At 43.0% G+C, this 114,872-nt stretch overlaps 2 protein-coding genes and 1 non-coding gene across 4 annotated transcripts; 2 read left to right on the forward strand and 1 right to left on the reverse strand.

Moving 5' to 3' along the window:
- Positions 1-51,142: 51,142 nt before the first annotated feature.
- Positions 51,143-93,210, reverse strand: LOC120028000 (methionine synthase reductase-like). 2 transcript variants are annotated; one of them, XM_038973110.1, is made up of 15 exons: positions 93,115-93,210; positions 92,672-92,816; positions 92,312-92,465; positions 91,691-91,808; positions 90,686-91,223; positions 90,464-90,577; positions 89,646-89,799; positions 84,788-84,876; positions 84,108-84,288; positions 76,987-77,029; positions 75,111-75,291; positions 74,918-75,036; positions 64,450-64,542; positions 51,864-52,049; positions 51,143-51,743 (listed from the first exon to the last, which is right to left on the reverse strand). In XM_038973110.1, exons 2-15 carry the CDS (start codon positions 92,813-92,815, stop codon positions 51,599-51,601), a joined length of 2,259 nt encoding a protein of 752 aa, XP_038829038.1. In that variant the 5' UTR covers position 92,816; positions 93,115-93,210; the 3' UTR covers positions 51,143-51,598. The 2 variants fall into 2 exon arrangements, with proteins under 2 accessions (XP_038829038.1, XP_038829037.1); XM_038973109.1 differs by having other exon boundaries at positions 92,672-92,819.
- A 5,002-nt stretch (positions 93,211-98,212) lies between these two features.
- LOC120027607 (T-complex protein 1 subunit epsilon) lies at positions 98,213-103,241 on the forward strand. The gene is made up of 11 exons (XM_038972599.1): positions 98,213-98,435; positions 99,081-99,141; positions 99,530-99,694; positions 100,037-100,235; positions 100,499-100,691; positions 101,144-101,293; positions 101,541-101,660; positions 101,785-101,970; positions 102,142-102,279; positions 102,420-102,600; positions 102,792-103,241. The coding sequence occupies exons 1-11, from the start codon at positions 98,331-98,333 to the stop codon at positions 102,917-102,919; spliced, it is 1,626 nt and encodes a 541-aa protein (XP_038828527.1). The 5' UTR covers positions 98,213-98,330; the 3' UTR covers positions 102,920-103,241.
- Positions 100,887-101,022, forward strand: LOC120028176. Its single transcript, XR_005473404.1, has one exon. It is a non-coding gene; the product is annotated as a small nucleolar RNA SNORA49 (small nucleolar RNA).
- Positions 103,242-114,872: the final 11,631 nt, after the last annotated feature.

Below are 114,872 nucleotides of genomic sequence, written 5' to 3' on the forward strand. Positions count from 1 at the left end.
TTTGCATTTCCTGCAGTGCAGGAAAACTCTCAGCAGCAAAAGCCAAACCAAATTAAGATCCTACATCTGTAGTACTAAAATTGTTCTCACAGTACCAATAATTACACTGCATCTGCCTTAGTACTAAGCCATATGAGACAGAATCACAAATAACTGGCTGGGTTCCTCACAGATATAAATAATTTATAAATTATATATTTTATTTTACTTTTAAGGCAGGAAAATAAGGGCAACCTATTTCAGAGGGTCATTAGCATGATCAATTAGTGTGGATAACATGTAAGATAGGGTGTTATTTTGGTATTCAAGCTTTGATTCGCATGCAGGCATATTGGGTGGGGTGGTGTGTGTATGAGCGTGTGTGCGTATGTGTGTGTGCAGGTATGCAATGAGATGGAGAGAGAGATTGAAAGAGAAAGAGGGGAAGAGAGAGAGTAAGAGAGAGAGAGAGCAATAGAGAGAGAGAGAGAGAGAGAGAGAGAGAGAGAGAGAGAGTGGCTGAAAAAGAGAGAGAAAGAAATGGGAAGAGAAAGAGATATAGAAAGAAAGAGTGAGATGGAGAGAGATAGAAAGGATAAAGCCTTCCCTTAATAACCTCTCTATTGGTCCCAGTGGGACTGGGCTCCTGCAATGTTTATACTATAGATGTAGTTCAATTAGACCTAATCAGGCTCCGAGAAACAAACATGATCTGATTTGGTCTCTTCACACAGGGAGATGTAATCAGGTTTTACTCCCAAATATGATTTGGACCACAGCTGGAGGACAAACTATATCATAGGGGACATCCTTTAAGGTATGACACCTCATTGACTTACAGTAGTATTTCTGAAAAGTTTATTTGCATTGTAACACACTTAAATCCTTGTGAGTTTATTGTGACCTACTAAATGAATAAAGTCAGTGCTTTTAGTCTCAACCCAGTCTTTGGGCTACCAAGAACTTGGTTGTGGAGTACCTGGCCGTCTTCTAGGTCTGGAATGCTTCAGTTTCACGTTAACGTTCTGTTGCATAAATTCTTAGTCTTAGTGGAAACAGGGGATTTGTGTCCTGAGGACAGTTTCCTAAAACACCAAACTTCCTGTTGAGGTGACTCTGAATGACTCTTAACATACTACAAGAGTTATCTTTCCCCAAACTGCTTGATGCTGCCTCAGTTTACCTACAGTCAGATATGCGGGCCGATGCGACAGGCGTGGACTGCATAATGCCTGAGGGTGTAAGCACCAGTCTGATGTTTAACTCTCACCTTGGTCTGATGCTATGATAGCTGGGACACCTCACATCTGCTATCTAATGAGTTTGTAGTACTGCTGCAGAGCCAACCACGCATCAAGGGCGTCACTGTCACACACACGCAAGCACGCGCATCAGGACTAACTGCAGACGTATACAAGACAGAAAATATTAATTAGCCCAAGGCAGCACAACTGAGGGCCTTGAGTTCCAGCTGGTATAGGACCAGCTGACAGTGCACATTGATACCCCGTGTAATCATACAGGGCCTGTACAGTGTGTGTTGAAGGACGTCAGTTGCCCTGAAGCATAGAGATAGTTAGAGGACACAACATTTTATCTGTCCTATTATGGCGTCTGTGAGAGCATGGGCAGTGCCACTGAGGCCATCTCCATTTTCAAGTAGTCCACTTTTCTTTTTCTAGTACTTCTAGGAGTTGATAAACAAACTGAAAGGGTGCATACTGCCACATGAAGTGGGTTGATTGAACAGGTATAAAGCCACGATTGGCGATTTACTGCCACCTGCAGTTATGGAATGTTTGCTCAAGTATAATTAATTGGCTGATCCCTCCTGGTGACCTGGGTAAATTATGTGATCCATTCTTAACCCATAGGAAGTCCCACCCAATTGACTGCTTCAAAATGGTGAAAGTCCTCAATGGCACTGTCCATGCTAAAACAGGATTTAGGGCACTAGAGTCATCTATCTATCTCTATGGCCTGAACTGTCTCTGATGTCTTCTTCTATGGTGATTAGATATGTTGACCCAGGGTTAATCGCGGGGCCACCTAGAGGCCACTGTCATATTTCAGCTCCTTAATCAGCCAGCCTGCAACAGTGTCTCTTAACTTTTCCAATTGCCACACTGCTCTAATTACTGGAGTCCTATTACTGAGAACAAGAGACAGCATATTACTCTCACATTATGATTCTAAGGGACACCATTCAGCCATCAGATTTGTCAACAATGCTCCTTATAGGAAACATCACCACACTCTATACTCCTCTGTAAACTGGTCATCTCGGTATACCCGTCGCAAGACCCACTGGTTGATGCTTATTTATAAAACCCTCTTAGGCCTCACTCTCCCCTATCTGAGATATCTACTGCAGCCCTCATCCTCCACATACAACACCCGTTCTGCCAGTGACATTCTGTTAAAGGACCCCAAAGCACACACATCCCTGGGTCGCTCGTCTTTTCAGTTCACTGCAGCTAGCGACTGGAACGAGCTGCAACAAACACTCAAACTGGACAGTTTTATCTCAATCTCTTCATTCAAAGACTCCTTCATGGACACTCTTACTGACAGTGGTGGCTGCTTTGCGTGATGTATTGTTGTCTCTATCTTCTTGACTTTTGTGCTGTTGTCTGTGGCCAATACTGTTTGTACACTGTTTTGTGCTGCTACCATGTTGTGTTTTTACCATGTTGTTGTCATGTTGTGTTGCTACCATGCTGTATTTTCATGTGTTGCTGCCTTGCTATGTTGTTATCTTAGGTCTCTCGTTATGTAGTGTTGTGTTGTCTCTCTTGTGGTGATGTGTATTTTGTCCTATATTTTTACTTTATTTAATTTTTTGTATTTTTAATCCCAGGCCCCTGTCCCCGCAGGAGGCCTTTTGCCTTTTGGTAGGCCGTCATTGTAAATAAGAATTTGTTCTTAACTGACTTGCCTAGTTAAATAAATGTTAAAGAAACATAGAATGCTGCATTTAGACATGTAGAGTTGGAAGGAATGAAGTACAGTATAATAGAATTGATGCACATACACATACATGCACACACACGCTTATACGAACACAAGCGTTCAATTTGCTTTTATATTTGCACACCCACTGTTCCAACAGAAACCCCATCCCTCCCAATTCCCACAACAATATTAAAACAAATTAGAAGTAAAATGAACATCAATTTATCAAGCCCCAGTTGATCCACTGGTGGGCCTCCCTGTCATTCAGGCTCCAGTCATTTACCCATGGAGCCCAAGGAGCCCATGGTGAGCAGTACAGAACAGCACAGGAGAGGGGAGGTAGGTAACATTCTACATTAGCAAAGAGAACAGAACACACCATCCTGGCCTCAGGGTAATTTGTAGGATTTGGTAGTATGATATATTACGCTACATTAAGTAACGTTATGAATGGAATAGCGGTCGCACAATATCTTATGTGAATTAGAGGATGTTTAGTATCTTACATCTTACCCGGTGGCACAATAATTGAAGTTGCTGGTTAGGAGAACTAACGACAAAGGTTAGGATAATTTACGTAGCAGGTTAGGTGAATTAGGTTAAAGTTAGGAAAGGGTTAGGTGAAGAGTTAGCCAAAATATTACAGTTGTCCCCGACGCAACTCGAACCTGCAATCTTTGGATTGCTAGTCGGTTGTGGAAAACGCCCACCCATCCTCCCCGACCAACCTTTCCCTAAAAATTGCGTACTAGGTCACATATGTGCAGATATGTGCGCTAGAGTCCTGCATGGGTCAGTTTTTTGGAGCCTCGCCCACCCCACGCCGGCCATATCAATTCTGAGCCCCACCCAATATTCGTTTTTCCTCCAGAACCCGACCCACCCGCACAGAATTGTTCTAAGAGCTGACAAATAACATACATTTATGTAATTGCTTTTATGACTCCAGTGGAGTACGCCATTATTCCCCTCCCTGCAATAATTAATTTGTCAGCATGTCTATTCAACATTTGGATGAAAGCAAACCATGCCATGAATTAAGAACAATATTTTATTTTCTACAATGACTACACAAATCCACGTTGAAAAGTTTATTTCAACCTTGTACCTGATTGATGAATTAAGGTCCCTAATTAGTAAGGAACTCCCCTCACATGGTTGTCTAGGCCTTAAATGAAAGGAAAAAACAAAAACCGGCAGACACTCGGCCCTCCATGGAATGATTTTGACACCCCTGGTCTAAATTAACGAAAGCCTGAATTAATGTAATAATTAGTTGAAAATAAACTGAATTAGCCTATCGCAAACAAATACCTGCTTTAACTTTTTGCTGGCTGTGTATCCATCTACCGGATTGTTGTCCTTGTCCGCAATGACTCCAAAATCGTTCCAAACCAAACCAGGGTTTTCAGTCGCGCAGCATCTGTTTCCACGAATGGAAATAACTGTTATTTTTATTTCTTAGGCCTACGTTAGCCATTTTGCATGAGCTAGGCTAGCCAGGGAAAGTACACTTGGCAACATATTCTCACGTGGGGGGATGATACATCAGTTTCAGATGTATCATCACAAATAATGGAAAGTTCCCTGATCCACTGTGTGCATGGCTGGTAGCCTAGAGTATATGTTTGCCTCACCGATAACCGAATGGAACACAATAAGCTCCTGGGTTTGTAAAAAAATATTATCTTGATTTAAAAAGTTTCTGACCCGCAATATAATTGTTCTGAACCGCGAGCCGACCCGCAGGTTGAAATAATATTTAATTCCACCCTCCAGCAATTTTTTTTGTCAGGTCAACCGTAGGGAACTGTGGGTATCGTACCTGATGCAGGACTTTAATATGCATCACGTAAGATGGCGCCAGAGAGGAAGGCAGACGTTTTACATGTCCCCAACCTATTGTGTTTTTTTATTTTTTATTTGCGTTGTTTGTAACTTCTTTTTTTACTTCTTTTGTACATAATGTTGCTGCTACTGTCTCTTAAGACCGGACTGCAATTACTCACCACAGACTAGCAGAATTATTTCTTTCCTTTCACGACTCTGACGAGCCCGATGCAAAGGATATACTGCTTTCTCGGGAACAGACCCAGATCCGTGCGATTTGCGTGAAGAGGAGGCGGAGAAAAAGGGGCCAAAGGGCGGGCTGCCTTCTGAGAATTCGTAGGAGATCGAATAAACCCCCACTTCCCTCCATTCTGCTAGCAAACGTGTCATCTTTGGAGAATAAAATCGACGAGATACACAGACGATTAAACTACCAACGGGTCATTAAAAAGTGTAACTGTAATCTTATGCTTCACGGAGTCGTAATTGAAAGACGACACGATCAACATACAGCTGGCTGGTTACACGCTATACCGGCAGGATAGAACAGCGGCGTCTGGTAAGACAAGGGGCGGGGGTCTATGCATATTTGTAAATAACAGCTGGTGCACGATATCTAAGGAATTCTCAAGCTATTGCTCGCCTGAGGTAGAGTATCTCATGATAAGCTGTAGACCACACTATGTACCAAGAGAGTTTTCATCTGTATTTTTTGTAGCTGTTTACATACCACCACAGTCAGAGGCTGGCACTAAGACAGCCTTGAATGAGTTGTATTCCGCCATAAGCAAACAAGAAAACACTCACCCGCTTTCAAGGAGCAGGACTCTAACCCGGAGGCTTACAAGAAATCCCACTATGCCCTCTGACGTAGCATCAAACAGGCAAAGCGTCAATACAGGACTAAGTTCGAATCGTACTACACCGGCTCTGACGCTCGTCGGATGTGGCAGGGCTTGAAAACCATTACAGACTACAAAGGGAAGCACAGCTGAGAGCTGCCCAGTGACACGAGCCTACCAGATGAGCTAAACTACTTCTATTCTCACTTTGAGGCAAATAAAACTGAAACATGCATGAGAGCACCAGCTGTTCCGGAAGACTGTGTGATCACGCTATCCGCAGCTGATGTGAGTAAGACCTTTAAACAGGTCAACATTCACAAGGCCGCAGGGCCAGACGGATTACCAGGACTTGTACTGCGAGCATGAGCTGACCAACTGGCAAGCGTCTTCACTGACATTTTCAACCTCTCCCTGTCCGAGTCTGTAATGCCAATGCTTTAAGCAGACCACCATTGTGCCTGTGCCCAAGAATACAAAGGTAACCTGCCTAAATGACTACCGACCCGTAGCACTCACGTCTGTAGCCATACAGTGCTTTGAAAGGCTGGTCATGGTTCACATCAACAGCATTATCCCAGAAACCCTAGACCCACTCCAATTTGCATACCGCCCTAGCAGATCCACAGATGATGCAATCTCTATTGCACTTCACACTGCCCTTTCCTACCTTGACAAAAGGAACACCTATGTGAGAATGCTATTCATTGACTACAGCTCAGCTTTCAACACCATAGTGCCCTCAAAGCTCATCATAAGCTAAGGACCCTGGGACTAAACACCTCCCTCTGCAAATGGATCCTGGACTTCCTGACGGGCCACCCCCAGGTGGTAAGGGTAGGTAACAACACATCCGCCACGCTGATCCTAAACACAGGGGCCCCTCAGGGGTGTGTGCTCAGTCCCCTCCTGTACTCCCTGTTCACTCATGACTGCATGGCCAGGCACGACTCCAACACCATCATTACATTTTCAGATGACACAATAATAGTAGGCCTGATCACCGAGAACGACGAGACAGCCTATAGGGAGGAGGTCAGAGACCTGGAGCAGGTTGAGAGCTTCAAGTTCCTTGGTGTCCACATCACCAACAAACTAACATGGTCCAAGCACACCAAAACAGTTGTGAAGAGGGCACGACAAAACCTATTCCCCCTCAGGAGACTGAAAAGATTTGGAATGGGCCCTCAGATCCTCAAAAGGTTCTACAGCTACACCATCGAGAGCATCCTGACTGGCTGCATCACTGCCTGGTATGGCAACTACTCGGCCTCCAACTGCAAGGCACAACAGAGGGTAGCGCGAACGGCCCAGTACATCACTGGGGCCAAGCTTCCTGCTATCCAGGACCTCTATAGCAGGCGGTGTCAGAGGAAGGCCCTCAAAATGGTCAAACACTCTAGCCACCCTAGTCATAGACTGTTCTCTCTGCTACCGCACGGCAAACGGTACCGGAGCGCCAAGTCTAGGTCCAAGAGGCTTCTAAACAGCTTCTACCCCTAAGCCGTAAGACTCCTGAACATCTAATCAAATGGCTACCCAGACCATTTGCATTGACCCCCTCCCCCTCTTTACACCGCTGCTACTCTCTGTTGTTGTCATCTATGCATAGTCAATTCAACAACTCTACCTCCATGTACATACTACCTCAACTAACCGGTACCCCCCCGTATATAGTCTCGATACTGTTTACTGCTGCTCTTTAATTACTTGATACTTTTTCTCTCTTATTCTTGTCCGTATTTTTTTTAAACTGCATTGTTGATTGGGGGCTCGTAAGTAAGCATTTATTTCACTGTTGTACTCAGCGCATGTGACTAATACAATTTTATTTGATCATGTCATTGTTCTCTCTTTCACTCTGCTGTGTGCATGATGTGCTAGCTGTCACTCAAATGGCGAGGGGCTGAAGCTCATTGGTTGAACTTGAATTACTAGGTCGCTGGCCCACGTGATGAAATGGCACAGCACAGCTTCAAGAAAAACAGTCGATTTTGTGGCTAATTGATATTATGCATGTATGAGCTACAAATTTACACAACCAGCCCAAAACGGGAGTTAAAAAAAATACTTAGTAACCGCCAACGTTCCTGAGCATGTCTTTAAAACCTGTTACGGCTAGACGTTCCGTTAGCGGAACGTTTCAATAAAATCCGGTGAAATTGCAGAGCGTGAAATTCAAATTAAATTATTAGAAATATTTAACTTTCATAAAATCACAAGTGCAATACACCAAAATAAAGCGTAACTTCTTGTTAATCCAGCCACTGTGTCAGATTTCAAAAAGGCTTTACGGCGAAAGCAAACCATGCCATTATCTGAGGACAGCACCCCACCATACAAACACATGACAATCATATTTCAACCCGCCAGGCGCGCCAGCTGTAGAACCTTTTGAGGATCTCAGGACCCATGCCAAATCTTTTTAGTTTCCTGAGGGGGAATAGGCTTTGTTGTGCCCTCTTCACGACTGTCTTGGTGTGTTTGGACCATTCTAGTTTGTTGGTGATGTGGACACCAAGGAACTTGAAGTTCTCAACTTGCTCCACTACAGCCCCGTCGATGAGAATGGGGGTGTGCTCGGTCCTCCTTTTCCTGTAGTCCACAATCATCTCCTTAGTCTTGGTTACGTTGAGGGATAAGTTGTTATTCTGCACCACCCAGCCAGGTCTCTGACCTCCTCCCTATAGGCTGTCTTGTCGTTGTCGGTGATCAGGCCTACCACTGTTGTGTCGTCTGCAACACCAATGATGGTGTTGGAGTCGTGCCTGGCCATGCAGTCATGGGTGAACAGGGAGTACAGGAGGGGACTGAGCACGCACCCCTAGGGAGCTCCAGTGTTGAGGATCAGTGTGGCAGATGTGTTGCTACCTACCCTTACCACCTGAGGGCGGCCTGTCAGGAAGTCCAGGATCCAGTTGCAGAGGGAAGTGTTTAGTCCCAGGATCCTTAGCTTAGTGATGAGCTTTGAGGGTACTATGGTGTTGAACGCTGAGCTGTAGTCAATGAATAGCATTCTCACATAAGTGTTCCTTTTGTTCAGGTGGGAAAGGGCAGTGTGGAGTGCAATAGAGATTGCATCATCTGTGGATCTGTTTGGGCGGTATGCAAATTGGAGTGGGTCTAGGGTTTCTGGGATAATGGTGTTGATGTGAGCCATTACCAACCTTTCAAAGCACTTCATGGCTACAGATGTGAGTGCTACGGGTCTGTAGTCATTTAGGCAGGTTGCCTTTGTGTTCTTGGGCACAGGGACTATGGTGGTCTACTTGAAACATGTTGGTATTATAGACTCAATCAGGGACATGTTGAAAATGTCAGTGAAGACACCTGCCAGTTGGTCGGCACATGCCCTGAGCACACGTCCTGGTAATCCGTCTGGCCCCGCAGCCTTGTGTATGTTGACCTGTTGAAAGGTCTTACTCACGTCGGCTACGGAGAGCGTGATCACACAGTCGTCCGGAACAGCTGATGCTCTTATGCATGCCTCAGTGTTTCTTGACTCGAAGCGAGCATAGAAGTGATTTAGCTCGTCTGGTAGGCTCGTGTCACTGGGCAGCTCGCGGCCCAGTTTGCAAGCCCTGCCACATAAGACGAGTGTCGGAGCCGGTGTAGTATGATTCAATCTTAGCCCTGTATTGACGCTTTGCCTATTTGATGGTTCGTCGCAGGGCATAGCAGGATTTCTTGTAAGCTTCCAGGTTAGAGTCCCGCACCTTGAAAGCGGCAGCTCTACCCTTTAGCTCAATGCGAATGTTGCCTGTAATCCATGGCTTCTGGTTTGGGTATGTATGCACAGTCACTGTGGGGATGACGTCCTCGATGCACTTATTGATAAAGCCAGTGACTGATGTGGTGTACTCCTCAATGCCATCGGAAGAATCCCGGAACATGTTCCAGTCTGTGATAGCAAAACAGTCCTGTAGTTTAGCATCTGCTTCATCTGACCACTTTTTTATAGACCGAGTCACTGGTGCTTCCTGCTTTAATTTTTGCTTGTAAGCAGGAATCAGGAGGATGGAGTTGTGGTCGGATTTACCAAACGGAGGGCGAGGGAGAGCTTTGTACGATGCTCAGTGTGTGGAGTAAATGTGATCTGGAATTTTTTTCCCTCTGGTTGCACATTTAACATGTTGATGTAAATTTGGAAGAACTGATTTAAGTTTCCTTGCATTAAAGTCTCCGGCCACTAGGAGCGCCTCTGGGTGAGTGGTTTCCTGTTTGCTTATTTCCTTATACAGCTGACTGAGTGCGGTCTTAGTGCCAGCATCTGTCTGTGCTGGTAAATAAACAGCCACGAAAAGTATAGCTGAAAACTCTAGGCAAGTAGTGTGTCCTGCAATTTTTCACAATATACTCTTCTTCAGGCGAGCAAAATCTAGAGACTTTCTTAGATTTCGTTCACCAGCTGTTGTTTAAAAATATACACAGACCGCCCCCCCTCGTCTTACCGGAGTGTGCTGTTCTATCTTGCCGGTGCAGCGTATATCCCGCTAGCTGAATATCCATGTCGTCATTCAGCCACGATTCCGTGAAACATAGGATATTACAGTTTTTGATGTCCCATTGGTAGGATATTCGTGATCGTACCTCGTCTAGTTTATTGTCCAATGATTGCACATTGGCGAGTAGTATTGACGGTAACGGCAGCTTTCCCACTCACCTTTTCCCGGGTCCTGACCAGGCATCCGGCTCTTTGTCCTCTGTACCTGCGTCACTTCCTCTAACAAATAACGGGGATGTTGGCCCTGTCGGGTGTTTGGAGAATGTCCTGTGCGTCTTGCTTGTTGAAGAAAAAATCTTTGTCTAATCCGAGGTGAGTGATCGTTGTCCTGATATCCAGAAGCTCTTTTTTGCCATAAGATACAGTTGCAGAAACATTATGTACAAAATCATTTACAAATATCGCGAAAAAAAACACATAATAGCATAATTGGTTGGGCGCCCGTAAAACTGCTACCATTTCTTCCGGCGCCATTTTGTCCAGCGCCATAAGGGACATTTATACTGAGGGGTTGGTGGGACTTTTAAACATATTCCCACAATCATCATGACTATAAATAAAAGTACAGGCTTTGTTGCCCACGATACCTTTCAGATACAGTTGCGGACGAATTTATTGACAGCCTTGTGGCCAAATATATTGGCACACTGATTTCTAAGACATTGTAAGGTTTATATAATTCACAACTAAAGTTGCCAAATAACTCTAAATCTAGCGCATAGAACCGGTTTCAAATGATTACTTTTCCGCTCAACATAGCAATGCGCACTCACTCCAGAATAGAAAATGTTTTCCTTTCTATTTTATTCAGCTAAGATGCAAAAAAATATATACGTATATATTTTTTAAAAGTTCAATTATATTCTTCTTCTATAAAATCATATATTATAAAATAATGGCACTGGACTTATAAGAAGATCTTATCTGTTAAATGAACTAGCCTATGGCATGGCGCGTAGCCTGAAAAAACACTAGGCCGACTCATATTCTGTTATTTTGAAATACATTTGTCATATCATGTTTCTTTAGTCCTGCCTAAAACAAATAATGGATTTATTGTGATGGTGTATATTAAATAGATTTTTTTGGCTTTTTTAAATGTAGATGTTCCAAATTCGCACATCAGCAGCTTGTATGCGTGGAATCCTGGAGATGCTAAATGTGTTTATCCCTCAAACATTGAAGAATTAGAACAGGTTGCTGCTGAAGAGTGTGCTAAATTGCCACTAGAAAGGTACGGCAAGCTCATTGATTGCTATAAGAAGCATTTGTGGTCAGTTATCTTGGCCAAAGGCTGTGCAACCAAGTACTAGCTCTGGGGTGCTAATAATTTTGTATTCAAAAATAGAATTTGTTCTGCAATGTTGAAAATCCAATAACGTGTGTGTTTTAAAAATATAAAAAAATACATTTATTTAAAAATAAATTATTTAAGAAAAGTGCAAGGGTGCCAATATATTTGGCCATAACTGTATATACCAAATTTACCATTGGCCAACTTTTTGCCATCTTTTCTTTATATCTGATATGAATAGTGGGCTGGCAGTTGCATCACAAATCACCTAGCAACTGCACAAAGTCTGTTTAATTAGCTATCTTGCTACAGAAACTTAAACACACTACAGTGTGCAGGCTAACTCAAATGGGCTGCTAACGTAATGTTTGCTAGTTAGCTAAGTTTGCATGCTGTATAGCTAGCTAGCTATGTGATTTAAATATCACCAGCTTGCTAACTTCATATTAGCCAGTTAGCTATCTTTATGTATTTATCGTTGTAACTCCAAATGCATTTGTAGGTAGGTAGGTTGCTAACAGCCATGGAAGGGGGTGAAAGGGTTAGCTAGCACTTCCAGCTGTCAGAGAAGGGAGAGCAGGCTACTCTGGATAGGGCAGGTAACTTTGTGGGAGAACATTATGAAACTATTCTCCAGTTCCAGTCCCTAGTGAGAAAAACTGGAGGACAGAGAGATATATAGTAGCAACATAATATTCAGGGCTGTCTAACTTGAGTATAATGCAGCCTGTTTCTTTGTGATGTTCTGTCCTCAGCTACAGAGAGCCGTCAAACCCTATCTGCAGATGAAGAGGTCCCAATGAATGTCCCAAGAGAATAAGGGTACATCCTTGTATACGATGGATTGATTATATGTCAGCAAATTTTGTGAGCAAAAAATACAGTTTAAAAGTCACACAATGTATAAACCTATTACAACTAGAGCAGGCCAACCCTGCTGGGTGTGCAGGCTTCTGTTCCAGCCCAGCACTAACACACATGATTCAATGTATCAAACCTAATTAGTTAATAATCAATGTCCTATTGCTGGGCAGGAACAGAAGTCTGCTCACCCAGTAGATCAGGGATCAGTGGAGGTTGGCCAACTCTGGTACTTTTTTTTCTTCACCTGAAATCACGTTTTAGTAATAATATCCTACCTGTTACTAAAACATCTAGCCTTTCCGTATGAGTTAGCTTACTTGTACACTTTGAAATTATATGCGTGTTGGTTCTTTGAAGTTAACAATTAAAACCAGTTTGAACACTTACCTATTATTCAAGATTGACTAGTGTTGATTCATCACAGATCACAATCCTGCAATAAAGAAGGGAAGGGAACGTGTCTCTAATTTGTCTGTGTTTTTGCGTTGTATTCTCAAATGAACCTTAGCTTTTTGTTCAGTCATAAGCTTTCCAATTAGTTTTATTTGATTGTCACTATTTTTTCAGGACATCAGCCATGTGAACCAGTTTTGCATCAGATAATGGCATGCAACGCCAATGCAGCCACAGGCCTACAGCAGTGGTTCCCAACTCCAGTCCTCCAGTTCCCACAACAGCACACTTTTGTTGTAGCCCTGGACAAACATACCTGATTCAACTCAGAGGGTCTGATGATTAGTTGACAAGTAGAATCAGGTGTGTTTGTCTGTGGCTACAATAAAACTGTACTGTTGGGAGGTACTGGAGCATTGGAGTTGGGAACAACTGGCCTACAGTATGATGGCATTAGAGCCAATATATGCTTGATCCAAAATTGTGGTCGGAGGCACCTTATCGATGGTGTGACGCAATTGCGGAGACTCCGGAGGCACGCAGAAGCCAAATCATTTTTGGAGCTCCGTACCGCAACGCCGTATGCCTCTCAAATTTTGTAACAATGCTGAGGGCTCTGTATACTGTAGCTCCGCATTGACATGATTGGTTGACAGTAGGTGGGGGCGGGAGGTCTGGTATAAAAACAAACTCACTTCCTTGACAACTTCCTTCACAACAGCTCTGCACTGCTCTGCGAAGTACAATAAGTATGAATGCCCTGACTTCTGCAGAGGCCATATCACCGTAAATGCTGCACGACCAATGCAGACGTCGGATTGACCATACAGCGACCATACAGGTTTATGGGCATTTGCAATGCACCCCTTGACATAGTGCATCTGAAGCAGATAATAGCTTAACTCACACACTGTTTACATATTGTTCAGCTATTTGTTCTCAATTTAAAAACCATACCAGTAGACAATGTATATGAGACTAATAATTATATTAGATTTTGTACATGCCTTTACATTACATTTTTTGGTGCAAATACAACCCTTGTAATCTAGGTGGGGAAAATGTCTGGAAGCAGGAGATGGGATCTTAAAACATACGCACAACTACCACTACCACGTTCACTGCCAGATCCTTTTCTCCAAGGTCTGAGTGGCACTTGGATACGGCACTGTGATAATGAAGATGTTTTGCCCAAGACTACTAGAACAATTGCATTGTCTATGGTAAATGTGTTTAAATTGTAAAGGAAGAAAATATTTGGCGTTTTATTCAACAGGGCTAGGCAAAGCAGAGATTACAAAATAGTTTTAATTTCATCTATACAACAATATAGCCTATTATTAAAGTACATAATGTTTACAATATCATAAACAATAGTCTTTTACACATTCCAAATGACATTTTATATATTCATAGTTTAAGGGGGCACTTTTGTCATGATGACAAGGTGAAGGTGCTCTACTCAAAATGCACAGCAGATAACAACCATCTTGTATAATTGAGGGATGTCTCCTTTCATATCTGGAAAATGACAGTGGTAGGAGTAGAAACTGATCAAATCAAACTTTATTTGTCACATGCGCCAAATAGAACAAGTGTAGACCTTACCTTACTTACCTTACTGTTGGTTAAGGGCTTACTTACAAGCCCTTAACCAACAGTGCAGTTCAAGAAGATGCTGCAGCAGCATTGCTCATCTTCACAGTGCGAATCCAGTTGACATGGATGTCTTGATAGAGGTCCGCTGGTGAAACTACAGTTGTACATAAATAAATGAAAAGCACACCTGATGTTAGAATATCACTTCTTCAGGTCACCTAAACCATCAGGGCTCTAAACTGTTAGGTTGTGTTTGATTCATTCAGGTGTTTTATTATCATATAAAGAATAAATCTATTGTTGGGCTTGAACAACCAATAGTCAACACAGCAGGTTGTCCTATCCCATTGAGGCCTTTGTCCTATGCTGTAATATTCATACATTTTCCCTCCTCTTATGAATAAAGTTCTCAACAAATTATCATTGGGTTATCATATGAATATCATATATGTCCACCTGGACAAAAGGAACACTTATGTGAGAATGCTATTCATTGACTACAGCTCAGCGTTCAACACCATAGTACCCTCAAAGCTCATCACTAAGCTAAGGATCCTGGGACTAAACACCTCCCTCTGCAACTGGATCCTGGACTTCCTGACGGGCCGCCCCCAGGTGGTGAGGGTAGGTAGCAACACATCTTTCATGCTGATCCTCAACACTGGAGCCCCTCAGGGGTGCGTGCTCAGTCCCCTCCTGTACTCTCTGTTCACCCACAACTGCATGGCCAGGCACGACTCCAACACCATCATTAAGTTTGCAGACGACACAACAGTGGTAGGCCTGATCATCGACAACGACAAGACAGCCTATAGGGAGGAGGTCAGAGACCTGGCTGGGTGGTGCCAGAATAACAACCTATCCCTCAACGTAACCAACACTAAGGAGATGATTGTGGACTACAGGAAAAGGAGGACCGAGCACGCCCTCATTCTCATCGACGGGGCTGTAGTGGGGCAGGTTGAGAGCTTCAAGTTCCTTTGTGTTCACATCACCAACAAACTAGAGTGGTCCAAACACACCAAGACAGTCGTGAAGAGGGCACGACAAAGCCTATTCCCCCTCAGGCAACTAAAAAGATTTGGCATGGGTCCTGAGATCCTCAAAAGGTTCTACAGCTGCAACATTGAGAGCATCCTGACTGGTTGCATCACTGCCTGGTACGGCATTTGCTCAGCCTCCGACCACACTACAAAGGGTAGTGCGTATGGCCCAGTACATCACTGGGTGGTGTCAGAGGAAGGCCCTAAAAATTGTCAAAGACCCCAGCCACCCCAGTCATAGACTGTTCTCACTACTACCGCATGGCAAGTGGTACCGGAGTGCCAAGTCTAGGACAAAAAGGCTTCTCAACAGTTTTTACCCCCAAGCCATAAGACTCCTGAACAGGTAATCAAATGGCTACCCAGACTATTTTCATTGTGTGCCCCCCTCCCCAACCCCTCTTTTACGCTGCTGCTACTCTCTGTTAATCATATATACATAGTCACTTTAACTATACATTCATGTACATATGTACATACTACCTCAATTGGCCCGACCAACCAGTGCTCCCGCACATTGGCTAACCGGGCTATCTGTATTGTGTCCCGCCACCCACCAACCCCTCTTTACACTACTGCTACTCTCTGTTCATCATATATGCATAGTCACTTTAACCATATCTACATGTACATACTACCTCAATCAGCCTGACTAACCGGTGTCTGTATGTAGCCTCACTACTTTTATAGCCTCGCTACTGTTTTCACTGTCTTTTTACTGTTGTTTTTATTTCTTTACTTACCTATTGTTCACCTAATACCTTTTTTGCACTATTGGTTAGAAGCATTTCACTGTAAGGTACTGTACCTGTTATATTTGGCGCACGTGACAAACAAACTTTGATTTGATTTGAATATATGAATATATGACAACCACTGGAGTTTTTTGGGACAATAATGTCCTCCAGGATATATGGACGTCATATTGTACAATTTGCATCTCCCCTTTTCATGGTCATGGCTAGAAGGGGTCGGGCTTTTGTAAAATTAATGTAGGATTTGACATTTCGAAGCAGATTAGGAGAATTTAGGCAGCACGTTAGAAGAATTTATAAAGGTACATTTTTATGGTAAAAATTAGCTTCTCTAAAACTTTAAACTCACGTGACACATGCTAATTGCTAGACTACAAGCCATCTAGCTAGCTAATTTTCGATAACTTAGTGTTGTTGTTAACACCTGGTAAGCATAACTGCTAAACTAAACTCGAAATCGGTCCGACTTGCTTTACCGGTGATGAAATTACCGTTGCAGACCCGGTTTTATAAACGCTCTGAGAATAGAAATTATAGGTTATTTGGAGATTTTTTTTAAATTTTCACATAATGTTTCAATAAGATTTTTAATAACACTGCGAGCTTATTTTGGGTTAACTTTTTTGAACTCCAAGCACTTAAGCATTCAACATGCAAACACATCTCTTTTTTATTGTGACATGGCATCAGTGAGATTCAAACCTATAGTCTTTTGTTCTCTATCCATGGAATTAGTCCAGTGCGCCATCAGGATGGAGCAAGCATGCCATGTTTCTATCTGTCTGTCCATCTGTCCATTTTTCAGCACATTTGTGGCCTGCTGGAGGTCATTTTTCAGACTATTTTCTTACATTTTTTTTTACCTTTTCAAGCTCTTCACTTAACCCTCACTTTCGCTGACACCAGTAATCCTATTTGACTGTCTGGATGAGGGACGGTGAACCTTTCCTGACATCAAATTTAACTGGATGAAATTAGTCAAACACATTTGGGTAGAGCACAATGTAATTTTCTTTTATCCATCATGATAAAGTGTTCTTAGCTTTGCCACAGATAATACAGTTCACCACAGAGTTTGATTGCTTAGAATTGGCCATTACTATTTGTCTTTTTTATCGTAATAAGCTCTGAATAACTGTGGTTTTGGGCCAGATTTACAGCCCCCAAAGAATAAGAGTTTCATCCTTCATGTTCCACTACTGTCCTCTGTTCTGATTCTGAACTAATGGAATTCAGCTGAATAACTTTATTTTTCCCAAGAGAAACTTCAGATATGGCTTTGGGTATAAAAAAAAGAATAAAAATAAAAAACCTGAATGTATTCAGACCCCTTGACTTTTTCCACATTTTGTTACATTACAGCCGTATTCTAAAAATGTATTAAATTGTTTTTCCCCCTCATCAATCTACACACAATACCCCATAATGACAAAGCAAAAAGAGGTATTTCAACATTTTAGCTTTTTTTTTTTTTTTTTTTTTACAAATAACTGAAAACTGAAATATCACATTTACATAAGTATTCAGACCCTTTACTCAGCACTTTGTTGAAGCAACTTTGGCAGCAATTACAGCATTATTGACTATGACACTACAAATCAAATCAAATGTATTTATAAAGCCCTTCTTACATCAGCTGATATCTCAAAGTGCTGTACAGAAACCCAGCCTAAAACCCCAAACAGCAAGCAATGCAGGTGTAGAAGCACGGTGGCTAGGAAAACCTCCCTAGAAAGGCCAGAACCTAGGAAGAAACCTAGAGAGGAACCAGGCTATGAGGGGTGGCCAGTCCTCTTCTGGCTGTGCAGGGTGCAGATTATAACAGAACGTGGCCAAGATGTTCAAATGTTCATAGATGACCAGCAAGGTCAAATAATAATTATCACAGTGGTTGTCGAGGGTGCAACAGGTCAGCACGTCAGGAGTAAATGTCAGTTGGCTTTTCATAGCCGATCATTCAGAGTATCTCTACCGCTCCTGCTGTCTCTAGAGAGTTGAAAACAGCAAGTCTGCAAGCTTGGCGCACATGAATTTGGGGAGTTTCTCCCATTCTTCTCTGCAATCCTCTCAAACTCTGTCAAGTTTGATGGGGAGTGTCGCTGCACAGCTATTTTCAGGTCTCTCCAGAGATGTTCGATTGGGTTCAAGTCCGGGCTAAGGCTGGGCCACTCAAGGACTTTCAGAGACGTGTCCAATAGCCACTCCTGCGTTGTCTTAGCTGTGTGCTAGGGTCATTGTCCTGTTGGAAGGTGAACCTTCACCCCAGTCTGATGTCCTGAGCACTCTGTAGCAGGTTTTCATCAAGGATCTCTCTGTACTTTCCTTTTGGCAAACTCCAAGCAGGCTGTCATAGGATAATAGTTAAGACATCAAAACCATGAAATAACACATATGGAATCATGTAGTAACCAATTGTATTTATTTTTTAAATCAAAATATATTTTATATTTGAGATTCTTCAAAGTAGCCACCCTTCGCCTTGATGACAGCTTTGCACACTCTTGGCATTCTCTCAACCAGCTTCATGAGGTAGTCACCTGGAATGCATTTCAATTAACAGGTGTGCCTTATTAAAAGTTAATTTGTGGAATTTATTTCCTTCTTAATGCGTTTCAGACAATCAGTTCTGTTGTGATAAGGTAGGGGTGGTATAGAAAAGATAGCCCTATTTGGTAGAAGACCAAGTCCATATTATGGCAAGAACAGCTCAAATAAGCAAAGAGAAACATCAGTCCATCATTACTTTAAGACATGATGGTCAGTCAATGCGGAACATTTCAAGAACTTAAAGTTTCTTCAAGTGCAGTCGCAAAAACCATCAAGCGCTATGATGAAACTGGCTCTCATGAATACCGCCACAGGAAAGGAAGTCAGTTACCTCTGCTGCAGAGGATAAGTTCATTAGAGTTACCAGCCTCAGATTGCAGCCCAAATAAATGCTTCACAGATTTCAAGTAACAGACACTCAACAACAGAGTTGCAAAGAAAAAGCCATGTCTCAGACTGGCCAATAAAAATAAAAGATTAAGTTGGGAAAAAGAACACAGAGACTGGACTCTGCCTAGAAGGCCAGCATCCCAGAGTCGCCTCTTCACTGTTGACATTGAGACTGGTGTTTTGCGGGTACTATTTAATGAAGCTGCCAGTTGAGGACTTGTGAGGCATCTGTTTCTCAAACTAGACACTCTAATGTACTTGTCCTCATGCTCAATTGTGTACCAGGGCCTCCCACTCCTCTTTCAATTCTGGTTAGGGCCAGTTTGCGCTGTTCTGTGAAGGAGTAGTACACAGCGTTGTATGAGATCTTCAGTTTCTTGGCAATTTCTCGCATGGAATAGCCTTCATATCTCAGAACAAGAATAGACTGACGAGTTTCAGAAGAAAGTTCTTTGTTTCTGGCCATTTGAGCCTGTAATCGAACCCAGAAGTGCTGATGCTCCAGATACTCAACTAGTCTAAAGAAGGCCAGTTTTATTGCCTCTTTAATCAGAACTACCATTTTCAGCTTTGCTAACATAATTGCAATAGGGTTTTCTAATGATCAATTAGCATTTTAAAATGATAAACTTGGATTAGCTAACACAACGTTCCCTTGGAACACAGGTGTGATGGTTGCTGATAATGGGCCTCTGTACACCTATGTAGATATTCCATACAAAATCTGCCGTTTCCAGCTACAATAGTCATTTACAACATTAATAATGTCTACACTGTATTTCTGATCAATTTGATGTTATTTTAATAGACCAAAAAAAATTGAGTTTCTTTCAAAAACAAGGACATTTCTAAGTGACCCCAAACTTTTGAACGGTAGTGTATATACAGTATATACACTGCTCAAAAAAATAAAGGGAACACTTAAACAACACAATGTAACTCCAAGTCAATCACACTTCTGTGAAATCAAACTGTCCACTTAGGAAGCAACACTGATTGACAATAAATTTCACATGCTGTTGTGCAAATGGAATAGACAAAAGGTGGAAATTATAGGCAATTAGCAAGACACCCCCAATAAAGGAGTGATTCTGCAGGTGGTGACCACAGACCACTTCTCAGTTCCTATGCTTCCTGGCTGATGTTTTGGTCACTTTTGAATGCTGGCGGTGCTCTCACTCTAGTGGTAGCATGAGACGGAGTCTACAACCCACACAAGTGGCTCAGGTAGTGCAGCTCATCCAGGATGGCACATCAATGCGAGCTGTGGCAAGAAGGTTTGCTGTGTCTGTCAGCGTAGTGTCCAGAGCATGGAGGCGCTACCAGGAGACAGGCCAGTACATCAGGAGACGTGGAGGAGGCCGTAGGAGGGCAACAACCCAGTAGCAGGACCGCTACCTCCGCCTTTGAGCAGGAGGAGCACTGCCAGAGCCCTGCAAAATGACCTCCAGCAGGCCGCAAATGTGCATGTGTCTGCTCAAACGGTCAGAAACAGACTCCATGAGGGTGGTATGAGGGCCCGACGTCCACGGGTGGGGGTTGTGCTTACAGCCCAACACCGTGCAGGACGTTTGGCATTTGCCAGAGAACACCAAGATTGGCAAATTCGCCACTGGCGCCCTGTGCTCTTCACAGATGAAAGCAGGTTCACACTGAGCACATGAGCACATGTGACAGACGTGACAGAGTCTGGAGACGCCGTGGAGAACGTTCTGCTGCCTGCAACATCCTCCAGCATGACCGGTTTGGCGGTGGGTCAGTCATGGTGTGGGGTGGCATTTCTTTGTGGGGCCGCATAGCCCTCCATGTGCTCGCCAGAGGTAGCCTGACTGCCATTAGGTACCGAGATGAGATCCTCAGAGCCCTTGTGAGACCATATGCTGACACATGCACATTTGTGGCCTGCTGGAGGTCATTTTGCAGGGCTCTGGCAGTGCTCCTCCTGCTCAAAGGCGGAGGTAGCGGTCCTGCTACTGGGTTGTTGCCCTCCTACGGCCTCCTCCACGTCTCCTGATGTACTGGCCTGTCTCCTGGTAGCGCCTCCATGCTCTGGACACTACGCTGACAGACACAGCAAACCTTCTTGCCACAGCTCGCATTGATGTGCCATCCTGGATGAGCTGCACTACCTGAGCCACTTGTGTGGGTTGTAGACTCCGTCTCATGCTACCACTAGAGTGAGAGCACCGCCAGCATTCAAAAGTGACCAAAACATCAGCCAGGAAGCATAGGAACTGAGAAGTGGTCTGTGGTCACCACCTGCAGAATCACTCCTTTATTGGGGGTGTCTTGCTAATTGCCTATAATTTCCACCTTTTGTCTATTCCATTTGCACAACAGCATGTGAAATTTATTGTCAATCAGTGTTGCTTCCTAAGTGGACAGTTTGATTTCACAGAAGTGTGATTGACTTGGAGTTACATTGTGTTGTTTAAGTGTTCCCTTTATTTTTTTGAGCAGTGTATATAAACTTTGCTTAACAGAATCATTATTCTCCTCTTTGACTGCGCATTTTTCAGTTCTTACTTTCACAACTAGAGGCTGATTGTGAAAGTAAGAAAAGCACAAGTTGTTGAAGTTGTTGACTGTTTTTGTTCTTGCCAATTAGCTAGCAGTTCTCGTTAGCAGCCAATGGTGGGTAGTTTCTAACAGCCGATAAAAACGGATGATTGCAATATTTTTTAGAGTCATGACTGAATTCTTTCATGTAACAAATCAAACCTCAAACAGGTCATAGTAATTCATGGTAACCGTTTATTTGAAATAGGCGAGTATTTGCTGAAATGTGTGCCATTGTCTGGCTATTAAAGGGGACAGTTGGCTATTTGAGACTGCGTTTGTTTGAAGTTTTACGGTAATGATATGAAATATTAAAATATGAATTAAAGGAGCTATTCAGTCTGACCTTCTCTCTGAGTATATGTAGTATTCTGTCACTCACCCATTTTACAGACACACTGTCAGGTTTACTAAAGAGACAGGGATGCGCACGCACGCACGCACACACACACACACACACACACACATTAGTCTGCCTGAGGTGTGGGCACTGGGATAAGCAATCAGAGTTCTGGTATTTGGGAAAAGCATCAGTAACAAGATGCATTGATGTGAGATGATGTGAGATGAGTTGTGTGTGTGTGTTCGTGCGTGCATGTGTGATATTCATGAGAAGTAATAGGAGAACAATTTCCACACCGTTGAAGTGGAAAGGCAGAGCGTGGTAATTTAGATGAAGAATAGTTTCAACATACATTTTCGGTACACCGAGAGAGAGAGTGAGAGAGCGAGACTGGAGAGAGAAGGCCTACTCAATTATTTAATGTCCCATCATAATGGCACACTTTGAACAAATCAAACGACTGTGAATCCAACACAGGTCAGACTTTCACTAAAAGGTCACAACGTCAGGGAAAGTAAAAGTGACGCATACTACATGCAAGTGGAAGACAAAAACGTTTTCTGCATTGCTATTGTGGCATTGCTCTGAATATCTATTCTTACAAAGAGCATGCTTAAGGTGAAAATGACGACATTACAACCTTACAAATGAGTTATTGTTATGTACTGTACACTATATGTGTGGCTGGCTCACCAAGCATAGGCATTGTAGCGCACTCCTTTGATGTAGGCCTAGACTATGATTACTATTCACACCCAATAGTGTGAAAAGGGTATGTGCACGAGCACAAGCATGCACGCCCAACACACACACACACACACACACCTTAAACGCAACACCCTGAGTATGTGTTGTTACTTGTTAGAGGCTGGAGTGGGCCAGAGGGCCAGCTAAGAGGCAGCAGTGACACCACTGGTTAATTAGGGAATCGCTTCATTAGTCGTGTGATCTCTGACTCTGCAATTATCCCTCTGGGACTCAGCCTCACTGTTCTCATATCATTGGGCTCCTGAGCGGCGCAGCGGTCTAAGGTGCTAGATTTCAGTGCTAGAGGTGTAACTACAGACACCTGGTTCGAATCCAGGCTGTATCCCAACTGGCTGTGATTGGGAGTCCCATGGGCGGTGCACAATTGGCCCAGCGTCGTCTGGGTTAGGCCGGTGTAGGCCATCATTGTAAATAAGAATTTGTTCTTAACTGACTTGCCTAGTTAAATAAAGGTAACAAAAAGAAAAATCATTAAAGGTAGCTGATGTGTATTTGCGTGTGTCTTCACATTCCTCAATGTGCTGTGAGGTGTTTTTTAAATCTGATTTTACTGCTGGCTTGATTTACCTGAGTTGGAGGGGTATGTGGGGTATGGACAAGTGTCTGAGCTGTGTGTTAACCTATTGAACAGACATTTCGGTACTTTTAACACGTCAATACCTCTCACAAAGACCAGTAGTGATGCAGTCAATCTCTCCTCTACTTTGAGCCAGGAGAGATTGATATGCATGCTGTTGATATTATCCCTCCTTGTAAACTTAAGAGCCAGACGTGCTGCTCTGTTATTTGTCAACTGTAATTTGCCTATGTTCTTCTTTGCAGCACTTGACCATGTAACAGAGCAGTAGTCCAGGTATGATAAAACTAGGGCATGTAGGACTTGTTTGTTTGATTGTGATGTCAAGAAAGCAGAGCAGTACTTTATCACGGACAGACCTCTCCCCATTTTAGCAACCGTTGAATCAATATGTTTTGACCATGTCAGCTTACAATCTAGGGTTACACCAAGCAGTTTAGTCTTCTCAAATTGCTCAATCACCACATTATTCATTACTAGATTTAGATGAGGTTTAGGGTTTAGCAAATGATTAGTTCCAAATACAATGATTTACATTTTTATATATTTAGGACTAGCTCATTACTAGCCACCCATTCTAAAACTGACTGCAGTTCTTTGTTAAGGGTTGCAGTTATTTCACATGCTGTGGTAGCTAATGTGTGTAATGTTGAGAATACATAGCCACACAGGTTAAATTCAAGGCTAGTGGTAGGTCATTAGTAAAACATTGAGAACAGTAGAGGACCAAGACAACAGCCTTGAGGTATACCACACTACCTGGCTTACTTTAGTGTGGCTTCCATTAAAGAAACCCCTCTGTGTTCTATTAGATGGGTAGCTCTTAATCCACGATTGATGTGTATCTGTTGAGGGCAGAGTTATGCTAAGCACATAAAGACTCTAGGTCGGGGTAGGCAATTCCAGTCCTCGAGGGCCTGATTGGTGTAACAGTTTTTCCCCAGCCCCAGCTAACTGACTCCAATAATCAACTAACCAGGATCTTCAGTTTAGAATGCAGTTTGATTAATCAGCTGTGTTTGCTAGGGATGGAGAAAAAGTGTGACACCAATCAGGCCCTCAAGGACTGTAGTTGCCCACCCCTGCACTAAACAAACCTTTTCCTCTCCTCCAGAGCATCTGATCAGAGGAGGTGATTTGTTTTTGATCCTGCATCAGATGCTCTGATATCTGTTCTCTATCAACTCCAAGTGATTTTTATTCAGGAAATTTGTTCCCAAGTATTCCCACGCATAATAGACACATGATCGTACACAAATACAGTGCATTCAGAAAGTATTCAGACCCCTTGACTTTTTCCACATTTTGTTAAATTACAGCCTTATTCTAAAAAAAATTAAATCGTTTTTTCACACAATACCCCATAATGACAAAGCAAAAAAAAAAAAATGAAATACAGGAAGGCACAATTTATAGTCCAATATTTACATGTTATAGGGGAAGGGGGGGATGGGGAGCAAGTGTATAAATTGAGCAGTATAATAAGAGGTTGGTAGCAGCAATTGTGATGTATATACAATGTATATACAGTTGAAGTCGGAAGTTTACATACACCTTAGCCAAATACATTTAAACTCAGTTTTTCACAATTCCTGACATTTAATTCCAGTAAAAATTCCCTGTCTTAGGTCAGTTAGGATCACCACTTTATTTTAAGAATGTGAAATGTCAAAATAATGGTAGAGATAATTATTCATTTCAGCTTTTATTTCTTTCATCACATTCCCATTGGGTCAGAAGTTTACATACACTCAATTAGTATTTGGTAGCATTGCCTTTAAATTGTTTAACTTGGGTCAAACGTTTCGGGTAGCCTTCCACAAGCTTCCCACAATAAGTTGGGTGAATTTTCTCCCATTCCTCCTGACAGAGTTGATGTAACTGAGTCAGGTTTGTAGGTCTCCTTGCTCGCGCACACGCTTTTTCAGTTCTGCCCACATATTTTCTATGGGATTGAGGTCAGGGCTTTGTGATGGTCACTCCAATACCTTGACTTTGTTGTCCTTAAGCCATTTTGTCACAACTTTGGAAGTATGCTTGGGGTCATTGTCCATTTGGAAGACCCATTTGCGACCAAGCTTTAACTTCCTGACTGATGTCTTGAGATATTGCTTCAATATATATTCACATAATTTTCCTTTGTCATGATGCCATCTATTTTGTGAAGTGCACCAGTCCCTCCTGCAGCAAAGCACCCCCACAACATGATGCTGCCACCCCCATGCTTCACGGTTGGGATGGTGTTCTTCGGCTGGCAAGCCTCCCCCTTTTTCCTCCAAACATAACGATGGTCATTATGGCCAAACAGTTCCATTTTTGTTTCATCAGACCAGAGGACATTTCTCCAAAAAGTACGATCTTTGTCCCCATGTGCAGATGCAAACAGTAGTCTGGCTTTTTTATGGCGGTTTTGGAGCAGTGGCTTCTCCCTTGCTGATCGGCCTTTCAGGTTATGTTTATATAGGACTCGTTTTACTGTGGATATAGATACTTTTGTACCTGTTTCCTCCAGCATCTTCACAATGTCCTTTGCTGTTGTTCTGGGATTGATTTGCACTTTTCGCACCAAAGTACGTTCATCTCTAGGAGACAGAACGCGTCTCCTTCCTGAGCGGTAGGATGGCTGCGTGGTTCCATGGTGTTTATACTTGCGTACTATTGTTTGTACAGATGAACGTGTTACCTTCAGTCGTTTGGAAATTGCTCCCAAAGATGAACCAGACTTGTGGAGGTCTACAATTTGTTTTCTGAGGTCTTGGCTGATTTCTTTTGATTTGCCCATGATGTCAAGCAAAGCGGCACTAAGTTTGAAGGTAGGCCTTGAAATACAGCCACAGGTACACCTCCAATTGACTCAAATTATGTCAATTAGCCTATCAGAAGCTTCTAAAGCCATGACATCATTTTCTGGAATTTTCCAAGGCACAGTCAACTTAGTGTATGTAAACTTCTGACTCACTGGAATTGTGATACAGTGAATTATAAGTGAAATAATCAATCTGTAAACAATTGTTGGGAGAATTACTTGTGTCATGCGCAAAGTAGATCTCCTAACCGACTTGCCAAAACTATAGTTTGTTAACAAGAAATTTGTGGAGTGGTTATTGACTCCAACCTAAGTGTATGTAAACTTCCAACTTCAACTGTATGTGTCTGTGTTCATGAGTGAGTGTGCATGTGTGCTAAGGTGCGGAGAACCAGAGAAGGTGGTCAGTCAAGTTCAAGTGTTCAGCAGTCTGATGGCTTGAAGATAGAAACTGTCTGTCTCTGAGCCTGTTGGTATCAGACCTAATGGGGGGGTTGTGTGTTATAGACTGTTAGAAACTGGGTGGTTCGAGCCCTGAATGCTGATTGGCTGACAGCCGTGGTATATCAGACAATATACCATGGGTATGACAAAACATTTATTTTCACAGCTACGTTGGTAACCAGTTTATAATATCAATACAGCACTTCGGAGGTTTGTGGTATATGCCCAATATACCATTGGTAAGGGCTGTATCCAGGCACTCCGTGTTGTGTCATACTTAAGAACAGCCCTTAGCTGTGGTATATTGACCATATACCACAACTATATAATCTAAAGTATTTGGACACCTGCATGTCGAACATCCCATTCCAAAATCATGGCCATTAATATGGAGTTGGTCCCCCCTTTGCTGCTATATCAGCCTTCACTCTTTTGGGAAGTCTTTCCATTAGATGTTGGAACATTGCTGCAGGGATTTGTTCCATTCAGTCACAAGAGCGTTAGTGAGGCTGGACACTGATGTTGGGCGATTCTACCTGGTTCTCAGTCGGCGTTCCAATTCATCCCAAAGGATGAGGTCAAAGTAAATACCATGTCATTGTCACAACCTCTTACCCCTTTCCCTACAGTGCTAGTGTTACCATAGTAATGAATGACGTGATCCTATATGGTGGATACATAAGGGTCAAATCTCTCTCAGGTGAATAAAACTCATCCCTCATCTAAGATTGCCCTGTGTGTTAGTACATAGCGCTGGTGCTGTATGTTGTACATTGTGTAATTGTTCTGCATATGTATAGATTTTTCAATCAAACTGTAATCACTGAGGGAAATCCCAGCGGACTTGTTCCATGTGCATTCTGTCATTTTTTAAGGCTATGATTAATAACACAAACACAAATTCCCTATCCGTCCTTTATGTATGTGTTAGCCTCTGGGTGCTAAACATTCCACTATTAATGTTTGAAGCAGATACAACTCATAGAAACTATATGTATCTGACTAATGGTCTTTGTTGTATATTGTATATGTAGATATTAATGTAGAAATTCTACAGTACAGACGTTCTGCTGTATTTGATTAACTATACATTCTTTTTGCATCCATAATATCAGGTATGCTTTCTGTGCTAAATACTCTACTCTCTTCTTAAGATGAAAACTTTTCTCATCCTTTCCTTCAGTGATTAAGAGATGGTTGTTGTGACCAGTTACTTTAGAGATGACTTAGCAACGGTCATCCTGACTCCTGCTGTTATAGTAACAGATACTATGAAAGATGGCGCCGGAGGGTAGGGCTGCCGTCTTATCGGCTTTTAAACAACCATGCTATTTTTTTTATTTTATTCACGCCGTTTGTAACTAGCTTTGTACAGTCGTGGCCAAAAGTTTTGAGAATGACACAAATATTAATTTTCACAAAGTTTGCTGCTTCAGTGTCTTTAGATGTTAGATGTTACTATGGAATACTGAAGTATAATTACAAACATTTCAGAAGTGTCAAAGGCTTTTATTGACAATTACATGAAGTTGATGCAAAGAGTCAATATTTGCAGTGTTGACCCTTCTTTTTCAAGACCTCTGCAATCCACCCTGGTATGCTGTCAATTAACTTCTGGGCCACATCCTGAATGATGGCAGCCCATTCTTGCATAAACAATGCTTGGAGTTTGTCAGAATTTGTGGGTTTTTGTTTGTCCACCCGCCTCTTGAGGATTGACCACAAGTTCTCAATGGGATTAAGGTCTGGGGAGTTTCCTGGCCATGGACCCAAAATATCAATGTTTTGTTCCCCGAGCCACTTAGTTATCACTTTTGCCTTATGGCAAGGTGCTCCATCATGCTGGAAAAGGCATGGTTGGGAGAAGTTGCTCTCGGAGGATGTGTTGGTACCATTCTTTATTCATGGGTGTGTTCTTAGGCAAAATTGTGAGTGAGCCCACTCCCTTGACTGAGAAGCAACCCCACACATGAATGGGCTCAGGATGCTTTACTGTTGGCATGACACAGGACTGATGGTAGCGCTCACCTTGTCTTCTCCGGACAAGCTTTTTCCGGATGCCCGAAACAATCGGAAAGAGGATTCATCAGAGAAAATGACTTTAACCCAATCCTCAGCAGTCCAATCCCTGTACCTTTTGCAGAATATCAGTCTTTCCCTGATGTTTTTCCTGGAGAGAAGTGGCTTCTTTGCCGCCCTTCTTGACACCAGGCCATCCTCCAAAAGTCTTCGCCTCACTGTGCGTGCAGATGCACTCACACCTGCCTGCTGCCATTCCTGAGCAAGCTCTGTACTGGTGGTGCCCCGATCCCGCCGCTGAATCAACTTTAGGAGACGGTCCTGGCGCTTGCTGGACTTTCCTGGGCGCCCTGAAGCCTTCTTCACAACAATTGAACCGCTCTCCTTGAAGTTCTTGGTGATCCGATAAATGGTTGACTTAGGTGCAATCTTAATGGCAGCAATATCCTTGCCTGTGAAGCCCTTTTTGTGCAAAGCAATGATGATGGCACGTGTTTCCTTGCAGGTAACCATGGTTGACAGAGGAAGAACAATGACTCCAAACACCACCCTCCTTTTGAAGCTTCCAGTCTGTTATTCAAACTCAATCAGTATGACAGAGTGATCTCCAGCCTTGTCCTCGTCAACACTCACACCTGTGTTAACGAGAGAATCACTGACATATTGTCAGCTGGTCCTTTTGTGGCAGGGCTGAAATGCAGTGGAAATGTTTTGGGGGGATTCAGTTCATTTGCATAGTAAAGAGGGACTTTGCAATTAATTGCTATTCATCTGATCACTCTTCATAACATTCTGGAGTATATGCAAATTGCCATCATACAAACTGAGGCAGCATCCTTTGTGAACATTAATATTTGTGTCATTCTCAAAACTTTTGGCCACGACTGTACATAATGTTGCTGCTACCGTCTCTTATGACCGAAAAGAGCTTCTGGACATCAGAACTGGGATTACTCACCTCAAATTGGATGAGTCGGTTGGGAGGGATATACTGCGGACACCCGACCTGGCCCAGATCCCCATGATTCGCTGGAAAAGGACACGTAGGTTTAGCGGAAAGAGATCAGGATACCTTGTGAGGATCAGGCGACGAGTGGCTAATCTGCCCTTGCCTTCTGTTCTGCTAGCTAACATTCAATCACTGGAAAATAAATGGGACGACCTGAAAGCACGTACATCCCACCAACGGGACATTAAAAACTGTAATATTGTATATTTCACCGAGTCGTGGCTGAACGACGACATTAAGAACATACAGCTGGAGGGTTATACTGTCACGATCGTCAAAAGGACTGAGTAAGGACCAAGGCGCAGCGCGTGGAAAGTACATCTTCTTTTTTATTTCAAGAAGGAAAAATGAAACAAAACAACAAACAGACGACCGTGAAGCTATAAAACATAAGTGCAGACACAAAACACTTCGACATAGACAATTCCCCACAAACAGCTAAAGCCTATGGTTACCTTAAATATGGCTCCCAATCAGAGACAACAATAACCAGCTGTCTCTAATTGAGACCCAATTCAGGCAACCATAGACTTTCCTAAACACCTACACTCAACCATAGACACAGCTAGACAACTATACTAAACATTAAACCATCTCCTCTACTAAACCCCCTAAACCATACAACACCCTAGACAATACAACAAACACACAAACTTCCCCATGTCACACCCTGACCTAACTAAAATAATAAAGAAAACAAAGAATACTAAGGCCAGGGCGTGACATATACACTATCAGCAGGACAGAACAGCAGCCTCTGGAAAGACACAGGACGGGGGCCTATGCATATTTGTAAACAACAGCTGGTAATAGATATCTAAGGAAGTCTCAGGGTTTTGCCGCTTTCAAGGAGCTTATTAGAAATCCCGCTATGCCCTCCGACGAAGCATCAAACAGGCAAAGCGCCAATACAGGACTAAGATCAAAACGTACTACACTGGCTCCGATGCGCATCGGATGTGGCAAGGCTTGCAAACTATTACAGACTACAAAGGGAAGCACAGCCAAGAGCTGCCTAGTGACACGAGCCTACAAGACGAGCTAAATAACTTCTATGCTCGCTTCGAGGCAAGTAACACTGAAGCATGCATCAGAGCATCAGATCTTCCGGATGACTGTGTGATCACGCTCCCCGCAGCCGATGTGAATAAGACCTTAAAAACAGGTCAACATTCACAAGGCCGCAGGGCCAGACGGATTACCAGGACGTGTACTCCGAGCATGAGATGACCAACTGGCAAGTGTCTTCACTGACATTTTCAACCTCTCCCTGTCTGAGTCTGTAATACCAACATGTTTCAAGCAGCATAGCCCCTGTGCCCAAGAACACTAAGGTAACCTGCCTAAATGACTACAGACCCGTAGCACTCACGTCTGTAGCCATGAAATGCTTTGAAAGGCTGGTCATGGCTCACATCAACACCATTATCCCAGAATCCCTAGACCCACTCCAATTTGCACACCGCACCAACAAATCCACAGATGATGTAATCTCTATCGTACTCCACACTGCCCTTTCACACCTGGACAAAAGGAACACCTATGTGAGAAGGCTATTCATTGACTACAGCTCAGCATTCAAAGCTCATCACTAAGCTAAGGACCCTGGATCCTGAACTTCCTGACGGGCCGCCCCCAGGTGGTAAGGGTAGGTAACAACACATCCGCCACGCTGATCCTCAACACGGGGGCCCCTCAGGGGTGCGTGCTCAGTCCCCTCCTGTACTCCCTGTTCACTCATGACTGCACGGCCAGGCATGACTCCAACACCATCATTAAGTTTGCTGATGACACAACAGTGGTTGGCCTGATCACCGACAACGATGAGACAGTCTATAGGGAAGAGGTCAGAGACATGACCGTGTGGTGCAAGGACAACAACCTCTCCCTCAACATGATCAAGACAAAGGAGATGATTGGGGACAACAGGAAAAAGAGGATCGAGCACGCCCCCATTGTCATCGACGGGGCTGTAGTGGAGCAGGTTGAGAGCTTCAAGTTCCTTGGTGTCCACATCACCAACAAACTAACATGGTCCAAGCCCACCAAGACAGTCGTGAAGAGGGCACGACAAAACCTCTTCTCCCTCAGGAGACTGAAAATATTTGGCATGGGTCCTCAGATCCTCAAAAGGTTTCACAGCTGCACCATTGAGAGCATCCTGAAGGGTTGCATCACTGCCTGGCATGGCAACTGCTCGGCCTCTGACTGCAAAGCATTACAGAGGGTAGTGTGTACGGCCCTGTACATCACCGGGGCCAAGCTTCCTGCCATTCAGGACCTCTATACCAGGTGTTGTCAGAGGAATGCCCTAAAAATTGTCAAAGACTCCAGCCACCCTTGTCATAGACTGTTCTCTCTGCTACCGCACGGCAAGTGTTACCGGACTATTTGCATTGCCCCCCCCCCCCCCCACACCCTCTTCCACGCTGCTGCTACTCTCTGTTATTATCTATGCATAGCCACTTTAATAACTCTACCTACATGTACATAATTACCTCAATTACCTCAACACCGGTGCCCCCCGCACATTGACACATTGACTCTGTACTGGTACCCCCTGTATACAGCCCAGCTATTGTTATTTACTGCTGCTCTTTAATTATTTGTTATTCTTATCTCTTACTTTTTGGGGGATTTTCTTAAAACTGCATTGTTGGTTAAGGGCTTGTAAGTAAGCGTTTCACTGTAAGGTCTACACCTGTTGTATTCGGCGCATATGACAAATTAAATGTGATTTATTTTGATTTGATATCTACTGACCTCTGTGAGTGTGTGTGCATGCGTGTGTGTATCTCAGTGAATGGGAAATTACTTATATTTGCTCATGACAAAATGAAAGGCATCACTCAGCTATTAGAAAGTTATTTATGCTATTCTCACAGCCTCCTTCCAAAGCCTTGCTGTCTTCAGTGTGTAATGGGCAAGGTATCAGGGAATGCTTCCTAATCTGAATAGTTATACAGTACCACACATATATACACACACACATATATGCATGCAGACTCACACACACACACTCTCTCCAGCATGATATTTAAGTGTTGATGCATTGTCCCTGTGCTTGTTTACCCAACTGTGTGTGTGTGCATGTGTCCCATCTAGTGTCTCTGCAGGGGAGAGATGTATGAAGGGAGGTTCAGGTGAAACTACCTCCCTCTCAAGGCGGTCAGGTAAACACATTAATAGATTACATAACAGGGAGAGTTTGAAGCAGTTTCTCCACTCTCACCCCTTGTCTCTAAACATTCTTTATGTTCTCTCTCCTTCGCATCTCTCTCCCTCTCCATGTCTTGTATATATCGCCTCTCTCTACCCGTCTCTCTCTCACTCTGTCAACCCCTTTTTTCTACCCTTGACATGAAATCAGCACTGATGAGTCTACGTCATCACCCACCCTCTCTCTCTCTCTCTCTCTCTCTCTCTCTGCCCTGGACATTAAGCTGGTCCGTGATGACTCCATCTCATGGTGAGTCACTATGAGTCTCCTATCCTAGCTGCTTATGTGGACATGAGCAGGATTAGACTGGCCTGTTAGCTGCTTATAAACGTCTTAAAGAGGAGAGAGAGAGAGACAGAAAGAAAGAGAGAGAGGTCACAAGCTCATGTGCTCCAGAATTGCCCTGTAAAAAAAATGGTTTAGAGTTGTGTAAACTTGGATTTTTTTCACAAGGATTTATAAAATATACTACCCTCTACAACATAACCTTCACTCCAAATCAAAATTACAAAGCTCTCCCTCGCCCAAAGCTCTCCCTCGCCCTCCATTTGGCAAATCTGACCATAATATTATCCTCCTACAAGCAACAATTTAAGCAGGAAGCACCAGTGACTTGGTCTATAAAAAAGTGGTCAGATGAAGCAGATGCTAAACTACAGGACTGTTTTGCTATCACAGACTGGACTGTTCCGGGATTCTTCCGATGGCATTGAGGAGTACACCACATCAGTCACTGGCTTTATCAATTAGTGCACAGAGGACGTTGTCCCCACAGTGACTGTATGTACATACCCCAACCAGAAGCCATGGATTACAGGCAACATTTGCACTGAGCTAAAGGGTAGAGCTGCCGCGTTCAAGGATCGGGACTCTAACCCGTAAACTTATAAGAAATCCTGCAATGCCGTCCGACGAACCATCAAACAGGCAAAGAGCCAATACAGGGCTAAGATCAAATCGTAATACACTGGCTAAGACGCTCATCGGATGTGGCAAGGCTTGCCAACTATTACAGACTACAAAGGGAAGCACAGAAAAGAGCAGCCCAGTGGCAAGAACCGACCAGATGAGCTAAATAACTTCTATGCTCGCTTCGAGGCAAGCAACACTGAAACATGCATAAGAGAATCAGCTGTTCCGGACGACTGTGTGATCATGCTCTCCGCAGCCGACGTGAGTAAGACCTTTAAACAGGTCAACATTCACAAGGCCGCAGGGCCAGACGGATTACCAGGACGTGTACTCCGAGCATGCGCTGACCAACTGGCAAGTGTCTTCACTGACATTTTCACTGACATTAGTCCCTGTGCCCAAGAACACTAAGGTAACCTGCCTAAATGACTACCGACCCGTAGCACTCATGTCTGTAGCCATGAAATGCTTTGATAGGCTGGTCATTGCTCACATCAACACCATTATCCCAGAATCCCTAGACCCACTCCAATTTGCATACCTCACCAACAGATCCACAGATGATGCAATCTCTATCGTACTCCACAATGCCCTTTCACAGCTGGACAAAAGGAACACCTATGTGAGAATGCTATTCATTGACTACAGCTCAGCGTTCAACACCATAGTGCCCTCAAAGCTCATCACTAAGCTAAGGACCCTGGGACAAAACACCTCCCTCTGCAACTGGATCCTGAACATCCTGACGGGCCTCCCCCAGGTGGTAAGGGTAGGTAACAACACATCTGCACACTGATCTTCAACACGGGGTCCACCAGGGGTGCGTGCTCAGTCCCCTCCTGTACTCCCTGTTCACTCATGACTGCACGGCCCGGCATGACTCCAACACCATCATTAAGTTTGCTGATGACACAACCGTGGTAGTGCTGATCACCGACAATGATGAGACAGCCTATAGGGAGGAGGTCAAAGACATGACCAAGTAGTGCAAGGACAACAACCTCTCCCTCAATGTGATCAATACAAAGGAGATGATTGTGGACAACAGGAAAAGGAGGATCGAGCACGCCCACATTCTCATCAACGGGGCTGTAGTGGAGCAGGTTGAGAGCTTCAAGTTCCTTGGCGTCCACATCACCAACAAACTAACATGGTCCAAGCACACCAAGACAGTCGTGAAGAGGGTACGACAAAACCTATTCCCCCTCAGGAGACTAAAATGTTTTGGCATGGGTCCTCAGATCCTCAAAAGGTTTTACAGCTGCACTATCGAGAGCATCTTGAAGGGTTGCATCACTGCCTGGTATGGCAACTACTCGCCCTCCAACCGCAAGGCATCACAGAGGGTAATGCTTACGGCCCAGTACATCACCGGGGCCAAGTTTCCTGCCATCCAGGATCTCTATACCAGGCGGTGTCAGAGGAAGGCCCTAAAAATTGTCAAAGACTCCAGCCACCGCAGTCATAGACTGTTCTCTCTGCTACCGCACGGCAAGCGTTACCGGAGTGCCAAGTCTAGGTCCAAGAGGCTTCTAAACAGCTTCTACCACTAAGCCATAAGACTCCTGAACATCTAATCAAATGGTTATCCAGACTATTTGCATTGCCCCCCCCCCACCCCCCACCCTCTTCCACGCTGCTGCTACTCTCTGTTATTATCTATGCATAGTAACTCTAATAACTCTACCTACATGTACATATTACCTCAATTACCTCGACACCGGTGCCCCCGCTCATTGACTCTGTACCGGTACCCCCTTGTATATAGCCCCGCTATTGTTATTTACTGCTGCTATTTAATTATTTTTTGTTTGCTGTTTTCTTAAAACTACATTGTTGGTTAAGGGCTTGTAAGTAAGCATTTCACTGTAAGGTTAGGCTTGAGTTGTATTTGGCGCATATGACAAAGAAAATTGGATTTGATTTTAAGCAACTTAATTTCCCACACAGACCCTGTCATGGCACAGCGCTAAAATAGCACACTACCCCTCTGTCAAGAAAGAGGGTATTTGCAAAGGGTGGAAAATTAGAATACTGGACAATGAGGACACTGACTCAACCTGTACAAGACTGTAACAGTAATGGTGCAGTGAAACCACACACAGTTTGGCAACATTTGCAGAATAAAAGAGAGAGCACAGCACTTCTGGTGACAACTCCTTCACCCTGAGAGAGTCGGATCACACCTCCTCCTCAAACTGTTCCACAGACGAGCAGCCCCAAGAGGAGAGTCACCCTCCCAGCACTGAGCAAACCCAGATCCCAAAACAGCACTGCTTCATTGATATGACGGGAAAATTCACCCAGCTGGAGATAAGGCTGGTGGAGCTCGAACAACGAATTCATCACAGACAGCACAAACCCTAACAGACCAACACAAAACCCCTTCAACCAGTCCCGGAGAGCTGAAGAGGGAGAGAGACGTGTCTGCACTCTGGACTGCGGTGACAAAACTCCAACAGGAGGTAGAGGAAAAACTACACAGATGGAGGAGGTGAGAGTAGTGAAGGAGGAGCTTAGAAAGCTTGAGGTGCGACAATGAACAACTCATGAAAGAGCAGGACATCCCCCCAGAGATGCCAACAGAACAGCCCACTTCAGACACCAAAAACCACAGTGGGACACCCAAGACAGGATCCACCAACCCAACAGACACCCCCTCATAGCACCCCCCCTGTCAAGCCCCTCTGTTGGCCTTCCTGACAACCCCCCCCCCCCACACACACACACACACACACACACACCCACTGACTGAAATGGGAAATACATTAAAGAACAAAAATTATTTCCCATACACAAAGTGGATAAACTCTGGTGTCTAAAAATGTGACTCGCCATGGAGCTGGTGTCAGAGGACCAACTAGGGTCCCCCAGCCACATAATAAATCACACGGGCACAAATGACCGGAGGGCCCAGCAGGAAAGGGTGGCCACAACACTCAAGGGAGTGATTGAAAAAGCTTCCTCCATTTTCCCCAACTCAAGAGTGGTCATCTCTATCCTGCTACCCCGAAAAGACTTTCACCCTTCCACCATACAGCAGGTAAACGCAAGTATTTCCTGTGACTGTGCCTCAAAACCCAATGTCCACCTGGCACATCACCCCACCCTGGACTTGGACAGCCTCTACGACCAACAAAGTAACTAATTAAAAGGCAGACTAACTAAATGGAGCGCATATACACATATACAAGGCGGCAGTCCCAACCTTTGCCAGGACCCTGAAAGACATCGCACCCAACAGCAGCCCCAGCACCTCACACAGGAGCAACAGAGTGATAAGCACCCCGCCCAGACCTGCGAGACCCCAACCCCCCCAAGGATCTCTTTGTACTTTGCTCTGTTCATCTTTCCCTTAAACATGACTAGTCTCCCAGTCCATGCCGCTGAAAAACATCCTCACAGCATGATGCTGCCACCACCATGCTTCACCGTAGGGAGGGTATTGGCCAAGTGATGAGCGGTGCCTGGTTTCCTGCAGATGTGCAACTTGGCATTCAGGCCAAAGAGTCCAATCTTAGTTTCATCAGACCAGAGTATCTTGTTTCTCATGGTCTGAGAGTCCTTTAGGTGCATTTTGGCAAACTCCAAGCGGGCTGTCATGTGCCTTTTACTGAGGAGTGGCTTCCGTCTGGCCACTCTACCATAAAAGGCCTGATTGGTGGAGTGCTGCAGAGATGGCTGTCCTTCTGGAAGGTTCTCCCATCTCCACAAATAAACTCTGGAGCTCTGTCAGAGTGACCATCGGGTTCTTGGTCACCACCCTGACCAAGGTCCTTCCCCCTGATTGCTCAGTTTCCGAAGGCACTGTATATATATATACACTGCTCAAAAAAATAAAGGGAACACTTAAACAACACAATGTAACTCCAAGTCAATCACACTTCTGTGAAATCAAACTGTCCACTTAGGAAGCAACACTGATTGACAATAAATTTCACATGCTGTTGTGCAAATGGAATAGACAAAAGGTGGAAATTATAGGCAATTAGCAAGACAGCCCCAATAAAGGAGTGGTTCTACAGGTGGTGACCACAGACCACTTCTCAGTTCCTATGCTTCCTGGCTGATGTTTTGGTCACTTTTGAATGCTGGCGGTGCTTTCACTCTAGTGGTAGCATGAGACGGAGTCTACAACCCACATAAGTGGCTCAGGTAGTGCAGCTCATCCAGGATGGCACATCAATGCGAGCTGTGGCAAGAAGGTTTGCTGTGTCTGTCAGCGTAGTGTCCAGAGCATGGAGGCGCTACCAGGAGACAGGCCAGTACATCAGGAGACGTGGAGGAGGCCGTAGGATGGCAACAACCCAGCAGCAGGACCGCTACCTCCGCCTTTGTGCAAGGAGGAGCACTGCCAGAGCCCTGCAAAATGACCTCCAGCAGGCCACAAATGTGCATAGTCTGTGGCGATCTAAATGCCAGAACTGGACAAGAACCTGACACTCTCAGCACACAAGGGGACAACCACCTACCTGGAGGTCACAGCATTCCCTAGTCCATATGCCCCCCTAGACAACTATGACAAAACAACCAACAAAATCAGGTCACAACTACTGCAGCTCTGTCGAACACTAGGTCTGTACATAATCAATGGTAGGCTTCGATGGGACTCCTATTGTGTGTACATCTACAGCTCATCTCTTGAAAAACACATGGATAAATGGCAGCATTCATGCAAAACTGAAAGTGAGAACCACTGCATTTAACCATGGCAAGGTGACTGGGAATATGATTGAATACAAACAGTCCAGTTATGCCCTCGGTAAGGCAATCAAACAGGCAAAACATCAGTACAGAGACAAAGTAAAGGTTCTCCCATCTCCACAGAGGAACTCTAGAGCGCTGTCAGAGTGACCATCGGGTTCTTGGTCACCTCCCTTCTTGGTCACCTCCACTGTACTCGCACCCTACCATACCCTTGTCTGTACATTATGCCCTGAATCTATCCTACCACACCCAGAAATCTGCTCCTTATATTCTCTGTTCCCAAAGCACTAGATGACCAGTTCTTATAGCCTTTAGCCGTACCCTCATCCTACTCCTCTTCTGTTCCTCTGGTGATGTAGAGGTTAACCCAGGCCCTATGTGTCCCCAGGCGCTCTCATTTGTTGACTTCTGTAACCGTAAAAGCTTTGGGTTCATGCATGTTAACATCAGAAGCCTCCTCCCTAAGTTTGCTTTATTCACTGCTTTAGCACACTCGCCAACCCTGATGTCCTAGCCGTGTCTGAATCCTGGCTTAGGATGGCCACCAAAAATTCTGAAATTTCCTTCCCCAACTACAACATTTTCCGTCAAGATAGAACTGCTAAAGGGGGCGGAGTTGCAATCTACTAAAGAGATTAGAGGTCGACCGATTATGATTTTTCAACGCCGATACCGATCCCGATTATTGGAGGACCAAAAAAAGCCGATACCGATTAATCGGACGATTTTTTTAATTTATTTGTAATAATGACAATTACAACAATACTGAATGAGCACTTATTTTAACTTAATATAATACATCAATAAAATCAATTTAGCCTCAAATAAATAATGAAACATGTTCAATTTGGTTTAAATAATGCAAGAACAAAGTGTTGGAGAAGAAAGTAAAAGTGCAATATGTGCCATGTAAGAAAGCTAACGTTTAAGTTCCTTGCTCAGAACATGAGAACATATGAAAGCTGGTGGTTCCTTTTAACATGAGTCTTCAATATTCCCAGGTAAGAAGTTTTAGGTTGTAGTTATTATAGGAATTATAGGACTATTTCTCTCTATACGATTTGTATTTCATATACCTTTGACTATTGGATGTTCTTATAGGCACTTTAGTATTGCCAGTGTAACAGTATAGTTTCCATCCCTCTCCTCGCCGCTAACTGGGCTCGAACCAGGAACACATCGACAACAGCCACCCTCGAAGCAGCGTTACCCATGCAGAGCAAGGGGAACAACTACTCCAAGTCTCAGAGCGAGTGACGTTTGAAACGCTATTAGCGCGCACCCCGCTAACTAGCTAGCCATTTCACATCGGTTACACCAGCCTAATCTCGGGAGTTGATAGGCTTGAATTCATAAACAGCAGAGCTGCTGGCAAAACGCACAAAAGTGCTGTTTGAATGAATGCTTACGAGCCTGCTGGTGCCCACCATCGCTCAGTCAGACTGCTCTATCAAATCATAGACTTAATTATAACATAATAACACACAGAAATACGAGCCATAGGTCATTAATATGGTCGAATCCGGAAACTAATCATCTCGAAAACAAAACATTTATTCTTTCAGTGAAATACGGAACCGTTCCGTATTTTATCTAACGGGTGGCATCCATCAGTCTAAATATTCCTGTTACAATGCACAACTTTCAATGTTATGTCATAATTACGTAAAATTCTGGCAAATTAGTTCACAATGAGCCAGGCGGCCCAAACTGTTGCATATACCCTGACTCTGCGTGCAATGAACGCAAGAGAAGGGACACAATTTCACCTGGTTAATATTGCCTGCTAACCTGGATTTCTTTTAGCTAAATATGCAGGTTTAAAAATATATACTTCTGTGTATTGATTTTAAGAAAGGCATTGATGATTATGGTTAGGTACACGTTGGAGCAACGACAGTCCTTTTTCGCGAATGCGCACTGCATCGATTATATGCAACGCAGGACACGCTAGATAAACTAGTAATATCATCAACCATGTGTAGTTATAACTAGTGATTATGATTAATTGATTGATTGGTTTTTATAAGATAAGTTTAATACTAGCTAGCAACTTACCTTGGCTTCTTACTGCATTCGCGTAACAGGCGGGCTCCTCGTGAGGCAGGTGGTTAGAGCGTTGGACTAGTTAACCGTAAGGTTGCAAGATTGAATCCCTGAGCTGACAAGGTAAAAATCTGTTGTTCTGCCCCTGAACAAGGCAGTTAACCCACTGTTCCTAGGCCGTCATTGAACATAAGAATGTGTTCTTAACTGACTTGCCAGGTTAAATAAAGGTATAAATATATATATTAAAAAAATAATAATAAATTCATCGGCGTCCAAAATTACCGAATCCGATTGTTATGAAAACTTGAAATCGGCCCTCATTAATTGGCCATTCCGATTAATCGGTCGAGTCTGTCATACTATCCAGGTCTATGGCCAAACAGCTCGAGCTTCTACTTTTAAAAATCCATCTCTCCAGAAATAAATCTCTCACTGTTGCCGCTTGTTATAGACCCCCCTCAGCTCCCAGCTGTGCCCTGGACACCATATGTGAATTGATTGCCGCCCATCTGTCTTCAGAGTTCGTACTGTTAGGTGACCTAAACTGGGATATGCTCACCACCCCGGCCGTTCCTACAATCTAAGCTAGATGCCCTCAATCTTACACAAATTATCAAGGAACCTACCAGGTACAACCCCAAATCCGTAAACATGGGCACCCTCATAGATATCATCCTGGGTCCGCGGTCAAACGATGACCCCTCATCACTGTCAAACGCTCCCTAAAACACTTCAGTGAGCAGGCCTTTCTAATCGACCTGGCCTGGGTATCCTGGAAGGATATTGACCTCATCCCGTCAGTAGAGGATGCCTGGTTGTTCTTTAAAAGTGCTTTCCTCCCCATCTTAAATAAGCATGCCCCTTTCAAAAAATGTAGAACTAAGAACAGATATAGCCCTTGGTTCACTCCAGACTTGACTGCCTTTGACCAGCACAAAAACATCCTGTGGCGTACTGCACTAGCATCGAATAGTCAGGAAGTCAGGAAAGCAAAGGCTAGCTTTTTCAAACAGAAATTTGCATCCTGCAGCACTAATTCCAAAAAGTTTTGAGACACTGTAAAGTCTATGGAGAATAAGAGCACTTGCTCCCAGCTGCCCACTGCACTGAGACTAGGAAACACTGTCACCACCGATAAATCCAGGATAATCGAGAATTTCAATAAGCATTTCTCTACGGCTGGCCATGCTATCCACCTGGCTACCCCAACCCCGAGCAACAGCTCTGCACTCCCCGCAGCAACTGGCCCAAGCCCCCCCAGCTTCTCCTTCACCCAAATCCAGACAGCTGATGTTCTGAAAGAGCTGCAAAATCTGGATCCCTACAAATTCTCTTCCTAAAATTATCTGCCGCCATTGTTGCAACCCCTATTACTAGTCTGTTCAACCTCTCTTCCGTATCGTCTGAGATTCCTAAAGATTGGAAAGCGGCTGTGGTCCCCCCCCTCTTCAAAGGGGGAGACACTCTAGACCCAAACTGTTACAGACCTATATCCATCCTGCCCTGCCTTTCTAAAGTCTTCAAAAGCCAAGTTAACAAACAGATCACCGACCATTTCGAATCCAATCGTACCTTCTCCGCAATGCAATCCGGTTTCCGAGCTGCTCACGGGTGCACCTCAGCCACGCTCAAGGTCCTAAACGATATCATAACCGCCATCGATAAAAGACAGTACTGTGCAGCCGTCTTCATCGACTTGGCCAAGGCTTTCGACTCTGTCAATCACCGTATTCTTATCGGCAGACTCAACAGCCTTGGTTTCTCCAATGACTGCCTCGCCTGGTTCACTAACTACTTCTCAGATAGAGTTCAGTGTGTCAAATCGAAGGGCCTGTTGTTCGGACCTCTGGCAGTCTCTATGGGTGCCACAGGATTAAATTCTCGGGCCGACTCTTTTCTCTGTATATATCAATGATATATACCTGCTCTTGCTGCGGGTGATTCTTTGATCCACCTCTACGCAGACGACACCATTCTGTATACATCTGGACCTTCTTTAGACACTATGTTAACAAACCTCCAAACCAACCTCAATGCCATACAACACTCCTTCCGTGGCTTCCAACTGCTCTTAAATGCTAGTAAAACTAAATGCATGCTCTTCAACCGATCGCTGCCCGCACCCGCCCGCCTGACTAGCATCACTACTCTGGATGGTTCTGACTTAGAATATGTGGACAACTATAAATACCTATGTGTCTGGCTAGACTGTAAATTCTCTTTCCAGACTCATATTAAGCATCTCCAATCCAAAATTAAATCTAGAATCAACTTCCTATTTCGCAACAAATCCTCCTTCACTCATGCTGCCAAACATACCCTCGTAAAACTGACTATCCTACCGAGCCTTGACTTCGGCGATGTAATTTACAAAATAGCCTCCAACAGTCTACTCAGGAAATTGGATGCAGTCTTTCACAGTGCCATCCGTTTTGTCACCAAAGCCCCATATACTACCCACCACTGCGACCTGTATGATCTCGTTGGCTGGTCCTCGCTACATATTTGTCGCCAAACCCACTGGTTCCAGGTCATAAGTCTTTGCTAGGTAAAGCTCCGCCTTATCTCAGCTCACTGGTCACCATAGCAACACCCACCCGTAGCACGCGCTCCAGCAGGTATATTTCACTGGTCATCCCCAAAGCCAACACCCCCTTTGGCTGCCTTTCCTTCCAGTTCTCTGCTGCCAATGACTGGAACGAATTGCAAAAATCACTGAAGCTGGAGACTTACATCTCTCTCACTAACTTTAAGCGTCTGCTGTCAGAACAGCTTACCGATCACTGCAGCTGTACACAGCCCATCTGTAAATAGCCCATCCAACTACCTACCTCATCCCCATATTTGTTTTAGTTTTTCTGCTCTTTTGCACACCAGTATTTCTACTTGCACATCCTCATCTGCACATTCTATCACTCCAGTGTTAACTGCTAAATTGTAATTACTTCGCCACTATGGCCTATATATTGCCTTACCTCCTTCCTTCATTTGCAGACACTGTATACAGATTTTTCTACTGTGTTATTGACTGTACCTTTGTTTATCCCTTGTGTAACTCCATGTTGTTGTTTTTGTCACACTGCTTTGCTTTATCTTGGCCAGGTCGCAGTTGTAAATCAGAACTTGTTCTCAACTGGCCTACCTGGTTAAATAAAGGTGAAATAAAAAATAATCAACAATTTACGACAATCAGATGAGACTGACATGAGGTAAAGAATAATTCATTAATAGAATACTAATTGATCAGATATTAAAATATCTAAAGAGCTATATTCGGAAAATTATAACTTTGTAATCTGAAGATTTTTCATGGTACCCCAACTTCCTAGTAAATTAAATTTACATGATTAGTTTATTCACGTAATAATTACAGAGAATGTATTTGATAAAATAAGTCTTCACCTTAATGATGCCAAAGACACGACAGTATATATACAGTGGGGAGAACAAGTATTTGACACACTGCCAATTTTGCAGGTTTTCCTACTTACAAAGCATGTAGAGGTCTGTAATTTTTATCATAGGTACACTTCAACTGTGAGAGACGGAATCTAAAACAAAAATCCAGAAAATCACATTGTATGATTTTTAAGTAATTAATTTGCATTTTATTGCATGACATAAGTATTTGATACATCAGAAAAGCAGAACTTAATATTTGGTACAGAAACCTTTGTTGCAATTACAGAGATCATACGTTTCCTGTAGTTCTTGACCAGGTTTGCACACACTGCAGCAGGGATTTTGGCCCACTCCTCCATACAGACCTTCTCCAGATCCTTCAGGTTTCGGGGCTGTCGCTGGGCAATACGGACTTTCAGGTCTGGAGACTGGCTAGGCCACTCCAGGACCTTGAGATGCTTCTTACGGAGCCACTCCTTAGTTGCCCTGGCTGTGTGTTTCGGGTCGTTGTCATGCTGGAAGACCCAGCCAAACTGCATACTATTAAGACATGCTGTAGATGAAGGAAAGTAGTGTAGAAACCTACCCAAAAACTATTAGTCAACAACAAATGCAATCCCTTTAAGACATCTTCCTGGGCAAAATGTTTCACTGCAATTGTGAAGGTGTTAACCTGGCAGTAGGACGCCTAAACCTAAACCCTTTCAGCTTCCCTATAAAATCATAACATTTCAAGCAGACAACGTAAGAAAATTAACAACAATGACAAATGGTTTGATGAAGAATGCAAAGCCTATGAAAGAAATTGAGAAACCTATCCAACCAAAAACAGACCCATAGAACCTGAACATACGCCTTCACTATAGTGAAACACTAAAACAGTACAGAAATACACTAAGACAAAAGAAGGAACGGCATGTCAGAAGTCATCTCTATGTAATTGAAGAATTTAACCACTTCTGGGAAAATTGGAACATATTAAACCAACAACACGAAGAGCTACAATATCTATACAAAATGGAAACCACTTCTTTTTGCCCTATAACAAAGAACAAATAGCAAAAACATATACAGTACATGATGAATTACAAATCTTAGAAACAGCCATTAAAGACTACCAGAACCCACTGGATTATCCAATTACATTGAATGAACTACAGGACAAAATACAAACCCTACAACCAAAAAAAGCCTGTGGTGTTGATGGTCTCCTAATTGAAATAATAAAATATACAGACAAATTCCAGCTGGCTATACTTAAACTCTTTATCATCCTCAACTATGGCATCTTCCCCAATATTTGGAACCAGGGACTGATCATCCCAATCCACAAAAATGTTGACAAATTCGACCACGGCTACTTCCGGCATCCTAGGGAAAATACTCTGCATTATCAAACAATGTCATGAGCAAATGTCAAATTGGCTTTTTACCAAATTCCCATGCAACAGACCACGTATTCACCCTGCACACCCCAATTGACAAACAAATAAACCAAAACCAAGGCAAAATGTTGTCATGGTTTGTTGATTTCAAAAAAGCTTGTGACTCAATTTGGGATGATGGTCTGCTGTATAAATTGATGGAAAGTGGTGTTGTGGGAAAAACATAACATAATAAAATCAATGTACACAAACACATAAAATTGGCAAAACAACACACAAGTTTCTTTCTTCAGGGCTGTGGGGTGAAAAAGGGATGCAGCTTAAGCCCCACCCTCTTCAACATATATATCAATGAATTGGCGAGGGCACTAGAACAGTCTGCAGCACACGGCCTCACCCTACTAGACTTTGAAGTCATGTCTACTGTTTGCAGATGATCTGGTGCGTCTGTCCCCAACGAAGGGCCTACAGCAGCACCTAGATTTTCCGCAAAGATTTTGTCAGACCTGGGACCTGACAGTGAATCTCTCATTAAGACAAAAATAATGGTGTTCCAAAAAATGTCCAGTTGCCAGGGCTACAAATTTCATCTAGACACCGTTGCCTTAGAACACACAAAACCTATACCTACCTCAACCTAAACATCAGCACCACAAAGTAACTTCCACAAAGCTGTGAACGATCTGAGAGACAAGGCAAGAAGGGCCATCTACGCCATCAAAATAACATTATATTTGACATCCCTATTAGGATCTGGCTAAAAATACTTGAATCAGTTATAGAACCCATTGCCCTCCATGGTTATGAGGTCCGGGGTCCACTCAGCAACCAAGAAGTCACTAAATGTGTCAAACACCAAATTGAGACTCTGCATGCAGAATTCTGCAAAAACATCATCCGTATACAACTTAAAAGCCCAAATAATGCATGCAGAGCAGAATTAATGTGATACCCACTAATTATCAACATCCAGAAAAGAGATGTTCAATTCAACAACCATCTCAAAGGAAGTGACTCCCAAACCATCCATAACAAAGCCAACACCTACAGAGAGATGAACCTAGAGAGGAGACCCCTCAGCCAGTTGGTTCTGGGGCTCTATTCACAAACTGTACTCACAGAGCCCTAGGAGAGCAACACGATTAGACCCAACCAAATCATGAGAAAACAAAAAGATAATTACTTGACACATTGGAAAGAATTAACCAAAAAACAGAGTACCTGACCACTGTGACTGACCCAAAATTAAGAAAAGCTTTTACTATGTACAGACTCAGTGACCATAGCCTTGCTATTGAGAGGCTGCAGACATTTTTTGGTACCCTTCCCCAGATCTGTGCCTCGACACAATCCTGTCTCAGAGCTCTACGAACAAATTTCTTCGACCTCATGGCTTGGTTTTTGCTTTGACATGTACTGTCAACTGTGGGACCATACATAGACAGGTGTGTGCCTTTCCAAATCATGTCCAATCAATTTAATTTACCACAGGTGATCAATGGAAACAGGATGCACCTGATCTCAATTTCAAGACTCATAGCAAAAGGTCTGAATATTTCTCAAAACCTGTTTTTGTTTTGTCATTATGGGGTACTATGTGTAGATTGATGAGGACATTTTTGGATTCCAACCATTTTAGAATAAGGCTGTCTAAATACTTTCCGAATGCTTCCCATGCCAAGAACGAAAAAGTACAAAAATGTATGCCCTCACTACTGTAAGTCGCTCTGGATAAGAGCATCTGCTAAATTACAAAAAATTCAAATATAATAAAGCCCCTTTGAATCTAATTGAATTGAGAGAGAGAGAGAGAGAGGGAGGGAGAAAGCAAGAACGGGAGAGAGCTGGAGAGGGAGAGAGAGAGGGGGAGGGGAGCGAGAGAGGTGGGAGAGGTAGAGAAGGAGAGAGCAAAAGAGCAGGAGAGCGCAACAGAGAGAAAGAAAGCAGGGGAGAGAGCAACAGAGAGAAAGAGAGCAGGGGAGAGAGCAACAGAGGGAAAAAGAGTAGGGGAGAGAGCAACAGAGAGAGAGCTGGGGAGAGAGCAACAGAGAGAAAGAGAGCAAGGGAGAGAGCAACAGAGAGAAAGAGAGCATGGGAGAGAGCAACAGAGAGAAAGAGAGCATGGGAGAGAGCAACAGAGAGAGAGAGAGCAACAGAGAGAAAGAGAGCAGGGGAGAGAGCAACAGGGAGAAAGAGAGCAGTGGAGAGAGCAACAGAGAGAAAGAGAGCAGGGGAGAGAGCAACAGAGAGAGAGCAGGGGAGAGAGCAAGAGAGAGAGCAACAGAGAGAAAGAGAGCAACAAAGAGAGAGAGCAGGGGAGAGAGAGAGAGACTGCTCTAAAGCTCTCTGTTTAAATGCTAATATGTGTGGTGATGATGAGTTAAAGGGCTAAAGAGCACATAGTCCTGCTGGTAGGATTTTAGAATAGAGTTCATCTGAACATACTAGAAGGAGGGGAAAGCAGTTTATTGAGGGGAAATAGGAACAGATTTTCATCAAAATATAACCGGTAATAGATAGAACATAATTACCCTTTCTCTCGCGCACACACACACACACACACACACACACACACACACACACACACACACACACACACACACACACACACACACACACACACACACACACTGTCCATCCCTCAGTCTTAGCACGTCCCTCACTGCCCAACACACTAATCTCTCTGAAATCCAATTAATCACTCATTTGCATAAGTCATTATGTCTGTCAGGACGCAGGATGTCGTCAATCTTGGGAAACACACATTCGACCGCCACTCGCTGCCCAAAGTTTATACACGCTAAAACGATTTATGTTTCATTTGGGTTTTGTCTTTGACTAATGATGATTGAGAGTGTTCCTAGCTGAAAATATAATTGGGGCAATGCGAGTTGTTGTGTTTTGGGTTTGCTGAGTTTAGTGTTTTTACTTTGCTATTGTGTAGAATTATGAAGCAATGAGAGGTGTTTGTTTCAGAGATACATCCATATTCAGTTCCTTGCGCCATCATTTGGGACAAATACATGCGTGCGACTAGAGTATAGAAGATGAATGTTCACACCAGGTGTTTTACGACTTCCTTTAGCACTGTATATCAAGAGATAAATCCTACTTCGTTGTGAGGAGTTGTACATAGTATATACCTCAGTGCAGTATGTTAAGACCACATCATATTGCGATGGTTGTCACATACTGTACTTGTCTATTACCATAGTAAGGTAACTTCATAAATGAAAACAATCTTTAAAAGCTTAGGAGGGTTGGGAGATGGGACTTGTTATTGAATTCATCCTCAATCTACCAGCCTCAATTAAAGCAAATGTTTACTCTATTCTTTGTGGACTGGAGGTATCTGCCGTTGATTAACAGAAAGCCCTGGAATAGAAAACATTCATTTTCCAGTTTCCACAGCAAAATCAGAACAGCGCAGGAAACTCAATATCACAACAGCCTTTCTTTTGTCACCTCTGGTCTTTCTTGACAGATGCTGGAGGGAACATCAGTGTGTGTACAGCTGGCTCTCTCTCTAGAGTCATGCTGGATCTAGCAGTATTTGTATGTTTGTTTTAAATGATGGAGCAGACCACAGAGTAGACAACATTTCTCCATGCATTTCAGTCTGAGAACTGAGTGTGTCCTCAGTCCTAGAAGTTTAAAGGTCCAGTGCAGTCAAATACATGATTTACCTGTGTTTTATATATATTTCCACACTATGAGGTTGGAATAATACTGTGAAATTGTGAAAATTATAACAATGCCCTTTTAGTGTAAGAGCTGTTTGAAAAGACTGCCTGAGTTTTGGCTTTCCATGGTGACATCACCATGCGGTAAATTAGTTAATAGACCAATAAAAGAGTTCCAAACCTCTCTTCCAATAACAGGTTTTATTTGTGTAATTTTTCTCCACTTAGACTACTCCCATACAGTACTAACAAAATTCTTGCTCGAGAAATTGCCCTTTGCAAAGCTTTTTAGTTTTTTACCAGTTTATTCAAAACTATCACAGCGCTTAATGGTTACCCAGAAATTATTTGATATTGAGATAAAAACGGCTACATTGGACCTTTACGGGCATAAGGCCAGGGGATGAGCATCAGAAGATAACTGCAGGCCTCAATCACCAAATCAATGGGAAAGATTGGCACTCTAACATTCAATATCCCCCATCTGCACCCACTGTATTGGTTTGAAGTTTGTTTGTACGGTAACACATTTCTTGTACCCCCGAACAACCTGAGAACCCAACTACATCCCCCACGCTACTTCACTCTCCACTTCCACCTAATGAGTCATTACCTTCCATATACATATTTCTGCTTCATTTACGCCATTCTTAACTACACAGATCTATCATAGCATTATCCTCCAGTCCTCACTAGCACCTAGCTCTCTCTGTCTGATTTATTTCGATTACCTCTTTGCGTCTCGCCTCTCACTGCAGACGGAAAAGGCACCTTGAACCTTTTTAATTAAGAAACTGTAATTTAAAACTTCATCAGTCCTTACTGCGCGGTGGCCATGACGGGGCCGGAGGATCCGCGGGGCTCTCTGTCTTCAGACGAGAGGGTCATTTTTCAGGTGGGGGTGAAAGGATGCGAATAGGCTAGGTAAATAAGGAGTGGGCGAAGAGTGATGTGCCTTCCCCAAAAAGCCACTCAGCAGCGACGATGTTCAGGGGGTGTTGCTTTGTCAAAGACGAGGCCAAACTTGATTAAAGTTTCCCCTCTTGTTTATTACACACTGGGTGAGCTTGGCGCCATTAATCAAGCTTAAGCATGTGTATGTGTTGTGTGTGTTCGTCAAGCATGCGTGTGGAGAAGAGCCTGAACCCTACTTCCTTCTCTCACTAAAACAACAAAACTTTTCTCACCTTTTAGCAGACATCTAAGCGATTGCTTAACTTCTCTTTTGTCCTTTAGCAGGGGATGATAAATTGTTCTCTAGCTACCAAGGCCTACTGATTTTTGCCCCCCCCCCCCCCCCCCAATTTTTTATTTATTTCAGCCTTGGGTTAAGAATGATAGCTGCATGATAACGTTTGTGGATTGTGGATCAATGAAAAGACCATTCATCACGTTCAATACCCAACTCCTTTCCACCTTATTCAGTGACGTTTAGAAAACAGCCTTGGTTACTTGCAGCCTGCAATTCCTCCCTGACACAGCCTGGATGCCAGCTTGTCTCTGCTTCAACCAAATCTTTTGTCCAAAGACATTTTGTGCATGAAAATACAAATTACCTCTCATCACTGTTTAGTGACGTCTATACAGTACGATGACCTCGGTGACTCATAACCTGTCTCATTCCATATGACCCTCGGGTCTCATGTTGTCATGGCAACAAAAGGAGTTGGCTAAAGCAGACAGTGAGACAGGCATCCAGGCTGCAGGGACAACGGTTTCAAACCACCACTACTGATTTGATGATCCTCTGACAAAGTGGAGCAGCAGGAGAAAGTGGCCGAGACTTATTGATAACGTCCAATCCGCTCTGGTATTCATTGGACTGTGTTTAAAATTCCTCCAATTTGTCCAGTCCGTAACACAATTCTCCACCCCGGTTCAACCTCATGGACAGGCCTATACTTTCCTCTGACAGACAAGCAGAAGTTGATTTGTTTACTTGGCGAAGCTTTATTGAGTGTGATGATGTCATCCATTCTCATACAAAGCCCCAGCCCAGTCTAGCCCAGCTGTGGAGACTGTCAACATCTTTTCCCTCTCCCATCCTGACGAGAGGCCTGCTGATATAAAAAGACTAGCAGTGTCTGAAGATGTAATTCTGAGAAGTCTCTCTAGGGTACGGTGGAAGGCCCATAGCGAAAATCCTTCAATTAACTAACCGCCGACTACAGCTTCATCTAGTGAGGAAAGTCACCTTCAACAATTGAATTATTCTCAAATTAAAACACAATCATCCCATATCAATCAAAATGCATTACCTTTGATCGTTATCTCTGAATGGGTTTAATCTCGTCTTGTACGCGTGCCAAGATAAGTTTCACCCACCATATCACTCATTATCATCATACAGTGAGCATAAGAAATACATCAGAGACCTTTAAACCTTTTCAAGCAAACACACCTTTTGTATTTTGGACACATTTTTGCACACAGCAAAAAAAGTATTGGAAGACAAGAATGTGAAGTAGGATGAGGAGTAAGCTGAACAGGCAGTGTGTTAGTCTTGCATAATTCCACTATAAAACAACTACAGTACTTGAAACTCAATCTTCTATGGTCAGTTTATGAAGTTTATGGTCAGGTGCTATGAGGCAAGAGGAACAACATGTAACCCAATCCATATGGTCAGTTTGTGTTGCTTAAAAGAAATGAAAGGCCCACTAAAATTATATATGGATCTTTTCGGTCTGTGACATAAGATATGTTGAAGATTCATTCACTCAGCACCATATGTCCTGTAAATAGTGTTTCTCCTCCCTGAGTCCAGCCAATCTCTTCATGGCATCTAGTTTATCCAGCTGAAGCTCTGCTGATACCATCTCTATCAGGGTTTCGTTCACGTCTTTAGCCATGTTCTTAGCATCACTGTGGGAGCAAAGTAATTAAGTCAGTAAATCCAGATCCACAGCCACTAAAATAATGAACCAGACCATTCCATGGTTTTCCTATTAACATCTTCATCACCACCATCAAAGCTAAGCTCACCCGCAGACGTAGAGGTATCCATTCTCCTTGAGGAGGAGGTTGATGATGTCTTTGGCATGGAGGAGCAGGTTGTGTTGGACGTATCTAGGTCCTGTCTTGGTCTCTGTCCCCATCTGAGTGTCTCGCGAGAAACACACTTTCAGATGGGTCAGGGTTCCTTTACCCACAAACCCCTGCAGCTCCTCTCTGGAGGAAAAAAGAAAGAAGTGTGAGCGAGAGCAAGAAGAGAAGAAACAGGAGAAAAGAGAGAGAGAGAGAAAGAGGAGAGAGCAAGAGAACAGAGAAGAATAAGAGAAGCGCAAGAGGAGAAGAAAGAGAGAGTTAGTTCAGGGCATGAAAACAGTTTTCATTTCCAAAATAGACAAAAAACAGTCAAGCTCAATAAAGTTCCATCCCAGCCGTGTGTACAAGCCTACGTATAAAAACCACAGGCCACCGATACGTCTTATTTAATGGAAGATAAATGGTCAAATATGGATTTCATAAGCAAGGTCGAGGCCCTCTTATAAGCATATTTTTAGAATCAATCCACCTATCCTTGCCACAACACTGTGTGTGTTCCATCTCAATATGTTTTTTAATAGGGCCTTGGGTAGGTAGCAACAGTAAGGTCTACTGAGTTTTCTGAGCCGGTGAAGAACCTTAGCAAGGTTGAGAGGATAGAGAGTAGACAGACAGGCAGACTGGACAACATATGTGGTCTGGTTAAAGGAACTCTGGTGAAGATCATTTTGCAGTAGCCAGGAGACTTTTAAAAGCTACTTTTAATAAAATAAGGAGACCATGACTAGAATGAGTAAAAATGCAGTAAATACTGCAGGAGAGTAGAGCAAAGGAGATGTATTGTTGTTATTTTCCATTTAGCTCGTTCCTTCTTTCTCGTTCACCTTCATTGGGTTAAATGTTATGTGTTGTTGCTGCAACAACCCCATTACCATGTTAATCTGGATGACTCATTACAAACAATTATTTTTTTTTTTTATTGTTTTACCTCTGACAGCCCTGCAACTAAATCCCTAGATTACCAAGTATGTTAAACGCAAGAACAGGGTTCTTTAACTGGCGGCCCGCTAGCTGAATTTGGCCCGCGATGGTTTTATTTGGCGCCCAAAGTTTTCTGAGCAAAAAAAGGAGAGATTTTTGGGGGGGAATTTTCATTGTTGGACATTAAAAAAAAAAGTTAGAACACCAGGAAATCAGCTCCAAGTGATTTTAATTTTGGAAATTTGTTCTCAAGTATTTCCCATGCATAATAGAGAGATGTGATCATATCCAAATGTAAGCAAGGTTTGAAATTATAAAGTTTTAGTCAAATATTATATCTGTTTGGGCTTCTTGGTGTCAATTTGCAGTCTACAAATTATTTGTAATTATGTATCAGCCCCTTGACCATCCGCTCAAGAAAAAAATCATCCCGAGGGTGAATCTAGTTGATAATTCCTGCACTAGAATAACAAGAGAAAAAACAGGAGAGGGAAGAAAAAAAGAGAAAGAAGAGGGCGTGTGTCCTAGACGGCCCCGTGTGTCACCTAAGGTATCAACTGAGCAGTGATGAGGGTTCACTTCCTGGTTTTCAAATAAAAACAATGAACACTGACCTTTTAACGTGAGGCATTGACTAACAGAAAAGTCTAGGGGGGAAAGCATGACAACATATTCTCTGCAGATATACAGTCAGGTCCAAAATGATTGGAACCCTTCATAAAGATGAGCAAAAAATGACTGCATAAAATACAAATACTGAGCTATATTGTATGCCCCCCCAAAATTGGGAATTTATATTATTTTATACAAATACAATTGCTCAGAGAAAGATTTTGTTTAACAAGTAAAAAATCTAAAGAAAGATGGGTGTAAAAATTGTTGCCACCCGTTTTCAATACTCCGGCACCCTACCCTTGCGAGGATAACTGAGTCTATTTCTAAAATTTTATACGAGATTAGAGAACACATTGAAAGGGATCTTTGACCATTCCTCCATACAGAATCTTTCTAGATCCTTGATATCCTTTGTTCTGCGCTTATGGACTGCCCTTTTCAATTCAAATCACAGGTTTTCAATGGGTTTCATGTCCGGAGACAGACATTGCAAAATGTGGACTTAGTGATCAATTAACAATTTCTTTGTGGATGTTGTGTGCCTGGGGTTATTGTCTTGCTGGAAGATCCACTTGCTGCAAAGTTTTAGCCTCCTGGTAGAAGCAACCAGGTTTTTGGCTAAAAAGGTCCTGGTACTTGGTAAAGTTCATTTTACAGTAGATATGAGGTTATTTTCTGCATATCCATCCTTCTTTCAATGCTAAACCCACTACTGGTGTGCATGGCCAAAGAGTTCCATTTTCATGTCATCTGAACATACCACCGTTTCCAATCCAATTTAGCAAACCTCCAGGAGTTTACATTTGCTTGTTGCTCTCAACATAGGGTTTTTTCTGGCAACCCTATTAGCATGGAGGTGATGTCTAATTGTTGATCTGAAGATATGACCAAGTTCTGTAATTCTCCAACTTTGGCCATTATAATTTACTTTGTCTCACAAAATATCTTCCTCCTTGGGCGTGGGGACAAGATCCACATGGGTCCAATACCAGGAAAGTCTACCACTGTTCCATATTTGATGACAAAGATTTGACATGCGGATTATCTCATTTTTATACCCCAGTGAAACAGGAAGCCATGGAAGGTCACAATACAGTTTATTATACTGAGGTCAACTTAAAAAAGTAGAATGTTAATGGAGATTTAATTGTTTGTTTATATTTATAAGAATCTTTAGGGGTGCCAATCATTTTGACAACTATCTTTTTGAGAAAATAAGTACTTGTTATACAAAATCTCTTTCTCTGAGCAATTGTATTAGTATAACATATAATTTCCTCCTTTTTTTAGCATACAATATAGCTCAGTATTTGTATTTATTTTATATAGTCTTTTTTTGCTCATCTTTATCAGGGGTGCCAACAGTTTTTGGACCTGACTGTATAAGACTTTCATGAGAGACATACAGCATTGCCATTTCCAATTCCTCCCTCTCTCTCTCCTTACCCCTCTATTCTGTTGAATGTCAGGCAATATCATGCAACTTTAATTTCTGTTTGAACGGTTAACATCCTGGTACCAGGGGTCCCACCCACACCCCACTGTGCCATGCTCTTCTCATTGGCCTCAGTCAAACCCTGGTGTGTATTGACAGAGAAAACAGCCCTGGTCCGGTTGTGGGACTCTGGCCCTTAATGGCCCTGAACAAGAGCCCAGTAACCCCATTTCCCTCAGCAGTGAAATCACAATCCATGAAGAGGGAGGGAGTGTACGAGGAGGGAACGAGAGAGGGGGGGTGGGAGGGAAAGGGAGAAAATGAGTGCAAACTGCAGGGGGTCCGAGTGTCTGGTTGCGCGTAACAGACTGGAGGTCAGATTGGTGTCAACCTCTAACACAGATGTTAAATGTTGGGGTTGATTAGGCTGATCCCAGAGCCTGTTTGCTTTTAAAAGAACATTCTGGAATGAACTTTACTCTATAATGTCACACCGAAGATGTCAGGGTTTAGCCTAGGAACACAGGATATATTTAGCATCAAAGGGAACACTTCATTTTTTCTATCAGTTCACATTTCAGACCCCCACTGATGGCTAGTCGGGTTAGGTCAATAAGAGTAATAATAATATTAATAATAAAGAACAATGTGAAACATTGCAGGCTGTTTTTTTTCTGGAGTAAAGATTAATATAATGATTTTATCATGCTGCAAGAGAACATGTTTGAAATATGATACTGACATGGGTCATTCACACAGTAAACATACAGTTTCATACATAACATGAATCCAAATGTGCCTTCCTATAGTGCAAGAAAAATATTGCTTACGTCTTACCAAAAATGTAGCATTTGGATTTGATTGATACAGCTGTTTCATGCTCATTAGCACATGTTAAATCGATTCAGTCTTCACGGGGGGGCCTCCATTTTGAATTGCCCCAGATAGAGAGACCCACGTTGTGAACAAACACCCATCAGCCCAGGATACCTGGCTGTGAGGATGTTTTTAACAAAGAGATAGAAGGCGATTTTTCTTTGACCTGTTCTTTCATGATTTCTGCGACCAATGCACCATTTTGTGATCTAGTCAGAAGACAGCTTTGATTGGTGCACTGACCTTCACATGGCCTTGTGTTGGTAGTGTTATGAGTCATTTGAGGAAAGCTTGGTAGATTTGCATTCTCTGTTAAGTAAGTTTGGTTTGAAATAAAAATGGTTTCAAGTCTTTGGAACTGCAATTGAATCGATTTAAAGTAAGATGGTGCCGACAGATACGGCAGGTCTGTTTCTAGCTCCTAAGCAACTTTGTAGTATTTTGTTTTTTTGTGTGTTATTTCTCACATTATTAGCCCAGAATTTTTTTTGTGTTATTACATAAATCCGTAAAGAACTTTTTGATATCAGAGCAGCGGTGACTCACCAGCATTACGACCAGGAATACGACTTTCCCGAATTGGATCCTTGTTTGTACCCACCAGGGCAATTTAACTTATTCCAGAGGCTGTTCCAAAACACCACCGGCGGGGAAGAGGTATTCTGAGTGGACTTCTAGTCCGACTCAGGAGGCGTGCACACCATGCACTGCTCCAGAGTATATTACTCGCTAACGTTCAGTCTCTGGATAATAAAGTAGACGAGCTCAGGGCGAGGATCTCCTTCCAGAAAGACATCAGGGATTGTAACATACTCTGTTTCACGGAAACATGGCTCTCTCGGGATATACTGTCCCCATCTATACAGCCATCTGGGTTCTCAGTACATCGCGCAGACAGGAATAAAGAACTCTCCGGGAAGAAGAAAGGCGGGGGTGTATGTTTCATGATTAACTACTCATGGTGTGATTATAATAACACACAGAAACTCAAAACTAGACAAGGAACTAGAATACCTCAATCAAATGCCAACCGTATTACCTCCCAAGATAATTATCTTTGGTTATAGTCACAGTACAGAGACAAAGTGGAGTTGCAATTCAACAGTTCAGTCATGAGACGTAAGTGGCAGGGTCTACAGACAATCACGGACTAAAAAGGGAAAACCAGCCACGTGCCGGACACCGACGTCTTGCTTCCAGACAAGCTAAACACCTTCTTCGCCCGCTTTGAGGATAACACAGTGCCACTGACGCGGCCCGCTACCAAAGACTGTGGGCTCTCCTTCCCTGAGGCCGACGTGAGTAAGACATTTAAAACGTGTTAACCCTCGCAAGGTTGCCGGCCCAGATGGCATCCCTAGCCGGATCCTCAGAGCATGCGCAGACCAGCTGGCTAGAATGTTTACGGACATATTCATTCTTTCCCTATCCCAGTCTGCTGTCCCCACTTGCTTCAAGATGTCCACCATTGTTCCTGTACCCAAGAAAGCGAAGGTAACTGAACTAAATGACTATCGCCCCATAGCACTCACTTCTGTCATCATGAAGTGCTTTGAGAGACGAGTCAAGGAGCATATCACCTCTACCATACCTGACACCCTAGACCCTCTTCAATTTGCTTACCACCCTCATAAATCCACAGACGACGCAATCGCCATTGCACTGCACACTGCCCTATCCCATCTGGACAAGAGGAATACCTCACTGACTATAGCGCAGCATTCAACACCATAGTACCCTCCAAGCTCGGGGCCCTGGGTCTGAACCTCGCACTGTGCAACTGGGTCCTGGACTTCCTAATGGACCGCCCCTAGGTGGTGAAGGTAGGAACCAACACCACCACTTCGCTGATTCTCAACACAGGGGGCCCACAAGGGTAGATGCTCTGCCCCCTCCTGTACTCCCTGTTCACCCTTGACTTCGTGGCCACACATGCCTCCAACTCAATCAACTCAATCATCAAGTTTGCATACGACACAACAGTAGTAGGCCTGATTACCAGCAATGACGAGACAGCCTACAGGGAGGAGGTGAGGGCCCTAGGAGAGTGGCGCCAGGAAAATAAACTCTCACTCAACGTCAACAAAACAAAAGGAGCCAATTGTGGACTTCAGGAAACGGATGGGGAGGGAGCATGCCCCTATCCACATCAACGGGACCAGAGTGGAGAAGGTGGAAAGCTTCAAGTTCCTCGGCGTACACATCACTGACGATCTGAAATGGTCCACCCACACAGACAGTGTGGTGAAGAAGGCTGAAGAAATTTGGTTTGGCCCCAAAGACCCACAAACTTTTACAGATGCACAATTGAGAGCATCCTGTCGGGCTGTATCACCGCCTGGTACGACAACTGCACCACCCACAACCGCAGGGCTCTCCAGAGGGTGGTGCGGTCTGTCCAACGCATCACCGGGGTCAAATGACCTGCCCTCCAGGACACTTAAAGCACCCGATGTCACAGGAAGGCCAAAAAGATCATCAAGGACATCAACCACCCGAGCCACGGCCTGTTCACTCCCCTATCATCCAGAAGGCAAGGTCAGTACAGGTGCATCAAAGCTAGAACCGAGAGACTGAAAAACAGTTTCTATCTCAAGGCCATCAGACTGTTAAACGGCCATCACTAGCAGGATTACACCCGGTTACGCAACCCTGCACCTTAGAGGCTGCTGCCCTATGTACATAGACATGGATTCACTGGTCACTTTAATAATGTTTAAATAAGGTTTACATACCTCATATGTATATACAGTATTCTATTCTTCTGTATTTGATTCAATGCCAATTACATTGCGCAATCTAATATTTATATATTTCTGAATTCAATTATTTTACTTTTAGATGTGTGTGTATTGTTGTAAATTGTTTTAGATACTACTGCACTGTTGGAGCTAGGAACACAAGCATTTCGCTACACCCACAATAAGATCTGCTAAATACAGTTGAAGTCGGAAGTTTACATACACTTAGGTTGGAGTCATTAAAACTCGTTATTCAACCACTTTACAAATTTCTTGTTAACAAACTATAGTTTTGGCAAGTCGGTTAGGACATCTACTTTGTGCATGACACAAGTAATTTTTCCAACAATTGTTTCCAGACAGATTATATCACTTATAATTCACTGTATCACAATTCCAGTGGGTCAGAAGTTTACATACACTAAGTTCACTGTGACTTTAAACAACTTGGAAAATTCCAGAAAATTATGTCATGGCTTTACATGCTTCTGATAGGCTAATTAACACTATTTGAGTCAATTGGAGGTGTATCTGTGGATGTATTTCAAGGCCTACCTTCAAACTCAGTGCCTCTTTGCTTGACATCATGGAAAAATCTAAGGAAATCAGCCAAGACCTCAGAAAAAAAAATGTAGACCTCCACAAGTCTGGTTCATCCTTGGGAGCAATTTCCAAACGCCTGAAGGTACCACGTTCATCTGTACAAACAATAGTACGCAAGTATAAACACCATGGGACCACGCAGCCGTCATACCGCTCAGGAAGGAGACGTGTTCTGTCTCCTAGAGATGAACGTACTTTGGTGCGAAAAGTGCAAATCAATCCCAGAACAACAGCAAAGGACCGTGTGAAGATGCTGGAGGAAACAGGTACAAAAGTATCTATATCCACAGTAAAACGAGTCCTATATCGACATAACCTGAAAGGCCGCTCAGCAAGGAAGCCACTGCTCCAAAACCGTTATAAAATAGCCAGACTACGGTTTGCAACTGCACATAGGGACAAAGATCGTACTTTTTGGAGAAATGTCCTCTGGTCTGATGAAACAAAAATAGAACTGTTCGGCCATAATGACCATCGTTATGTTTGGAGAAAAAAGGGGGAGGCTTGCAAGCCAAAGAACACCATCCCAACCGTGAAGCACGGGGGTGGCAGCATCATGTTGTGGGGGTGATTTACTGCAGGAAGGACTGGTGTACTTCACAAAATAGATGAGGATGGAAAATTATGTGGATATATTGAAGCAACATCTCAAGACATCAGTCAGGAAGTTAAAGCTTGGTCGCAAATGGGTCTTCCAAATGAACAATGACCCCAAGCATACTTCCAACTGAAACTGAACTTATAAAGCGTGTGCGAGCAAGGAGGCCTACAAACCTGACTCAGTTACACCAGCTCTGTCAGGAGGAATGGGACAAAATTCACCCAACTTATTGTGGGAAGCTTGTGGATGGCTACCTGAAACGTTTGACCCAAGTTAAACAATTTTAAGGCAATGCTACCAAATACTAATTGAGTGTATGTAAACTTCTGACCCACTGGAAATGTAATGAAAGAAATAAAAGCTGAAATAAATCCTTCTCTCTACTATTATTCTGACTATTCACATTCTTAAAATAAAGTGGTGATCCTAACTGACCTAAGACAGGGAATTTTTACTTGGATTAAATGTCAGGAATTGTGAAAAACTGAGTTGAAATGTATTTGGCTAAGGTGTATGTAAACTTCCGACTTCAACTGTACAGTGGGGCAAAAAAGTATTTAGTCAGCCACCAATTGTGCAAGTTCTCCCACTTAAAAAGATGAGAGAGGCCTGTAATTTTCATCATAGGTACACTTCAACTATGACAGACAAAATGAGAAAAAGAATCCAGAAAATCACATTGTAGGATTTTTAATGAATTTATTTGCAAATTATGGTGGAAAATAAGTATTTGGTCACCTACAAAAGTTTCTCAATACTTTGTTATATACCCTTTGTTGGCAATGACAGAGGTCAAACGTTTTCTGTAAGTCTTCACAAGGTTTTCACACACTGTTGCTGGTATTTTGGCCCATTCCTCCATGCAGATCTCCTCTAGAGCAGTGATGTTTTGGGGCTGTTGCTGGGCAACACGGACTTTCAACTCCCTCCAAAGATTTTCTATGGGGTTGAGATCTGGAGACTGGCTAGGCCACTCCAGGACCTTGAAATGCTTCTTACGAAGCCACTCCTTCGTTGCCCGGGCGGTGTGTTTGGGATCATTGTCATGCTGAAAGACCCAGCCACGTTTCATCTTCAATGCCCTTGCTGATGGAAGGAGGTTTTCACTCAAAATCTCACGATACATGGCCCCATTCATTCTTTCCTTTACACGGATCAGTCTTCCTGGTCCCTTTGCAGAAAAACAGCCCCAAAGCATGATGTTTCCACCCCCATGCTTCACAGTAGGTATGGTGTTCTTTGGATGCAACTCAGCATTCTTTGTCCTCCAAACACGACGAGTTGAGTTTTTACCAAAAAGTTCTATTTTGGTTTCATCTGACCATATGACATTCTCCCGATCTTCTTCTGGATCATCCAAATGCTCTCTAGCAAACTTCAGACGGGCCTGGACATGTACTGGCTTAAGCAGGGGGACACGTCTGGCACTGCAGGATTTGAGTCCCTGGCGGCGTAGTGTGTTACTGATGGTAGGCTTTGTTACTTTGGTCCCAGCTCTCTGCAGGTCATTCACTAGGTCCCCCCGTGTGGTTCTGGGATTTTTGCTCACCGTTCTTGTGATCATTTTGACCCCACGGGGTGAGATCTTGCGTGGAGCCCCAGATCGAGGGAGATTATCAGTGGTCTTGTATGTCTTCCATTTCCTAATAATTGCTCCCACAGTTGATTTCTTCAAACCAAGCTGCTTACCTATTGCAGATTCAGTCTTCCCAGCCTGGTGCAGGTCTACAATTTTGTTTCTGGTGTCCTTTGACAGCTCTTTGGTCTTGGCCATAGTGGAGTTTGGAGTGTGACTGTTTGAGGTTGTGGACAGGTGTCTTTTATACTGATAACAAGTTCAAACAGGTGCCATTAATACAGGTAACGAGTGGAGGACAGAGGAGCCTCTTAAAGAAGAAGTTACAGGTCTGTGAGAGCCAGAAATCTTGCTTGTTTGTAGGTGACCAAATACTTATTTTCCACCATAATTTGCAAATAAATTCATAAAAAATCCTACAATGTGATTTTCTGGATTTTTTTTCCTCATTTTGTCTGTCATAGTTGAAGTGTACCTATGATAAAAATTACAGGCCTCTCTCATCTTTTTAAGTGGGAGAACTTGCACAATTGGTGGCTGACTAAATACTTTTTTGCCCCACTGTATGTGACCAATAAAATTGTATTTGATCTAGTGTCATATCTACTGTATTTCTCTTTATGGGTGTGTGAGCTTTGTAACACTACAGTGTAAAATATACCCTCCATCCAACGATATGCCCCATCCCAGCTAAAAGCTCCCCCGTCCCTGTGTACGTACCAGTGTTGCTCAGTAGCCCATACAGTAGGGGTCTGGAACAGGCGGCCCGTGGGGCAAAACTGGCCCGTGAGTGATTTATTTTGGCCCACCAACGTATTTAGTAAAAAAAATATATATATTTAAATATATATATATATATATATATATATATATATATATATATACACACTGCTCAAAAAAATAAAGGGAACACGTAAACAACACAATGTAACTCCAAGTCAATCACACTTCTGTGAAATCAAACTGTCCACTTAGGAAGCAACACTGATTGACAATAAATTTCACATGCTGTTGTGCAAATGGAATAGACAAAAGGTGGAAATTATAGGCAATTAGCAAGACACCCCCAATAAAGGAGTGGTTCTGCAGGTGGTGACCACAGACCACTTCTCAGTTCCTATGCTTCCTGGCTGATGTTTTGGTCACTTTTGAATGCTGGCGGTGCTTTCACTCTAGTGGTAGCATGAGACGGAGTCTACAACCCACACAAGTGGCTCAGGTAGTGCAGCTCATCCAGGATGGCACATCAATGCGAGCTGTGGCAAGAAGGTTTGCTGTGTCTGTCAGCGTAGTGTCCAGATCATGGAGGCGCTACCAGGAGACAGGCCAGTACATCAGGAGACGTGGAGGAGGCCGTAGGAGGGCAACAACCCAGCAGCAGGACCGCTACCTCCGCCTTTGTGCAAGGAGGATTAGGAGGAGCACTGCCAGAGCCCTGCAAAATGACCTCCAGCAGGCCACAAATGTGCATGTGTCTGCTCAAACGGTCAGAAACAGACTCCATGAGGGTGGTATGAGGGCCCGACGTCCACAGGTGGGGGTTGTGCTTACAGCCCAACACCGTGCAGGACGTTTGGCATTTGCCAGAGAACAGCAAGATCGGCAAATTCGCCACTGGCACCCTGTGCTCTTCACAGATGAAAGCAGGTTCACACGCACATGTGACAGACGTGACAGAGTCTGGAGACGCCGTGGAGAACGTTCTGCTGCCTGCAACATCCTCCAGCATGACCTGTTTGGCGGTGGGTCAGTCATGGTGTGGGGTGGCATTTCTTTGTGGGGCCGCACAGCCCTCCATGTGCTCGCCAGAGGTAGCCTGACTGCCATTAGGTACCGAGATGAGATCCTCAGACCCCTTGTGAGACCATATGCTGGTGCGGTTGGCCCTGGGTTCTTTCTAATGCAAGACAATGCTAGACCTCATGTGGCTGTGTGTCAGCAGTTCCTGCAAGAGGAAGGCATTGATGCTATGGACTGGCCCGCCCGTTCCCCAGACCTGAATCCAATTGAGCACATCTGGGACAACATGTCTCGCTCCATCCACCAACGCCACGTTAAACCACAGACTGTCCAGGAGTTGGCGGATGCTTTAGTCCAGGTCTGGGAGGAGATCCCTCAGGAGACCATCCGCCACCTCATCAGGAGCATGCCCAGGCGTTGTAGGGAGGTCATACAGGCACGTGGAGGCAACACACACTACTGAGCCTCATTTTGACTTGTTTTAAGGACATTACATCAAAGTTGGATCAGCCTGTAGTGTGGTTTTCCACTTTAATTTTGAGTGTGACTCCAAATCCAGACCTCCATGGGTTGATAAATTTGATTTCCATTGATAATTTTTGTGTGATTTTGTAGTCAGCACATTCAACTATGTATAGAAAAAAGTATTTAATAAGAATGTTTCATTCATTCAGATCTAGGATGTGTTATTTTAGTGTTCCCTTTATTTTTTTGAGCAGTGTATATATTTATTTGTGGGGGATTTTAGTTTTGGGTAAAAAAAATACTGTAAAAAATTCAGCAAAAAAAATGTTTAATTTAGGAAATCTGTTGAAAAGTATTCCCACAAATAAAAAAAGAGACATAAACGATAGTGTCTCAATGTAATCAAGGTATGATTTGAAAATACAATCTCTTATTGGGCTTAGTTGGTTAATTCGCAATGTACAAATTATTCTAATTATGTCCGGGCCCCCCGACCATCCGCTCCGACAAAAATCGTTCCGAGGGTGAATCTAGTTGCCTATCCCTGCCATACAGTGTAGTTCTAGTGAGACATACTGTGTCTCTGTGGTCCTATGTGGCAGCCAGACCATAATCCTGTCATATGAAGTTTAAAGTCTTGTCCTTCAAGGTCCAATCTCACCGCCTTCTCTATCATGCCACAGCCGTCAAGGACACAGAGGAAGTGACACGTTCCATGGAACCACGCTGTCACAGAACAGCCTCACTCAGACAGTTTGTTTACATGATGATCTGCACTCTGATTGTAGGAAAAGTCCAAGGTCACCAAGGTGGGTGCTAAACTTTGGGGATGCATGGGTGCGTCCGAAATGGGATCACACTCCTTATATAGTGCACTACTTTTGACCAGCGCCCATAGGGAATAGGGTGCCATTTGGGAAAGACCCAACATTTGTCAGAATGACACTCACCTAAACAGGAAGTCTCGATCTCTCTGGCGACAACCGAAGAACAGCCAGGTCTCACCAAACTCCGCCTCCGAATTTTCCTCCCTCTCCTTCTCCCTGAAAGACAAAAAAGGAGAAAATAAATAAATACACAAGAGAGCTCAAAGCCCAATCAATAAAAACACAGAGAGAGAAGACGGGACAGTCCTTGCTCACAACAGAGGTTAAATGGAGCAGTGACTCTGCTGTATCTATCTCTCTACAACACCAATAGAGTAGAGTGCCACAATTACCTAATGCATGGATGGGAATGACACAGTACAGAGGGGACACGAAAAGTACACGCTAAAAAAAAGATGGATCACACTCCACAATGCATGAAAATGACAACAAGAACTTGAGTAGGCCGGCGTCCGTATGTGTCAATGTTATCCAATAGTACATAGAGTATCCAGCCAAATACAAAAAAAAAATTGCCAGCCAGGTGACTACATTTTCTGCCTAAGGAGCTCGATTTTGGTGTCACCTGGTACAATTAATGGCTTGATTCCATCCAAAACACAGTGAAATTATTGAATCCTTTATTGAGTTTACCTCACAGATTGGAACAATTTGATGCAGTATTGTGTAGGACGACATGACTTTACAATTTAAAATTACTGAAAATGTATGAATTCAGTTTATTGTTAGATGTTTTGGATATCGTCTAGGTCAAGGCCTATATGCTCAGGGCCTGGTTTCCCAATAGCGATGAAAGGTTCACGAGTGTTTAACAATGCAGCTTTCCTACAACAGTAGAAGATGTAACATGCGTTTCCCTAAACACCACGCAGAAAGCATGTGTCAACATGGATACAGCGCTGCTCTCTGACCAGATTTCTCCATTCAAATCTTACCCTAACATTATAATTATAACCTATAATAATGCACTCAATCACAGATTTATTTGGCACATGAATGCGCACGTTGTTACACATCATGAAATATATTGAGCCTACAAATAGAACATTACATGTATTACAATATATTTGAAATATATAGGCCTATGTAGCCTATGGGTGTACTGTATTCATATTTTTATGCAGTCATCTCGGTTTTTATTTTATGTTGATCCTTCGCTTCAAATGCAAAGACATTGGTAACTTTGTATTTGCAGTGAACTTCGTTCCCAAGTTATCGGCGGTCACAGAGAGACTGATAAACAGCTTGATTATACAGTGCCTTCAGAAAGTATTCATACCCCTTGACTTACTCCACATGGTTGTGTTACAGCCTGAATTCAACATGGATTACATCGATATGTTTCTCACCCATCTACACACAGTACCCCATAATGACAAAGTGAAAACATGTTTTTAGAAATGTTTGCAAATGTATTGAAAATGAAATACAGACACTCATTTAGATAACTATTCTCACCCAAGTCAATACATGTTAAAATTACCTTTGGCAGTGATTTCAGCTGTGAGCTGTTCTGGGTAAGTCTCTTAAGAGCTTTGTACACCTGGATTGTACAATATTTGCACATTATTCTTTTAAGAGGAAATCCTTTGGTTTACTTTACCGATAACATATAATAGACATATAAGCAAGTTGCATGATTTATGAATGGCAAAGCGATCAGGGCCGGATTACCGAACAGGCAGACAAGGCACGTACCCCGGGGCTCTCGACCTCCAGGGGGCCCCTAACCAATTGTTGTTTATTTTTTTTGTTGTAGGCCCCCTGGAAGTTGGTGTCTCAGGGACCCAAATGCAGTAGTCCGGCCGTGAAAGGGATATAGGAGATCGACTTTGTGTAGTCAGTTCGACACCTTTTATAAACTAGTCAACTTACTGTTTAGCTGTCAAAGCACAGTAAAATAGCCTACTATGCGCCATGACTTCATGTGGCTGGCTACGTGAAACACGCGAAAGAAAATAAATGAATGTGCCAGAAAACAATAATTAGGCTAAGTCGTGGATTACGACTCATCATTACCACTTACATTATATGGGACATTCACGAGCATCATGCTTTCTCTCTCTTCCGTGTACATTTTTTGGACTGCAGCAGACTGTGTTTCCCTATCACCGCTTGCTTTGTGACTGACATGCAGCCTATCCTATCAATAGATCGCTAGAAGATGCATATAGTTCATTCTAGCGGGAGAGGGCACTACGGACTAGCGAATTGAAACTTTTAAATGAAAGGAAGCCTAGCTAATATGAGGTGGAAAAAGTAACAGTCTGAAAATGATTGTAACCATCTGATTAGCCGACGGCCGGCGCGAATGGAAAAAACTGATGTGTGTGTCTAAATCTCCCCCCTGCACATATGCCCCGCTTCTATAAAAGTGATTACTCCTGTGGCCAACGAGTCTGGCAGGGCTTCCAGAATCCTTTGCACCGAGTTGGCACAAAGACACAAAACACTGAGGCGGTGTGATGCTATCTACACTGCACACCTGCTGTGGGGGGGTGACAGCTCTCTACTGATCACACACACACACACACACACACACACAAACCTTTACTAACGCATCAGTCATCTGGCCATCTAAAAAGGTCAAGCGCCATCACCATGCCCCATCTGGGCAGAGAGAGAGGTGACAAGAGAACAACTATTCAGAAAGGACTAGAGAAGAAAAGCTGGAAGAAGGATGGATGGAGTTCTCATCTCTTTGTGGAGAGTTGCAGTAGTCAGAGGCCCTCAAGGATAAGATGTTACTTCCTGGGTTTAAGACCTAACCTATTCACATCCACAGAATGAGTCATTGTGAGGGGACTGACTGACATCACATTTCTCATTTCCTAAAGCGGTGTGAATTGAAACTCGCTCTGGATGACGATGACAATGTTTTGTAGGAAAAGGACTGGTAATTCACAAGCAAAGTACAGTCGATAGCTTTTCACAAGACCCCTGGATATGACATAGGCCTTTTCTCTGTCATAGCATTCGGACTCCTGAGTCTGGTTCAAGAGGGAATTTTCACAATGTGCCGATGGCGCCGACAGAGATGGTCGCTTCGCGTTCTTAGGAAACTATGCAGTATTTTGTTTTATGCATTATTTCTTATATTGTTATCTTAAATCTTAAATCTTATTACATACAGCCGGGAAGAACCGACGTGAGTAACATACAGCCGTATCCGACGTGAGTAAAATAATTTCAAGGTGTTAACCCTCGCAAGGCTGCCGGCCCAGACGGCATCCCTAGCCGCGTCCTCAGAGCATGCGCAGACCAGCTGGCCGGTGTGTTTACGGACATATTCAATCAATCGTTATCCCAGTCTGCTGTTCCCACATGCTTCAAGAGGGCCACCACTGTTCCTGTTCCCAAGAAAGCTAAGGTAACTGAGCTAAACGACTATCGTAGCACTTACTTCCGTCATCATGAAGTGCTTTGAGAGACTAGTCAAGGATCATATCACCTCCATCCTACCTGACACCCTAAACCCACTCCAATTTGCTTACCGCCCCAATAGGTCCACAGACAACGCAATCGCAATCGCAATCACACTGCCCTAACCCATCTGGACAAGAGGAATACCTATGTAAAAATGCTGTTCATTGACGACAGCTCAGCATTTAACACCATAGTACCCTCCAAACTCGTCATTAAGCTCGAGACCCTGGGTCTTGACCCCGCCCTGTGCAACTGGGTCCTGGACTTTCTGACGGGCCACCCCCAGGTGGTGAGGGTAGGAAACATCTCCACCCCGCTGATCCTCAACACTGGGGCCCCACAAGGGTGCGTTCTGAGCCCTCTCCTGTACTCCCTGTTCACCCACGACTGCGTGGCCATGCACGCCTCCAACTCAATCATCAAGTTTGCAGACAACACTACAGTGGTAGGCTTGATTACCAACAACGACGAGACGGCCTACAGGGAGGAGGTGAGGGCCCTCGGAGTGTGGTGTCAGGAAAATAACTTCACACTCAACGTCAACAAAACAAAGGAGATGATCGTGGATTCAGGAAACAGCAGAGGGAACACCCCCCTATCCACATCGACGGGACAGTAGTGGAGAGGGTAGTAAGTTTTAAGTTCCTCGGCGTACACATCACGGACAAACTGAAATGGTCCACCCACACAGACAGCATGGTGAAGAAGGCGCAACAGTGCCTCTTCAACCTTAGGAGGCTGAAGAAATTTGTCTTGTCACCAAAAACACTCAAACTTTTACAGATGCACAATCGAGAGCATCCTGTCGGGCTGTATCACCGCCTGCTCCGCCCACAACCGTAAGGCTCTCCAGAGGGTAGTGAGGTCTGCACAACGCATCACCGGGGGCAAACTACCTGCCCTCCAGGACACCTACACCACCCGATGTCACAGGAAGGCCAAAAAGATCATCAGGGACAACCACCCGAACCACTGCCTGTTCACCCCGCTATCATCCAGAAGGCGAGGTCAGTACAGGTGCATCAAAGCTGGAACCGAGAGACTGATGGCCTTGAGAAGCTGTTTTTCAGACTGTTAAACAGCCATCACTAACTGCCAACATACTGACTCAAATCTCAAGCCACTTTAATAATAAAAAATTGGATGTAATACATGCATCACTAGTCACTTTAAACAATGCCACTTTATATAATGTTTACATACGATACATTATTCCTCTCATATGTATATACTGTACTCTATACCATCTACTGCATCTTGCCTATGCTGCACGGCCATCGCTAATCCATATATTTATATGTAGACATTCTTATTCATTCCTTTACACTTGTGTGTATAAGGTAGTTGTTGTGATTGTTAGATTACTTGTTAGATATTACTGCACGGTCGGAACTAGAAGCACAAGCATTTCGCTACACTCGCATTAACATCTGCTAACCATGTGTATGTAACCAATCAAATTTGATTTGGAGATGTGGAGAACCTTGACTGGACAAGGTTTCTGAATGCTCCGATTCTGAGCATTCCAATAAGTCTCATGAAGCCTCCCTTGGGTAAGCAGACCAAACAAGTGACATCATCCACTATTGTCAATCTGCAATTCCTGAGTAAAAGTCAGTAAACTAATTTAACTGGGCTCGTCTTCTCTTCCCTCTAGGCCTAGCCTCACTCACCCCTCCACACAAGGAGCAAAATCAATAGGAAAAACATGGCCTCCAATTCTATCACATCTCTGCCCAGAACACAGGCCCCGAGGGATGCAGCATCACAATATTACAGCCAGATACTCCATTTTGGGTCCAAATAAGGCAGTTGCCTTTCAGATGAACAGGAAGCAGGGGAAACTGATTCAGCAGGAGCATGGTCTCCTCTGCCCTTTTTCATGTTCAATGGGGTTTGATGCTCAGCGTAAGATGGTGTTGTGAGAGATTTAAGAGACTGTGATAAAATGTGCCTGTACGCGATGATTCCAGGAAGTGCCACTGAGCTATGATTACTGATGTTTAACATGCCCTATTTTCAATGCATTCAACTGAATATGGCAAACCTATGGAGAGCAGTTTACAATAACAAAAACTCTACCTGTCATCTGATGAACAACCTCAATTAATAATGTCAATCATACCTCTTGTTGCACTGATGAATGAAAACAGCATGCTACCCTGACTGTTTAAGATTTGTAACAACCCAGCCTGATCCTCAGGTAAGGTCATCCTGCTCCATTACTCATCCTTAAGCTCAGACATGGCTAATCAATAGACAGCCAGAGGTCTCCAGATCCCACTGAGACAGTTATGACCCTTCAACCGCTCCCTCTCTCTTTTGCTTCCGTGGTTACAAAGTGGCACAAAGTACTTTTGAAAACATCCATTGATTGACAGAAGCAGAAGGAATGAGGGAAGGGGGAGGGGAGCGGGAGCGACGGAGAAAAGAGGAAAAATTGAAGTGTCCCCATGATGTTTTTGTTGCTTAAAAGGAGGCACCTTCAGGTTTTGTTGGTGATAAAGCATCCTGCTGTCAAAATGAACGTTGTTATCTCTTATCAAAGCACAGCATCTGGGGTAAACGCCTTGTTTGGAATCTTAATTCGGGTACTGTACAAAGCTTTCCTCGTGACAGGTTTTACAATCTGCCAGAACTATGGCAGGGGACATAGAGGTGGAGAAGGAGAAAGAGTGAAGGAGAGAGAGCGGAGGTAGACAAGCAGACTACTAGAGAAAGAGTGAAGGAGAGAGAGCGGAGAAAGACAAGCAGACTACTAGAGAAAGAGTGAAGGAGAGAGAGCGGAGAAAGACAAGCAGACTACTAGAGAAAGAGTGAAGGAGAGAGAGCGGAGAAAGACAAGCAGACTACTAGAGAAAGAGTGAAGGAGAGAGAGCGGAGAAAGACAAGCAGACTACTAGAGAAAGAGAGCAAGACAGACAGAGGGGGGTGGGGGGCATGAAGAGACGAGGGAGAGAAAATAAAAGAGAGAGAAGAGAGACAGGTACACTGAAAGATCGGTTTGCCCCAGCGTCTTCCTCGCCTTCCAGCAGTGAAAAGCTTTATATAGAGAAAAGGACTGTCTATGGAGGAGCACAAAGGAGAGAAAAGCGCTGTCAGACTGCACTTAAGAGGCGAGAAGCTGCCTTTCTACAGCAAATCATCAGGGCTTACTGAAGGTTGCTATGTACCATCACTACCATGTATGTTACTGATTGGTGTTATTGTAGACATTAAACATTTTCAGAATGCTAGAGTGGAATGTCCCAGTTATATCAATCAGGTTTGAAAGAAGGTACATCATGTAACTTGATAGCTATGTAGTCTGGAAAACCTTTCACATGTAAGAGGACGCTTAATTTATGATTCCATGCCCATGATGGCTTGACTCTGAAGTTAAGCAGGATTGGTCCTGATCGGTCCATGGATGAGACCAGATGCTGCTGGAAATGGTGTTGGAGGGCCAGTAGAAGGCACTCTTTCCTCTAGTCTAAAAAAGATCCCAATGCCCCAGGGCAGTGATTGGGGACATTGCCCTGTGTAGGTTGCCGTCTTTCAGACGGAAAGTTAAACGGAATGCATGTCCTGACTCTCTGTGGGCACTAAAGATCCCAAGGCACTTATCGTAAGAGTAGGGGTGTTAACCCTGGTGTCCTGGCTAAATTCCCTATCTGTTCCTCATACCATCATAGCCACCTAATCATTCCATATTGGCTCATTCATCCTCCCTCCTCTCCCCTGTAACTATTCACCAGGTCGTTGGTGTAAATGATGTGTTCTCACTCAACTTACCTGGTACAATAAGGGTTCAGTAAATAAACAATGACATTCCACACAAAACCAACATTGAATTTGCAGTCCCATACTACACTAAAGAAGCCTACTAAGAAAAATAGAGAAACACACACTGGAGAGCTTTTCTCCAGGTGGGACATTGCTAGTTTCTTCTTGGTCAAGGCTAAAGCCTGGGATGTGCCAAGAAACATTGATTTCTTTAGTTGGTGACAAGTTAATGGAAAAGCTTTAACGTGAACTAATGCACTGAACAGCAGGAAGTGATGTCATTGAACGTTGTATGAGAGAACACTCCCTATCACGACCTTGACATTTGGGGTAGTCGGACTAGCAACATAAGTCATTCATCAACCACACACGCGTTGGCGTAGTTGGCGGGTGGCATGTGACCGTGTCATGGTAGGTGTTAGACATTCATCAGTCCTGTGGAGGTGGTGTCCTGCAGGTGCAGACAACAGACAGCTCTCCCCACTGAGAAACATCAGTCACCTTCTAGAACATTCATCACAATGCAGTCCCAACACAAACACACAAGCCATTAACCACCAACACAGCGTCACCTTAATACACCCACACACACACATGATTAACCACCAAACAGCATCACCTCAGAATACTGGCACACACGCACACACACACGCCAGTGAATACCAAACAGTGTCACGTCAGAAGACATCAGAGAAACAAGACAACTAGAGTTGACTGGTAAACAGCTGAGTTGTCAGGAGCTGTCAAGTCACTGTCTGAATCATTGAGGTATAAAAGAACAGTCTGGAAGAAACATTCAGGCCAGCAAAGTGTTTCAATATGGAAACAACTTTATTCGTACTGTCACAATGACGAGTGATACTGGGTATTCTAGGTGTATAAAAAGAATCAAACCGGATATAACTTTATTTAGACAGAGTCCTAATAACATGGTGTAAGATGTTAGTAGGATGTTGGTGTACGTAGATCTATGGGGGTCATGACATTTTGTGTAAGCTGTAGGCTTGTTCATTTAGCAGACAAGATACACTTATAAGTCACGTGCCATTATATGATTTTATAGTAAGACTACGACAATTGAACTTAACTGAATAAAATAGAAATGATATTTTTCCCATTCCGGAGCGAGTGCAAATATGAAGTGGCTATGTTGATCGTAAAAGTGACCATTTGAAACAGGTCTAAATACGCTAGATTTAGAGTTATTTGGCAACTTTAGTTGTGAATGACATAAACCTTACAATGTCTTAGAAATCTAAACATATATGGGCTGTATGATGCGTCTATAGGCTATTGATGATTTGAGAAAATAGCAAAAAAAGCTTGCGTTCCATGCCTTGGGCTGCACACACTGTTCTCTCCTCTAGGAAGGGTATCAGATTTTCACTATTCTCAATTTCATCTTGTCTTTACTAATATGTCAAATTAGTTTCGATTTAGAATTGTCCATTATCATACGGGCAAGAACAGGGGCAGGGGGGAAAAAGACACGTCATCCATATGCACTCGAATAGTGAAAGGAGGCCGCATACCCGCTGGTTCGTTTTTCAGGCTATTCCGATTATCTCCAGCCCTGTTGCGGCATTTAGCCAGTGCTTAATTTGGAAAACCTAGTGAAATCTGTTTGGGAACATCAATAGTAACATGTATTCACAACTAAACCTATTTCATTCAACTGTTGACATTCCCTCTTTCTGTATTAAGGAGAGAGAGGAGGTGGAAACACATGGTGGTGAGATATTATGTAGCTAAAAGGTCATGTGTCAGCCTATTAATTATGAAAATATATATTTTTAAATCCCCCATTACTAGGCTATTCAAAATCAAATACACTAAGTGTAGGCTTAGCCATCCCGCACAATCAATGAACCAGCATAGGCCTATGCATATGCATAAACTCTAATATGCATATGGGTGTTTTGAATGAATCATCACCTTAGAAAGCCCTGCCCATTTCATTGTGTTAAGCTTTGAAACAACATCCACAATGACCATGTTTTCCACTCAGTTTCAACCTGTTGTTGAACTTCTTTTTTCAAATTGATCAATCACAGTGAAGTGAGTTTTAAAAGGATGATACTGTTTTGATGATAAGTGTTTGATGTGATTTTCCATTGCATTTGCATTGCTGTTAGATGGACAACAGAGCCCTGAGTACCAGGCCATTAGGACCTGATGGAAGGACAGTATAGCCCTGAGTACCAGGCCATTAGGACCTGATGGAAGGACAGTAGAGCCCTGAATACCAGGCCATTAGGACCTGGTGGTCGTTAGTGAGTTGGGTACTAACAACACATGTCCAGAGTGCATACTAGGAGGTTACCGTGACTCAACGATCATGTGGAATTTTACTGCAGTGACTGCCGGTGTGGCGGTAATACAGTCACGGCAACAGCCCTGGCAACAGCCCTAGGTGTAAGATGATGTTAGTAGGCTTAGCTACCACAAATGACTCACAAAGTTAATCTTGTCAAATTACACCAAGCAGCACCTTTTACAAGCCATTATTTATGTATTCCATCATTGTTAACAGCTGGTCTTTTACAAGGCACACGCGTGTGCGCGCACACACACAGATGTACACACGTTCACACACTCGCACACAGGTCAATATTGCTTTTACACCTCCACAGTAATCACCAGCTATGATTTACATTAATGACACACAGACGGTCTACTGGTCTCTCTACATTAAAATCAATACGTCTCCATCGGCCAGTTTGACCCATAACTGTTCATTAGAGTCATAAACACCAGACAGACAAACTGCAGCTCTGGAATGGCTTGACTTATTACCTCAGTGGGATGTTGCCCTTAGGCACAGATCTAGGATCAGCTTACCTTCTCCAAATCCTGACCTTAACCTTTAGGGGTAGAATGCAAAGCTGACCTTCGATCAGCATTTAGAGGCCAGGCAATTTCCTCCTACAGGTAGTTTAAGTGAAGTAGAAGTGTTAATCACAGCCATGTCTGCAATATTACTACCACCATTAAACCACCATCCAAGACATTTTGGAAAGAGTGTTGTGAATCTTTGATGGGATCTATTGTAAATGATTATGGAGATTAATGCAAAACCTTGATTAACTACCACTCGACATCACAGTTAACACTTGATTTGGTGACACACTCATCAAAGCTGAAACACTTCCTGTTGCGTCATGGTTGTTATAGCAGCCTAGTGATTAACATATTTACTCAGAGAGTAAGCTTCACAATAAGTTTGTCATCAAAACATAAACAACACACCAGTTCCACTAATCAGACAAACAAGCATCACTTATAACAGAAGAGTAGCCTGGGAGGGTTAGTATGAATCCTCCATCTTTGAGAGCTGTACCTTTGTTGTAGGAAACCAATGAAGGGTGCGACGCCGGTGCCTGGTCCAATCATGATGAGGGGTTTTGAGAGGTCAGAGGGCAGGCGGAAGGAGCAGTTCTCACGCAGACTAACATGGACCTGGGGTCAAACGTAAAAAAGTGTTACGGTGTGTCACACGTGCACACACACACACAGGTTACTCCTCTACTCACCTTAGGGAGGGCTGGGGTGCTGGAGGGCTGAGCCTTCCTAGGGTGCAACAGAATGGGGTCGACGAGGTCAGAGAGCCAACCAGTACACAGGCCCTGCCTCCCCGTGGGTCTCCAAGTGCATGCTGGAAACTCTATGACGTTGAACACAAAGTGCAGCCGACCTGGGTGTCTCATACTGGAACTGGAGGAGAGAGGGAGGGAAAGAGGAGAGAACGGAAGACAAAGTGAGAGGGGTTATAGCAAGGCAAGTGTGATTTATTTTAGAATGCATTGTTTTGAATTATAATGACCCAACCGAAGCCGGGCTGGTTGTCCGCTTTGACGCCTCGCTCAATTAGAACGTGTCTCTATTTTTGCATTTTATCGCTGGCACACAAAACTATAAAAATGGCATTATTCATTTTTTCCCAAGCTCATTTAAATTGGAAGATGTAGCTACGGGTTGGGGCTTTACCATACATGCTAAATTAGACCAATTCATCCACTTACAGAAACATCGCTAGCAGCAAAGATGATTGGAAATATCGTGCTAGCATACAGTCACTCCTCTGCCTGTCCTTTCCACCCGCCTAGCTCCGCTTGCTTCGCCCGCCCCCTTTTGGTGAGTCTTTCACTTTCGTGTACAATCTTGTTGTAACAATAAAGTATTTGCCCCCTTTCTGATTTACTCTATTTTTGCATATTTCGCAAAAGTTGAGAAATGTAGAAAGGGGACAAATACTTTTTCACAGCAACTATAAGTGCATTTTAGCAGACGCTGTGGCTGACTGTATACCATAGCAAGGAAGTAAGAGTTCTGTTGGTGCACCACTCATTAGGCTATGGAAATACGTGTGAAAGTTAATGTGATACATCATTAGATACTGTAGATGTGCTACAATAGGTAGATGAAATAGGGGATGCTATACTCAACATTGCACAGAGTAAACAAGCCTTTGGTTCTCATCCACAAACACTAACTGTACCCTCTCTCTTTCTTTAATATCCGCCTCTTTCTCCCTCTTTCGCTTATTCCTCTCCATCTAGTGGAATGCTCTCTCTCTCTCACATTTTGATTTCTCTTCCTCAATCTTTCTTCCCCCTCTCTGATTTTCAGTCTTCCCATTCTGCAGGTCTCTGGGGACCTCTATTGACCACAGTATCAATGATGCAGCCTCCTAATGCTCCAGCTGCATCTGATCGACTACAGTTCTCCCACCAAAGCACGCACACCGTAAAAAAAAAAACACACAGCTTCAGACAAACACAACTAATGAGCATAGGAAACCAGTGTTGACATGTTTAAAATGGTACTAATGGACAGTAATGTAAGTGATAATGTAATGGTTTCCCACTCTCATTTGTTATGTGTTAGTGTGTGTGTGTGTGTGTGTGTGTGTGTGTGTGTGTGTGTGTGTGTGTGTGTGTGTGTGTGTGTGTGTGCGTGTGTGTGTGTTAATCTGAATACTTGTTAGTCTCGTGGCAAGGAAACAAAACACAAAGCCGATTTAACTTATTTTAGGAAAACAGCCCTAATGTTGGAAAACAAAACATCATTATGTTGTCATCCAGAGTCACATTTATTTACTTTCCAAGCTATAGCACATCATATTTTACATATAGCAGGTTTGTAAACGACCAAAGAGTCTACTTCGTGTTTTTATATTGCAATACTGGCATCGTCCCGGCCATAGGATAAACATTCTGCTATTGACCTGAACCTCTACTGTGAACATCGGTTTGCCTTCACAACAGACCAACATCCACATGACTACATTCAATGTGCATTCACCCATTTTAGGTTTGTTTGATTTGGATCACAAAATGAAGAAGCAAAGTATGCGCCTGGGTTAAACATTAGGAAAACTATGAAGTAGGAACTACGAGACCAGCTTACCTTGCCGCTGAGTACGGTCTTGGTTGCAGTTTAGGCAAATGTTCTGAAAGAAAAAGGAAAACAACTGGTGGAAGCATATTACCTCTGATGTTTCCTTCATATCACTGTTCCTGTCTGATGTTTCCTTCATATCACTGTTCCTGCCTGATGTTTCCTTCATATCACTATTCCTGCCTGATGTTTCCTTCATATCACTATTCCCTCTGATGTTTCCTTCATATCACTGTTCCTGCCTGATGTTTCCTTCATATCACTATTCCTGCCTGATGTTTCCTTCATATCACTATTCCTGCCTGATGTTTCCTTCATATCACTATTCCTGCCTGATGTTTCCTTCATATTACTATTCCTGCCTGATGTTTCCTTCATATCACTATTCCTGCCTGATGTTTCCTTCATATCACTATTCCTGCCTGATGTTTCCTTCATATCACTATTCATGCCAAATGTTTCCTTCATATCACTGTTCCTGCCTGATGTTTCCTTCATATCACTGTTCCTGCCTGATGTTTCCATCATATCACTATTCATGCCTGATGTTTCCTACATATCACTGTTCCTGCCTGATGTTTCCTTCATATCACTGTTCATGCCTGATGTTTCCATCATATCACTATCCCTGTCTGATGTTCCCATCATATCACTATCCCTGTCTGATGTTTCCATCATATCACTATCCCTGTCTGATGTTCCCATCATATCACTATCCCTGTCTGATGTTTCCATCTATAGCACTATCCCTGTCTGATGTTTCCATCTATATCACTATCCCTGTCTGATGTATCCATCTAGATCCATATCCCTTGTCTGATGTTTCCATCTAGATCACTAACCCTGTTGGATGTTTCTATCTACACTAAAGGTCAAATGTTTTTGAACACCTACTCATTCAATGGTTTTTCTTTATTTTTACTATTGTAAAAATACACAAAATACATCTACATTGTAGAATAATAGTGAACACATCAAAATTATGAAATTACACATGGAATCATGTAGTAACCCCAAAAAATGTATTATATAACATATTTGAGATTTTTCAAATAGCCACCCTTTGCCTTGATGACAGCTTTGCACACTCTTGGCATTCTCTCAACCATCATCACCTGGAATGTTTTTCATAAGTCTTGAAGTAGTTCCCACATAAGCTGAGCACTTGTTGGCTGCTTTTCCTTCTCTCTGCGGTTCAACTCATCCCAAACCACCTCAATTTGGTGGAGTCCAGGTAATCTGTATTAGTAGTGGCTTCTATTAAGCAATTTGACCATGAAGGACTGATTCACGCAGTCTCCCCTGAACAGACTATGTTGAGATGTGTCTGTTACTTGAACTCTGTGAAGCATTTATTTGGGCTGCAATTTCTGAGGCTGGTAACTCTAATGAACTTATCCTCTGCAGCAGAGGTAACTCTGGGTCTTCCTTTCCTGTGGCGGTATTCATGAGAGCCAGTTTCATCATAGCGCTTGATGGGTTTTGCGACTGCACTTGAAACTTAACGTTTTTGAAATGTTCCATATTGACTGACCTTCATGTCTTAAAGTAATGATGGACTGTCGTATCAAATCAAAATGTATTAGTCACGTGTGCCTAATACAACAGTGAATATTACAATGAAATGCTTACTTACGAGACCCTAACCAACAATGCAGTTTCAAAAAAATACAGAAAGAATAAGAGACAAAAGTAACAAGTAATTAAAGAGCAGCAGTAAAATAACAATAGCGAGACTATATACAGGGGTGTAGTGATACAGAGTCAATGATACAGAGGCAACGGTTAGTTCAGGTAGTATGTACATGTAGGTAGAGTTATTAAAGTGACTATGCATAGATGACAACAGAGAGTAGCAGTGGTGTAAAGAGAGGGAGAGGGGCAATGCAAATAGTCTGGGTAGCCATTTGACTAGATGTTCAGGAGTCTTATGGCTTGGGGTTAGAAGCCTCTTGGACCTAGACTTGGCGCTCCGGTACCGCTTGCCATGCGGTAGCAGAGAGAACAGTCTATGACTAGAGTAGCTGGAGTCTGACAATTTTTAGGGCCTTCCTCTGACACCGCCTGGTATAGAGGTCCTGGATGGCAGGAGGCTTGGCCCCAGTGATGTACTGGGCTGTACACACTACCCTCTGTAGTGCCTTGCGGTCAGAGGCCGAGCAGTTGCCATACCAGGCAGTGATGCAACCAGTCAGGATGCTCTCGATGGTGCAGCTGTGAAACCTTTTCAGGATCTGAGGACCCATGCCAAATCTTTTCGGTCTTCTGAGGGGGAATAAGTTTTGTTGTGCCCTCTTCACGACTGTCTTGGTTTGCTTAGACCATGTTAGTTTGTTGGTGATGTGAACACCAAGGAACTTGAAGCTCTCAACCTGCTCCACTGCAGCCCCATCGATGAGAATGGGTGCGTGCTCGGTCCTCCTTTTCTTGTAGTCCACAATCATCTCCTTTGTCTTGATCACATTGAGGGAGAGGTTGTTGTCCTGGCACCACACGGCCAGGTCTCTGACCTCCTCCCTATAGGCTGTCTCAGGTGAGCCATAGTTCGAGACTTCCTTAGATATCGAAGACCAGCTGTTGTTTACAAAAATACATAGTCCGCCGCCCCTTGCCTTACCAGTCGCCGCTGTTCTATCCTGCCGGTACATCGTATAACCAGCCAACTCTATGTTGATATTGTCATTGTTCAGCCACGACTCCGTGAAGCATAAGATGTTACAGTTTTAAATGTCCCGTTGGTAGTTTAATCTTCCTCGTAACTCGGCGATTTTATTCTCCAAAGATTGCACGTTTGCTAGCAGAATGGACGGAAGTGGGGGTTTATTCGATCGCCTACAAATTCTCAGAAGGCAGCCCACCCTTCGACCCCTCTTTCTCCAACTCCTCTTCATGATCACAGGGATCGGGGCCGGTTCCCAAGGAAGCAGTATATCCTTCGCGTCGGGCTCGTCAGAGTTGTGAAAGGAAAAACGGATTCTGCTAGTCCGTGGTGAGTAATTTCAGTCTGGATGTCTAGAAGATCTTTTCGGTCATAAGAGACGGTAGCGGCAACATTATGTACAAAATAAGTACAAAAATAACAAACAATGCAAATAAACTAACAAAAAAACAATCGGCTGAGGGAATGTAAAACGTCTGCCTTCTTCTCCGGCGCCATCTTACACTTTGCTTATTTGAGCTGTTCTTGCCATAATATGGACATGGTATTTTACCAAATAGGGATATTTTCTGTAAACCCCCCTACCTTGTCACAACACAACACAACTGATTGGCTCAAATGCATTAACCTGTTAGGCTGGCTGGCCCGACACCGGTACACTTATGACAACATCCAGCTCAAGTGCAGGGCGCGAAATTCAAAAGATATTTTTTTTAAATATTTAACTTTCACACATTAACAAGTCCAAGACACCAGATGAAAGATACACTTCTTGTGAATCAAGCCAACATGTCCGATTTTTAAAATGTTTTACAGGGAAGACAAAATATGTAAATCTATTAGCTAACCACGTTAGCAAAAGACACCACTTTTCTAACTCCATCAGTTTCTTACTCCATCAGGTGCTATCACAAATTCGACCAAATAAAGATATAAATAGCCACTAACCAAGAAACAAATTCATCAGATGACAGTCTGATAACATATTTATTGTATAGCATATGTTTTGTTCGAAAAATTTGCATATTTCATGTATAAACCATAGTTTACATTTCAGCTACAATCAGAAATTGCACCGAAAGCAGCCATAATATTTACAGACACCAACGTCAAATAGCTAATTACTCATCATAAAACATTTCTGAAAAATACATAGTGTGCAGCAATTGAAAGACAGGCATCTTGTGATTCCAAACAATATTTCCGATTTATTAAATGTTTTACAGCGAAAACAAAATGTAACGCTATATTAGCATAGCCACGATAGCCAGAAACACTTGGGCGCCCACGACCAGTTCACATGCACGACAGATATATGAAATAACATCATAAAGTGGGTCTTACTTTTGCTGATCTTTCATCAGAATGTTGAACAAGGTGTCCTCTGTCCAGATGAGTCGTTGTTTGGATTCAGAATGGCAAATTTCCCTCTTCACTTAGCATTGGCACTAGCCGAGTGGCACAATTCTCTCCAACGTAATCAAAGTCAGAGGACGGAACACGGCAAAACTCCCGAAAAAATGTCAATAATCTGATTAAACTATATTGAAAAAACATACATTACGATGATATGGTCACATGTATCAAAAAAATTCCGAGCCGGGGATAGTTGTCGTCTATTACGGCAGCAAAACAGAACGCAATGCCACTTCCTTGTAGCGCGTTTCAGAGTACCGGAAGTGGACGGTCATGTCAAAGAAATAGCTTTTATTCTACCTCAGACCAAGATGAACACAAAATTTCTTCTCTCACATCCTCTTGACACCAAGAGGAAGGCGTATGGAGTGTAAGTAGACTCCTAAGTGGCATGGCCATATATAGGCATCAAGTTGAACAGAGCATATATTTCTGACATTGCACTTCCTGGTCAGGAAAAGTGCTGCCAAAGGAGTTCTGTTTCACTCAGAGAAATAATTCCAACGGTTTTAGAAACTAGAGAGTGTTTTCTATCCAAAAAGAATAATAATATCCATATTGTACGAGCAAGATTTGAGTAGGAGGCCGTTTGAAATGGGCACGATTTCACTGGCTACTCAACACTTTGCCTTGCAGCCATAAGAAGTTTAAGGAAGAAATTCCACAAATTAACTTAAGGCACACCTGTTCATTGAAATGCATTCCAGGTGACTACCTCATGAAGCTGGTTGAAAGAATGCCAAGAGTGTGCAAAGCTGTCAAAGGCAAAAGGGTGACTATTTGAAGAATCTCAAAAATATATATATTTTGATCTGTTTAACACTTTTTTGGTTACTACATGATTGCATACGTGTTATTTCATAGTTGTGATGTATTTTCTATTATTCTACAATGTAGAAAATAGTAAAAATAAAGAAAAACCGTTGAATGAGTAGAGGTTCTAAAACTTTTGACCGGTAGTGTATATCACTATCCCTGTCTGATGTTTCCATCTAGATCACTAAGAATGGAGGAATGGGAGGAGGACGCTACTAAGTCCTATTTTCTCAGCGCACACACAGGTTTATTTTAGGGCATACTTCTGTATTAATTAAATCTAAAAGTTATACACTTGTGAGCTCCCTAGAGTGCAGATCTGGTGCCTGTGGGATGGAGCTAGTTAATGTCCACCTTATTTCAATGTCAGCCGTAAAGGTGCCCTCTTTTGGGGTAATTTGGTGTCTGGCCATGAGGCCTCTGAGGAATATGGTGCAGGAAAATAGTTTGAGTTAAATTGTATACTAAAATGAGTAATATCAGTGGTTAGGGAACGGTAAAAAAATATTTATCAATTTTCATCTGCTAAAATACCCTCAAACCCACTCAAGTAGAGAACGTCATTTACACTACACCATATGCACCAGCTCTAGGAGTTCTGACAAAAATGAAATGTTTTTCCCTTCAACCCTAAGGTATCCCAAACAGCTGGACAGAAAGAGGAGAGAGAGAGACAGCCTGTAGAGTGTGCGAGAGAGACAGTGTCAGAGAGACGCAGAGAGAGAAAGAATCAAAACAGCTGGACTTCTCTCTTCTACAGTAAACAACTCCGGGTGTATCACTGAGAAATGTGGTACCCAGCACCCCCAGGCACTGCTGGAATTATATCACTCCCTGCCATCCCCATTTCCTCAGTGACAGGTTTAACATGCCCATTAACAGTCTCATTCCCTTTCCGTTTGTCTACAGCTCGGCCATACCTCAGAGTTGACAGCTGACTTTCGATCACTATGACAACATGTCACAACTGGGGGACAATTTATACATCACTGGGAGAAGGAATCTGATGCATATCACAAGATATTCCTTTAATATTTTGTAGTAGTGTGAGATTTTTCACGCCATGAGTGACAGCTCATTTTTTGTTGTAAAAAAAAATATTTAAAAAAGTCTGTTCCTTCAGGTTTTTGGCCATTGCACAGGAGTCACAATGAGAAAGCATAACCCCAAAGTGGATAACTATTACAAATCACCTATTTATCCAACCTTTACATTCCACAGCATCTGTAGCTAGCGAATGATTAGGCGCAAAGCTTTTAAACTCACTCAGTGAAGCTAAATGGGGAGTGGCCAGTAAATGTGTTAACACCGAGACACTGTCAGAGCAGTAGTGATCGTTAACCCCTGGCCTGCCCTGCCCTCCACAGCTCTGTAGCTCTGTCCCTGTCAAATGTAGGACAGTCAATGACAGGACCCCAGCAACAGCTGGTGGCCCCGAAACGCTTCCACCAGCACATTCTTCACCAGCCGTACTAATGTCCCCATTTACAAATGGCCAGATTTCTGCATTGCTCGGTTCCACTACTGGAAAGGTGCTGCAGTTAGCAAAAGGGCCCAAAATAACTTTGACATTGGATATTAAGCTGTGACACAGCTCTTTTGAGGGAGTACACTGCAAAGTACAAGTGCAAGTAGGACAAGTAACAGTTGCTGTCAAAGCATTTTTTATGAATATTAGATTGCTTAGATTACTTGTATATATTCATCTAATATAAATGCCCTTTCCCATAGGCTAAAACAAAATCTACACAAGTCATCATCAGAGCAATTCTAGGCCTTATGCCATGAGAGACTATAATGCCAGACTGTCTGCAGCCAACAGTTCTCCATGTCAGGGGCGACCAAATGGTGAGTCAGGAAGCACTGGTGGGTCACAAGAATAAGAATATGCCATTTAAAAATGTCATTTTTGAAGTCACAGATAACAAATTGATTGAAGCAATGCAGGAACATTGGTTTGGTCATTTGGGATTCAGTAAAATGTATGAAAAACCCAGGTGGAGTAAATAAAAAAAAGGTTAAAAAGAAGGAAAAGAGTGAAGTAGGGGAAAACACTATGTACAATTTGACTGAACCTGCATTTACTGAGGCTATACTGCCCTCTGCTGGATAGAGAAATAGCAGTACCTGCCTGTATTGGTGATCATTCGAAACTAGAGCCATGTTTTGTGACATGTAAATCAACGCACTCTGATTAGCTCAAACATTATGACTGACAGGAGAGGGAGTGAGTTCTGACCTATGAGAAGACTGAGAGAGGGTTGGCAGGCAGGAAAAGCCCTGAGCAGGTCCAATAGTCCGAGGCTGGGGTCTCTGACATAGAGGTTGTAGTCGGCTGATCCCTGTTTACTACACAGCTCCTGTAGTCTCCTCCTCTCGCCACTGTCTTCTGTACACTCTACCAGGGAACGAAGAAATGCCTGGGGGGGGGGGGGGGGGGGGGGAGAAAGAGAGAGAAAGAGAAAAAGAGAAAGAAGAGAAAGAAAAGAAGAGAATAGTATCAGATAGATTAAGCCTAATTCTAGACTAAAAATTAAATCGTTTTTTAAAATAGTTTTTCAGTCCAGTATTTCGCTTAATCTGTGTCCGGAAAACCACCCCATACACACAATACAAAACAGAGATTTCACACAGTTACATCTGGCCGACTAGTCAGGTTGTTTCTGCATTCAACAATGTTACATTGCCACCTTGCCAAACAAGACAATGAAAAGTTGGCAGAGGCAGGCTGGCACCCAGGCTACATTCCTGCAGCCTACTGTACCTGCCAACCCTGCTACCTTAGGTGTCTGCCAAACATGCTCCGTAGAAGATAGACTAAAGGGAGTCTTTGTCCTACTGCAGTGCAGTAACCTTTCACAGTCAGGTTTGGGTTCTGAACTGGGTAGTTCAGGTATAGAGCGTGAATGCAGAAGGGACCTTCTTAGGGACAGTCCTGAGCTCCAGACTCCAGGTGAGCATGTAGGTTAGAGTGCTGTTCTCTGGGATGTAGGAGGGGAGATGAGCAGCTGGAGGGGAAACAACACAATCAACTTTACATCCATTACAGATGTGAGTAGTTACATGCAGTTTTATATAGTTTAAATGTCATGACTAAATCGCAATGATACATACACACATACATACATATATACACACATACATACATACATACATACATACATACATACATATATATATGTATACATACACACACACATATAAATACATACACACACATATACACGGAAGTTTACATACACTTAGGTTGGAGTCATTAAAACTCGTTTTTCAACCACTCCACAAATTTCTTGTTAAACTATAGTTTTGGCAAGTCGGTTAGGAGACCTACTTTGTGCATGAGACAAGTAATTTTTCCAACAATTGTTTACAGACAGATTATTTCACTTATAATTCACTGTATCACAATTCCAGTGGGTTAGAAGTTTACATACACTAAGTTGACTGTGCCTTTAAACAGCTTGGAAAATTCCAGAAAATGACATCATGGCTTTAGAAGCTTCTGATAGGCTAATTGATATCATTTGAGTCAAATGGAGGTGTACCTGTGGATGTATTTCAAGGCCTACCTTCAAACTCAGTGCCACTTTGCTTGACATCATGGGGAAATCAAAAGAAATCAGCCAAGATGCTGGAGGAAAGAGGTACAAAAGTATCTATACCCACAGTAAAACGAGTCTTATATCGACATAACCTGAAAAGGCCTCTAAGCAAGGAAGAAGCCACTGCTCCAAAACCGCCATAAAAAAAGCCAGACTACTGTTTGCAACTGCACATGGGGACAAAGATTGTACTTTTGGAGAAATGTCCTCTGGTCTGATGAAACAAAAATGGAACTGTTTGGCCATAATGACCATCGTTATGTTTGGAGGAAAAAGGGAGAGGCTTGCAAGCCGAAGAACATCACCCCAATCGTGAAGCACGGAGGTGGCAGCATCATGTTGTGGGGGTGCTTTGCTGCAGGAGGGACTGGTGCACTTCACAAAATAGATGACATCATGAAAAAGGAAAATGATATGGATATATTAAATCAACATCTCAAGACCTCAGTCAGGAAGTTAAAGCTTGGTCGCAAATGGGTCTTCCAAATGGACAACGACCCCAAGCATACTTCCAAAGTTGTGACAAAACGGCTTAAGGACAACAAAGTCAAGGTATTGGAGTGGCCATCACAAAGCCCTGACCTCAATCCTATGGAAAATTTGTGGGCAGAACTGAAAAGGCGTGTGCGAGCAAGGAGGCCTACAAACCTGACTCAGTTACACCAGCTCTGTCAGGAGGAATGGGACAAAATTCACCCAACTTATTGTGGGAAGCTTGTGGAAGGCTACCCAAAACATTTGACCCAAGTTAAACAATTTAAAGGCAATGCTACCGAATACTAATTGAGTGTATGTAAACGTCTGACCCACTGGGAATGTGATGAAAGAAATAAAAGCTAAAATAAATTATTCTGTCTACTATTATTTTGCCATTTCACATTCTTAAAATAAAGTGGAGATCCTAACTGACCAAAGACAGGGAATTTTTACTCGGATTAAAGGTCAGGAATTGTGAAAAATTGAGTTTACATGTATTTGGCTAAGGTGTATATAAACTTCCGAATTCAACTGTACGTACCTACCTACCTACATACACATGTATGTATGTACATACACATATATGTATTTATGTATGTATGTATGTATGTATGTATGTATGTATGTATGTATGTATGTATGTATATACACATATATACATACATGCATACATATACAGTCGTGGCCAAAAGTTGAGAATGACACAAATATTAATTTTCACAAAGTCTGCTGCCTCAGTTTGTATGATTTTTATATGATTTGCATATACTCCAGAATGTTATGAAGAGTGATCAGATGAATTGCAATTAATTGCAAAGTATCTCTTTGCCATGCAAATGAACTGAATACCCAAAAAACATTTCCACTGCATTTCAGCCCTGCCACAAAAGGACCAGCTGACATCATGTCAGTGACTCTCTTGTTAACACAGGTGTGAGTGTTGACGAGGACAAGGCTGGAGATCACTCTGTCATACTGATTGAGTTCGAATAACAGACTGGAAGCTTCAAAAAGGAGGGTGGTGCTTGGAATCATTGTTCTTCATCTGTCAACCATGGTTACCTGCAAGGAAACACGTGCCGTCATCATTGCTTTGCACAAAAAGGGCTTCACAGGCAAGGATATTGCTGCCAGTAAGATTGCACCTAAATCAACCATTTATCGGATCATCAAGAACTTCAAGGAGAGCGGTTCAATTGTTATGAAGAAGGCTTCAGGGCCCCCAGGAAAGTCCAGCAAGCAAGAAGCCACTTCTCTCCAGGAAAAACATTAGGGACATACTGATATTCTGCATAAGGTACAGGCATTGGACTGCAGAGGACTGGGGTAAAGTCATTTTCTCTGATGAATCCCCTTTCCGATTGTTTGGGGCATCCGGAAAAAAGCTTGTCCGGAGAAGACAAGGTGAGTGCTACCATCAGTCCTGTGTCATGCCAAACAGTAAAGCATCCTGAGACCATTCATGTGTGGGGTTGCTTCTCAGCCAAGGGAGTGGGCTCACTCACAATTTTGCCTAAGAAAACAGCCATGAATAAAGAATGGAACCAACACATCCTCCGAGAGCAACTTCTCCCAACCATCCAGGAACAGTTTGGTGACGAACAATGCCTTTTCCAGCATGATGGAGCACCTTAACATAAGGCAAGTGATAACTAAGTGGCTCGGGGAACAAAACATCGATATTTTGGGTCCATGGCCAGGAAACTCCCCAGACCTTAATCCCATTGAGAACTTGTGGTCAATCCTCAAGGAGACGGGTGGGCAAACAAAAACCCACAAATCCTGACAAACTCCAAGCATTGATTATGCAAGTATGGGCTGCTATCAGTCAGGATGTGGCCCAGAAGTTAATTGACAGCATGCCAGGGCGAATTGCAGAGGTCTTGAAAAAGGGTCAACACCACAAACATTTACTCTTTGCATCAACTTCATGTAATTGTCAATAAAAGCCTTTGACACTTATGAAATGCTTGTAATTATACTTCAGTATTCCATAGTAACATCTGACAAAAATGTCTAAAGACAGTGAGGCAGCAGACGCTGTGAAAATTAATATTTGTGTCATTCTCAAAACTTTTGGCCACGACTGTACACACACACACAAACATTACCAGTCAAAAGTTTGGACACTCCTATTCATTCCAGGGTTTTTCCTTTATTTTACTATTTTCTACATTGTAGATGAATAGTGAAGACATCAAAACTATGAAATAACATATATAGAATCAAGTAGTAACCAAAAAAAAGTGTTCAACAAATCAAACATATATTTGAGATTTTTCAAATAGCCACCCTATACCTTGATGACAGCTTTGCACGCTCGGCATTCACTTAACCAGCCTCATGAGGTAGTCACCTGGAATGCATTTCAATTAACAGGTGTTCCTTGTTAGAAAGTTAATTTGTGGAATTTCTTTCCTATTTAATGCGTTTGAGCCAATCAGTTGTGTTGTGACAAGGTAAGGGTGGTATACAGAAGATAGCCTTATTTGGTAAAAGACCAAGTCTATATTATGGCAAGAACAACTCAAATAAGCAAAGAGAAATGACAGTCCAGCATTACTTTAAGATATGAAGGTCAGTCAATGCGGAAAATTTCAAGAACGTTTCTTGAAGTGCAGTCGCAAAAACCATCAAGCGCTATGATGAAACTGGCTCTCTCCGCCACAGGAAAGGAAGACCCAGAGTTAACTCTGCTGCAGAGGATAAGTTCATTAGAGTTACCAGCCTCAAAAATTATAGCCCAAATAAATGCTTCACAGAGTTCAAGTAACAGACACATCTCAACATCAACTGTTCAGAGGAGACTGCGTGAATCTGCCCTTCATGGTTGAATTGCTGCAAAGAAACCACTACTAAAGGACACCAATAAAAAGAAGAGACTTGCTTGGGCCAAGAAACATAAGCAATGGACATTAGACCGGTGGAAATCTGTCCTTTGGTCTGATGAATCCAAATTTGAGATTTTTGGTTCAACCTCCAAGTCTTTGTGAGACGAAGAGTAGGTGAAAGGATGATCTCTACGTGTGTGGTTCCCACCGTGAAGCATGGAGGTGGTGGTGTGATGGCGTTGGGGTGCTTTGCTGGTGAAACTGTCTGTGATGTATTTAGAATTCAAGGCACACTTAACCAGCATGGCTACCACAGCATTCTGCAGCGATACGCCATCCCATCTGGTTTGTGCTTATTGGGGCTATCATTTGTATCTATCACTCCAGGCTGTGTAAGGGCTATTTGACCAAGAAGGAGAGTGATGGAATGCTGCATCAGATGACCTTGCCTCCACAAATCACCCGACCTCAACCCAATTGAGGTGGTTTGGGATGAGTTGGACCCCAAAGTGAAGGAAAAGCAGCCAACAAGTGCTTAGCATATGTGCGAACTCCCTCAAGACTGTTGAAAAAGCATTCCAGGTGAAGCTGGTTGAGAGAATACCAAGAGTGTGCAAAGCTGTCATCAAGGCAAAGGGTGGCTACTTTGAAGAATCTAAAATCTAAGATATATTTTATTTGTTTATCACTTTTTTGGTTACTACATGATTACATATGTAGTGTTGATGTCTTCACTATTATTCTACAACGTAGAAAATAGTAAAAATAAAGAAAAAGTTAGGTGTTCAAACTTTTGACTGGTACTGAATGTGATACTATAAACACACAATGTCCCTGTCATGTGTATGACAAGAGAGAACAGCATACCTTTCTTCTTGGTGTCTTTGCGCAGTGAGAGCTGGACACGGTGGCTCCTCTGGTCCTGCAGGCACAGTCTCTGGAGAAGCTCCCCCACCTCGGAGGCTCTGTTTGGGCAGAGCACGTCAAGCGAGTCCCCAGGCTGGTAGGCCATCGGATGGGCCTAGGTACACAGAGGAAAGGACGGAGTAAAGAAACTAGTTGAACCATAATTTTGAACTACTGACCAATATATTTGGTCTCTGCATGAAACTACACTAAGTGTACAAAATATTAAGGACACCTGCTCTTTCCATGACATAGACTGACCAGGTGAATCCAGGTAAAAGCTATGATCCATTATTGATGTCACTTGTTAAATCCACTTCAATCTGTTTAGATGAAGGGGAGGAGACAGCTTAGAGAAGGATTTTAAGCCTTGAGATAATTGAGATATGGATTGTGTATGTGTGCCATTCAGAGAGTCAATGGGAAAGATACACAATTTAAGTGGCTTTGAACAGGGTATGGTAGTAGGTGACAGGCGCACCGGTTTGTGTCAAGAACTGCAATGCTGCTGGGTTTTTCACTATCAACAGTTTTCCGTGTGTATCAAGAATGGTCCAACATCCAAAAAGGGCATCCAACCAACTTGACACAACTGTGGGAAGCATTAGAGTCAACATGGACCAGCATCCCTGTGGAACGCTTTCGACGCCCTGTACAGTCCATGCCCCGACAAATTTAGGCTGCTTTGGGGGAAAGTGTGGGGTGCAACTCAATATTAGGAAGGTGTCCTTAATGTTTTGTACACTCAGTGTATATAGTAAGAAACGCCTGCCACTCACTGAGATGTCCAGCTCTATCAGAAGGGCTGTTTTAGCCGAGTCATCTCTGGTCAACTGGACTGCCCTGGAGATCGGAACCTCGTGTAGGGTTTCCTTACTGACCGGAGCACTGGTCTGGGGGGGTATGGAAAGTGTGGTTGGTGATGTTAGAATTCAAACAAATATGAATGAGATGTAAACAATTTCATAGTGCCAAAAGAACCCAGTATTACCACAACCCACCTCTTCTTCTATGGTGGCTTCCTGGAGCGTGACATCCAGGTAGGGTGGAGGCAGAGCAGGGACATTGAGGACAGACTCAGACAGTGGGGGCAAGGAGCATGTCAGAGAGGCCTCTACAACAGCAGAGGGTGCTCCACTCTGTGTCTCTAACACTGACTTGGGATCAGTGACAACACCATCTAGTTTAGGAGCAGTCCTATTGTTGCTGGTCAATGACACTGGTCTAACATCAGTAACTGCACTCCCTGTCTCAGAGGCTGCTTCTGTAACATTCAGAGAAGCTGATTTGGGCTCAGTCTTAGTACTCTCTGACTCCACTGCTGTTCTGAGTGAGTCAGAGCTCTGAGGTTCTGATTCGTTAAGACTCATGAGGTGGAGTTTGACATCTGTCGCTGACAATTCGGGTGTTTCGTTCAACGATGCTCTCAGGTCCCTTACATGGCCATCCCTCTCAGGCTGAGGGGTGGCCATCTTGGATAACGCTCCTCTGATGGCCTCCCACAGTCCTTCAAGCCAGGGGTCCAACACCAACTCAAGCCTACACACACACACACACACACACACACACACACACACACACACACACACACACACACACACACACACACACACACACACACACACACACACACACACACACACACACACACACACACACAGTTTGGATTAAGAGTTAAAGTATTAACATGGGAAACCCACTAAGAGACCACCGCAAACTGAAGCCTGGACAGAAAGCAAAGTCCACTCAGACTCAGAGATAAGCAGTGTGAAGGATCCAAAGGGTAATGTGCCACATACCACAAATGAGCTGACACGAGGTAAATGGGAAAAGTACATTCAAAGTGTGTCTGTATTGGTACCACTTTTATTGCTACTGATTCAAGAAAACATTGTGCCCCTACTTTAAAGCTTCTTAGGTGAGTGCCAGGACTTGATGAGTGTTTCTCATACATCAACATGTACATTTTTTTAGTATTTTCCCTATTAAAAGACCTTGGGCCTTACCCTACACCATCATCTGCATGTCCTGTTGCGTAGAAATGTTTTGCACCAAGTTCCTGTAGACGGCCATCAATAGTCTTCCCACAGTTGCAGAAATTTTCATAGTTTGTATCACCCAGAGCTGGAGCACAGACAAAAACAAGATATTGATCATCACACATAATGTATCAATGAATCTGTTATTTTAAAGCCATCAAATAAGATAAAGATGAAGGTAGTAGCAATTAATCTCAGCACTAGGCATTTAGTCTTAGGCACACCCTAATCTGCTGTGGACAGACTATTTAAACATAAATGGTACCGTAGAACTGTCTTTATACTATGGCCACACCAATTGAGAACGAGCAGGGTTTTTCATCACTGGTTACTTGGACAAATCCCAATTTCACAGGTGTTAGCATCTTTCGAATTTCAAAAGGGGAGGGGACATTTGTCCCATACACTTGCCCCTAACTTGCAAAGAGAGAGGGTGGAGCTCCTCGTTCCAGTTCTGCTCCACATTCTAGCATCTCTTGATCTATTTTCTCAACATGTATGGACCTGGAACTTAATCGAGCACGTGACCAATTACGCAATAATTTAGTTCTGGGTTAAACCAAGATTAGGCACACACTCCATTCTTACCTATAAGAGCATAGCAGAGGTGTGAATAGTGGTCGCTGGGCAGGGTCTTTTTTTTAATGTTCTTCACAAACTTCAGGGCCGTGTCTGGTGGGTCCCCATCCCCAGTGGTAGACACAACAAACACCACAGGTGCACTCTCCTTCTCCAGGTTAAACTGAGGGGAGACACAAAACAGGATCAGTATTCATACCAGAGCCGAAAAGACCAGTGGTAACAACAACTCTGCCACAAATGCAATGATACGGACTTAGTTTTGTTCCCTAGCAGCTTGATAGTAGTTTATCAGTGTTGTAATCATCAGTGTTGTACCCGCATTGGAATACAAGCCAGGGCAGGTTAACACTATTTTGTCAACTTTACCTTCCCTCCTTCACTCAAGCAGTAGATGTCAACAACCAGTCCCCTCTCCTCAGCCTCGTCAGCTATCCCCTCGGCTATGGACTGCGCCTGGCCTTTCTGAGACCCGTACAGAACCAGGAACCGTGGCTTCACCTCACAAGGCATTCTGCTGGACAAGTGGAAATAAAATAAGTCAGTGTAACTTCACGTTACAACAAGCTGTTACAGTGAATGTATCATATATATATAATAACTGTTGTGGCAACATTGTCACCGACAAAACATTCTGCAGACATCGACATGCTGGATTGAAAACTGAGAAACATCATCCATGACACTGATCCTTCCATCTCAACAGACTACACACCAACCAAATAAAACTGTGAATTCAGAAAATATCAATTCAGAAAATATCATCATCCTCTAAAGGTCCACGACTGACTGCATGTCATTATCGTACATACACAATCGGAAAATTGAAAAGTTAGTTGCAGATCCCCGTGGAACTCCTTTTCTAAAATTGTAGAAAATACATAACTGAACACGTTCAACGCCTTACAAAACTTACCCGGAAGTTACGTCACGTTTGACGCACGGCACGTTGTCACCCCAGCAAGAAACAACCTGTGTCTGTGTCTGAATGTACAGAACTATTTGTATGTACAGTACTTGGATTTGTGACCATGTGTTTATCAAACGTATAACATAACACGAATTTATTCTCTCTGATATGAGAATGCTTTTGGAGAACAGCTCTCTGTAACTCAATGAGATTCGCTTATCATCCAACTGGTCTGCTAGTAAAACTCCCGAGTGCTAGTCTTCCAGCACTATAGACAGTGGCCAGAAACTAAACTCAGTAGCGGAGCTAGAGATCGTTTATTCAGTGGAGCCAGAGAGGAAGAGAGGAGGCCCAACTCTGCAGAAAATCTGTCTCCCTCCATCAGGTGGCGTTTTTTCGTTGTTTCGCCCGCCAAGCAATTAGTTTTTGTAAGGTCAACAACTAAAATGAATGGCTTATTGAGGTTTATTTGATCGAATATAAGTTTCGTAATGCTTAAGTTGTTACGAGTGTACTGTTATAAGTAGGACACGTGACATCCCGGCAACTTTGAGAAAAAACACTTTATATCAGAGTTGTTGAGATGGCTATGGATAGGCCTATTCATGACATGATGAGGCTAGTAGTATAGCGTCCAGTGGCGGTCGGTGACGTTTAAGATGAGGGAGGACGATTTTTTTTGTCATTCATATTCTATTCACTCAGTTCAATGTAATAACAACCGGTTTAGGCTACTACTTGATACTCTGATTTTCCCTTTATCCATCATGGGGTTTCTACAACCTAGCCTAAGTTTGCAACGTAGGTGCACACAGGTCGAGATAAAAATGTGAAAAAATATTGTCACCATACTGGCTAAAGTAACATTATAGTCAACATAGCTAATAGAACTAACCCGTTAGTAAACCTGCCACAATCATGCAGTAACGTTACAGTATACAGTCAGTAAGTAGTTTAGTACTTACACCGGCGGGCCCCGGTGGCAATAGATTTGTAAAACCAAAAGCTTACCTTGACTTGGAAGAGTTCCAGTATTGTGTTGGATAGTCATAGCACATAGTTTGAGTAGGCTAAACTAGCTAGCTGCATTTGCTAGCTAAGTCAATTAAACTGAAAGTGAAGAAAAAAATGACAAAATCTCTATCTCGCTTCTCCTTCTTTTTGGAAGAAATGAATTTGTTCAAAACTGTTCAACTATTCTCTTTCTCTCGCTTTGAGACAATTACTCACCTCATTTTATGCACTGCGGTGCTAGCTAGCTGTAGTTTATGCTTTCATTACTAGATTAATTCTCTGATCATTTGGTTGGGTGGACAACATGTCAGTCCATGCTGATAGGTTGGAGGACATCCTCCGAAAGTGTCATAATTACTGTGTAAATCTATGGAACAGGGTGAGAACATGAGCCGCTTAGGTTTTGTATTGAAGTCAATGTACCCAGAGGATGCAAGCTAGCTGTCCACCGGCTACACCATGATGCTACCCTACAGAGTGCTGTTGAGGCTACTTTAGACCTTCATGGCAAAACAGTGTATTTTAATCAATTATTTGGTGACGTGAATATATGTAGTATATTTTTTTTATCTAAAAAGGATCACTTTTATGTTTTCCTTTTTATTTTATTTTATTAAATTCACTGAGAAGGATGGTCCTCCCCTTCCTCCTTTGAGGAGCCTCCACTGATAGCGTCTTTTTAAAATGTTATTATTATTTTTTATTCATAATACAAAAATCTACTTACATTAATACATCAAACATGTCTAACAAAACAAAACACAGGTATTAACAAGAAAATCAAACATACAAAAAATATCAATAAAATAATAAAAAAATAAAAAAATGTAGTGCAATTGTATTCACTCTGAAAATATCTTATTATAATGATTCAGGCAGATGTTATTCTTGTTGTTATTCACTAGGGTTAATGTTTTAATAAGATAATTAAATTCAATCAGAAATAATTGTAATTTTGGTATAGAATTTTGGAATTTTTGATTGTGTATAAAGTATTTGGCAACAAGAATAAAATAATTAACAATCACTTCAGTGGTCTTGTTATCATTGCAATAGTAACATATTATACCTTTCATGTCAAAAACATAGGCAGTGTTCATAATGGTAAATAAGTATTTTGCAAGGTTTTCCCAAAATTCTGACACAAATTTACATTCAAAGAACAAGTGAGACAGATTCTCAGCTTCTTTTTCACAGAAAATGCAGATATCATCAATAGCCACAAATTTGGATATCATAGAATTACATGGATATATCTTATGTAAAATTTTGAAGTGCACTTCCTTAACTTTGTTTGGTATACAGTATTTGTAAGGCCTTAACCATGCATTTTTCCAGACAATGTCAGGAATAAGCATGTTCCAGAAAAACTTTCCTCTCGGTGTAAGTTGGTTTTGTGAATGAAGAATTTGTCTTATATATTTATTACAACAAGATCTCTCAAGTAAGCCCACGCCTTCCAATCTGAGTTCTGGATAAACTTTGTGATCATTCCCAAAATTAATGAGTTTTCATAAGTGTAGTTAGACCACTGGGAACGGCTTTGATCACAGAAATAAACTCCCTGAAAGGTATTGGAAACTCTTTCAATGTTATAAATTGTTCATATGTGAAAATATTACCCTTGTTGTCGAAAATATCAAGAACAAAGTCAATATTCCTCTCATGCCAGCTGGGGTAGAACAATGACTTATTCCTTGTAGTTATGTCTGAATCCTTCCACAAACGAGCTTTATGTGGGGGGAAATTGTGCAGGAAACATATTTCCCAGGCCATTAAAGCTTGTTGGTGAAACCTAGCCAATTTAGCAGGTAATCTTTCAGGAATATAATTACATTCCAGTAAAAATTGAAGACCTCCCAATTTATTAAACACATTATTTGGAATGAAATACCATATTGAATCAGTATTGATCAAACATTTTTTCAACCAGTTTATCTTGAAAGTGTTATTTATGTCAACAAAATCCAACACTTCTTGTTATGCTGATGAATGAGGACCCAAAAGCGACGTAATAGTAACAGAGTCTTTATTCCAGTAATAAACAAATAATGATTCTCCTGGATATTATCAATGGTCAAATCCTCTCGTCAATAGAGAGGAACGACTGGAGACGCGACCACAGACTGCAGGTCGCTTCAGGAAGGCACTGGCCGTAGCTGACATAGACACCTGCTCACACGCAGCATCTGAAGAAGGCAAAGAACACGACAGGGCGGAACAAGGACACAGGAACAGCAAACATCAAACAAGAATCCGACCAGGCAGAAGCGGAAAACAGAGGGAGAAATAGGGACTCTAATCAGAGGGCAAAATAGGGGACAGGTGTGAAAGAGTAAATGAGGTCGTTAGGAGAATGAGAAACAGCTGGGAGCAGGAACGGAACGATAGAGAGAGAAAGAGGGAAAGAACCTAATAAGACCAGCAGAGGGAAGCACAGGGACAAGACATGAAGATCAAAGACAAAACATGACACTTCTAGACCGCCTTCAGCTCTTTTGTTAGAAAGGACAGATTTTTTTAGTTTGTGAGACTTATTTTTCCAGATGAAGTCAAGAAAGGTCTTATTAATCTCTTTACAAGTATCTGGATTTACACATAACGATAATGAGCAGTACACAAAACGAGACAGTCCCTCTGCCTTGGACAGAAGTACTCTCCCAAGTATAGAAAGATCTCTTTGTAGACAATTATTAAATATATTTTTAGTTCTCTTAATTTTAGGAGAAAAATTAAAATGTTGTCTGACTAAGTGTTTTTTTGACCGATCTATACCTAAATATTTAACACAGTCCTTTACAGAAATATTTTCTATTTCTTTATCATCAGAGTCAAATAAACATAAGATTTCACATTTAGAAACATTCAGCATTAATCCTGATGCAATAGAAAATGCAGTTATAGTATTAAGGGCATGGGCGACCTGGTCTTTGTCTCTTAAGAAAAGAGTAGTATCATCAGCCAGTTGGGAGATTTTGATTTCTTTGTTAAAAATGGTTAAGACATACAAATTTGCATTATTCAGAATATCTAGAGATAGAAGTTCCACAACCAAAATGAATAAATCCCTGTTGTACACTTCTGTTGATACTGAATCTTTTGGAGTTATTACGGTTTAGTAGCACATAACTATTTATATATTTGTAAAACATGCGAATTACTTAAAATAAAATGTTCACCAAATCCAAAAAGTTTAAGAGACCTAAAGAGAAATTCATGTTCAATTGTGTCAAAGGTTTTACAGAAGTCCAAAAATAGGACAACCGCATCTGAGTCAATTGCATCTGAATAATCTATAAGGTCCAAGACTAAACGAATGTTAGTTTATGTGACGGCCCTTCATAAATCCTGTTTGAGTCTCATTTATAATGGTATCTATTCCTTTCTTTAATCTTTTGGCATAAACCAGAGCAATCAATTTGTAATCAACATTTAATAAAGTAATTGGCCTCCAATTGTCAATGAGAGAAGGGTCTTTATCGGGCTTCGGAATCAATTAAATAAGGCCCTGTTTCATAGTGGAGACCATTTCCCCATTTTTTATGCAATCTTGAAACATATTGAAAATCGGGTCTTCTAGTAACTCCCCAAACTGTCTATAGAATTGAACTGACAGGCCATCGGGGCCAGGTGATTTCCCGCTAGTTTTAAACTCTCTTTAGCTGAGTATTTTCATCACCCCTGGTTTCTTAACTTCAGCACCAAACGATGTATCTAAAGCGCGAGAAAACAAGACGAGTAAAAATAGTGAGATCGCGAGACTGGAAGAACCGATTTGGCAACGTGATGAGAGGAATTTTGGTGATTTCTAAAACATTTCATGAATTCAAGCCGTTTATGCACAAAATCTGTCTCAAAACGTTAATTGTATAAAAGGCAAACGAAATATATCTTCACAATATACTTTTTAAAAATCGAATCATTGAATGTAATACCAACTTCCCCCTTTTCCTACTTGGTCTCGCCCTCCCCGCCCCGAGATCCTTCTAGAAGTCGCCAGCAGACCAGTGTGACCAGGTGCCTACCAACACTCCACTATTTCACCAGTGAAAGTCTGAAATTCATCCGTGGACACTTCTAAAGTGTCGCCGTCTTTCGGGCAATATGTCCGCTATGGGGCAACTCGCATTCGATGAGTATGGACGGCCGTTCATCATCATCAAAGATCAGGATAAGAAGACTCGCTTATCGGGCCTTGATGCACTGAAGGTACAATGGATTTAGCAAGTCAGCTAGCATGTCACTTCATTCATGCGTCAGGATCTTGTCAAGGCAAATGCAGAACACTTGCAACTTCAGACCCACTTGTTTAGCTAGACAGTTGGCTAGCTAGCTGCATTATAACATTACGGGCCAATGCATATGTTTAGTTCATGTTGTAAAAGTTTGCTAGCTAGCTAGAAAGTTGTAACGTTATTTTTATGACTAGCTAGCAACTGCATGCTAGTCTGCCCATGTGCTTATTTTCTGAAGACGCCACAGTGAGGCGCGGCTGGTTGTCAAATAAACAATGGAATTCGCTAGATAACATGCCACCAACAGTTATGTGTTTATCACATGAATAAAGTCCAATAGTTATTTTTTTGAACATGCCACATGCAGTCATGACGTAGCTAGGCAACGTTGGTAAAGTAGTTTAGCGACACAGTTGAATAGCCTAACTTAGCTGACAATATTTGGCAGTTGCTTCTTGGCAATTAACGAGGAATCTTGATCGTCAATTTCATTTTCACGGAAATGGCCATCTAGCCAGTGGGTCCCAGAGATATCTTGATTTTATTTGGTTATAGTTTGACTCCTGCAGAATCCCGGCCTCAGTGAAGAAATAAACGAATGTCCTTTTGTGTTGTGCAGTCTCACATCATGGCAGCAAAGGCAGTTGCCTCAACGCTGAGGACCTCTCTAGGACCAAACGGTAAGCCCGAACAAACACAGCCACACTGAAGCTTATTTATTAGATTTTATTTAACTAGGCAAGTCAGTTAAAAACATCCTTATTTACAATGACGGCCAAACCCTAACGACGCTGGGCCAATTGTCCACTGCCCTATGGGACTCCCAATCACGTCCGGTTGTGATACAGCCTGGAATCGAACCAGGGTCTGTAGTGACGCCTCTAGGACTGAGATGCTGTGCCACTCGGGAGCCACATTCGTAAACAGAGCTATAAAGGAACTTCTAGTATTGGTGTGTGCCCAATCCCTCTGATTACTCAACACAGTAATGGCTACCTAAAGTTACACATTCATCGTGTAGTACATTTGATTGCCCCCACACCCCCTTCATTTTTCCTCTTCCTACAGGTCTGGACAAGATGATGGTTGACCGGGATGGAGAGGTGACAGTCACCAATGACGGAGCCACCATCCTCAGCATGATGGATGTGGACCACCAGATCGCCAAGCTCATGGTGGAGCTCTCCAAGTCTCAGGACGACGAGATCGGAGACGGGACCACCGGAGTTGTTGGTACGGGACCCTACAGATTTGAGTCTCTGATTGGTCTGACTCATTAGCTTACTAAATAAACAAATGTGGTCTCTTGCATCGCTATCCTATTGTAAAAATTGGATTGTACTCTTCTCCTGGTTCCTTTTTTTGGAGCTAATCTGGACATTGGATTAATGTTGCTCGACGCTGCTCCTCCCTTACTCCAGTCACTCTGTCCCCAGTGAGGGTTCTGGCATATGGGCTTATGAGACAGCTGATCATTTCTAAAAGCCATGCTCAATTCTTTCTATGATAAGATTGTGTTCATCAATGCAAAATCATATTGGTACACATCCTAATTTACTCATCTTCCCTCTCCAGTGCTGGCTGGTGCTCTCCTGGAGGAGGCAGAACAGCTGCTGGACAGGGGCATCCACCCCATCCGTATCTCTGACGGTTACGACCAGGCTGCCAAGATCGCCATTGCGCAGTTGGACAAGATCAGCGAGACCTACCCATACGACCCCAGCAACACGGAGCCACTCATCCAGACTGCCATGACCACACTGGGATCCAAAGTGTGAGTCTCACTGGCAGTTAGTGTTTTTTGTGGTCATCATGGCAACTTTCAAGAATTTCATTAATGTTCCAGCTAGCGGTTGCCTTTTTTTTTGCATGTCTACTTCTATTTTTAATGGAACCATACAGTCTTTGCACAAAGATGAATGATATACAAATTGATTTGACCCGTATGGAAAGTAGGATTAAGTTATTATTTGTGAACCTGGTCATTGGTTTCATAAGGTCTCATACAGATTTCTCTCCCCATCTTCCCTTTCTCAGGATCAACCGCTGCCACAGACAGATGGCGGAGATTGCAGTGAACGCCGTCCTGACTGTGGCGGACATGAACCGTAAGGATGTGGACTTTGAGCTGATCAAGATGGAGGGCAAGGTGGGAGGCAAGCTGGAGGATACCCAGCTCATCAAGGGGGTCATCATAGACAAGGAGTTCAGCCATCCTCAGATGCCCAAGGTATACACCACACACAGCTCAGGATAGTTTAATGTAATAGCATTGACATTTAGGCTAGCATGACCTTCATCAGAAGGTAGTGGTACCTTATCCAAGGTACAAACCCAGTCATATAGTTGATACAAACAAGGGTCATGTTAGCACACCTCAGATCCAACCCAGTGTAAACTAGGACCGACTGGATCAGTAACTCTTCTTCCCTTCCCTTACTCCAGTCACTCTGTCCCCAGTGGAGTGGTCTGACATTGACAGGGGATACAGCACCACGGCTATCTCGCCTCTCTCATTTAAGACATTCACCTTAAATTAGGCTTGTGTGAGAGCTGACAATTTCTGTAGATTTAGAGGTATTAGTTTTTTGTCCATCCAAGTCTGAAGCACCCACTTTCTTAATTGTATTTAGCCAGATAAATGCTCTTGTACAGTAATTGCCTGTACTCTTTTCCCCTCAGCTACTGAAAGACACAAAGATGGCCATCCTGACCTGCCCGTTTGAGCCCCCTAAGCCAAAGACCAAGCACAAGCTGGATGTGACCTGTGTGGAGGAATACAAGGCCCTGCAGAAGTATGAGAAGGACAAGTTCCTGGAGATGATCAAACAGGTCAGTCACAGAAACTTTAGGACTTCATATTTCTCTATAGCACAGCTGCATACTGTTAATTCCAGCCATTCAGTCTGGACAACTTAAATATGTGTATATGAAGTTCACCTTATCTCCTTGAATCTAATCTAATGGAATATGATCTAATCTAGAAAATATATACTTTTGGTTTTTTAAACCAGATAGTGGAGTTAACATGAATGTGTCAAATATGTAGTATTTTAACTATTTTAAATAATTTTTTCAGATCAAGGATACCGGCGCTAACCTGGCCATCTGCCAGTGGGGCTTTGATGACGAGGCCAACCACCTGCTGCTGCAGAATGAACTGCCTGCCATTCGCTGGGTCGGAGGGCCTGAGATCGAGGTGATACGTGCACCGTCACACACAAACTACATACAGACATCTTGCCATCTACCTACAAAAAGTTATCGGGGGGTTCGCCAAAGTATTTCTGAATCGCTAACCTCACTGTTTTCTCCTCCCTCAGCTGATTGCCATAGCGACAGGGGGCCGCATCGTGCCTCGGTTCTCTGAGCTGACCGCTGAGAAGCTGGGCTCAGCCGGTGTCGTTAAGGAGATCTGCTTTGGCACAACCAAGGACCGCATGCTGGTCATCGAGGAGTGCAAGAACTCCAGGGCAGTCACCATCTTCATCCGTGGAGGAAACAAGATGGTGGGTGGACTGGTAGTCTGCTAATGTTGAGTGTTAAGCGATTATGCTGAGGCAACTGATAATCTGTTAATTTAGACAGCTGTATCTTTAGGTCACAGATGGACACTTCCTGTACCTAAGTGTACAGGCTTTCATTGCAGCCCAGAAGTAACTGTTTAATTTCCCTGTCAGATCATTGAGGAGGCTAAGCGTGCGCTGCATGATGCACTGTGTGTCATCCGTAACCTGGTCAGAGACAACCGCATTGTGTATGGGGGCGGAGCCTCTGAGATTTCCTGTGCCCTCGCTGTCAACCAGGCTGCTGACAAGGTAGTGTGTACACACAGTATCAGGTGAAAGATTAAAACCTTGTATTTGACTGGTATCAAGAGTGTGCCTCGGAGTAACAGTAATAGCCTGATGATGATTCTGAAACAAAGCAATGTGCTCATACATCCATCTCTCTGCAGTGCCCGTCCCTGGAGCAGTATGCCATGCGTGCATTTGCTGATGCCCTGGAGGTGATCCCCATGGCCCTGGCAGAGAACAGCGGGCTTAACTCCATCCAGACCATGACAGAGGTCCGCGCCAGGCAGGTCACCGAGAACAACCCCGCCCTGGGCATCGACTGTCTGCACCTCAACACCAATGGTAAGGACAGACTCACAACTTGTCAACTGTACATTTTTGTGTTTATACCCATCTTTTGTATATCCAATATTCACAATGTTAAATGTTTTCATTCACCTATCTAGGGGCTACAGGTAAACACTTAATATGAAGTGTTATATCTTTAATATAGCTGTAATTGTTATTGATGTGGATTATTTTCTCTGTACTAGACATGAAGCAGCAGCATGTAATTGAGACACTGCATGGGAAGAAGCAGCAGATCTCTCTGGCCACCCAGGTGGTCAAGATGATCCTGAAGATCGATGACATCAGAAGCCCGGGAGAGTCTGAAGACTAAGGACCCCCACCTAGCCATGGACCCCCACCTAGCCACCTACCCCCACTGAGCTCGTGCCAGTCTCAGCCCAGTCTTCTAGGATTTATCAGACTTCTAATCTAGAATGATGTGTTCTAGAATTACTGCTTTAGAATGTTCTAGAACTCTACTCTGCAAAGTTCTAGAATTTGTCCGTGTTCTAGAATGTTAAGTGTCCTAGGCCTTTAGGCACTTGTCCAGCACAGTGTCCAACCTTGAGTACTGTTATTTATCATTTGATACTGAAACCGCCGCCCCCCCCCCCTCCAAGCTGAAGTCATCAATAAAATGTTGGTCTGTGAAATTTCTCTTTTGTGTGGGTTTTCACCCAATATGATACAAATATGCTTGTGCAATACTGTTCATTGATTAATTTGAGTACACTTGTCACTATTGCTTTGTAGGTAATAATGATATGCACCGTGTCAAACACATTTAATTCATATGAGATGGTAGGCACATGGAAGCTTTTCTCTCAAAGACATGCTCTGGTACATTTGATGTTGAGTATTTAATTTTTTACACCTCTCTTTGGGCTGTATGTGTCAGTGTAGTTCGTACATGCATAATAAGTAATTACTGTCTTACCTCAATTAGCCACAACCCCTAGTTTAAAAGCAATTTTCCTTACATTTCACCACAGGTGGTCCAGCCCACTAGCAAATTAAGTTGAGACAATGATCTTCAGCCCCTCCCATTTAAGTGACAGCTAGCAAGAGGCCTGCCCAATGAGGTTGCAGGGCTGGCCCAACAGCTCAGTGGACACAGCAATGGTGTGAGTTTCTGGGACCACATTTGGCTCGTCAGAACTACTGGCAAAAAAAACAATCTAACTACAATTTTTCACAGGCACAGTTTGCCTAATTAATTACTGCAAAGCCAGTACTTTGTTTCACAGTAAACAAATTAAGAAAATGCCATCACATATGTAAAAATCATTGATGCCATAATGGGTATTGTTACTTGGTCTAGTTTTGAAATGTTTATGATGGCATCAGGATACAGTACTATCAATGGTGAGGGAAAAATACTTAATGGTTATGAGAACATTTGATCTTGGGATGGGGTGGGGGCCACAAACATTCTGAACTCACCATGAGGGTTACCTTGGGTGCTGTGGGTCTGCTTACGCTCACATCCATACCCACACATGCAGTCAGAGCCCTTATCTTTTGGGGGTCCTAAGCAACATTCTGATGGGGGATCCCCCCCCACCTTGTGACCTAAACATTTTGGCGGCCCCCTCTTCACAGTGGAGAGAAGTTTTAAGAGTAAATTTCCTGCAATTCTCAACATTTTGCCGATGGGCGTAGAGAAAATGTTGCAGTTTCAAAGCTAATCTATTCTAAACACAAAAGGGGAGCAGCCAGTTGCCCACCCCTGGTCTAGGAAGCTCTAACCTCCTGACTCTTCAGTTGAGCTCAATAGAACATTTCTCTCACACAGGAAAGAGCAGCAAGCCATTGAAGGTGTTGCGCAACCAAGAAGAACCAGCCAGCACATGCTCTTTGGGGAGATGCATGTAGACCACCTCCCCCTCTTCCAGCTCTAGAGACAATGCATTAGATATACAGTTGAAGTCAGAATTTTACATACACTTAGGTTGGAGTCATTAAAACTCGTTTTTCAACCACTCCACAAATTTCTTGTTAACAAAGTATAGTTTTGGCAAGTCGGTTAGGACATCTACTTTGTGCATGACACAAGTAATTTTTCCAACAATTGTTTACAGACAGATTATTTCACTTATAATTCACTGTATCACAATTCCAGCGGGTCTGAAGTTTACATACACTAAGTTGACTGTGCCTTTGAACAACTTGGGAAATTCCAGAAAATGTCATAGCTTTAGAAGCTTTCGATAGGCTAATTGACATCATTTGAGTCCATTTGAGGTGTACCTGTGGATGTATTTCAAGGCCTAACTTCAAACTCAGTGCCTCTTTGCTTGACATCATGGGAAAATCAAAAGAAATCAGCCAAGACCTCAGAAAAAATATTGTAGACCTCCACAAGTCTGGTTCATCCTTGGGAGCAATTTCCAAACGCCTAAAGTTACCACGTTCATCTGTACAAACAATAGTTCGCAAGTATAAACACCATGGGACCATGCAGCCGTCATATCGCTCAGGAAGGAGACGCGTTCTGTCTCCTAGAGATGAACGTACTTTGGTGCGAAAAGTGCAAATCAATCCCAGAAAAACAGCAAAGGACCTTGTGAAGATGCTGGAGGAAATAGGTACAAAAGTATCGATATCCACAGTAAAACGAGTCCTATATCGACATAACCTGAAAGGCTGCTCAGCAAGGAAGAAGCCACTGCTCCAAACCCGCCATAAAAAAAGCCAGACTACTGTTTGCAACTGCACATGGGGACAAAGATCGTACTTTTGGAGAAATGTCCTCTGGTCTGATGAAACAAAAATGGAACTGTTTGGCCATAATGACCATCGTTATGTTTGGAGGAAAAAGGGGGACGCTTGCAAGCCGAAGAACACCATCCCAACCGTGAAGCACGGGGGTGGCAGCATCATGTTGTGGGGGTGCTTTGCTGCAGGAGGGACTGGTGCACTTCACAAAATAGATGGCATCATGAGGATGGAAAATTATGTGGATATATTGAAGCAACATCTCAAGACCTCAGTCAGGAAGTTAAAGCTTGGTTGCAAATGGCTCTTCCAAATGGACAATGACCCCAAGCATACTTCCAAAGTTGTGACAAAATGGCTTAAGGACAACAAAGTCAAGGTATTGGAGTGGCCATCACAAAGCCCTGACCTCAATCCCATAGAAAATGTGTGGGCAGAACTGAAAATGCGTGTGCGAGCAAGAAGGCCTACAAACCTGGCTCAGTTACACCAGCTCTGTCAGGAGGAATGGGACAAATTCACCCAACTTATTGTGGGAAGCTTGTGGAAGGCTACCTAAAACGTTTGACCCAAGTTAAACAATTTAAAGGCAATGCTACCAAATACTAATTGAGTGTATGTAAACTTCTGACTCACTGGGAATGTGATGAAAGAAATAAAAGCTGAAATAAATCATTATCTCTACTATTATTCTGACATTTCACATTCTTAAAATAAAGTGGTGATCCTAACTGACCTAAGACAAGGAAATTTTACCAGGATTAAATGTCAGGAAATGTGAAAAACTGAGTTTAAATATATTTGGCTAAGTATGTATGTAATCTTCCGAATTCAACTGTATACTCATCGCCCCATAATGATTGTACTCATGAGGAAACATAATACTCTGTCTGTTCTTATAGTTTTACACACATGGTTCCTAAATTACGGTGATCCATAGCAGTGAATCTGAAGTAGTAGACTCCTCTCACTGGTGCAGTGAAGATGCCTGCATCAGAGGAGAAGCAGGGAGACATCAACATTCTCCATTTCTGATAGACACTGCAGGACTGTCAGTCATTACATTCATACTCTGTCTATGAATATGAGAGAGCAGCCGATTATGACTTTAAAGCTTGAACCTCTCAGTAGAGGTTGTTCACTCCTATCATTGGCGACCCATCATTCAGGACTGGTGGGGCTTGTTTTGCATGTTTTTTTGCCATTAATACGTGTCACATCAGTTGGCAAACAATGTAAAATAATTTTAAAAAATCATTGTGTTAATAAAGCCGCATACAAACATGGTCTATTTTTTTGCTTTCTTGCGTAATGCAGCTCCAAAATGCAAATGTTTCAGCCTAGCTCAGTGCTTTCTGAGCTTTTCTACGTCACCGCAAAATCTACAGGGAGAACTCGAAAATTCAAGCTCCTTGGGTGCTGCCATAGAGTTTCATTTGAAGTGCCCATCCAAGAAGGGTTAAGGTCATTGGCCACAGATAAAATGACGTCAAATCACGTTATATCTACTGTAGCTTTGTTTGGACTGATCATGTCAACATCATACCTTCAAAATCTTAGCTAGCAAGCTAGACAAGCAGTCATCTTCATGAATCACGTCGACAATCTACTGGTAAATCCTTTTCAATCCTTGTCATATGAAGAGATATTATAGATAAAACGTATCGGTGCTCATCGGCCATTGGAAATAAACATTACACAACAAGTTGGAAATCGCAAATTCAACAATGAGTGGTTTGGAAGGAATCAGTGGCTAACTGCAAGTGCTGCAAAGCAATCACAAGCCTGCTATTCAGTGGAGTGGGTGTGTGGTCCAAGTCTGGGTTTAAGGGTCTCTTTTCTAAGCTTAAAATAATAAACATTCGGGTTCCACGAGTGGCGCAGCGGTCTAAGGCACTGCATCACAGTGTTAGAGGCGTCACTACAGACCCAGGTTCCATAGGGAGTCCCATAGGGCGGCGCACAATTGGCCCAGCGTTGTCTGGGTTAGGGGAGGGTTTGGCAGGGGGGGCTTTACTTGGCTCATCGCTCTCTAGCGACTCCTTGTGGCGGTCCGGGTGCCTGCAGGCTGACCTCGGTCGTCTGGTGAACGGTGTTTCCTCCGGCACATTGGTACGGCTGGCTTCCGGGTTAAGTGGGCAGGTGTTAAGAAGCGTGGTTTAGCGGGTCATGTTTTGGAGGACGCATGACTCGACCTTCGCCTCCCGAGCCCGTTGGGGAGTTGCAGCGATGAGACAAGATCGAAATTGGGAAGAAAAAGCGTAAAATACGAAAAAAAAAGATAATCATTCAACACTATGGACCAGAAAAGGTTGAATACATTGGCCATGGTGTCAATCCAGCATGACTTCTGCCGCATTCAAAACAAATGGAAACTTGGAACTGGAAAATCTCAAAGTTCAAAACAACTGGGAACTCGGGAAAAAACAAGCTCCTATTGGGAAAATAGGTTTTGAACGGTCATCCAACTCGGAATTCTAAGTCGGGAACTCGGGCCTCTTTGTAAAACTCCAACCTGAAGATCACTGACGTCATGATTCAACCTTGTTTTTTTCAGAGTTCCCAGTTGTCTTTAAAGTACCCTAAATCCAGAGAATTCTGGATGACAAAGTTTGATGACAAAATTTGCCCACAAGGAGCGCTGCACCACCTTCCTGTTCAAGTGAGCACAGCACAACAAGGTAAGTCCAAAAATTTATTGTATGCTGCTGCATAACTTATGTAATATGTCAGGGAGATATGTATACTGTAGCTAAGAAAGTAATACTAAGTGTATGTTGTGTAGTAAGCTGTTAGTAGCCCATGTGCCTCACCCTAATAACCTGGTCCCTTTTCCCCTCATAACTTAGTCTACTGTTCTGACTTGGTGGTGCACATGTAGCCTATAGCCTGTTTTAGAGAAATGTAATCATCATACACTGCTCAAAAAAATAAAGGGAACACTTAAACAACACAATGTAACTCCAAGTCAATCACACTTCTGTGAAATCAAACTGTCCACTTAGGAAGCAACACTGATTGACAATACATTTCACATGCTGTTGTGCAAATGGAATAGACAGTTGGAAATTATAGACAATTAGCAAGACACCCCCAATAAAGGAGTGGTTCTGCAGGTGGTGACCACAGACCAATTCTCAGTTCCTATGCTTCCTGGCTGATGTTTTGGTCACTTTTGAATGCTGGCGGTGCTTTCACTCTAGTGGTAGCATGAGACGGAGTCTACAACCCACACAAGTGGCTCAGGTAGTGCAGCTCATCCAGGATGGCACATCAATGCGAGCTGTGGCAAGAAGGTTTGCTGTGTCTGTCAGCGTAGTGTCCAGAGCATGGAGGCGCTACCAGGAGACAGGCCAGTACATCAGGAGACGTGGAGGAGGCCGTAGGATGGCAACAACCCAGCAGCAGGACCGCTACCTCCGCCTTTGTGCAAGGAGGAGCACTGCCAGAGCCCTGCAAAATGACCTCCAGCAGGCCACAAATGTGCATGTGTCTGCTCAAACGGTCAGAAACAGACTCCATGAGGGTGGTATGAGGGCCCGACGTCCACAGGTGGGGGTTGTGCTTACAGCCCAACACCGTGCAGGACGTTTGGCATTTGCCAGAGAACACCAAGATTGGCAAATTCGCCACTGGCGCCCTGTGCTCTTCACAGATGAAAGCAGGTTCACACGCACATGTGACAGACGTGACAGAGTCTGGAGATGCCGTGGAGAACGTTCTGCTGCCTGCAACATCCTCCAGCATGACCGGTTTGGCGGTGGGTCAGTCATGGTGTGGCGTGGCATTTCTTTGGGGGGCCGCACAGCCCTCCATGTGCTCGCCAGAGGTAGCCTGACTGCCATTAGGTACCGAGATGAGATCCTCAGACCCCTTGTGAGACCATATGCTGGTGCGGTTGGCCCTGGGTCAGCACATTCAACTATGTAAAGAAAAAAGTATTTAATAAGAATATTTCATTCATTCAGATCTAGGATGTGTTATTTTAGTGTTCCCTTTATTTTTTTGAGCAGTGTATATTGTAAGACCTTTCATTGTCTGTTTATATGCCCCCTTTATTTATCCTACGGTTCTGACTTGGTGTACATGGAGAATACTGTAAAAACGGCCCATGTTCTAAATTCTGTCACTGTACATTTCAAAAGTGCTAAACAAATAGGTATATTGACTACATCCGTCCTAGCTCGAAATTACGAATTGCCTCTTATCCGCTCTTCGTCCCCTTATGTTTTAGCAAGTCAGCCATATCCGCTATGTCTTTTAAAAGGCAGTAAATGAGGCTGAATTAACTGTTTCGCTGCCAGACAAGGCTCCGCTGATAGCCAGGTGTAGCGATGGTAAGGATTCACTCCATGGTGCTGAAAAGAAAGCTCTGCTGTTGGGACAGCTTTATGTCGGCCCTAACAGTTTGTGGGCACCGTTTGTCACCCTTATAGTGCAATTAATGTATTGTTTAGTGTTGTGTTTTGTAGTAGCTTAGCTGGCATGCATAATGTTTGTTATTGTTGAGTTTGCCCCACCAAGATTGACATGCTAAAATCGCGACTGACTCCTATTCATAGAGGTCACAAGTCATTGTTCTTGTTTTCTGTGTGTATACCTATACTTGTTCTTTACAATCTGATGGCACTGTAATGGCACAACTAATACTTTTTGAAGTAGTAGTAGTATGCACTACTATACCAGTAACTGAGTTGTAGGCCGTGCCGATGTTGGTGATGACTTTACTGTAGATGAGCGGGATTTCAGTACTGAAAGGTCCCAACAGTCCATCACCTAAATCAACAGAGAAGGCCAGCTTTGGTCTGTCTGTAAACACAGGAGAGTGAAAAAAAACATTTACAAGATAATTTACTTAAGTGTAATTAAAGTTAAATATAAATCATGTTTTTATCTGGTTGTCTTTTATGCATTTTATCCAAATCTTAAAGCAAACTATAACTTTAAAATCCAAATGTGGATGAATAAACATGAGGATAGGTTTGTCTGCATCGGTTACCTGCATTCTGTCTCTTCAGCTCTTCCACCTCCCTCTCACTGGTACTCTGGCCTCCAAGGCTGTGGTTTAACAGAAAACATATGCAAAAGCGAACTTGAATTTAGTTATCCTGACCATTTTTAAGGTGATGGTTTCATTATGTCAAAGTCCTCCTAGTACTTGTGTTTTCACTCTCACTGGCTGTCACTGGCCACCAGGGCTGACATAACATGAAAGAAAATATGATTACTGAACAAAGTTAAACCATAATATCAAACATTACTCAAATACAGTAAATGTATAATTTCTAACTGATGACATCTCTGTGACATTTACCTGCATTCTGTTTCTCCAACCTTGTTCTTCTGGAGCTGCAGTTCAGTCTTGGCGACACTCTGCTCCTCTCTAAGAGCCGTCGCCTCGTTTTCACTGGCTGTCACTCTGGCCCACATGGCTGGCAGTTCAGCTGCTTGTGCTGAAATTATGTCATTTTGACAATCAGTTCTCAAAAATTGTTAATCTTTCACTGATATGACCTCATAATGCCCATAATCAGCTAATTACCTGCATTCTCCCCCTCACTGTTCCTCAGTCTGCCCTCCGTGTTCCTCAGCTCCACTCATTTTGAGTGGCGAGGTTGGTAGACTGTGTTTAACCCTGTTAAGTGTTGTCTTTCTCTCTGACCCCTCCACTCTCTCCCTGACTCCATGCCCAAGACAGACAGAACAGCAACACCAGCAGAGAAGAGCTCCCCTAATTCTGAAATGGCACCTCTTCAGAAATGATGTAGTCTATGAGGCTCTGCCCCCTTATTTATATACACTCACAACGTAGTGAGCCGCTGCATGACAATTTAACATGTTTCTGACTCGCTGATTGGACAGAAAACCTTGCCAAAGATGATGTCATAGCAGGTCTCTTGTATCTGATGTTCTTTAAGACTGTGGGAGAAATGAACCTGTGCTTTGTCCCAAAGTAACCCCCTATGTGTACACAATGCACCTCTAGTCTACACCTATGTCTGGAGAGAATACTCAGAGCCAGTCTGAATACAGAACAAGATTACCTTCTAGTGGTTCGGGTTTGGAACTGCAGGTTCTGAGCACATGACATAAGGCATGATGGAGCATCTCATTGATGATGTTGATCAGAGCCTCAATAATAACCAACACTGCACTATGTACAAAACAATGTTTCACTGTCCCAGGTCACCTCATCTATCCACTACTTTGTTTCACAGTATAGAATAGTAAGAAGTCATAGGTACAAGGAGAGACATAAAGCCTTTATCTGTTTATTCATACTAATGAGAAGAACAGTTATGTGTGGTAATTAGAAGCCCTCGTCTAACTTCACTTGAGATAGAAACATTTCCCCCTCACACAGGAGAGAGCAGGAAACCACTGAAGGTGTTGAAGTTATTACTATTATCATAGAGCCTCCTGTCTGAGGGTAGACCTCACCCCCCTCCTACAGCTCTAGAGAGAATGCATTTGAAATATGCACATTCTAGCCATGTGAATCGATATTGATATTCTCATTAAACATAACTCTGAGGTCATTGTGATTTAGCTTTACACCCATGTTATGTCCAAGATATTCTATAGTAGTGAAAGTGAGGTAGTAGACTCCTCTCACTGGTGTTGTGAAGATACCTGCATCAGAGAAGCAGGGGGGGCATCACTGCCCACTTCTCTATGTTACAGTAAACTGTTCAGTGTGTGTTGATTAGTGTTGCCTGGTGCTGTGAAGATGATATTTAATATTTAATTGCCTATGGGTTGTAGGCCCTGCCAGTGTTGGCGATGACTCTACTGTAGACCAGTGTGGTGTCAGTATTGAAAGGTCCTACAGTTTCTGAATCAGTCAAACCTGCAGTGAAGGCCACATTTGGCCTGTCTGTGAACACAGGGCAGTCAGCTGGCTGATTAATCAACTGATTTCTTTTTGAAGAGAAGATAGGCTACTGCACATAGAAAATATATGCAGGGCTCATAAAACAAATTTGTTTTCGTGGAAACAAAGATGGAGACAAAATTACTGTTGATCTTCCTAAACAAATAGAAAATGTTATTTTGTAATACATTCACATTTAATGAATTACCTTGTTCAGTTTCAGGTCATTTCTTGCCTTCTCACTCTGACTGATTCAGTCTGGTCCTCATAGCTGACAGTTGTTAGCTGTTTACCCTGAAATAATGGGAAGATGTACATTTCTTCTTTATGTCAGGGGTGGTGGTCTGACCGGTCGTCTGTTTGTGAGTCATCTCTGTAGCTACATTTCTTCTTTATGTCAGGGGTGGTGGTCTGACCAGTCGTCTGTTTGTGAGTCATCTCTGTAGCTACAGTTATTTGGCTCTCGATCTGAACCTCTCTCACCCTGCTCTCCCTCCCTCCCTTCCCTGACCCTGCTGAGTGATGTCATCCTGTCTGACCCCTCCACTCTCTCCCTGAGCCCATGCCCCAGACAGACAGAACAGCAACACCAGCAGAGCTAAAGCACCCCTAATTCTGAAATGGCACCTCTTCAGAAATTACATAGTCTATGAGGCTCTGTCCTCTTATTTATATACACAGACTGTACAAAACGTTAGAAACACCTTCCTAATACTGAGTTGTACCCCCATTTGCTCTCGGAACAGCCTCAATTCGTCAGGGCATGGACTCTACAAGGTGTCGAAAGCGTTCCACAGGGATGCTGGCCCATGTTGACTCCAATGCTTCCCACAGTTGTGTCAAGTTGGCTGGATGTCTTTTGGGTGGTGTTCCATTCTTGATACACACAGGAAACTGTTGAGCGTGAAAAACCCAGCAGCGTTGCAGTTCTTGTCACACTCAAATCGGTGTGCCTGGCACCTACTACCATACGCCATACGCCATTCAAATACAAATATTTTGTCTTGCCCATTCACCCTCTGAAGGGTACACATACACAATTCATGTCTAAATTGTCTTAAGAATTGAAATTCATGGGGCCTCCCGGGTGGCGCAGTGGTCTAGGGCACTGCATCGCAGTGCTAGCTGCGCCACCAGAGTCTCTGGGTTTGCGCCCAGGCTCTGTCGTAGCCGGCCGCGACCGGGAGGTCCGTGGGGCGACGCACAATTGGCCTAGCGTTGTCCGGGTTAGGGAGGGTTTGGCCGGTAGGGATATCCTTGTCTCATCGCGCTCCAGCGACTCCTGTGGCGGGCCGGGCGCAGTGCGCGCTAACCAAGGGGGCCAGGTGCACGCTGTTTCCTCCGACACATTGGTGCGGCTGGCTTCCGGGTTGGAGGCGCGCTGTGTTAAGAAGCAGTGCGGTTGGGTTGTGCTTCGGAGGACGCATGGCTTTCGACCTTCGTCTCTCCCGAGCCCGTACGGGAGTTGTAGCGATGAGACAAGATAGTAATTACTAGCGATTGGATACCACGAAAAAAAATAAAAAAATAAAAATAATTGAAATTCCTTCTTTAACCTGTCTCCTCCCCTTCATCTACACTGATTGAAGTGGATTTAACAAGTCACACCAATAAGGGATCATTGTATTCACCTGGTCATTATGTCATGGAAAGAGCAGGTGTTCATAATGTTTTGTATACTCAGTGCACACACAATGTACAGTAAGTAGTAAGCTGCTTCATAAGAATTGTGCAAATGTTTCTGAAAAAAATTGCCAAAGAAGATGTAATTGCAGGTCTATATCTGATGTTCTTTAAGACCGTGGGAGAAGTGAACCTGTTCTTTGGTTGACGGCCTTCATTGGTTAGTCAGCCAAAGTAAACAAAAGGAAGCAGGAACACATTGAAACATACACCCACTGACATACATGGTAATATAGCAAGGTAACATAGCATGTATTTCCTTTAGAGGGGATATGTATGTGCAAATAATATGGTTATCTGTATGTAAGTGTGTGCAGAGCAAACAGTAGGAAGTCAATTATACAAAAAGAGACACAAATCCTTTATAAGGAGGTTATTAAAGGTTACGAGAAGAACAGTTGGGTGTCTAGGAAGCCCTAACCTCCTGACTCTACACCTAACCTCCAGACTCTACACCTAACCTCCAGACTTCACCTAATCTCCAGACTCTTCACCTAACCTCCAGACTCTACACCTAACCTCCAGACTTCACCTAATCTCCAGACTCTTCACCTAACCTCCAGACTCTACACCTAACCTCCAGACTCTACACCTAACCTCCTTACTCTTCACCTAACCTCCTTACTCTTCACCTAACCTCCTTACTCTTCACCTAACCTCCTTACTCTTCACATAACATCCTTACTCTTCACATAACCTCCTGACTCTTCACCTAACCTCCTGACTCTTCACCTAACCTCCTTACTCTTCACCTAACCTCCTTACTCTTCACCTAACCTCCTTACTCTTCACCTAACCTCCTGACTCTTCACATAACCTCCTTACTCTTCACATAACCTCCTGACTCTTCACATAACCTCCTGACTCTTCACATAACCTCCTGACTCTTCACATAACCTCCTGACTCTTCACATAACCTCCTTACTCTTCACATAACCTCCTGACTCTTCACATAACCTCCTTACTCTTCACATAACCTCCTTACTCTTCACATAACCTCCTGACTTCA

This window comes from Salvelinus namaycush, chromosome 33 (assembly GCF_016432855.1).
Source record: "Salvelinus namaycush isolate Seneca chromosome 33, SaNama_1.0, whole genome shotgun sequence".
Taxonomy (NCBI): Eukaryota; Metazoa; Chordata; class Actinopteri; order Salmoniformes; family Salmonidae; genus Salvelinus; species Salvelinus namaycush.

Bases quoted from the DNA above. Each gene is read 5' to 3' on its own strand.
- LOC120028000 (XM_038973110.1), bottom strand. From the start codon at position 92,815: ATGCCTTGTGAGGTGAAGCCACGGTTCCTGGTTCTGTACGGGTCTCAG. The intron at 84,877-89,645 runs GTATGCTGTTCT...TTTCCCCTCCAG, and splicing joins CAAAGACACCAAGAAGAAAG to CTGCTCATCTCCCCTCCTAC. The intron at 84,289-84,787 runs GTCCCTTCTGCA...CCCCCCCCCCAG, and splicing joins TCAGGACTGTCCCTAAGAAG to GCATTTCTTCGTTCCCTGGT.
- LOC120027607 (XM_038972599.1), top strand. From the start codon at position 98,331: ATGTCCGCTATGGGGCAACTCGCATTCGATGAGTATGGACGGCCGTTC. The intron at 102,280-102,419 runs GTAGTGTGTACA...ATCTCTCTGCAG, and splicing joins TCAACCAGGCTGCTGACAAG to TGCCCGTCCCTGGAGCAGTA. The intron at 102,601-102,791 runs GTAAGGACAGAC...TCTCTGTACTAG, and splicing joins TCTGCACCTCAACACCAATG to ACATGAAGCAGCAGCATGTA.